General features: G+C 34.4%; 1 protein-coding gene and 2 pseudogenes across 1 annotated transcript; all 3 read right to left on the bottom strand.

Annotated features, from left to right (window-relative positions):
* Positions 1 to 42,276: 42,276 nt before the first annotated feature.
* LOC119528829 (ras GTPase-activating protein-binding protein 2-like) lies at positions 42,277 to 43,863 on the bottom strand. The gene has a single exon (XM_037829070.1). It carries the CDS (start codon positions 43,702 to 43,704, stop codon positions 42,355 to 42,357), a length of 1,350 nt encoding a protein of 449 aa, XP_037684998.1. The 5' UTR covers positions 43,705 to 43,863; the 3' UTR covers positions 42,277 to 42,354.
* A 29,410-nt stretch (positions 43,864 to 73,273) lies between these two features.
* LOC119530465 lies at positions 73,274 to 123,596 on the bottom strand (annotated as a pseudogene).
* Positions 123,597 to 137,430: 13,834 nt separating this feature from the next.
* On the bottom strand, positions 137,431 to 138,231 carry LOC119528828 (annotated as a pseudogene).
* Between the last annotated feature and the right edge of the window lie 5,948 nt (positions 138,232 to 144,179).

The raw sequence follows: 144,179 nt of genomic DNA, 5'->3' as shown, positions 1-144,179 counted from the left end.
GCATCTCTCCAAGTTGTAACAATAAATTATGTCCCCAGATATTGCCCCTGATAAGAAACACTGCATAGACACATAAAGAAAGATTATTAATAATTTCTAGAGCACTTGGTACATGACCATTACTCTTGTAATAACTTTAGAAATTTAATTAGGCTATATATAATCTTCACAATACTATGAGTAGATATTATCATAATCCCATATCACAAATAAGGATTTGAGGTGCAGAATTATCATTTAGTTTATTCAAATTTTAAAACTTCTAAATTGAAGAGCCTAGTTGCAAACCCATTTTGCCCGACCCCAGAATCCATGCTGTTGACCAGTGCAGCAATCTGCCACTAGCCCAAATCCCACATAAAGGCCAAAAACAATGGGAACATACACAGAATGTAGGATTGATACAAGGAAAGAATTGGAAAACTTTGAGAGAAACTTCAAACAAGAAAGGGGACAAATGAGAAGGAGAAAGATTAAATATACGGATCAAAGGATATGAAGTAAAAGAGGCAGAGATATATATTTTTGAGGGGTTGGGGAGAGGAAGGAATTAAAACTACCATGCAGTAGGATATTTTCTATTTTTCTTAAAAGTTAGTTGTCTTTATTACAAAACCCATTATATCTGTTGAACAATTTTTAATATAATGCCACTTTTCCTTGTAGTCACATGTTGAGCTCAGTGGTATCAGAAACGTCAAGAGAAGTGCAGAATTATATAGTTATACTTGCTAACAGCAATCTAGCATATGCAGACATGTAAACAGTTATTTTACATTGCACCAAGATGTTATATTTTGTTTAATTTTCTTAATAATATAATGAAAATTAAATAGGTTCTGGTGCACATAAACCAGAAATATACAGTATCTTTTTGTAATAATTCTAAGTTCATCTCATCCTAATATCTTAAATATCTCATTGAAAGAATTGTCACAGGCTCCTAGCTGCAAGATGAAAGGTAATTGATATATCACTAGACCATAGGTAGAAAATCCTAAAGAATACAACAAACAGTGGTGGAAACATGCAACTTGTCAGGTGGAGTAGGCAATATAGTGCCAGAATGAAATGAAGTCTTAAAAAAGACTCAGCTGATTGCACTATCTAAAAGGCTGGTAAGTCTGTGTACAATTGTACAAATTATCAAGAATGCTTGAAATTGGGTATAGAAGGGGGAATAATGGTAAAATCTGGATCAACAAAATCAGATGAAAAACTTAGATCAGGTTGTCCAATCCAGTGCAAAAACCACACAATTGCTAAGGTTGACGACACATTTAACAAAGGGAGAGAATATTTGGAGATAGACTTTAAAATAATAGAAAGTGTTTTTCTGATGCTTATTCTAGCATGGACCACAATAGTTGAAATAAAAACTGTCTTTCAAAGCTATGTCACAGTTTTGTGCATCCAATTATTAATCTTCCAATATATGAATGAACATGTTTTTTGTAAGCACCTCGATCACCTCTTCAGAAAACACATTGTTGAATCTCTGACTAGCCAAAAAAAAAAAAAAGACAGAAAGAAAGAAATCATTGAGGAAACCATTTTTTTTTTAAAACTCTTTCAACCACACAACCATATTTAGTGTATGTCCTTTATATAATATCAGTGGGGATAATGGTTGCAGAGATTATATGAGGAAAATAAGAACATAAAGAGATGAAAACAGCTAATGAAATAGCTGAGTGTGTTTGGTTTTAAATGTCTTTGACATCAAGTTTGTTAGCAGATGCCAAAATGTGTGATTTGTGCTTGTTTATGATAGCAACTACATATTTATAACAAAATATGAAGATTTTAATAAATTAAACTCAACATCCAACACCTATAATCATGTAAAAATATGTCTTAGCATAATATTTGAGTACTGTTTTACACTTTTATTTGCAAACGGCAAAAAAGCAATTATAGTTAGGGAGAATAAAATACTAAAAAATGTGTTCTGAAACAGGCTAACCTCGATGTATTCTAGTAAGCACTTAAGAACATAGTTCTTTCAACTAAAAAGACAAATAAATAAATTTGTCTTTGCTATAATTTCAGTGTGCCTGAGTTGAAAAAGGGATTTTATTGTTGAGCACTGATATATTGATTTGTTTCCTTCATTCCCTGTTCATTACAAAATTTTTTTAACAGGTAACCCCTGGAATATTTCACAAAAGCAATTTCAGGATAAAATTTCAATTGACCTCCAGAAATACATTCTAAAATGGAAGTTAAGTGGATTTTAGTGCCTATCACATAGCCAAGTAAATTGTATGTGAAAAAAAAATGCCTTTTTGTGCATATTAGGTAATCATTTCTATTGGTAAATGGATTGTCAAAAGAAATTTAGCCGTTATAATTTCCTGCTATCTTAACAAGAAAAAGACTTTTAAAAAATATACAAAATGTCAGGTTCAAGTTGGATCAACTACTCCAATAAAAGCAAATACCTAAGGCATAATGTAACTCCATATTGTATGTCTTTTTCTTCTTTAATTTGAAAGAGATGTTCCTGCATCATATTTTTCTACTATTTCAGAGGGACTAAGTGAAAAAATATATTCTTATTTCCAGCTTTTCTCCTTTTTTGAGAAATTTCCAAGGGGAAAATTTACAAAATAATAGATTGGGATATCGTTGGCTTGCTGTTTTTCTTTTTTCTTCAACATGATCATTAAAGTTAAAAACAAAACAAAACAAAAAAACTGTGAAAAGAAAAGAAGAACCTCCCCACTGTCCCCCACCCCCAGCTCTCCAGAAAAGGAGGTTGACTTGATGAGAAACACTGGAATGGTGTCTTATGTAACCACAACTTAAAATCACTGTCACAACATATTGCATCACCAAACACCCTAGTGTGCTTGGAGGAAACTCTTGGAACCACACTGGGAGGAGTCTAATGGGTTCTAAACTCACTGTTGTGCCTATAAAAGAAGCTTCATACGTTAGCAGAAATGTGAAACCACTGAGATATTTGACAATTCTGAGATTGTCTATGTTCTCACTGTGGTCCAAAAGAGAAACTCTGTTTTATTAAATCAGAACCAACATGTTGTTAATACTAAACTTTCACTGGTGTGTAGCAATTACTTTTCATGGTCTTCCCATTCTAGAAAACACAGCCATGAAGGCAGAGATAGTATCTGTCTTGCTCACTACCAGATCCCCAGACCGTGGAAGATGCACTTATCAAAAAGTAAGGGCTCAAAAATATATGTGGCTTTATTATGAAACTGACAGATATATTTATGAAACATTATGATTTAACCAAGTCACTCAATTTAACAGGTTTTAAGAAATTACCTAGAAAAGTCTTTTTCTTTTTCAGTCTTCTCTAGTGCATATTCTCATTTCACATGCCTCAATAAAGCTACATTAACTTTCATCCATGCTGTACAATCTCCCCAGGAAACTGAGTTGTCGTGCTCTTAATCTAATTTCTTCATGTGCTTTAGCACTTACCTTTAAGAGTCCCAACTTGTCCTTCTTTAAATGCATCTCCATTTATCACACCATGTGAAAATTACTTGATTATTAGTGTGTTGTCTGAACTTGATGGCAAACTCCTGGAATAGAAATACGTAGTGCTTAGAATGGTTCTTGGCACATAGCAAGTGTTCTGTACATTTTATTTGATGACTATATTGATGTACATATAATTGAATGAGTGAACTAATTTTGAGTAACTGATGGTTCCACTGAACTGTTTCTGTGATAGTGGGAAGGAGTTATCATAAATTTTCATTTATTGCCTAACATATACCACATAAACCCATAAAATCTAATTCAAGAGCACTCCTTTGTTCAAGGGGTAAGGGAGAGATACCTGTAGGATAAACAAGCTTTCTTATATCCTGTGTTTTGTACAATTTGAGAAGTAAACCCATCAAAAAATATGAATGATTGCAATGAGAAAATAAAATGTATTTAGCTAATTCAATCTTCCAAATTATTTTTCAAAAAATATAAAATTTTCCTCAATTTCAATCAAATTCACAATATCATCCTCTTATTTTGAATGCAGTTTTTATTAAGGAGTCTATTCATGAAACAAGAGGAAATGATTTGTCTTTTCAGTATGCTTCCCTATAAATTAGCTTTTCCCCCAAATCTTTGGAAGCTTCTATATCAATTTTCTTGAGGTTTACTTTTATTTAAAAAAAAATTCCTCCAAATTTATTATGCAGTTTGATGAGTTTTCACAAATGACTACACCTAATTAAATACCAACATGATTGAGATTTAATATATTTCCATTACCACACATTTAGTGCCCCTCCTTGGTCAATCAACACACTACACCTCCAGACCAGACAACCACTGATCTACTTTCTATTACTATCAATTAGATTTGCTTTTTCTAGAGGTTCATATAAATGGAATCACAAAACAGTTATTCCTTTGACTACCTTCTTTCATTCAGCATGAAGCATTTGGGATTCATAAATGTTGTTCTGTTTATCAGTAGTTTATCACTTTATATTGCAAAGTACTATTCTGTTGTTCATCCAGCTACCAGTTGTAAGGCATGTGGGTTATTTCCAATTTGGGATTACTACGAATAAAGCTACTACAAGTATTCACTTGTGAATTTCTGTATGGACACATGTTTTTATTTCATTTGAGTAGATACCCAGGAATAAAGTTGCTTGATCATAGGTAAATATAAGATTAACAATGTGAAACTGACAGATATGCTTATAAAGTGATTGCACTATTTTATGTTACAGTAGCATTGGTATTTATAATGCCAGCAGTATCACTCTATTCCTGACCAACCTATGGTATTGTCAGGCTTTTTTAACTTAGTCATTTCAGTTTTTATCTAGAGGCATATCACTGTGTTCTTAAGGTGCAGTTCCCTGATAATAAATAGTGTTAATAAACTTTTAAAGATATTCTTGATTATTTGAACAACTTCTTTTGTAAAATGTCTGATCAAGCATTTTTCTATAAAAGTTTTACTCAATTTTATTTTATCGGAAACTTAAAGCCTCCATACGGTTCCCATGCCAGATAAGCCCTGAAACCTAGAGGTTTCAGTGTCTTCGAGATTATCAATAAGTTTCATTCCATATAGTGGTCATTGCCCTGATATCCCTGAAAACTGTGAAGATGACCAAATGAGAGAGAAGAGTTGTAACTGAGCAGTTAGGGTTTAACAAATGATTGACTACTGAATCATTATATAGATATTTCTTTTTTTAGTTTCTAGTGTACTAGAATAGCCAGAAGGAAATACCTGAAAATACTGAACTGTAATCCAGTAGTCTTGATCTTTGATAATGATTGTATAACTATATAGATTCATCTTATGATCATGTGATTATAAAATCCTTGGAGCTGACACACCTTTTATCCAGGGTATGGATAGATGTGTAAAAAAATAAAGACAGGATGGAAAAAAATGTACCTTACAAAAATATTTCTTCTTTATCATAGATATATAATCATTTATTTATGATTTTCTTGTGTTGTTATTTAGGATAGAATTTGACAGTATATGTAGTGAACATGAATTGATATTATTTTGAAATGGCAACATAATTTTTGGTAGGCAACTTTTTTTTTTTCATTTTTATTGAGATTGTTCAGATACCATACAATTATCCAAAGATCCAAAGTGTGCAATCACTTGCCCCTGGGTACCCTCATACAGCTGTGCATCCATCACACTTAATTTTTGTTCAATTTTTAGAAACTTTTCATTACTCCAGACAAGAAATAAAGTGAAAGATGAAAAAAAAAAAAAAAAAAGAAAAGAAAAGGAAACTCTAATCCTCCCTATCCCTAACCAACCCCCCTCAATTGTTGACTCATAGTATTGATATAGTACATTTGTTACTGTTTATGAAAAAATGTTGAAATACTACTAACTGTAGTATATAGTTTGTAATAGGTATATAGTTCTTCCCTATATGCCCCTCTATTATTAACTTCTAATTGTATTGTCATACATTTGTTCTGGTTCATGAAGTGATTTCTAGTATTTGTACAGTTGATCATGGACATTGCCCACCATAGGATTCAGTTTTATACATTCCCATCTTTTGACCTCCAACTTTCCTTCTGGTGACATATATGACTCTGAGCTTCCCCTTTCCACCTCATTCACACACCATTCGGCACTGTTAATTATTCTCACATCTTGCTACCAACACCCCTGTTCATTTCCAAACATTTAAGTTCATCCTAATTGAACATTCTGCTCATACTAAGCAACCACTTCCCATTCTTAAGTCTCGTCCTATATCTTGGTACCTTATATTTCATATCTATGAGTTTACATATTATAATTAGTTCCTATCAGTGAGACCCTGCAATAATTGTCCTAATGTGTCTGGCTTATTTCACTCAGTATATTGCCCTCGAGGTTTTGTCTTCAACCCATTTTTTTTAAATATGGTTTTGTTCACTCACCATACATTCCATCCCAAGTAAATAATCGATGGTTTTCTGCATGGTCATACATTTATGTGTTCACCACCTTCACCATTATCTATATAAGAGCATCTACATTTCTTCCACAAGGCAGGAGAGAGAGTCAAAGAAGGTAGAGAGGCAAAAGAAAGAGAAAAAAAAAAAGACAGCTGGGAAGCAGCAAAAGGAAAAATAACCTTAAATCAAAGTAGAATAAAGAATCAGACAATACCACCAATGTCAAGTGTCTAACATGCTTCCCCTATCCCCCCCTCTTATCTGCATTCACCTTGGTATATCACTTTTGTTACATTAAAGGAAGCATAATACAATGATTCTATTAGTTACAGTCTCTAGTTTATGCTGATTGCATCCCTCCCCCAGTGCCTCCCCATTTTTAACACCTTGCGAGGTTGACATTTGCTTGTTCTCCCTCATAAAAGAACATATTTGTACATTTTATCACAATTGTTGAATACTCTAGATTTCACCAAGTTACACAGTCCCAGTCTTTATCTTTCTTCCTTTCTTGTGGTGTCTCACATTCTCCCCACCTTCCTCTCTCAACCGTATTCATAGTTACCTTTGTTCAGTGTACTTACATTGTTGTGCTACCATCTCCCCAAATTGTGTTCTAAACCATGCACTCCTGTCTTCTATCACCGTGTAGTGCTCCCTTTAGTATTTCCTGTAGGACAGGTGTCTTGTTCACAAAGTCTCTCATTGTCTGTTTGTCAGAAAATATTTTGAGCTCTCCCTCATATTCGAATGACAGCTTTGCTGGATACAGGATTCTTGGTTGGCAGTTTTTCTCTTTCAGTATCTTAAATATATCACACCACTTCCTTCTTGCCTCCATGGTTTCTGCTGAGAGATCCGCACATAGTCTTATTAAGCTTCCTTTGTATGTAATGGATCGCTTTTCTCTTGCTGCTTTCAGGATTCTCTCTTTGTCTTTGACATTTGATAATCTGATTATTAAGTGTCTTGGCGTAGGTCTATTCATATCTCTTCTGTTTGGAGTACGCTGCGTTTCTTGGATCTGTAATTTTATGTCTTTCATAAGAGATGGGAAATTTTCATTAATTATTTCCTCTATTATTGCTTCTGTCCCCTTTCCCTTCTCTTCTCCTTCTGGGACACCAATGATATGTACATTATTGTACTTTGTTTCATCCTTGAGTTTCTGGAGACGTTGCTCATATTTTTTCATTCTTTTCTCCACCTGCTCCTTTGCGTGTAGGCTTTCAGGTGTTTTGTTCTCCAGTTCCTGGGTGTTTTCTTCTGCCTCTTGAGATCTGCTGTTGTATGTTTCCATTGTGTCTTTCATCTCTTGTGTTGTGCCTTTTATTTCCATAGATTCTACTAGTTGTTTTTTTGAACTTTTGATTTCTGCCGTATACATGCCCAGTGCTTCCTTTACAGCCTCTATCTCTTTTGCAATATCTTCTCTAAACTTTTTGATTTGATTTAGCATTAGTTGTTTAAATTCCTGTATCTCAGTTGAAGTGTACGTCTGTTCCTTTGACTGGGCCATAACTTTGTTTTTCTTAGTGTAGGTTGTAATTTTCTGTTGTCTAGGCATGGTTTCCTTGGTTATCCAAATCAGGTTTGCCCAGACCAGAACAGGCTCAAGTCCCAGAAGGAAGAAATATTCAGTATCTGGTTTCCCTGTGGGTGTGTCTTAGAAAATTGCTCCACCCTTTGATGCCTCAGGTCACTGTGCTTTTCTGCCCAGCAGGTGATGCCTGTTAGCCTATAATTCTTGACTGGTGTGAGGAGGTATGGCCGTGTTCCCCCAGGCTCTGGGGTCTGGTTCTGAATGGAAAGGGCCCCACCCCTTTCCTCCTAGAGAAGACAGACCTCCCAGGTGGGGGTCATTAGCATTTCAATGGTCTCTCTCTCTCTGCTTGTGCTGTCTCCACCCTTCTCTGCTTCACAGCCCTGGAAACTGAAAATGACTGGGGCTTTCTTCACTGAGCCTAAAAAGAAACAGATAGTCCCCTTCAGACCCAGTCCAAGGTGACCCTCCGGCTCTCCCAGGTCAGTCGTCACCCAAAGCCTCTGTCTGTTTTTTGGTGATGCGTACCTGTAGTGAGAAGTTCACACTCGCTACTTAAAACCCCAGTTGGAGCTCAGCTGAGCTATATTTGCTTGCTGGGAGAGAGCTTCTCTCTGGTACCAGGAGGCTTTGCAGCTTGGGCTATGGGGGAGGGGGTCTCATGACTTGGTTCCGCAGGTTTTACTTACAGATTTTATGCTGTGTTCTCAGGCATTCCTCCCAATTCAGATTGGTGTATGATGAGTGGATGGTCTCATTTGTCCCCCTGCAGTTATTCTGGATTATTTACTAGTTGTTTCTGGTTTTTTGTAGTTGTTCCAGGGGGACTACTTAGCTTCCACTCTTCTCTATGCCGCCATCTTGCCCCTCCTCGGTAGGCAACTTTTTAAGACAGGTTTTTTACATGCCATTTGATGATCAAAAATATAGATTAACTTGTTAATATATCTTGTTACATAAAATCTCAATGACTTTATTCTAGTCATAAACTTTGAGTAAATATATATTAATATTGAAGCTTTAAAATATAGATGAATATGATTCACATATGGTAAAAACTCCAAAGGCGTCTTATATAAATTAAAACCTGGGAGAAAATCTTCATCATATAATACCTGACGTCTCCAAAGCAAAGGAGGTCATATCAGCTCTGGCAAGCAGTTTTGCTAACCATCCCCTTGTCTAGTGTCAGATGCACTTCTCATACCTCTAGGAAAACAAATACAGTTCATTCATTTTTATTATTGTGCTAAAAAACATACCCAGATCTGTTGGAATTGTCCTAAAACACTGTTGCTGGAGGGAAAAAAAAAAAAAACAACTTATAAATACCTGAACAAGTTGCCCTCTGCCAAGAGCAACCACAGACTCTGTTTTTTAAATAATTACATTATTGTGTTATCTAACAAAGAGACAACCATAAAATATGTTCAATAATCTCACTTCAGTTCAATTTTTTTAAACTAGGAAAACAAAAGGGAACATTGACGTTCCATACGATTTTGCAACATCATGCAGCGATTAATTTCAAAGAGCTAGACCCATGACATTTAATCAGAAAGTTACTTTACTCTTTTTGTCCAACAGCTATATAAACTCACTATTTATTCTAGTTTATTAAAAAGTTTTCAGCATTCTCTAGTTACTAGAACCAATTTCAGATATACATACGTGAATACATAGATAGATATAGATATAATTATTCAGTATGTAAAATGTCCAATCCTATATGCAGTTTCCCTAACTTACTTAAAATAAAAATCTTCTTGCCTGCTGCCAACTGGATGACTGCAGCAGGGAAGCTGGTCATGGTTTCTTCTTCTTACACTTCTTCCATCATTCTAGGATTGAGTATTCACAACCTCTCCCTTCATCCATAGGTAACTCTCACTTGCAGTTTCAGTTACAGGTAAATGCATCTCCTATATGGCTGATCTACTTCTGATTCCTTTCTTACTCTTTAGGTAAGCCATAAGAAAAAGAATGTTTATTTATGAAATGTGGGAAACCCTGCACATTTTTTTGAAGATGATTAATGAGTCCTATAACAATAACTATCTGGGCAAATGTTATCTTCATTTAACTACAGATGTTACCATTCTTTTTTCAGATTCATGTCTAATGGCCAATACCTGAAAGGAAAATACTGTTCTGCCTTGAGTCTGACCTTCTTTATGGGATCTTCACAAATCTTTCCAGTCACATTCAGTAACATCTCTTTACATAGTTGTCCTAGTACTAGTTATATATGCTATTGGATTAGGAACCAATTTACTACTATTTGTATGATTTTAATGGGCTTCTATTTTCATAATTTCTCATCAACTAAACCATAAATTCCTTTAAAAAATTTGTCTTAAAAAAATAGCCATTGTGGAAAATTATTTTATAACCCAATCAGTAAAACTATGTTAATTTGTACATGGCATCCTCCTTAAAATATTTTGTTTTAGTTTTGATCTACATCATATATACAGGAGTGTTTAAACTCTACATGTTCACTTTGAAAAGTCATTTCAAATTTAGCACTTGTTACCTATCCCTCAGATAGGTAAATAAAATAGTTACTTACAAACTTTTTCTATTCTTTTAATATTCTTCACCCACATTTGACACTATCCTGAAATTTTATGTTAATCATCTCCTTGGTTGTCCTTTTAGTTTTATCATCTATTACTTTCTCTCCAAATAATGCATTGTTTAATTTTGTAAAAGAAGTCACAATCACACAACTAGTTATGTCAAGACAGAACAAGCTTGCCAACACTAGACAGAACTTCCCAACAGTAGATAAGCTACACTGAGTCTCTGAATCATAGTCTGGCTTCTGTTACCCCGAGAGTATGCACAATTTTCTTCTAGGGAAGTCAAATGCAAGAATATGAGTGGTTTCATCTTTGCACTTCTTGCATCATTCTCTTTTAGGAAGCACCTGGAATTGCAATAGGGTTGGAACAGTACTGCATACCCGGAGAGATTATAGTTGGGGAGTAGGGTGATCTGATTTTCTATTTCTAAGCTTACCATGGCTACTTCTAACTGTATGAATAATTCTTTACTGCTCTTAGCAACAAGGTGTGGAAAAAGAGTGGGGACGTGATAAGACACAGATATAAAAGACCCTGGAGGCATAAGAGACAACCCTAGTGATTTCACCTCCTCCATGTCTTTGTTGATTCATACTGCCCAAATGTGAATGAGTTTCCTTATATGTAATGGCTGTGCCCTGTCATCATAATATCTCCTTTCACCATCCCCCTGGGGATTCTTTTATAACTCTCTTGTGTTGGATCTTCTGTTTCCTGTAACCTGTGTTTTTCTACTTTTGGCTTTACTCATTTTGGTGGCACACATCCTCTGGTACAGATGATCTCAACCTTGAATTTATATTAGAATCAGCTAGAGGGAATTTTAAAATACAAAGCATAGGTTCACACTTCTCAAGATTTCAATTGATTGGTCTTGAAGAGGACTCTAATAAATCATTTTTTAAGTGTCCCTTTGATTATAATGTGCATCCAGGTTGGTAATCACTGGTCTAGTGGCTTTCTTTTTTTAATTCAGTTTTATTGAGTTATAGTCTCATACCCTACAATCATCCACAGTGTACAATCAGTTGTTCACAGTACCATCATAAAGTTGTGCATTCATCACCGTAATCGATTTTTAAACATTTTCATTACTCCAAAAAAATTAAGATAAGAATAAAAGTACAAGTAAAAAAGAACGTCCAAAACATCCCATCTCCCCCATCTCCCCGTATTATTCATTTAATTTCTGTTCCCATTTTTCTACTCATCTGTCCATATACTGGGTAAAAGAAGTGTAAGCCACAAAGTTTTTACCATCATACAGTCACACCATGTAAGCTACATAGTTATACCATCATCTTCAAGAATCAAGACTACTGTTTTTGTTTTATTATTATTATTATTATTACAAGATTTTCTAAAACAGTGACAATTCTTCCATGGTTAAGGATAGTTTACTAAAAATATATTGGGAAGCACATTCAAATGTGTGGTGGTTTGTAAACATTCTTTTAAAACAATATTGATGAAAGGCTAATGAGTAAATAACTGATTTGGTTAAATGCCAAAACAATTCAAGCCTTCATTTCTTCTTTCAAAACAAAATATTTTAGAATGAAGTTCAGCAATACTTAGATATAAAACTGCATTTTCATTCTTTTATTGCATAAAGAGTGGTTGCTGAGATTTAAGCAAAAGACATTTGGGTTAGACTGATACAGCTCTAAGTTGACCTCTTTAACCTTTGCCATGTCTTCCTTTCTACTGCTTGGATATTATATGTTGTAGCTAGAGCTTCATAGCCATTTTTTGATCATGAAGGAAACACAAAATTAAAGGGACATACTAGAGAGGGTTGAAAAGGAGAGATAAAGATAGCCGATACCTCTCATGCCCAGGAATTTCTTACACTTACCCTGAGCATCCCACATCTGGCATTCTCTCACCACTATTACTTTGCTTTTTATTTAATTGCAACCAAACTTAATTCAAATTGACATAACAATTTATTCATATCTGAAACATATTTTTAAATAATCATTTGAATAAAATTTCTGTAGTTTAACATGTTTCTGCATTCTTGATTTTCATTTATATCATAAGCATATTGCTTGTTAGATATATATATATAATTACTTATCACTTGCTAATCTCTAGAGATATTAATTTTGCATATTTCAACATTTGTTCTTTTTCTATTAGCTCTTTTATTGGCTTAATTTGTTGAGTTTATTATCTCTCTTTCATTGTGTATCTTCTCCACAAATACTTAGTTATTATGGACTGGACTGCTGGATCAACTTTGAAGTTGAATTTGTCTGCTGTCTGGCCTGTTTGTTATCTTAATAAAGCATGCAAGAGGCATGTAAGTGAAAAGAGAGATGATGTACTAGTTTTCTATAGCTGCTATAACATATTATCATAAACATAACAGCTGAAACAGCACAGATGTAGTATCTTACAATTCCATAGGTCAGAAGTCCAGTGGATTTGAGTTGTTTCTTTGCTTTGAGTCTCACAAATGTGTATGAAGGTCTGCATTCCTTTCTGGAAGCTCTAGGAATGAATCCATTTCCAGACTCATGCAGCTTGTTGACAGAATGCAGCTCCATGAGACTGTAGGACTGGGGCCCCTGTTTCATTGCTGCTTGTCAGTCAAGGAAATATCTCAGCTTTTAGATGTCAATTGCATTCCATACTTTATGGAGCCCTTTCCCATTTTCAAAACCAGCAATAGTAAGTTAAGCCTCTTTCACACTTTGACTCTCTATGACCTCTCCTTCTGTCTCATTGCCCCTGTTTCCTTTTCTGCTCTATCTCTCTGAGTCTTTTGTCTTCCTTTTCCACTTCCTCTTCCATTGTAATGGCCCATCTTGATAATCAAGAATAATTCTCCTATTTTAAGGTTATCTGAATACTAATCTTGATTCTATCTTAAAAGTTGTTTTAACAGCATTTCACAGCAGTACCTGCATTAGTGTTTCATTGAGTAACTCACAAGACTCTTGTGAGGCAGAATCTTAATAATTCTGCCTATGACAGATACTATCTCCTGTCATTGGGAGATGCTGCAGCTGCTGCCGTTCTGCATGTAAGTGCTTCCCTCTTCTCCACTACCAGATACCCAGAGCACTGCCCCGGCCCTCAGACAGAAGCACGTCCATTCATGGTACACTCCTTAAGGCAAACCTCTCCAAGTTTCTCTCTTACTCAGGGTGGGTACATGTATAAACCTTCTAGCTGTTCCTGCCCTTACACCTCGGTTAACTATGTTCTAGGTCAGTTCCTTTTATTTTAAGCTGTAATTTTTCTAATATGAATCCACCTGCTCGACTTGTCTAATAAATGGGTCATGATATCTTGATTCCCAGCAATATCTCTTTTCATCAATTTTGGTGTGGCTATTATTCTATACATATGTTTTTCCATAAGATCCAATAATTTGATGTAGTGTTGAACATAGCATCAGGTACTCCATTTACCTTCTAGAACAAGAAGTTCAATCTATCACTACAGAATCATAATATTAGGGATTATGGAAATGCATGTGCATGTCTCTGTCTCTCTCCTGGAGATATATATATATATGTATGTGTGTATATATATATATATATATATATATATATATATATGTATATGTATGTATATATATATCATATCTCCATATATATTACATACATATGTGTGTATATATCTATTTCTCTATAAATGTCTATATCCATATATTATATAAACAATACTCTCCTAGTTTATAGAAACTTTAAAAAACAGAAATAAAGATATATTTCTTTGAAATGTATGAATAATCACCACTTCATATTTTAAGTTGCCTTTTATTTATATTTTATGTTGAGTTGTAATTAACTCTAATTGACCATTTTACAAGACCCAAAATATTCATTACATACAACACACGTGCACCTTAATATCCCTAAATATAAAGCTAAAGTTCAGTTTTTAGAAAAAAATATGAATAGGGCTTATAATATTTTGTTCCTACAGCACAGAGGATTTTATAAATATTTGTTTATTTGAGTCTAAACTGGTTTAGAGGAATTTGGACATGAAATAAGAGTCATTGCTATTCATTCTATGGTTTCAATCTGGCCTAGGTCAATGAAGACATCTGGTGTTTAATGTTTGGCAGCTGCTCAATAGGATTTGACATATGAAATAGTTTGCTGGTCTGACTTCACTTTTCACTGAATCATTGTCAGGTAGTGATTAGTGGCCTGTGAGGAACTTGGCAAACAGTAAAGGATGTTCCATGTTGGAATTCTCTTCTATCCACACACACTCTGTTTTTAATATCAGCAGTAAAGTGTATTGGCAGAAAACCCTGTCTATGTCACCATTTCCTACTGTTCAATAAATAAAAGACTTTAACTGCCAATGCAGATGACATCTTTCAAGATGTTCAAGTATTTGAAGTCTGACAAAACTCATATAGTGTTAAGAATATATATATTCACAGGAGACATTTTAGAATTAATTAATAATATTATTTCTCTACCTTCATAAAAATATATTTTCTATACTGAAGCACCTAAGATAATTAGACATTTAGTAAGTATTTATTGTTGGTGGATTGATTAACTCTTTTTACAAGATTTTAACAATTTTCTATTTTAATAAAAAGTATTATACCAATTGTTCAGGCAATCTGAAATTTATCTTTACAGTGGACCATTTAAATGTTTTTTGTAAATTAGTATGATTGCAAATACACATATGGGAAAATTTAGTCAATACAACTAGAACTCTTGGTTCAAATCAAATTTTTGAAAAAGAATGTCTGACCATGAGCAAGCCAACTAAATATTTTTATTTTTTAGAGGAAATACTTTTAAAAACCTATATACCGTACTTCTGCAAAATAATTTTATATGGTGTCTTATACATAAATGCTGAGATGACTTTGTTCAAAATAATTATTAATGGTACACTACTATTGCAAGCCAGAATATTATGCTTTGTGCTACTAATCCAAGAAATTAGCTATTGCAGTATTCTCTCTCAGAAGCTTACAGTTCAGACCAGTGGTTCCTGTAGTGAGAAAACTGCCAAGAAGTTTACAATAGTATCTCTTGTGGTGCAGGTGCAGAATATTAAAACTTCTACTTATATTTTGATATATAGATTGAATCTTCTCTTATTTAGACTTTTTGCTATATAGCCAATCTGACACATGGTATGCCAGATATCCTAAGAAAATTGTGGTATTTAATAATGTGTACCCACAAACACATTATTGTCTTTAGAATATTATAAAATAATTCATCTTTCATAAAATTGATTAGGTGCATTCAAATTTATCTTATTTTTAAACTATATTTAACTAAGATAACATTTACAAAATGACTTCAAATAATTTGACAAAGAAAACTACAGATAAAGATAATGCTAATTCATGCACAAGCAAACAAAATAATGTGGCATAATTTTTTTTTTTCTTTTCCATGTAATAGAATATACCATATAAGGTAATAATAGCAATATAAGAATATTCTTTTTACAAATCAGGGGAAAGTATTTAGGAATATAAAAACTATTAAAATACAGTTTTATTTGTAGATTTTTATTATGATGATGAACCTTTCCCTAAGTCTCAATGAGGCTTGAGGTAATAGATAATGATAGCCCAAAGGCATCATTATTAGCAAGATACTTAAAAATTAAGTGTTCAGCTTATGAAGAACAAATGCTACAATTATTTTTTAGTACAGTTTAACACAATTTCTTTCTATGCTTACCACAATACTTTAAAAGTATCCTTAGTGGTAAAGATGTGGATGGTTCTGAAATTTCTTATTTAAAATTGAAATTCTAATACCATCAAAGTAACACTTATGCTTCTTGCTGTTGGAAAATTTCTCAAATAAAACATAGAAAACAACGTTGAATAGAAATAAAGTGCGTTCTATTATCAGAAATATTTTCAGCAGATGCTTGGAAAACATTGTTGATGATCTGAAAACAAACATGCTTTATAGCATATTTCATAGTGGGGAAGATTGCTGTAAAATTGGATGAAAATATGCAGGTTTCTAATGTGTCTTATATCATGGTGTTCAAAATACTATGTTTCAAAAATGAAATGTATGAAGAACTACGCTTTTTTAAACCATTGAAGAAAAATACACAAGGCAAATATAATTTTAAGAGTGAATGTATTTTAAAACAGTGTGTGTGTGTGTATATATATATATATGTGTATATGTATTTCTAAACTATCTAAGTTTAACTATGGATGGATGAACCATTTTGAATAGTCTAAATATATCTGGAGGAAAGATAACAGAGATAACTTCACAGTTAAACTGTATTAATAGATTCTTTAACCACGAGTTGATTTATTTTCTTCTGTTTACCAGACACTGTTCGAGGAATTGGAAGTCTTGAAATAAAACAGTGAATGAAGCAGACAGAAATGCCTAACGTCATGGGACTTGCATTGGGTAGGAAGAGACCAAAAGTAAACCAATAAAGAATGCAATGTTGAATGTCATAGGGAAAAATAGTTAATACAAAGAAGACAAGAGGTATTGTATTTTAAACTGTATTTTAATAGTTTTTAGTAGACAATGGACAATGGACAATGGACAATGGAATGAGGATACACACACACACAAACACACACATATATCTTTAACATGGTGGTTTTTAGGATCATTCTGAGAATATCTCACTTGATAAAGACAGAAAAGAAGTGAAAGAACTAACCCTGCATATAGGTGGAGGGACAAAGTCGGAGTACGTTTTAGGAAAAAGAAAGAACGCATTCAAAGCCGAGCATGCCCGGTGCAGAGCATGTCAGAGAAACAGCAAGGAAGCTGATGTCCTTTAGGAAAACTGATGGGGAGAAGAATTGCTTTGAGAAAGGTTCTAGGAAACAGGGCTGTATGGAGCATTTGGACCATCCTCCATATTTTGATTTTGTTCTGACTGAAATGGAGCCAACTGGATTCTTCTCTTGAGTAGTAAAGACTCATCCTTTGACTCAATTTTTCAAGGAACACAGTAGCTATGTTTTTGAGAATAGGCTTTAGGGGAAAATGATGAGAAGTAGGGAAACTGCTTGGAGATATCGGAGTAATACACATGCTTCCTTGGACCAGAACATTAGTGGCAAAAATTTTGAGAAGATGTTGGATTATGTAGATGTTTTTGAAAGACTTTTCAGATTGATTGACTGTGATTCAGGAGACAATGAAAGGAGTCAAGAGTGAATTGAAGTTTTTTGAAAGAATAATCTGGGCAAACTACTGTAGCAAAGAAGCATCCAAATCACTCTAAGATAATAGCAATGAGGTTAATGTTACACCGGGGACATTTTGAATATGTAGTACATCCTTTAATTTTTCAAATTATTTGAAAACTATAATTTTTAAAATTTTTTAATTTTTTTATTGTTTTTATTTATATATTTTTTTATTGAAAATATAATTTTTAACATAAGTTTGTTGACTATTGCATGGAAAATTTAAAGGGGGGTAGCTAATATAAAGAATAATTATTCATTCTTTTTTGTATTTTACTGTATTTTTTGCATAAAAACAATGAATCCCAACTTACTTATGAAAATACATCAGTGATTTGTATATTGTCTACAGTTACTTTCAAAATAAGAAAAAAACATATTTATCTGTCTTTTCAAGGAAAAGAGACTTTTTCAACAATTAGTGAGCAAGCAATACTTTTGTCGTCGATTATCCTATATTAAGCATATTTTGAAAATTAATCTTTGCAAATATTTCCATTGTTATGAAATTTTGTTATTGCAACCAATGTGACTGTATCACCTAGGAAATCTCTTCTCTGCCCACTTTTAAAAAAGAAGAAGGGAAGAAAATTTCCTGACACACACGTACATACATCTATAGAACATCTCCTCATTCATGGATTTGCCAGCAAAAATGATTAATATCAGAGAATATTAAAAAAAATTGCTAAATTAGGAACAAAATATTACCCAATCTTTTGGTGCAATTGGAAAATAAGAATCATGTGCATTTGGATATATCTTTTTTTGGGGGATCTATATCTTGGTGAGGTGTCTTTTACAGTTATGATAGCCACATTGAAATATCAAAATAGAGTGCCTTAAAAATAGACATTCAAAGCACTTTGTTACACAGCATTAAATCAAAATTTACAAAAATGAAGAATTAAATCCCCAAAAAGATTTTATTATTGTTAATAAATCAGAAAAAATCAGTATTTCATATTTTTCTCATTTTCCTTGATCTTTGGTATATATTTATAATGCTCATAACATACTATAACAGTAGCACATGTATATAATTTTTAAATTTTATTTGTATTTTTTCTTTTTTTCTTTTTCTTTTTCTATTTTATTTTATTTTTATTTTGTGCATGTATATAATTTCATTGTAAGTCGGGTGAAATTGGAATGGTAAATAGCTTTACTAATCATCTTCATCTACTTGAACTTCCATTTTACATAGGAAACTACAAAGAAGAAACAGGGCAACTGAGGAAGGCTGACATGCCAAAAATCCCCTGCAGTGCTGATAGAGACCCCTGCACTTGCTGTAATAAAACAAGTCAAACTGATACCAGCAAGTCTGCCAATCTTCACCAAATAACCACACACTTGCCTAAAAAATCCTGCTTGTGCAAGTTGCTGATTAACATACCATGACCCAAAGGCACCCTGCTCCAGACAACTCATATCCCCTTCACAGCTGATGTAGCTCATATTTCTCTTGCAACTCATGTTCCCCTCACCCCTCTCCAGCTCCCGTCGTTCTCCCTTTGTCCCAAGCAGTCATATAAGCTGCCTCCCTAGCCCAGCTCCTATAAGCAGTAACCTCCTTTGTGGTGCTGTTACACATGCGTGCTATTTTAGCTCAATAAACTTCCATACTTCAGTTTTCAGAATCTGTTCCTTCTGTTTTCAGCACAACAGTCAACATGTATTAGAAATGCAAAAGGATTATTAATGTTGAGATGCCCAAAGAATTTGAAGATCACTAATCTAAAAGACAATTCATGCAATTAGACACACAATTATGACAGAGTATGCTAACTACTATGATAGAGTCTTTTTCTATGAAGGGCATTAGCTCTGGTTAGTTTGTGAGAGGTGTGTGTGTGTGTGTGTGTGTGATGTGGAAAAGAATTTTTTTCTAAAATTATTGTTTAGATAGAGGAAACAAACAAAAAACAGATGTAACAATTTAATTATATTTAATTAACTTATAATTCCACCTCTATTTATTAATACCTTACTCTATGATAGGCTTTAGCTGAAATATTCTTTTTCCTGATAAGCAAATGTTTGTAGTATAGATAAGAAAAAATAATGTACTCTCAGTCTTTGCCCATGTGATTGCCAAGATTGACAAGTCAGTGTTATTGTAAAATTCTAAGGTTTTTTTTTTTTTTTTAATTTTGGCTCAATATCCTCAATAGTTATTTACATAAAGGATCATAAAGATGAGAATAGTCACTAACATTTGTTTTAGTAATAGTAATAATAATAGCAATGAAAAAGCATACTTATGGTACACTACTATGTGTCAGTTGTTGATTTTATACCTTTGCATACAGTAACTTACTTATTCCCTACAACACTAAGTGTAGTGCAATTGCTGACCTCTTTATAGATGAAGAAACTGAGGCACAGATACATTAAATAACTTTTACAAATTCATGCAGTTTAAATGTGTCAGAGGCAATATTTGAACTCAGGCAGTAAATGGATAACTGTAGATTCCTGTGCACATGTAAAATCTATAAGGCACTTCTACATTTTATGCTTTCCATGGTCTGTTAAATGTCTCTGATGCAAATATTTCTTCTATTTTACATGCATCTTGTTAAAATGTCATAATTTTCTTTAAGTGTATTGCTTCAAACATTTAAATTCTCAAGACAAGTTCAATTTCCACTTGGAATTTTGATGAGGTGTAACCACACCCATAAGGTACTTCTGTTATTTCTTTCCCCTGTGTTGTTTTGAAGTTTAACTATTCTGGAAGCACCAATGTTGGCTTTGAGCTGTGCTTCCATGGTGTTAATGACTAGTATAATTGCTTTTTAAAGAAACATCTCCACTTGGAATAATTGCAAAGAGTACCTTCGAGATAGAATTTGCTGAACGAGAAGGGTGGTGAAGGGCTATTATGCACAAGCTCATTTTCCAAAACCTCAAGCTTTGATCCAATATTAGAACCTGAAGCTAACTGTTCTGATGGATATTTTTAGTAGAGGTTTAAGGATTCCTTCAATAACTTTTATCAGAAAGTAGGAAATTTGCTTTTAGTTATTTAGCTACATGTAGTTTAATTAAAATAGTGACATTCTATGTTTTACCTATATCAACCATATTGAGTAAAATGCATATGCTTACAAATTACTAAATTTTATTTTTGAAATAAAAGATCAGAGTTCATCAGTATCCAAAAGTAATCTCCACATTTACTAGGTTCAGCCATTTGTATGCTTATGCCCAGAACTCTGAAACATGAGGCAATAAAGGAAATGTTCTTGAAGTTCCTACCAAGGATTAAAATCAGAGTTGGTGCCCAGCATTTTGGTTGTCATCTTGTAACAGAGGTAATGTCCTACAGCGGTGCTGTCTGCTTCTTAGCTCTCCATAGTCGCTTTCATTTCTGCCTAAATCCAAATCTGGCTATTCAGTCTCCTATTATTTCTCCAAACACACTTCCAATTAGTTTCTCCTATTTGCTTGTGATGGTCAGTGTCAGTTTCTGCAAAACCCAATCTGCCCATGTGCAAAAGAATTGCCTAGATCTCAGGGATAGATTAAGGAAAGGGAATAGTGAATGCATCTTCTTTTAGCTATGGTGGTCAGAAAATTACAATTGGTGGGTCTACATTCATCAGCGACCAAAGGGGAGTGAGAGATTCAGCCATAAATGTATAGATGAGAGCCTTTTGGCCAATGGAGAGACATGCTCTTGGCAAGGTAGAGAGCTAGCCTTCAGGATGCAAATCTGAATGGGGAATAACTTGGGAGCTGTTCATTCCCTGGTCAAAATGCTGATGCCTGTAAACCACCAGTATATGGTTCATACTCTGGCAGAGAAAATAATGCTTTCGTATCAGCATAATTCTGGCTCTGCTGATCTGAATGCTTTAAATCTAAGGAAACTATTGGATCTAGCAAATTTTAAGCTGAGGCTGCTTACCATAGTATTTGAGGCTATTTATTCCAATTGTTAAACAGGAAAATATTAGGTGATTATTTTGGTGAGAATGAGTGCAACTGATAATCAAGAAGATAAATCTGGGTACTGTTAAGAGGACAGTCCTATTACCAACAGACCCAATGATAAATATTAATGCAACACATAGGCACACATAGAGGCTTTACCACCATGAACATACATTCTCAGTAATGAAAGTGTGAGTTACCACATGGACAAAAGCCTCTTCTCAGCTGGTTAGCAGAGCTGTGGGCTAAAAAAACGGTTAGTGGAAAGAGAAAATCATAAACATATATTATGCCACATAACCAATTTTAGAAAAGGAGACTTGACTTGGTGTGATTATACCCTTTGTTCTTCTTTACCTCCTTTCCTAAGCAACTGTATATAGAATATGATGGTGGTGGTGAACTGTGCCATTTGAACCATAGTTTGAAGAATATTGGTAAAGGAAAATAACAGAATTAGAAATGGATTGGATATCTCCAAGAAATAATGGACTTGTAACACATACGTAATGAAGAGAGTCATGCCTTTGGAAAAGCTGGGACTCATTTTTTTTTTTTAATTTTAAAAGGAAGAATTGCATTATGAGGGCAGAAAATTGTGGAAATGAAACTATATAAGGAAGGATGAGTTCTGGTGTTAGGGAACCAACAGGATTCTCAGCAGGTTTTGTCTCTTCATCACCAATAGCCACTTTCTAATTTGTGTAAGTGACCAAATTTGTGTGGCCCTGGTGGAAGGCATTGTTTCACCTTTCATTATGCGAAATGAATATTACAATTATTTCCCTCTCAGTTTCATGGAATATATGCCACTTGCATCTTCCCAAATCATTAACTGCTGTTTGTATTTTGAACTTAGAGCTGGCAGTGCAACTAAGAAAAGACAGTGAGCATTATTTTTGGCTATTGCTGCAGTGGAGGTGGCTAGTTGTAGTATCACCTTACCCAGTAGAGGCTGCTGCAGGGGCTAGTGCTGGCAGCAGCTCTTTTGCCTGATGATCTGTACTAAAGACCCTGTGTGCTGTCTCCTCTTTGGCATGACAGAACTCTTAGTTTTGACTCTGTTGCATAGGCTAAGTCTTCCAACCTTAAATACACTCTATAAGCAACTTGTATCTGTCCAGTGACTTTCCTCTTTACTTAAGTTTGACATAATAAATGTATCTCACTTGAAACAAGATCCTTGAGTGCTATGTTGTTTAACAACAAGAACTCTGAACTTGTAGTTATAGCTATGTAGATAAGATACATAAAATTTAAGTTTCATTCTGGGTTGTTTAACTTTTTAGGTTGCTGAATGTGTAGCTGAAGTGTCAGTGTTATCTTTCTTTAAATGTTCTAACTAGCTGCTGATTATGTATGTGGAATCAAATTACTTTTATTCATTTTGTAACCTATCTCCTTAATAAATTATCCTATTATTCCTAACTTTTACATACATTTTCTGAAATGTTTTACATATATAATGATATCATCTAAAACAATTATAATTTTGCCTCTAACATATTGTTAAATATTAATGTTTATAATGGACAATCTTATATTGTTCTTAAAATTTATGATTGTGATGATTCAATGTTACGTATAATGCTGGCTTTTTGCTTGTGATATATATTTTAATTTACATCAAGAAGAGTATTTCCTTCCTATTTTATTAGTAGTTTTTATCAGAAATGTATGCTGTATTTTATCAAATGAATTTTTGGCACTTGTTGAAGTGATCATATTTTTCCCCATTGACTTTCTAATAAGGGGAATTATAATAAAGATGTTTTAACAATGAGCTATTATTGCACTCCTGGAATGCATCTCATTGGATTCCATAATTTATGAACCTTTTAATATGTAGCTGAAATTTATTTGATTTTACCTTATTTCAAAAATTTTATGAATTAAATATATGAGACTGATCTGTTGATTTCATTTGATTGTGCATTATTTTTACCAGTTTCGGATCAAATTGGTTCTCCATATTCATGAAAAAGATGAATGGAATTAAATCATGGAAGGCTTATTAGAATTTACTTGTGGATTATTCCGGACATTGCTGAGGGAGTGTGTGTGTGCACACCTGTGTTTGTGCATTCTGCATTAAAGATCTAGAAATGGTTGAGGAAATCATGAGACCACTTGTTGCCATTTTCTTAGTTTCTTCCAAAGGCTGTTATAATTTTTTTACATGGCATTTGGTGTGAATGACTGAAATTTTACCTTTCTAGAAAAGTAGCAGTTCAGTCTGGGTTTTCAAATTGATTTGACTATAACTGTCAAAAATGTTCTCATATTTTTTTTAATGTCAACCATATATACTTTTTTTTTTCAGTTTTTGGTCTTATTTTTACAAGGTGCTTACCTATCTTTTTTTTTTTCTCATCAGTTTAGTGAAAATTTTCTATTTTCATGAGTTCTTTTTAAAAACACAACACTGGTGTATTTAGTTTTTATTCTATGTTATACTAAACTCTTCTTTCCTTTCTTTTGTGTTTTGCTACTTCTCCTTTTGATTTTACCAACTTTGAAATAAATGGTTAATTCATTCATTTTATTCCTTCTTGTTTTCTATCATGTCCATTAAAAGTTAATTTTCTTCTTTGTCACAGTTTAGCCATATCTCACAGTTTCTGAAATATTTTGTTCATTTCTTTTCAAAAGTAGCTATTTGTAATTTCCATTCTTATTTCCTATTTGACCTTAAAAGAGCATTTTAAATCTCAACTGTGTGTTTTTTTTAAATTTTATTTGTTTTATTTCTTATTCTTACATTACATTCTGATGACAGAATAAGTTAACTCTGGAAATTGTAATAGATGGTGGTTTTCTACAAGTACTGTTACGTGATAATTTTAACCAATGTTGCAAGGGACTCTAGTGAAGTCACTGGAGTGACCAGGATGTTCTCCTCCCTGGGCAGAGCCATCAAGTGGACAATAGGTTTCAGAGATGCAAGTGGAGGACTGGAGCATTATGACTATTGGGGCATCTTGGCATTCAGGAAAATATGCTCACTTACCTGCAAAAGGCCAAGAGTGAACTGAAGTATAGCTATGGACCACTTCAGAAAGAGCTGAAGTAGAGGTATGTGTGTTCTTGAGGCCAGAAGAGAATGGGAAGACTGGGACACATACTACAGGTGCTTAGCAAGGGGCTCACAGCAAAGTTTACACCACAGGGGCTAATAGAAAAACTATTTCCAAATATTTAACAGAAGAAAGAAGAGGGAATTGAAAAACTTTGAAGATATTATAGTGATACGTGGAATAAAAATATTAGTTATCCTATTTACAAATAATGTTATACATGCATTTCTGATTAAGAGTTCAGGAAAAATTATGTACTTTTTTGAATAAAATAATTGTAGTGGACACTTCAAATTAACACTGGGCAAAACAGAAATTCTAGCAACTTGATTAGATCATGCTTGGCTCAGGATAAGGGGATAATGAAAAACCAGTATCACTCTGAACTAACCAAAGAAAATCTCCTTATGAATTCTTCTCTTAAAATCTTGCTTTCTCCTGTATACTGTAGAGACAGGTGATGGGCTCATGCTATTCAAACTGGCTTTTGAAAATCCCCTTTGCAAGTCCTGCATAAATTTCTGAAAGCCTTGCTTTATGATGTGGGCTGCAACATTTTATTATATACATTTTGTATAGGTACCAAATATGAGTGAATAAGCAATGAAATTTTAGTGTTACTGTTTTTGTAGTTATGTTCATAAATCTGTATATTATGCTTAAGCCTCTCTTTCCTAACTTATTGATTGCTAATATTAGTTATTCTTTCCTTACCATGGGGCAATAAGGAAATTAACACATGTATGTTGTTCCCTATATATTCTTCTCCCTAATACCTATTTTGGTTAATTATTTTAGTAACTTCAACTAGTAGTGGCTAAATTGTTGATTTCTAGCATTAAGCATTGTATATTTGATAGTCCTTTATTTTAGTGTATTTATTATATTTTAATCATTATATTTAAGATATATGTAAATAATTATATTTTATTTATCATTTTAATTATCCATAGATTCATAAATACCAATTACATGTATTTTGGGCTTATTTTTCTGGCCTTAATGTATGTCATTATTTTATTTTATAAATATAAACTTTAGGTGCTTTCCCATTACATTTTGTTTGACATTCTTGAGCTTATTCTATATGTCCTTGCATCTACTTTTTTTTAATAAGAGTATATTCTCCTTTCTAGTAGTTCAAGTAATGCTTTCATTTATGCACTCAGTTTTTTTACTATTAATGCCATGTGCTATATTGACTCATGTTTTTTTGTCACATATTTTATCATTTTATTCTCGAAGTGTTTGACCTTTCCTTTGAAATCATGTTTCTATTTTTAAGTTCTATTATCATCCTTTTACATTGGATATTCTTGTGTCTTGTTTCTTACAATTTTCTTTTACTATACTACTTGTGCATAGGTTCCTATCTGATATTATTCACCCATCATTTTGAGTGACTTAAAAAGAGTTTGTTGTGATTGGAACATAGAGTAAAATAAAGGAGCAAAGTTGTGACCTGAGATACTAGGAAAACTATATAAGTAATTTTCTCAGAACTCTTTTTTTTCAAACCTCAGTTTCCTGCTTTGCAATTTGCCCTTGTAATACATCTGTGATTAGGATCTCAGCATTTGGTATGTCCTCCATCAGGAAAATCAGCAAAGCCCTGCATATCCCGTGTCTTTTGTTTTATTGCTGTTTTTCCTTTTGAGTGGCAATTTAGCTTTATTTATTTTTCTTCTTCAGCTGGCAGAATTGACAGCTGCTGTTCCCTTCTCCACACTGTCACCTGCCACACTGAGAGCCTGCTTCTTGAAAAGTTGTGCTACATTCATCCTCATCTAGTAGAACCAAACACTTTCCAAAATGCTGCCTTTAAAAACAAAGACAATTACTGACTTTTGGAAAATTATGCATTCTGCCCAAGATGTTTAGTTGTTTGTTTCTTCACTCAGCATCATCCCTCAATTGTATCTAAATATCATTATATTATTTTTAGATAATGATTCAGGGTGGCTTTAGGTACTGATTTCATTTAGGGTTATTTTTCTCAGCTTTTTGTTCATCTAGAGGAGTTGATGTTTTTACAGAAATGCACCAATGCGTCAAATAGGTGCAATAATTGTAGTAACATGAAAGTTATTGTCAGTTTTAATTTTATTAAGATTATTCTTGTGACAGAGTGTAAGAAAGTTTAGAAAGGGAGAATCATAAAAAAAAATTAAGCTTGAATAGTTTGTAATAAAATGAGTCACTTTTTAGAAAAGAGAAAATCCTGTCTACAAACTTACAAGGGCAATTATTTCTGTATATTCTGTATATTTCCCCCAGTGCTTTATCCCCCAGGGCCAAAAATAGTAGAACCTCAATAAAGTTATGTTGAATGAATGTATGCATTTTTTTCTGGTTTCATCTTTCAGAGATAAATTGGAACCCTTTAGCATCTTCAGAAAATAATCATTTTAACATTACGGAGTCTGCAATTCATTTTATAATGTCAACATTTCAGACAGATCTCAAAAGGATTTTCTATAACAGTCTATACAAATTAAATGATCAGATGGTTCAAACAAGGATAATGCATAGACCAACATCTATTATGCATTAGATTCTCTTGCCCTGTTTGCACACTCTTGAAGACTTCCTCAGACATAACCAAATTTTTGCTTTACAGAGTGCATTGTGTTCTTGATTTCATGTTCAGTCCTTTTCCATATGATATGAAAAGTTAAAAATTTTATTTTCCATTTTTTTAATTTAATTTCCATTTTTGCTTGATAAAAAATTTGGCTTTTGGCATACAGAGTCATCAGCTTCTAGTAATATAAGAAACTGATTAAACTTTTTGTTTTCTGTTGATGATCATCATATATTTTGCACGAGTGAGCATCAAAATGAACATGAAAAATCCAATTCAAGTACCTCTGTTTATTGTTGTAATAACCTTTGGTGGAATATATTTTAAGTACTCCTAACCAATAGGTAAGAAGTATAGGTGTCAAAATCCATATATACACACACACATATATATATACACACACACACATATACATGTGTGTATATATATATACACACACATATATATATATATATGTGTGTGTGTATATATATATATATAAATATATAACATTGGGAAAGAAATTCTGCAAATTTCTGACATGCAGACACACTTATCAGCATCTGCTGTATTTGTTTTCCACTTCACTTTCCCCCTGCCATTTTACTGACTTTAACCTTTGGCTCATTTGTTATTGTTGTTGTTGATTTTGTTGTTCTTATATCCTTTAACCATTTTTTGTTTCCTTCAGAAGACGTACTCCATTTATTACTCCATTTACCTGTATTTCAGTACTCTCTCTTTACTAGCTTTTCCATTTCTTCATAAAACCAAAAATAAACAAACTTTCTTAACCAAATTTTCTATCTGGCTACTATTTGATTCTCATCTTCAGAGGGACTTCATGTCCAAAGCCTTCTTTATTCAGTGTTCTTTACCAAGCATTCTACTGAAACTCTCTCATTGATTTCAGCACTGATCTCTAAATTGTCAATAACCAATGGATAAATTTCAAGTTATTGGCTACCTGATTTTGCTCTTGGAATACAATGATTGAAAAATCCTTCCTTGAACTCTATTCTACTAGTAAGACTTTAAGATAGGAGTTCTTTCAATCTCTCTTGGTGCTCTTTATGTCCCAGTTTGACCTTGTATTTGACTACCTGTTCTCCAGGGATAAGTGTTTTTGCTATTTATCTTCTACTTCTATAACTTTTCTTTGAATGACCTCATCTCTGCACAGTGTATTAATTACATCTATAGGCTGAAGATTTCAAACTCATGATCAGTTGCCCAGACTGTGCTACTGGATTCCAGACATATCCAAAAATTTATGAGTGGACATGATTAAATACATAACCATTTATTTACTCATTCTTCCATCGATTATCCAAAAATTTATGAATTTTTCCAAATCATCCACATAAACAGCATATAAACATCAAATTCACTTTCTTCTTAATTTCTATTACTCTATTATGAAATTTCCTCTCTCTTACATCAGTTTTTTTTCCCTTCTCAATATAGTATGAGTGAGAAAATTCTAAAATACAAATTTGAATATGTTAATTTTCTGCTTCAAAATCTCCAAGGTCTCCTTATTGTTTTCAGCATAAAATGTGGCTTTCCTTATTTGCTATACAAGGACTGCCATATGTGACTTTTGCCTGCCTTACCAACAAGCCCATGGTTTATTATGCTCCAGTCACACCAAATTTCCTGTATTTCCTAGCACTTGATAAACTTTCTCAGGTATCTTCTCTCATATACTATTTCTTTCACGTACTATTCTTCTTTTCCATTTTCACCAGGATGCATCCAATTTTTTGTTCAAGATTTAGCTCAAGTGAACTGCTTTGGAAGTTTTTTTCTAAACATCCCCAAAAGCTGCTACCAACTCCAGCATACCTTTTGGTTTGGTGACCCTCCTATGTATCTTCATAGTAATAAGTGCTTCTCTCCATCAAGGTCTCATAGTGCCCAGGAAAACAGTCATAGCTTATGGTTCAATGGGTCTTTCATTACATTTCCAGGTGTAAGTACCATCTCTTTGGAAGAAGGACCTCCAACCTTCCAGAATCCACACATACAGGGACAGAAAGCCTAAATTCCCAAATACACCATTAGGTGTGTTAATTGGGGTACATGCTTCCACCTATTGGTTCTTGAACACAGAACTTTCTTTGATTCAAGGGTGCTACTATGCACTGAAAAGTAGTACTCAATCATTGTAAAGTGTCACCTTAAAATTGACACATAGATTATATTTTCTGTAAGCTGTGCTATACCAACTCATTGTAGGCCAACAGATCTTGGGTGGTAAACTATGTGACACAGCCAGTGAATTATGGTAATGAGGCCATTATTTCATCTTTGCAATAGGGTAGTTCCCTGGTTTCCTGTTATATATGGAATCCCATGGCAGTATATTAAGCACTTTTAAGTCCTCATATATTGTGCTGGGGGAGTCTTTGTGGCAGAAAGACAAACTTGTCCTGCAGAATATGTCTACCCCTGAAAGAACTATTTCCTGACCCCATACATTTTGGGTTTTCACCCACAAACTAAGAAAACCATTTATAATCCAAGCTTGAGATTTTTCCCTTCTTCTCATCTTGTCATAAGAGATCACGACTGGGCCATATATGGGAGCTGGGAGAGTTGGTGCTGGTACAAAACTGGTGGGTAGAATGGAGGCCCAACTAGCTGCTTATGCAGCTAACATGTCCTCTGTCCTGCTCATGTTTGATTCTGGATTTACTACTTCCTCCTTATGATATATATTGCTGAGACTGCTGTATTTTATGACACATTTGGTCTGACAGAACTCAGCTTATAGTGGGAAGTTATTGCTGTATGGTCAAGTGGGGTCTTATGGACCACTACACATCTCTGTGACCCCCAGGACCACATCAGAAGATGATTTTCAAAAGGCATGTAAAAGTGCTGTAAATTGTATGACCTTGATTCAGAAATCAAAGCCCTGCATTGTGATTCTCCCATTGAGACTTGACGTAGAATCCACATGGAATCTTTTCCCACCACAGATACTTCTGATCTAGTGCTGTGGGGTTGTACTTCCACAGCAACAGGGCTGTTTTCACTACCACTTGGACTTGCTGCAGAGTGCTTTCCTGCTCTAGGCTCAGCACAAAAGTGGCAGTTTTTCATGTCACATATGAATCTGTTGCCTCCCGAACCTACAGAAGGAAGCCTAGCAAGGGTTGTGTTTCTTTGTTTGTTGTAGAGATTCAAAATGAATTAATTTGTCTTTTACTATGGAAGAGATGTTTCAGGATTTCCCCCAAAATTTGTGGGGATGCCCTTAAATATTCACAGGTTTTATATTCCCACTTTCTGGAGAGCAGATGCCTTCCCAAGGCCTCCAATTTGCTAACCCTTCTTGGTTGTTCTGATGTCATTTATGCAGTGGATCAATGTGATCTACTTTGGCCTATATTATGACAGAGGGCATGAGAGTTAACATAACCTAAGTCAGAATTGTAAATGTATGCTTGTGTCTATAAATATGAATATTTTCTATTCATTGTTTCTGATAGACATAGAAAAGAATGCATTCACCGAGTCAGTGTCTGCAGTTTTTTCTTATCTTCCTCCAGGTTCCATTTTGTTACTGCAGTGGTTAGGTTGGTTAATTAAATGCAGCTCTTGAAAAAAACAACTACATCCACATTTTTTTAGATCCTTAAAAGTGGCACAATATTCTCCTTACCCCTCAGTTTCACTTGTCCTTCCCCACCATGATCAATATTTCCCAACAAGCCAAAGATTCAAAAGGACTGAGTCTCAATCCTTTTAATCCTCACTTCAATCTCCATAGAAATTATAGTATTTCAATCTCACTTATCTTATTTCATGCTTCTAGGAGCTATACAACAGCAAATTTGCACTAATTCATGGTGCATTTGCCAGTGTATTATGGCTCTATCTCACAAGAGTGCTCCAAATTTAATGAATTTTCCCTTTTCCACTGGCCTCCTTGCTCAAGTACTCACAGAAATTGGTCCCAGGCTTACTCTCTGTGCTTTTGCTAGTTCATGCTAGCTAAGTCTTGTGGAAGCTTTGTAATACTGTTTTTTCCCTCCCTTATCAGGTCTAACACGTCTCCAGTGGTGTGATGGTGGAGCGTCACCCTAATTATAGATCTAGTGGCAAGGAGTTGAGATGAGGGCAAATTCTCTAGAAGGTACATGTTTTGTTTTGTTTTTTCACAGAAGAGATATCTCTATTGTTTTCAAGAAAGAAGGTTTTCTAGCTCTTAATAGTGAGACATGTGTGACTTCTCTGTGAGGTCACAGATACCTGTGAAATCAAACTTTTGTGGGACACGATCTCAGATGTCACCATCACGTGTGTTTGGATCCTTTTCTTTTCCAACCAGAACCTATATCTTGACACACCAATTATACCTTATTCAAGCACCTAAATTTCTTTGGAACTCAGCTACTCTTATAATTAAGTACTGGTCTTGGCCCTTAGCTTTCTCCGATTTTCAGCTGAATAAGCTGAGGACCTCTTTGGAAGTTATCAAAAGGAGTCTCTGTATTTCACTTAAGCTGTTATTTGTCTATTAATCACCCAAATTTTGTGTATCTCCATCTAGAGTTCAGTAAAGCTGAGCAAGAGATGCTCAGTTCCATTTTCTTTGCAATTACTCTTTCCCCTATTTTTCTCAAGCATCTGATAAATCCTACCAGCTAGTGCTTTCCTTTGCACAGGTGTGCTATCATAATACATTATTGGTGAAAGTTTTGTCATTGAAATATCACTTTTTGTGAAGGGCTATCTGAGCTCCACCTACTAACAGTGATGGGGTCCTCAGAGCCAAATGGCAGTGAATGATGTAGCTCCAACATCCCAGTTTATCATTTGCTTTCTTAAGTTACTCAAGGTACTAACTGCATAGATTAGATTTTATGGTTAACATAAAATATTCAAATAAAGTTTAGTGTGTAGGATTTATTTTAGCAAATGTCCTTGGAATCAACACCTATTACAGGTGTGGAAGTAAGCAGGATTGAACAGAGGAAGTAAAAGAATTGCTACAGTACAGCCTAACTGATAGCCTTTGACCACCCCACGTGTAGCTCTGAAACACTTAAGCTCCACCCATCAGAGTTTTCCTGCTTTGGGCCAAAATGGCTGGGCTTTATATCTCGATGATTATCAATAATTGACTGTGACTGGGAAGAGCTTACTCTCTGCAGCTGAGGCATTACCTGAAGGGGCTGAGAACCAGAGGGTGTCTGCCGACAATTTGCCCAGAAGTTGGGAAACAGATTCTTCTTTGAAGCAGGATCTGGGTGGCATGACACCTTGTTTATCACAACACTTCTTTTTCCTTAGGCATATTCTAATTTAAGTGTAATTAGACTATGTTTACAAGTGTAGTTATTCTTGAGAGAATCAAATTGTATGAAAAAGTTAACAGAATTTTCAAAAGACATCATTTTCATTCTCTCTATGATTTTTATAACTGGGGGAAAGAAAGATTGACATCTCAAGTTATTTCAAGTTGGTAAGTAAAATAATGGAGATGCAACTTATTAAGCAATATGTAGCCAAAAAGTAAATTGATATTTTTTACAAAGTCTTCTCTAGCATGGTACTAGTTTAAGTACTAGGGACAAGCAAAATCAATATTTAAGAAAAACAGATACTTCATCAGGTAGCCAGTATCATTAGAGGTAAAGAATTTCCTGCCATTTTATATTACCCTCAAATTCTGTAATAGAGCATCTAACAGCATGAAGAATTTATTTTCATAACCCTTTAAATCATTTCTTGTTATCTCTTGGCAGTTCTTGCAAGACCAATCAGCACTGAGTTCTCAATTCTGAAAACAGCAGGGGCTTTGCTCAGAATATCCAGCACATAGTTAATGGGTCAGTTATAAACACAAAGAAGACTCAGTTTTTATTATCTAAAGACGGTTTGGAATGGCAGGTGTTTTACTACTTCCTAACATCTCTAATCATTCTTGGCTTAATGCTTTAATGCCTGAAACTACATTTAATGGTGATTCCTGTTGTGAAAATGCCACAGAGACATTAGAAGGCACAACCACATTTGCAAAGACAGCAGAAAACAGTGAAAAAAAGATTATTTGTAAATCACTTACCTAGACTTGGATTTCATAGCAAGATGGAAAAACTGGGAAGTTTTGAGAGAAATTTATACTACAATTAATAGGGAAAAGAACTAAATTCCCTCTTTCATGTCAGATTTCTAATGATGTACATGTTGAATTATGGGGCATAAAGCAGCATATTCAATTTCATTTCAATGCATTGAATGTGCATTTGATTAGTGTGGTCATGAGTGGAACTGACATACACTGCCATCCTTCAGACTCCTCCGTCTTTTCTCTCTCTTAGATGATTTCTTTTCACATCCTCTTTTTAAATGTTATCACAAATTTCTAAATAGTATCCCCATTTCATTTTTTAACCTACTTTGCTGGAAATAGACTATTGGAAGGATTGCTTTATTAAGTTTTTCCCCAAAACAAATGCTAAATAGAGAATATGGTCCAAAGGCTCTCAACACATATATGCATATAACTTACTTTTTCAATAAAATTTAACAGTTGTCATAATTTATCTAATGTTTAGTTGTAAAATATCATGGGTCCTTTCTATGTAATGGAAGTTGTTACAAGTGTGGAGTTGAACCCTTTCAAGCAAAGAGCAGAGGATATTAGGTTCAGGTCAACTTCAACAAATATAAATGTGGAAGTTAACTATGTTTGGTGTTTTACTTGATTATGGGTTGTGGATCTATTTACTAAGCTGGGCTTGGACATGATGATGATAAAGTTACAGTGACTTCATGTATATAAAACACAATAAAAATCAGTTTTATGATGTTCTTCTATACCCTATGGAATTTCTCCACTTGTAAAATACCTCCTTAATGGCATCATACTCCAAAATGTGGAAAAATCCACGCCAATTTGGGTTCCACCCTACATAATTCAAAGTTTTAACAAAAGTCATCTTGTTTGCTTAATTGCAAATATTTCAAGCTATAATATTGCTTAAATGTTCTATATATTAAGTCATTGGAATTTACATTTTACTAACTAAGCTAACATCAGTAAGAGAGAAGAAAAAGATAGCATTTATTAACATGCAACCCAATGTTCAAAATTATGGATTTGAGCAATAACAAACAGCTATAGTTTCAGGTGTATCTTAGACATTAAAGTTTACCAAAGGAATAACTCCCTTTTGGTTTCCCGCTTGGTTGCCTTAGACACTAATTCTCAACTACAAAGATTATCTCACACTCCAGTGGCTTTGGTGCCTTAGTATAATCATCTGCTGTGAACTTTTTCTGCACTTCATGGATACACTGTAGGGGACAGAGCAGTGAAAAAAAAAAAAAAAGATAAAAAGCTATAGAAGGCTGCAGCCAGTTTCATAGTAAGAGATTCTATTTTCTTTAGAGTCCAAACAAAATCTCGCAAATCATATTTTAAGCAGCATCCAAAAAGAGTGAAAGTTTTTGGTCTAAGGATTCCCCATGCCTGTCCCAACTCTGTTTTCTTGAGAAAAGTTCACTGGTTCTTGTGTGGTCAGATATTTTGGGTAAAGGACCGAAGTATCATCAGCGATTTTGACAAATGTAATTTAATTGCAATATGATAAAGGGGTTTGAAATGTATATTAAAACAGAACATGCAAATAAATTTCCCACAAAATATTCTAAATTAAGGCATTAAGGCTATAAGATATTCAAATAAGTATATCACTATTATTCTCAAACTGTTCTATAGCTCACCAATAATTAAATTATTAAATGCATTTTACACATCAGATTCTTAAATATATACATATATTCTGAGTTTCTAAACATAACAAGTTTCTCAAGTTAACTAAAACCTTAGGTAATGAAAATAATTTCACTCTTTCTTGAGCACTTTAATGATTTTGAGCTATAGATCAACTATTTTATATCCTTAAATATGCAAACAAATTATTTATTCTACCAAATTATAAAATTATAGACTTTTCAGGCAAATCAACTGCAAAGTTAGTGGGAATGATTACACAGTACAATGAGGTACTATGTATAAGATCAACATACAAAGTTCAAGACTATCTCAATACCTAAACAGGAACCAAATAAGAAACAATGGGAAAAAAATAAAATCCCTTTTATTTCATCAAAATTTACATATAATATCAAAGAAACATATAAATCAATATGGATAAAACTTTGTAATTTTACCAAAAGAAATAATAAAGTCCCAAATATATTTCAATGAATGTTTAAAAGATGATTCTAAAAACCATGTGGGATATAAATGCTCAATAATAGCCAATAGTGAAGGGAAAACAGACTTGCTCTACAAGACAAAAAAAAAAAAAAAAAAAATTATAAAATGGTGATAACTAAAATATCATGGAATTGTTTCATGTATATATAATTATACCTCTGAAAGGAAATACAAAATGATAGAATAGGCTTCAGTATTTCAACTTGTTCAGGTATATATTTCGATTTAGTAAAGAGAGAATGCATTTGCTATCCGTCAATTAGATCCCATCATCATGTTCACAAAAAGAATTAATTTCAGGTGGACTAAAAAGCTAATAATTATTCTACAAAAATGCATGTGTAGGTCTATTTTGGGGTGGCTTCTTAAGCAAATAACTTCTTAAAAAATAACAATAAGCAAATATTAAAACTACACAAACTTTAAAATTATTTTTATGACAAATTAAAAGACAAATGATAATCTTGGAGACATATTGGCAAAGTTTATATTAGACAAAAGAGTAACAATCCAAAACATATAAAGAACTCCTACTAAATAAATAGAAGACAATTAAAATAATGAAACTTTGGCAAAGGATATGAATGACAGTTAAGAGAAAATAAATAGAAAATGCTAGTAAAATAAGTTGAAAGCTCAATAGCCTCACTAGCATTCAGGGAAAAGTCCATTAAAACAGTGAGATAGTATTTTTATTGAAAGATGTACAACAGTTTAAAAATATAACATTCAGTATTGGAAAGGTTGAAAAGCAATGACAATTCTAAGAAACTGTGATAAAATAAATTACCATCACCTTATGAGAGGATTACTTGGAAGAATCTTTTTTTTTTTAAATAAATGTGGAATTTAGAAGTTTTAGATTTACAGAAAAGTTGTGAAGAATGTACGGAGAATTTGCGTATACTCCTCAGGCAGTTTCCCCTATTATTAATTTCTTATATCAATATGGAACATTTTCATAATCAGTGAATTAATACTGATGCATTATTATTAACTAGTGTCCATACTTATTAAAAGTTTACAAGTTTGTATCTGATGTCACTTTTTCTTTTACAGGGTCTCCTCACCATTTTACATGAATCAATCATGTTTTCCCCCTATCTTCTCTGTTACCTCCTCCCCTAACAGTGAGAAATCTAGCTCCCTCCATCTGCCACATGTTTTCCTTTTTCAGTCCCAGTACACATTTAAATGATATTAAAATTGTTAATCCCATGGGAAACATATTTATCAATAGGGAACAGTATTTTTCTACAGTTCCTTTTGCCTTTAGTTTTATAATCTTCACTTATTTCCAAAGTTACTTAGTTTAAGACCATTTTCTCCCACCCATTTCACTGATTTCATGCATTTGCAATAGAGTAGATTCTTTTGTCAAACTTCTTATTCCATCCTGGGATTTTTTTGTTTTGTTTTGTTTTAATTTGCACGCATTAAGATTCACTCTTTGTGTTGCAATCTTCTATGGGTTTTGGCAAATGCATAGTATAATATACAATAAAGATCCAAAAATTTAATTACCATAATGCAATGCTAGCATGTTACCTATTCAGGCTTTTCATATGATAAATAATATGAATAGGAGAGAACTTTTCATATGATAAAAAATAGGACTAGGTTATGGAATTTCTCTTCTATTCCTATTTTTTTCATAATTTTTATCATAAATGAGTGATGAATATAACTGAGTGTTTTGTCTGTGTTTAGTAATATTTTTACTAATATTATTGGATATAATTTTTTCAGATATAATTTTTTCAGATATAATTTAATATGGTCAATAACCATTTATTTTATGAATGTTGAACCAGCCTAGTATTCTTGGAATGAACAATACTTGGTTATGATGTATTGCACATTTTTTATGCTACTAGATTTTATTTTCTATGATTTTAATGAAGGATTTTTATGTGCATGTTTATAAGTGATATTGGTTAGTATTTTTCTTGTCTTGTAGTGCCTTTTTCTGTTTTTGGTTTGTGTTTGATGCTGGCCTCATAAAACGACTTGGTAAGTGTTTGCTCTGATATTCTGAAAGAGATTGTGAGAATTAATAACAATTTCCTCCTTAAATACTTGATAGAATTCATTAGTGAAAATATCTTGATTTAGGATTTTTTTTTCTTTTTTTTTTTTTTACAGAGTTCCCATTTGGAATGATGGAAATGGTTTGGTAATGGATGATGTCAATGGTAGTATAACATTGTGAAAGTAACCAACAGCAGTGAAATATATATCTTATTATGGGTGAAAGGGAAAATGTTAGGTTCTATATATGGTAACAGTTTTAATATTTTTAAAATTTCATCAAACTACCTTATACAAACAGTGAAGCCTAAGTTAATAGGGTTTCTTTTTTTGTGAAGATTTTAATTATTAACTCAATTTCTTTAAAAGACATAAGTTTATTCTGGCTCTATTTTTCTTATTAAGTGAGTTTTGGTAGTTAGTGTCTTTCATGAAATTGGCATGAAGTAGTTTGTAGTGTTCCCATATTATAATTACCCACAGGATCAGTAGCAACGACTCTTGTTTTATCTAGTATTGGTAATTTGCATTTTCAATCTTTTTTTCCTATTTAGCCTAGTTATAGTGTATCAATTTTACTGGTCTTTAAAAAACAAAGATTTTGGTTTTTAAATTTCCTCTGCTTTTTTTTTTTTTTAATCTCAATTTCATTGATTGATGGCTCTAATTTTTATTCTCTTTTCTTTCTTTAGATGGAAATTGCTGTCCTTTCTCTATGTTACTAAGATGGAACCTAGGTTATGGATTTTGGATCTTTTTTTTTCTAATGTATGTATTTATTTCTACAGAATTCTCTCCAAGCACTTTATTTAGCTGCATCCCCAAAACTTTTTATAACTTGCATTTTCATTTATTCCAAAATGTTTCCTAATTCTTTTGAGACTTCTTTGGTCAGTAGGTAATTTAGCATTACATTACTTAATTTTCAAATATATGGGGATTTTTCATTTATTTTTCTTATCAATTTTTTTTTACTTCCACTGGGGTGTGAGAGCATACTCTGTTAAGATTTGTTTTATAGCCAAGAGTACAGTCTATTTGGGGGAAAGCTCCATAGGAACTTGAGAATAATGTGTATTCTGTTGTTATGGAATGGAGTATTACACACTAATTAGAACAAGTTAATTGACAATTCTACTCAAGTCATCTACACTGTTACTAATTTTTGCTTGCATGATTTATTAATTATTGACAGAGGGATTTGAAGTCTAACTATAGCAATAAATTTGTCTATTTCTTCTTTCAGTTCTATCACCTTTTGCCTCATTTATTTTGTTGCTCTTTTATGAGGTATGTATAGTTTTAGGATTGTAAGGTCTTCTTGGTGAATTAACCTTCTTAGTCATCATGTAATGCTCCTCTTTGTTCATGAAACTGTTTCTTTTTCTGAAATCTGATTTTTTCTGAAATTAGTATAGCTGCATCAGCTTTATTTTTCTATATCTTTCTTCATTCTTTTACTTTTAACTTATCCGAGTCCTTATATTTAAAGTGGATTTCTCATAGACAACATAAAGTTGTGTCTTGTGTTTTGTTTTATTGTGTGTGTTTTTGTTGCCCCACTCTGACAATCTTTGTCTTTTGCTTGGTGTTTCTAGACTATGAACATTTTAAGGGATAATTGATACAGTTGGATTAATATCTATCATCTTTGCATTTAGTATTCATTGCATTTACCTTCTGTTTCTCTCTCCATACTTTTTTTACCATTTCTAATTTTAAATAAGCATTTTATATTATTCCATTTTATCTCTCACTCTAAACAAATGATCTATTTAATTTTAAGTATTATGCTTTATTTTATTTTAAAATTCATTTTAAAGTTAATAAACTGAGGCCATTGTTCATCATGGTGAAGACACCTCCCTTCTGATCCACTTATACCATATAAAACTAGGAGATTTTTAAGAAGTTCCTTAACTTCTCTGGGCCTCAAGTTTTTGTCGGTTTTTGTTCCTTTTTGAAGGAGGAGATGGTCATATCTTTTTTTTTTTTTTTTTTTAAATGCTGCAGACATCAGTAGTTTATTGTATGTTTAGTCCAAACACATTCAAAATGGAAACTCAAAGAATACTTTCCACCTGAAACAATTAAACTAGATTCTACTAGCATATAATGCTTATCACATTACAGCAATAAAGATGGTAATCCATTGTCTTCTATACTTACTAAAGCCAAGAAAGTAAAACCCGATTTGGTTGAATAGTGTCTTAAGGGTAGAATATTACCATCAAAAATAAAATAAACAGCAAATAACAGGAATGGTAGATGAATATTTTTACTGTTTCACTAAAAAGGGGACAAAACGTTCAAAGTCCACAGTACTGCAGGTGAACAATCACCATGTAAACCTCTCCATATGATGTTTTATTCACGGTATATAAAGACTGAAGCTGAATGGCTTCTTAATTTAATTTTCTATTACACTTAACATTTGTCATTACTTTTGGGGCCAGAATAGGGCAGTATCCTAGACTGGAAAGTATATATATAAAATGGGGGGGGGGGGGTAGAGGGAAAATACACTTAAAAAAAAAAGAACACTGAAAAAACCCACTTATTTAAAAGCAGTTTGAATAAAGACTTCAAACCTTAAAAAGTAATTTTTCTGCTAAGAACTTCAAGTACTTATACCTAACAACACAAAGCATACAACTGTTTCAAACGGCGGGGGGGGGGGGGGGGGGGCGGGAATCCTTACTCCCCACCCCCCCCAACGGCAACTATGAGAAATCTGTGTACCCAAAAATATTTGCAATAGTGCAAGACTTTTCCTCAAACATGGAAGACCTCATTCAAGGGAGAAAAAAAGAGATAAAAGATTTAGTTTTTATTCTTTCGCCTAATACATGAACAACAAAATACATGCATCATTTTTGCAACCAGTTGCATAATTTGGAATCAATTTGCTACTACGTCAAGTGCATTTTCTATTCTTACTAAAATTGAATGGAGAAGTCTTCCATGCTAACAAGCAGCTTTAAGTGGTCACACTTGTTTACCTGACTCCTAACCTGAAACATCAGAAACTGGTAATGTACTGAATGCTCCAATAATAAAATTTGATATCCTTTGCCATACTTGCAGTTTACTGGAACTTACTATATAAAGACAGATAATAATCCAGAGCTACAAACTTTGCTCACAGAATTGTTTAAAGATTCATGTAAAAATAAAAGATGTCGTCCCAGACTTAAAATTCAGGACCACGTGGGTGCTGACATCAGTTCAAGAATTGTGCAAAATGAATGTGTTCCCTGCCCCCCACCCCAAACAGAAAATGCAAACACTTAAGAGCTGCTGTTCTTTTCTCTGAAAATTGCAGTATCCTCACTTCAGGTTTACTTGCCACTTATGGAATTTGACCACTTTTAAAATGTCACTAAAAATGTACATCAAGTTGATTGACTTTTCAAAGCACCTCTCAAGTGATACACTTCTACATTCACACTCAGCTTAGAGAAAAGTCAAATAGAGACTTACTCAAATAACTGACTTCCTTGTTCCCTCTCCCTCCCAAACACACAAGACTCCCTCCCACAGAGAACACAAAGTTGTTAACTGAAGAACAAGGGAAAATAATATGCTAGTCAACTTTACTGATTTTAAAGATACTGCAATTTTTATACATTTCAATGATTTTTCAACATTTTGCAGCTGTTTGGCTTTGCAGCACAGCAATTCATACACTATACTGTACAAAATTACCAGCAAGACTGGAATGATGTATTAATAGAAGGCACCATCATGCTTATTACATTACCAAAGAACAAAAATACAGTAAAGACAATTTTCACTGTACAAAGCTTAAAGAAAGGAAAAAGAGGGAGGAGGAGTGTGTTGAGCAGCCAGCCATCTCTGTACTGAAGAGGGGCAGGTAGAAAAATCTGAGAAATGGAGCTACTAAATCTGGTCTAATATGCAAGACCATAGCATTTGAAGTTCTGAATTGTGGTATTTAGTTCATAACTAAATGATTTCCTTCTGGAATACACTTGTAGTCTTGTTAAGGTTTGTGTGTACACACGCTGGTCACAGCAAGCAGATAAAATGCCCTCATCATTTCATCATTTCACAAACTATTCTCTACTGGAAAAGAAGATGATTTGTTTTCCCTGTTGCCTCCTGTTGCAGATGTCAATGTTAATGAGGAGTTCAAAGTACCCATTAGCGCATTTTGATGAGTGCATAAGAAGTTTCTGTTGGTTTGTATTTTTGGGGGGGGGAGTCAAGAAAAAGGCAAGATTCTCCAATTGCACAAATTGCACTATTTGTGTTTCCAAAATTAATAGGCAGAAACAGTAACACTTAAACAAGATGTGCAGCAGAGGATTTTTTTTTTGACTCAAAGGACCTGAATTCAGTTGGGCATGTCCTTAAACAAGATGTGCAGCAGAGGATTTTTTTTTGACTCAAAGGACCTGAATTCAGTTGGGCATGTCCTTTTAAGTTCATTTTGTTGTAGATGGTTTAAGATATGGTCACTTCTCAGTCCTTAATTCTCCAAGTCTAGATTTATAAATTAAGTGTGAATCCTGCTGTGAAACTGGGGAAATAATGTCCACCTCAATTTAACTGATAGCCAAAAGATGCTTTTCACATCAAAAAAATGATCAAAAAAGGCTGTGTCACATTCCAAAGCCAAAAAAAAAAAAAAAAAAAATTAACAAGAATGCAAACACGATGAATAATGTACCACTGCCAAAACTCTGCCAACAGAGGAGCTTCAGCGACGCTGTCCTGTAAAGCGGCCTTCCATTTGCCCGGTTCCTCTTCCAGAGCCAAGTTTCTGTGCCATGCCGCCTCTTGGAGGAGGTCCTCTTCCATCGCGGTCACGCATCATTCCACCACCAACTATTCCACGTGGACCACCAGGACCTCGATCATTGCGCCTACTATCCCTGCGATCATCACCACCACCTCTAGTTTCTCGCTCTCTCGCAGCTCTTGTTTTTTTCTCTTCCACATTTAAACGTACTTCCCCTCGAAACATAATTGATTTGGCAATTAAGATTCTCTGAACTGGTTCAGAGTCATCAAAAACCACAAAACCAAAATTTGGAAGCTTTCCCCCAACACCCTTGGTATTGATGCGAACTTCCACAACGTTTCCAAAATTCATGAAGAATTCCTTCAATTCATTTTCATCAATATCATGTGGCAAGTTACCAACAAAAAGTTGATGACTATCTGGATAGCGAATTATTCTACGGTTGTCAGATTCATTCTGTTCAGTATCTCCTCTGCCTGGTCTTGGTCCTCTAGGAGGGAAACCAGGTCGCTCTCTAGGTCGTTGTTCATGCATGCGAGGTGGCTGAGACTGAACTTCCGGTTTAGCTTCAACTCCTGGCTTTGGTGGTTCTTGCGGCAGAGAAACAGGTTCTGCAGGAGGAGGAGAAGTCGACTTCTCCTCTAATTCTTCTAATTTCTTCTCCTCCACTTGAGGTTTCAGCTCTTCAGCCTTTGTTTCAGATTCTGGCTCAGGTTCAGGCTCATGGGAGGATTCTTCCAAAGGCTCCTCTATGCCGTTAGTCACAGGGTGTGCTTCATAGTAACCACTGTTGGCATTTTCTTGAACAGGTTCAGGAGATGGCTGCCTTTCTTCTTGTTGTTCTTCTACTTCATCTTCTGATTCTTCATCAAGTTCTGGTTCAGAATCACCAAACACTTCATCTTCATAACGAAACATATCATTGTGAACGTAAAACTTATTTGGAACAGATCCTTCAGGAGCCAGAACAAAGGTTTGCATAAACTTCCTCTCTGGCTGTCCACTGTTAGACAGCAAACCCATGACCTGGACAACTACTCCATCACTCAAGGTTGCATGAGCATCCACATGACGAATTTTAGTATGACATTCACTGAAGTTCAGAGACAACACTTTGTGGTGTATATCATTTTGGCCATAAACAGCTTCCTGGGGCTTTCCACTAGCATCTACTCCACCATGAACATAGGAAGAATTCCTGCCATAAAATCTGTGTAAATATTCTGGAGCTTTATTCAGCAAAGTATAATATTGCCTCACAAATTCCCGCCCTACAAGCAGCGGACTGGGCTTCTCCATAACCATTTCTTTGCTGCACAATGTCAAATGCTGTCACATCGACCGGAGGAAAATTTCACTTTCGACTCAACAAAATACGACCCCAGATTTGAGAGCTTGCAATAAGTCCCACTCCAGGACAATTAAAAGCTCTACAAGCCAAAACGCGTAGACAGTCCAGATCCTCTCCTGACTGCCGGTCATATCTTTTTTGAAGAGTTATTATAAAGCACAAATATAAACAAGTGCTAACATATCAATGAAATTTAGTAGGAACAATAACTAGTACTTATTATTGTCACAGTCTTTATCTGTAATATGTAATAGCTTTGTGATATTGCAGTGAACAGATTTTCTAGCAGTTTTATGTATGCAGCATATTGACATGGCACTCCATTTTCTTGTTAAGGTAGTTCTCATTTTGTTTTCAGATATAATCTACTAAAATCAAAACATTTCAAATACAATTGCTAGTGTCAGCCAGAGACATAGACAACATACTAGAAAACAGCGTTCAGATAGAGAGATATAAAATTTCAAGATTGTTCACACAGAATGCCATTCCAGGAACAAAACAAGCTGTCAAGAGGTGTGTTTATTTGAGTATGACTTGTAAAATTATGTGCATAAAGTGAATATGTTGAAATTGCTGAAAGGGCACTGCAAACTAGTAGAAGATTCTGTGCAGCCCTTGGGAGACTTCCTTGGGCCAATATATTATGCATGGGTTACCCAGAAAAAGGGCTGGAAAATGTATGCAAAGTCTGAAAAAATGAAATCTGAGCTGAAGGAGAAGAGAAGATCATGTAGCTACACTTTCTTGTGGGACTTTTAACTTAGTGAGAATTAGTTCAATCTTATTTTTGTATGTAGTTATCATTTTTTAAACTATTTGGTAAGTCAAATACAGTTTTCCTGCAATGGACTTGACTAATTTATCCCAAACAAATCATATACTTTTTTCTAAAATACCATGATTTAAAAAACTATCTCTCTTGCAGATTATTCTACAGTACTAGGTGACTATCCTTGAATGGCATCACCATCTGCATCCTCACCATCACCATAATCATCATCATCATAGATGTTCATACTGAGTTCTAACCATATCAGGTGTAATTACATGCAATTGGCAATTTTATTAGTAAAACATGGTTTTATCAGCAGTTTCATATTGTTTAACCTAATACAAACCACAGATAATAAGTTTTAAGTGTATTATTTTATTTTGCCTTCATACCATACTGTGGAAGATAAGATTATTCCTATCACATGTGAGTTTAAAGAGCTTAAAAGTTTTGGCCCAGGGCACATATATAGGAAGTGGTAGAGACAAAGTTTTTCTGAGTCCGAAATCTAACTCCTGATAGTGTCCATAACCCCTCTGCAACATGTCTCTCATGCCTCTCAAAATCTCTCCCAAAGACGTATGTTATTTAAATATCAGGTAAGATGTTTAAAAGCATAGAAATCAATACAGAAAGAATTTAAGAAATAGTGGATAATTTAAGTTTGCAGCTTCTATTAATGTTTAGATGGTCATATTCTAATATTTGTTTTCAAATAAGAACTTTTAAATACCCAGAATAAAATAAAAAGCAATGGAATTTGAGAATATCTATTCTTCCTAGGAGACTATAAGAACAGTACTAAAAATGCAAATATATATGTATAATGATTGCCTTAATTCTAATCTAAGTCAGTGAAACCAAATGGTAAAAAATACACATACTGATATTCTACAAATAATTTACAATTTCCCTCCTTAGGGTCATAAGTGAGGTAAAATAATTATTAGTTTCATTTATTGTACATCTAATAGTGGTAACAAATATGACTTAATCAGAGATGACCTAATAAAACCCAAAGCAGAACTAACAGCAGTTTTAAAGCACAATTGTCCTGAATTTGAAATGCAACAAATTTTTTTGTTAAAGATTCCATACACACACACACACACACACACACACACACACACACACACACATACAGGTTTCAATTGACTTTAACAAAGTTATTTCAGTAACAACTACAGCATCCATTAGTGAAAGTGCAGGCTATCTTTCTTGTTGAAGACCGGAAATTTTACATCAGTAATTATTTTTAGAAAATTTCATTTTATAACAAATTTGAAAAAAGAACATTTATTTTAAAAATCATAATAACCATTCTATTAACACATTATTGATTTTTCAAACACCTAATGCTTGAGATATTCAATTTGACTATTATTTTAAATGAGGAAGCTGATATTAGGGAAATCAAACGACTTACTCAATTTCACAGCTAGATTGTGTTACAGCCACTAATAGCATCTAGATCTTTTGGGTTTTGGTTCAGAACTCTTTCTCCTAGAAGTTCTGCTGACTTCTTACAAAATTGATCAATCATCAATCATTTATTGAAATTCTCCTATGAATTGAGTATTATTAGATTCCACTGGATATATGAAGTTGAGGAACCAAGCCATAACTTAATTAGATACGGAAACTCAATAGTTTACAAAAAAAGTTTAACAAAAGAGTATACATAGAAAATCCAAGAATAATTGCAAAATTGATAGTATAAAAATAAAATGCCTTTGTGGTTTAAAATAATATTGAATTCATTTACAATTGATATATAGTGTGTTTGAATGAATGAAGCATTGTGTGCACTGTCTCCTTAAGTAGTAGATATTAGTTCCAGGGTGATACAATATAGAACACAAAATTTTGTGATTTTGTTTTTCAAGAATTTCAAAAACAGATACTGTGAATTTACATTCAATGGGGATAAGATAAAGAATGGAAACTGTCATATTGAATAGTTACCATATACTCATATTTGGAAAATACTGCTGTGTGTTAGTCCTATGCTCAACACATCTTACCAAATCCTATGTTCTGGCAAGAAGCTTAAAATCTAAGATTGAGTAATAGAGTTCTATGTGAATAACAATAATAAGGAACAGAGTATGAGAAAATATAGGAGAAACACACAGTGAGGGAGATTCAGTGTATGGAGAAATAGCATCCAATCAGAGAACACAGAAAAAGCCTTTTCGGTGACCAGGTTAAAAAAATAAAATAAAATCAGCTGTTGTGCTGATTTGGATGTATTATGTCCCCCAAAGTTCCACGTTCTTTAATGAAATCTTGTGGGGGTAGATGGATTAGTGTTGATTTGCTTGGAATCTTTGGATTAGGCTGTTTCCATGGAGAAGTGACCCACCCAACTGTGGGCAATGCCTTTAGATTATTTCCATGGAGGTGTGGGCCTGCCCATTCAGCATGGGTCTTGATTGAGTCATTGGAGTCATATAAAGGAGCTCAGTCAGAAGGAGCTTGGTGCTGTAGCCAAGAGAGACATTTTGAAGACGGCCATTGAAAGTAGAATACCTCCAGACACCTAGAGAGAAATGTCCTGGGACAAAGCCATTTTGAAACGTAACCTAGGAGAAAAGGAAGAAGACACTAGCTACATGCTTTCCCAGAAAACAGAGGTGTTCCAGATACCATCGATGTTTTTCTACGAAGGTGCCCATTGTTGGTGCCTTAACTTGGACATTTTCATGGCCTTAAGACTGTAACTGTGTAACCAAATAAATGTCCTTCTTAAAATACAATCCATTTCTGGTATTTTGCATAAAGGCAGCATTAGCAAGCCAGAACAGTTGGTGAGGGAATATTTTATTTCATAAAGAGGAAATAAGAAGAGTAAAATGTGAGACCAGAATTGTGGCTAAGTGAAAAGCAGATCAAATGGAATTAGGGTTGGAAAATAGGAGTAGGTAAGATTTGTAAAGGATAAAAATTGGAAATTCAGTTGGGGAATGTTGAAAAGTTTTAATACAAATAAATAATTTTAGACTTAATTCAATAGGCCACAAAAAATGTTTGATTATTTTTTTTTTTCTTTCTTTTTTTTTTTTCAAGGCTGGGCATTTCTTTGGTTAATAAGGCATTTCTGTATACACTGTTCCTAATCCCATATCAAAGACACACAAACCAGGCAAGTAATAATTGGGAATAGGAATAATCATAACAACTAGTGAGTGTGTTTGTAGATAGATACAGATACAGAAACAGATACAGAGATATAGATATAGATATAGATATAGATATAGATATAGGTATAGATATAGATAGATATAGCAAACAAGAGAGGGCAAGAGCAAGAGTGAGAGTGAGAGAGAGAGAGGAGTCTGGCTCCTGGTCAAAATTCTATGTATGATTTTTCCATCCTGACCATAGGCAACTACCTTGCAGACCTCACAGGGAAAGTCACCCGCCCCCCACAGGCTTGGTGCACAGATAGTGCATTGCAGTCGCTGAAGGTATTCACCATAAAGGATTCAGGTCTTCCTGGCTGGTCAGGCTCTTATACATATCTGTGTCAGTAACCTGAGGCCTTGCAGGTAATTCTGCTGAAATCTCATTATTGGGTGGAGGAGGGAGAGAACTTAAGGACACTTTTCTCCACCCTCACTGAGTATTCAATACTTTCCCATCCCTCTTCCTTGCTTCCCCTCTCCTCCTCCACCCTCCAGCCTCCAGATCCCTAAAACTGCAAGAGCCTTTTTCTGGGGACTCTCAGCAGTGCTGATCCACCTGCCTCTTGCCAGGCAGCATTGTTCCATGGGGAAACTCAGAATAGTGGGGAGCTGGTGCTTTTGCTCTGGGTTAATCTCTTGCTTACACCATCACAGTAAGTGATTAAAGGTTCACTGTTATTCACAATTGTCTTTATTTGTTTTAGTTGGCTACCTTCCATACTTGGCCACTCCGCTCATCTCTTGACATACACACACATACAAGTTAGTTTGCAAAGTAATTTTCACACATATTAGACTTGCACATAGCAGGAAAAGGTGCGGTTCTTAAAATGTTTCTGCATTTCTAAACATGTAATAATTCTAAAATGCAATCTTATATAGTGAATTCATAATTATTTTTAGATATGGTCTGATAGGAAACTATGGATTAATCAAATATATCATTTTATTCACTACTGTATCTTATACTAACCCAAGTACACTCGTATGGCTGTCCAAGTAACAGTGACAATCTATTTTCTGTAATTCATAATCCATCTCTTCAAGGCAAAAAGGAATAAAAAAAAGTGTTTGCATATTAGAGGTAGAAAATAAAAGATCCATTTGGACATTGTATTAACTACGTTTTCTAGTTCTGTAAATAGATGCTTTTACATCTATATGCACCCTCAGGTGGCCAAGTCCCTCCTATATACCTATTACTACAAGATAATCCTATCCTAGTCTGCTTACAAGTAAATAAAACTTCAAACCAATATAGCCATCCAATATAAACCAACCAATCCCAAGCTGGCACACCCATGCGGCATCCTTGCATGCTTCTCACAGGAACCACAATTAAGATTTTATTCAATTCCACTTGCTCTCCTTGGCCCCTGACTAATCCTGATATTTTCCCCATATAGCCCTGCTCAGCATGCTGGCTTCTCTCTGGGGAACTGTGATCTTTCAACTCTTGCAGTCAACCTCTCTTGATCTGAGTGTGTCCTTAACATAACTCACACAAAGAGAAAAAAACAAAACAGGTATCTTGATGAATAACATTCAATTATGAACCAAATGAAACCAACTGTGCTGGTTTGGATATATTGTGTCCCCAAAAAGGTCATGTTCTTTGATGCAATCTTGTGGGGACAGATGCATTAGTGTTGATTAGATTGGAATTCTTTGATTCCATGTGTTTCCATGGAGATGTGACTCAATCAACTGTGAGTGAAATGTTTGGATAATTTCCATGGAGGTGTTACCCCACCTATTATTCACAATTGGCTTTAATTGTGATGGGTGTTAATTGGATCACTGGAGTCATATAAAGGAGTTCACAGACACATAGGACCTCAAACTACTGAGAATGGCATTTTGAAGAGCAGAAGAAACTAAGAGAGGACACATGCCCCAAGAGCAACATTTTGAAGAATGCACAGGAACTGAACAGACTAGCTGGAACTCAACCTGGGATCAGCAGATGCCAGCCTTCCCAGTTTACAGAGGTTTTCCTGGATGCCATTGACCATCCTTCTATGAATGTACCTATTGTTGATGCCTTACCTTGGACACTTAATGGCCTTAAGATTGTAACTTTGTAACCAGATAAACCCCCTTTATAAAAGCCGATCCATTTCTGGTGTTGTACAACATGACAGCATTAGCAAACCAGAACACCAACCTAAACTGGTCTTACCTAACACTGAAAAGTATAATTTACATTGAATGACATTTCAATAAACAAGCCACCATTACTGAGGCCCCTACTTCTCAGAGAAAGAAATATAAATAATATAAATATAAATATAAATATATATATATAAATATAAATATGTATATATATTTTCCTTACTGGGGGAGGTGTAGAAGCAGCATATTTCCTCTTCTGCCAAAACTCAAGTATCCAGAAGTCAGTCATTCAAGGAAGTTTGAAAATTTAGTTTACCCCCACAGCCACTGGAAAAGATGTGTTTTTGTGAGCATTGCATCCCTGCAATGGCTGTTGCCTCCTGTGGTTAGCAATGACATCCTCCAGGCACCTTGGTGGGCAGTTGTCCATCTGGGAAATCCACAATCACCTGGGTAGGAAAATGAGCTCATATTCATCTGAAGGTAATTTTGCATACAAATCCTGTATATTTACAAACATAATGAAATGTTCACCATAGGATAATTAATTATTTGTTTAAATTTCCTTCTACTCATTGGTCTAAATGTTTGTGATGGTTAGGTTCATATGTCAACTTGGCCAGGTGATAGTACCCAGCTGTCTGGTCAAGCAAACACTGGCCTAATAATTGCTGTGAGGACATTTGTGGCTGGTTAGTAAACCAACAGACTGGTTTATTAAATCATCAGTCAATTGACTGCAGCTGTGACTGATGACTCACCAAAGGGCGTGTGTTCCACAATGAAAGAACGCAATTGGCTGGATTTAATCCAATTAATCAGTTGAAGACTTATAAGTGAGACAGGTAGAGGACCTTCACTTCTTCTTTGGCTGCCCAGTGAAGCGTTTCCTGAGGAGTTCGTCAAAGTTGTCAGTTCATTTCTTGAGTTCATCAGACATCTTCCTTGGAGTTGACAGTTTGCTGACTGCCCTACAGAATTTGGACTTGTGCACACCCACAGTTGCGTGAGTCACTTTTACAAATTTTATAGTCAGAGACACCTCTCATTGATTCTGTTTGCCTAGAGAACCTTAACTAATACGATGTTGTTTTGAAGAATTCACTGCAATCACTAAAGTAATAAGTGACTTCTATTACATTGGCTTTTCAAAAATTGTGACTACACATAGTGACGTGCTGGAATGGGTCATACTGACTCACAAGTGCTGTTTTTTAAATTTCCAGAAATTCTCTGAACCAGTTTTTAAACATAGCTGTTACTAACAATTGCAATAAAATTAAATATAATATGTTTAGAAGGTAATAATTACTCAGAATCCATCATTTTCTAATTATTTTGCTGTGTGTTATTACTTGTGAATTTGAGTTTATTTAAATTCAATATCTATACAGTGGAAATACTAAATATTGAAATTTGTGTTCAATATGTACAATGACATCATATTAGTAGTTAGGACTTAGCAAATGCTACAATTTGAGACTTATTTTTCTCAGAGAGCTGGTTGTTTTCAAACATCTACCAAAAAAAAGAAAAAAAGAAAGAAAGAGAAAAGAAAGAAAGAAAGCAAACACTGCTAAAAATATTTTTAAGCTTTTTTTTTATTTTCCTGCAGAAATGCCCCATTTCACGTGGGTACAGAGAGTAATATTTCCTGTGAGATAATGTATGACTTCATTTTGGTAATTTCTAAAATATAAAAGCAAAAAAATATGATAGGGTTAATTTAAAGAATTTTAGACTCTGAAACTTAACTGAGAGGGAAATTAAAATTCACTAATTTTGATGTAGTGTATTACCAAAAATCATAAAAGTTTCAAAATAAACCATGCTAATATCTTCTGCACTTGAAGAAGATTGCAGAACTGTTTCTGTAATTTATTATAAACACCCCAAGAGCCCAAACTTCATTTTATGTCTGATTATGATAATATTCACGTTTGATTCTCCACTGGCAGTGGCAGATTGGCTTCAGAAAGAAAGAAATTAACAGCAAACGAAGAAAATACATTTAAATCCCTTGCCACTAAAATCAATAAACTGACCAATTTTAAAACTGAGCTGTTTTAGTATGTAGTAATGAAGTTTATTTAGATTTTTGGCAACCACGTTATAGCTCAGGAATTTATCAACCACTCTAAAGACAAGGACATTTACATACTCCTTTAACTTACCTAATTACTCTCCAGACAGAAATATACAATTTTTCACTGAATATGTAGATTTTTAAATCAGAAGTCTGTTCACTCTTCTCATTCTTACTGAATAATTAGGCTTTTTATTCTAGTGTTTTATAGCAGAATAAAACTGGCATAATATTTTATTCTATGCATTTTCTTAAGAAAGATTAGCATCATTAAATTTCTGGATTCAGTTCTATTAAGTTGGCTCAAGTAAATTTCAATTTATTAGCATCACAATCACACATCATTGCCAAGAGCTAAAAATAAGAGAAATAATGATTTTGCAGAGTTGAAAACTAATAAAACACAAGACCTCATCTCTGCTTATATTATAAGAATATCATATATATTTGGTATCCTATTCTTTTCAATTTTATTTTGGATAATTAAGGCTTTATGAGAATACAAAATTACAGAGAAAATAATACAAAATTATTCTAAAGTAATATTATTTAAACAACAAATTTAATCATTTAAGAAGGATAATGAAGTATGGAGGTACATTGTGCAGCTAATGCATAGAGGATCTAATTTTTTATCTGTTTAGTCTTTATTGACACTTCCTTATCATATTTCTGCTAAGATGAAAAATTACTCTAACATTTTCACCACCACAATATACTATAATTATCACCCTTCTTTTAGTTTTCATTGCTACTGCTCTAGTTTAAACACTTAGCACTTCGTAGCTATGCTCTTGTCACACATTTTAATTTTTATCTGGTTTTCCTTGCCACTAACTTACCACTTGGTGAGAACATAGAGAATTTTGCCTGCCCGCTAGTGGCGGAGGCTGGAGCCCAGCCTCTGACATCTTCCAGCTAGCAAGAAGCCCTGTTACCAAGCACTCATGGTATCTCCAATGACTTTGAGACATGTTGGAGCTTAGGGATTTCTAAGGATGACCCTTTGATTTAGAAGTCAACATCACCTTCATTATTCCAAGATGAAATCAAGATTCACTGACAATGTGTGAAACGTTCAAGGATAATTAGCAACTCAGCAGCAGATACGACACAGTAACATATGAAAAGACAGCCAACTTCAATTAACCATCAATACATTTCATTAAAAATAAATAATGTTTCAGTGCACCAGATTGATAAAATTTAAGGTTTTAGAACACCTCATTTTGGTGAACATATGGTGAAATAAGCATTCTATATAATAGGCAATGGGAATTGAAATGAGTACAACTTTTTGGAAGGAGAATTTGAAAATTCTTATGAGAACAGAAAAAAAAAATTTTATCCTTTGTCTGCATCAACAAATAACCACAAACTGGGAAGCTTAAAACAGAATGTTTTATCTTACATTTCTATAGGCTAGAAATCCAAAGTAAAGGTGTTTGCAGGGCCATGCTTCCACTGAAATCTGTAAGGTTGTGGGAATCCATAGCATTTTTTTTTTGCTGTGGTGTTGTTCCATCTCTGTCTCCGCCCATTGCTACGTTCTCTCTCTGCCTGCTTCTGTGTGTGTTCAGATTTCCTCTACTTAGATGGACACCAGTTATATTGAGTTAGGATCCATCCTAATCCAGTTTGGCCTCATCTAAATACATCTTCAAAATGTAATATTTCCAAAGTGTTCTGTTTACAAATAGGATCACGTTCATGAGAGGAAGGCTGGGACTCGAACATTACTTTTTGGTGGACAGAATTCAACCTATAACATCCTTTGATACAGTGATTCCACATCCATCAATTTTTCTTGTAAAACATTCACAAAAGTATATTTATATGTACTTATGTCCAATTGAAAAATTGCGTAACTTTATAAGAAGATAATATAACTTTATATATTGAGGGAAAGAGCTATCTGACATATTGTTAACATTTTTAAAAAGGAAGCAACAGATATGCAACATGCTTCTACAAATTAAAAAAAAAAATGTATGAGTGGGTATGTATGTTTACATTAATTTAAACAAGCATACCAAAGAGTGATTATAATTAAGTTGTGCATTGGAGAGCAAATATAAATGTTTATGGGAGGAAGTATCTATTTCCATTCAATAACATGCTTCATATTGTTTGGATTTTATACAAAATGTGAAGTTTTTATTACTTTTAAATGATGATAGAAGTAAATACTCCTCAAAGTAACAGAAATAGACATGAAATATTATTTTAAATTTGATTTTATGATTTATATGATACTATTTAAAATATTACACTAGGTTCTAATATATAAATGTTTTGAGAAGCTTGGACCCCATCTAGGAGCTTAAATACAATGTCAGAAAAGTTAGTGGGATATTATTGGAGCTAAAAAACATTTTCATAGGAACTAAATTGAGGGAGGATGTCAACAGATCAGAGAAACTATTAACTTTTTTTTGGGGGGGAGGAGAAGAATTTAGAAAAAAAAATTCTCAATAAGCTGGAATAAAAAAGAAGTTCTCATATATACGTTATTCTTTAAAAGCCTGAACTTCTAAGACTCTGGGTGTCTAGAATTGCAGTGAATTACATAATTCAATAAATGACACATTGCTGTCTATGAGGATGATATTTCTTCAAATGAGAAAGCATTTTATTACTAGTGGGGAGTTACATTCTAGCACAGCACACGGCCAGGTCAATCAGTATTATTACTTTATATTTATCATTGCCACTCCTCCAAGGAGCACAAGATGCTTCATAAAATATAATATGGTAAAAATACATTAATGCTGAAATCAGAATTATAAGCCAAGTGGAACTTCATTAAAGTTAACAAGGAATCCCAACCACTTAATATTTCAAAATTAAAATGAGCCAAAAATACAGCTTGCAGATAGTAAACAGTCTACTGATATCCAGAGTGTGCCCATACTTAATTGACTTTAAAAACACATATTACAAAATTTATGGGTCAAAATACAGTTTATGGAGGTGATGTCATTAACATGGCAACATAAACAGCTACTGAAAACTCTCCAGAGACTCAATGAAAAACAGGACAATTCTGAATTGTTTGAAACTCTGGTGGAGGATATAGACAGACTAGAAAAGGCTCTGCAAATGCTGAATTGAAGGAAGAGAAGATATATCAGGTAGGAATCTTCTATCCTAGACCAGCCAGTCCTCTCCCCTCCCCCTCACTTGGTCTTAGGGTGGGAAAGGCACAGAATCAGCAGATGGGACCCCTCTCACCAGAGACAAAAACTATAAAATCTCTCACAGCAGTGAGACATACTTCCACGGTTTGAAGACCCAGGGGACAGGGGAGAACATTTCAAGGCCCAGGTCAGTGATGGACAAAGAGACTGAGTAAATGTGAACAAAGATCATGTTTCCAGCCCTGGGTCTGAAAGCCTTTCCCCAATGCTTGACAGAAGCAGCAGCTGGCAGCCATTTTCTTACCTAGGGGATAGCTGAAGTACTGGGTCAGCTGAGGGAGTTCTCTGTCACAGTTGGAGCCCCACACTGAGCCAGATTTTGGCCAGCAAATTGAGGTCATGGGAATCCCACAGTTTCAGCTCACCTGTGTAGATGCAGCCTGTGCTCAGAGGCAAAGCAACTTCTGAGGACAATTAAGTTAGTGAACAGTGTCATCTGCTGTACAGTCTGGAAGATGCAAGGGAATTGAAACATTTTTAAAAGATGCTCCAGACCTTATCTTAGTACCACAGGAGCTGGTCTACACAACCTGCATGGAAACTCAGCCCTGTTTTGGCTGAGAATTATGGGCAAACCAACTGTTAAAGATGGCTCTAAAACCTAGGTCTTGATGGTCAGTGAAAAACAGAACACCAATGTAAGCCAGCAAATTTGTTTTACCACACATAATGAACTTGTTGGGGTACCCAGTGCATACTGCCCATCCCTGTGGCAGGCCGTGGTGGGTACCTGATTTTGGGGGAGTGGAGATTGGGGTCCAGAGCCAATTTGACAACTGGCCAGAAAGAGAAACAATGAACATATAGAGATCAAAGACAACCAACAAGAAAACCCTAGGCAAAAGAAAGAAAACAACTTCAAGAATAAACTAATCAAGAAAATCAGATGCCAAGACAGCAAAAAATTCAGATCACATGAGGAAACATGAAGACATGTATCAATCAAAGGAACAAATTAATAACTCAACTGAGATTCAGGAGTTGAGGAAACTAATTAAAATTGTTCAAACAACTCTTCTAAATCAAATCAATGAGTTGAAAGAAAATGTTGTAAAAGAGATGAAAGACATAAATAAGACACAGGGTGTCCATACTAAAGAACTCAAAAGCTTGAAACAAAAAATGACACAATATATGAGGAATATTAATAATTTTAATACTTTTGCCTGTTTGAGTAAAATTTGAAAACATATTGAAAAGAAATATTGAAGAAAAAAGAGATTGGTTTGAGTAGGTAATAAGTTATAATTGACCATACAAGTAAAAAATTATCTTAATTCAAAAGATTCCTGATTTTTCTTTCAACTATTTAATATTGGTAACTTTCTTCCTTAAGGATTTTCCATATAATTTGAGTCTAAAATATGAAAATATTCCTAATTTTTATGAAACAAATTTATTTTAAGAGAGTTTGCTAATTTGATAGACACACAACAAAATTTATTTAGGTATACACATACATTCCTAATGAAATCCATGAAGTATGATGTAGCATTGTGCTAAATTTTAAACTTACAAAATTGATGATTTCATATTAAGTGAATACTGAAATTATATAGACCTAAAATTCTATAGCTCAAACTCACTTTGGTCCATTAAACATATTCTAAAAAATAATTCTATTATATGAAAAGTTTTAAGTATGCATAATAACAATACTGATTATTGTTTTTGAAAATCAACATGAAAGGCTTTCAATGGTAAATAAATTTTCAATTGCAAAAATAAAAGAAGAATAAAGTTATGCTTCTAAATTTTAGGCCAAATAGATAATAGATACTTGGGGTCTACATTTTACCTTCCTACTTGTCATCAAAACCCTTTGTGCTTGATTCATGCAAATATTTAGTCCAAGTGAAGTCACAATGCTTTTATTTATTTTGGATGAATTTCTTACTGATCTATTTTTAAGTGATGGTTTTAGTTAGCTAAAGCTGAAGAAATGCAATATATCAGAAATGGGGATTTATTAGTTTATAAGCTTACAGTACTGAGGCTGTGAAAATTCCAATCAAGGCATCGACAGGTAATCTGGTCCTCCTGCACTCCTCTGTCACATGGTGAGGCACCTGGTGGTGTCTGCTCTTCCTCTTTTCTAGGTTTCATTGCTTTTAGCTCCTGGCTGCTTGGTCTGTGGCTTTCTTTCTGAGCTTCTGTGTCTTTTTTTCTGTCTTCTATGTGTTTTTATGAATCCCATCCTCTTATAAAGGACTCCAATATGAGGATTAAGACCCACCTGCATTATGCTTCAACTTAAAAAATCTAATCAAAAGATCCTGACCACAATAGATGTACACCCCTAGGAATAGATTAGCTTTAAGAACATGATCTTCTGTGGTCCATAAAGTGTCCAAGCCATCACAGTGATCTTATATGAAAAATACATAGAAATGAATTCTCAAATATATTAAAGGAAAATTTAAATATGAATTTGATAGATAAGCTAATTTTATGGTTACTATATAAAAAGCTAAATATATGTACTTAATTTTCAGTATTTCAGAAAACCACCCTTCTTTGCTGCTAGTCAATAGAGATAAAATTCACACAAATTTAAATTTTACTTTTTTTCAAGTGTTTGAGGTTCAAATTTAAGTATTGGACACAATTCAAAAGGCCCCATCCAGTTTTAGTTTTCAGTGTGTTTAACCTGTAAACGTAAAATTATTGCTTTGATTTGCCAAGTCAAATTAAAAACCAAGTATTTTTTTTTCATTTGTTTTATTTTAGTTTTGTCTCTCACAATCCCCAAACCAAATTTTAATACATTTTGGTTCTGAGAGTTTTGAGTTATATATGGCTGTTTTATTCCTTGGATACAAATAAGTACCACTTTAAATGACACACAAGCCTAAAATTTTGTAACAAAGCTCACAGCTTCATAAATATTTGGAAAGTTTGACAGCAGCCTGCTTAAGTGCTGATGGGGTTTGCAAAATTCAAGGAGCTGTGAAAAGTCTGAGATTGAAAGCATTTCCTAGGACTGCTGGGGGAAAAAATGGGGAGTTTCACATACCTCAAGTATAGATATGAATTATAAATCTTCAGTCACAAGCAATGTTATTCAATTGCAAAATTTCTTTTCCATCTGAGAGAGTAGGTTTCTCTAGTTGTGTTTGTGTTTTCAGATCACTATCATGAACTAATAACTTTTTTTATGAAAATTGTTTTGCCTGATTAATAAATATTAATATAACCAATAAAGCTTAAAGTTGTATGTAAATCTATAAATTGATTTGGTTTTCTGACACATGGAGAAAATATTGTTTTTCCTTTCCATTTTCAATTTTTGGGAAAGCACTAAGTCTCAGCTCTGAAATAAGCAGCATGTATTATCACTTATCTCTTCAAATCTGCTCTGGTTCATGCCTGCACATGGAAAATGTATTTTCCAGAGTACCTTTTGATGCATGAAGCAAATGGAAAATACTATTTAGCCATTAGAAATCCTCTTTATATTTGCTCTAAGGAAAGCATTTCTAGCATTTTGATTTAAAATGTTTGATAGTGGCATAATGGTATCCTCCCTATTAAAATGAAAACTATTTACAAATAAGTTCTCTTTTAAAAACAAAAGATGGCAAAATGTCGTTTATTTTATCAGAGTTTGATGAATATTTTTTGTATTCCCTGAGATACAGTAGTTTAAAAGAATATGCTTATTTTGTAGTTTTAATTCAAAATTGTGGTCTACTGCTAGTCAGATTCTAAATAATGAAGATGCCTGTATTTTTATTAGTATATATGTACATAGAAGATAAAATTTTGTTCTTTAAATTCAATCTGAGACAAAATTGTAAAACAATCAATGAATGACTTCACAGTTTCTTTTGTAAAAATGGAAGTAAAATAGTAAAGGTGATAGACTGAACAAGCAGATGGTAATTGAAGAGATTTGTACTTCATGGCCCCAGGGTGTTTTTTTTTTCCTCTGTAATATATTTTAAATATATATTGATACAATATATAAACACATGTGGGCATTAAAAAGGTCTACAGGTAATTATTGACAGTACATGGATAGATAATGAGTTTAGCAAATAACACCTAAAGAAGTAAATGATAATTTTCTGCCCAAGATAATGGGTTTTTGGTTGTTGTTGTTTCTTTTCTGTCTTCAACTAGCAGAATTATTTGAATGAATGAGAGGCTACCCACTCTGAAAATTGGGTAGCAAAAAAATGTGAGTTTCATTACTTCACTCTTTGCTTTGAAGGCTTTGGTCAATTCCAAGCTCAGGAAAACGGAATCAAAGAAGAAAGCTGAAGTATCACTGGGTTGGGAAAATTGCAATTGGAATTGGTGCTGCCAAAGTGGTAGTACTTAATCAACATACCTAAAGAAGAGGGAATAACAAAGCTGTGAGCATCAAAATCTGTATACAATTTTCCTCTTGAGATTTTTTTTTCTGAATTCTAAGGTGCATATATTTTATAGTACAAATTGTATAGGCTATCATCTGACAAAATTGATGAGAGTCCTAAAGACCTGAGCACAAACTTCAACACTTGAGTTGCCAAGGTGACAGAGATGTAGTCCTGGAGTATAGAAGGATTTCAGTAAATATTCTAGGTTTTTATATGCTCTCAATCTAGACATAAAAAGAACTGCACTTCTGGAAAGTGCTACAAGAAGTTCTACAGGATGAGGGAAAATGATACTCAAGAAAAAATGTGAGCTGCACGAGAAAGAGTAAATATGTCCAACAAAATAACTGAAACCTTCAAATACCACCTGGATGTCTGTAGTTGGGGCTTCCACTATGGTACTGATACAGAATAGTCAGAAATATCTCCAAAAAGTGATTGAACACTGATAGTTTTCTCAGTGATGCCATGTTGAGGGCCACAGATGTTTTGTGGTGAGCATTCAGAAAAGCAGAGTGTTGTGGCTTGCTAATGTTGCTGCTATGCAAAATACCAGAAATGGATTGGCTTTATAAAGGCAATTTTTTAAGTTACAAATTTACAGTTCTAAGGCCATAAAAGTGGCCACACTAAGGCATTAACAATAGGGTACCTTCATTGAATGATGGCCGATGACATCTGGCAAACCTCTGTTAGCTGGGAAGTCACATGACTGGCATCTGCTGATCCTGGGTTGTGTTCAAGCTCCTCTCTCAGCTCGTGTGCATTCTTGGTTCTTTCTCCCAAGACATTTCTCTCTAAGTGTCTGGGGGCCCTGTCTTAGCATATCCCAGGGCAAACTCTGGGCTTCATCTCTCAGCTAAACATCCTGTCTGCATCTCCAAACACGTCTAAGCATCAGTACCAGCAAGTGTCTGGGCCTGTGATGGCTCTTTTTAAATGACACCAGTAAACTAATCAAGACCCATGCTGAATGGGTGGAGCCACACATCCATGAAATAATTTAATCAAAATTATCACCTACAGTTAACTGAGTCACATCTCCACGGAAACCTAATCCAAATATCCCACAAAATTCGATTAAAAGATCATAGCTTTTTCTTGGGGGATATAATATGTCCAGATGGGCACACGGGTTACTGTGGGATGAAGGAAGTAAAATGACTCAGACATGGGGAGATGGGCAGGACATTCATGAGAACAGACTACAATGAAGGAAAAATGGCCAATAAATAAATTATAAAATAGTGACACATGTGGCTATATGGAGTTATCAGGCCCATCTGAAAGGAAAATGTGCACTAGGAAAATTGGGGACAACAGAAATTTAACCCAGATTGCTGAAAGAACATAGTTATCAAATACTGTTTACATGCTGTGTAAGCAGTATTCTACCAACATATGTGTTCTACCAATATATGCTGCCATCTTTATAGGCATATATATATGAAATAATTTATAAAATTAAAAATTTTTTAAAATAATGTTCTGTAGGAAGGAACATACCTCAAGATTCTCAGGATGACCCATTGGGTGCTGGGAAAATCTCCTATGTTGGAGAAAATAATGGAATTTTAATTTTTTTTGTCTTTTAAAAATTTCAACCATGTTTATTTTTAAATGTACATAATATAATAGTAAGGTAATATGTGTGTATTTTATAAATCTTCATATTTAATAAAAGAAATCAAAGAACAGCAATGAACAGTAGCTAAAATTAAGAATTAAAAATTCAATACCTGGGTTAATTAGAAGATTAAAGGAGCCAAGAGGTCACTCTTGTGGGCACTCTTATGCACAATTTAGACAACCCTTTTTCGGTTCTAAAGAATTGGGGTAGCTGGTGGTGGATACCTGAAACTATCAAACTACAACCCAGAACCCATGAATCTTGAAGACAATTGTATAAAAATGTAGCTTATGAGGGGTGACAATGGGATTGGGAAAGCCATAAGGACCACACTCCACTTTGTCTAGTTTATGGAAGGATGAGTAGAAAAATAGGGGAAGGAAACAAACAAACAAACAGGCAAAGGTACCCAGTGTTCTCTTTTACTTCAATTGCTCTTTTTCACTTTAATTATTATTCTTGTTATTTTTGTGTGTGTGCTAATGAAGGTGTCAGGGATTGATTTAGGTGATGAATGTACAACTATGTAATGGTACTGTGAACAATCGAAAGTACGATTTCTTTTGTGTGACTGTGTGGTATGTGAATATATCTCAATAAAATGAAGATAAAAAAATTCAATACCTGGGTTAATTAGAAGATTAAAGGGCTAATAAATAAGCAGAAAGTTTAAAAGAAAATTTTCACATAGAACATGAAGAAAAATTAATAATGAAAATACAGAAAACAGCCTAAGGAGTCATATTGGATCCTAATGATCTAACTAATCCAAATTGGAGACACAGAAGGAGAGTATGAAGACAATGAGACAGTAGCAGGACTTGAAAAAGCTCTGGTTAAGACTTTTTTATAAAAATCATAAAAATGTATTCAAATAGAAATGCATGCAGTCCTACAATCCCCAAACGGGAGTAATATTCAGAAAATCACACTTAGGCACATCATAGTGAAACTGCTGAAAATAAAATTAAAAGAGAATGATAAAGGAAAATCAAATAAAAATTGAATGATAAATGAAGCAACAGTAATAGGAATACTGCTTCCAGACACACAGTAAGTCTGTCAGCATTATGAAAAGAAGGGAAATAAGAAAGTCATAGAATGTAACATTTAAAAGTCTAAAAAAATTTCAATGTAGAATTTTATATCAAGAGAAAATAAAACTGTTTTTTTCAAGGTAATGGCAAAGAAAGTGGAATGAATTAATTGCCAGTATACCTGCTTGAAAAGAAGAGAGCTATGCTGGTAGACAGAAAATATTCTAAGATGGAAGAATGGAATTTCAGTTAGAAATGAAGAGCACAAGAAAGTAAATATGTGGGAGATAAAAGTGAATATAGTAGTTATAAAACAAAGAAGATAATATCTTTTACATGGAAAAATATGGGTGAAAAATAATGTGACTAACAAACCATAAAAATAGAAAGCATTTACATAGAAATAAACTATAATATAAGATTTGTATTCTTCAGAAAGTAGTCAAAGCGAAAATATAAATTGTATAGAACACACATTGCAATCTCTAGGGCAACCAATAAAAGGATAATAAAAGGGTGTATAAATATTGTACCAGCATTGGAGAAAATAGTACAAACAATAATGAAAATACAGAAAATACAGAAATACAGAAAACATTAATCCAAGAGAAGACAATAAAAACAAAATAAAGGAAACGAGAGATGACCATTGCTAGAAATATGACTGTTAATGACTCTTCTAGTAAATGCTCAGAAGGAAGTGAAGAGCACAGTAGAGAAAACCTGAATTGTGTTAGAGAATATGTAAATAATCATAAAAAGACTGTTGATAGAAATATGACATTACAAATGCTACTGGGGTGCCAATATGGTGAGGTGAGGCACTCCAGGACACATCCACCACCAGAAGCTTTGAACAACCAGCAAGAATTGGCATAAATAGTTTCCCAAATCTCCAGAAACCAGAAAATACTTTAAGGAATACAGTGACACAGTGAGCATCAAATCAAGAAAAAGGTAACTTAAAGATGGTAGCAAAACCTTTTGACCTTCTAGTGTTCTTTTGACCCCTCCCCTGCCTTTTCACTGGCTCAGCGTGTACCTGGCCCTCACTCCCAGTGTGAGTGCCTGTTGCCACTTCTGGAAGTAGTAGATTGACCTTTGTGCACATACATGGGTTTGTGTTTGCCTGTGCCAACCTGCCAGATGGGGTAGCCTGAAGGACTGAAACAAGACATGTGTCACAAACTCACCATCCCAGAGCTTGCCTTTCACCTAGAGGTAGCTCACAAAGTTCTACAGAATGCTATATGAGAACAGTCAAATCACAGCTGCCTGGGCCAAAGGAGTGACAACTGTGGAGCATAAAGTAAGGGATCAAGGACCAAGGGGAAACCGTGTTTCCTAGGGGGATGTGGACAGTTCTCCAAGTAAATGGGGAAATTACTAGGGACATGCATGCATGCTCAGATCAAGCTGCAAAAGCAGAAAAGGCTGGGAAGGACCCTACACTTTTGACCCAGGCAATTCACTAAACTTGTTATTAGGACAGCTAAGCTAATAAGGACAGCTAAACTGAGAAGTTTAGCACTAAGTTTAAACTTCAAAGACTAAGAAAAGTGTTTTGTTTTTTTTTTTAACTTTGTTTTGTTAATTCTTGGCATTTAAATAAACCTGTCACAATACTAGCTGGATGAAAGCTAAAAGAACAGACACCTAGTAGTCTAAATTCCAGAGATAATGCATAAAAATATCAAAATATCAAGATGACCACAAAAGATTACAAAACATACAAAGAAAGAGGAAGCTATGACACATACAAAGGAGAAGATTAAAACATTAGAAAACATCAATGAGGAAGATGAGACTTGGTAAATACCAAATGAAGACTTTTAAAAAGTGGTGCTAGGAGGGGGCAAGATGGCAGCATAGAGAGAAGTGGAATTTAAGTAGACCCCTGGAACAACTAATGAACAAGCAGGAACAAGTAAATAATTTGGAATAACTGCTGGGGGACAATTGTGACTGTCCACACATCATACACCAACCTTGATTGGGAGGAATGCCTGAGATTGCAGCATTAATTCTCAAAGAGAAAACTGCAGAACTGTGCTGGGAGCTCTTCCCCCATGGAAGGTTGAGCTACAAAACCTCACTGTGGTAGAAAACAGCAGCACTCTGAATGAGCAAATATAGCTAAGCTATATTGACAAGTGTGGACTGCAGAATACAAGCTACAACCCCCCAACAAGCAGACAGAGGCTTTTAGTGATGACTGACCTTGAAGAATCAGAAGACTCATTTGTCCTGGGAGGGGGAGACCAGAAGATCAGGTATTATCTTTGGCTGACAAGTAAAACTGGGGGCTGTGTATTGGCTCCAAAAGGGGGCTTTCTATCCCTTTATCTCTCTCTCAACCTGAGGGGCTGAGAGGAGAGAGCCACAGCCATTTTCAGTTTGCAGTGCTATGACCCAGACGGGAGTGGAGATAACAGAGTCAGGGAGACTATTCAAAGGCAGATGATAAATCACTAGGGGGTGCATCTTCCCTAGGAGTAAGGAGGTGGGACTCAGCTTCCCCTTCAGAACCAGACCCCAGAGCCTGGGGGAAAAGAGCCAAAACAAAACTAAGGGGACCACACCTCCTTACACCAGTTGGGAGTGACAGGCTGACAGGTGCCACAAGCTGGGCAGTTTAGGAAAAACACAGTGACTGAAGACCTCACAGAAAAATCTGTCATTCTTCTAAGATGCACCTGTACTATTACCCTGTTCTGAGACCATTCTGGTCTCAGAAAATCTGACTGGGGTAACCAAGGAAACCAGATGCCTAGACAACAGAAAACTACCATCTATACTAGGAAAAATGAAGATATGGCCCAGACAAAGGAACAAACTTACACCTCAATCAAGATACAGTTGAGATATTGTTTCACTTTAATGAAAGAATCAATTAAAGATTTTCAAAGAAATATGCTAAACCAAATCAAAAACCAAATCAATGAGTTCAGGGAAGATATAACAAAAGAGATGAAGGCTATAAAGAAAACACTGGATGAACATAAAGTAGAAACTAAAAGTTTGAAAAAACGACTGGCAGAATCTATGGAAATGAAAGACACAACACCAGAGATTAAACAAACAAACAAAAAAAAATGGAGACATACAACAGCAAATCTCAAGAGGAAGAAGAAAACACTCAGAAACTGGAGAACAAGAACACCTGAAATCCTACACACAAAAGAACAGATAGGGAAAAGAATGGAAAAATATGAACAACATCTTAGGAAATTGAATGACAAAATGAAGTGCATGACTGTACATTTCATGGGTGTCTCAGAAAGATAAGAGAAGGGAAAAGGGGCAGAAGCAATGATAGAGGAAATAGTCAATAAAAATTTCCCATCTCTTATGAAAGACATAAAATTACAGATGCAAGAAGTGCAGCATACCCCAAACAGAGTAGATATGAATAGACCTATGCCAAGACACTTGATAATCAGATTATCACACATCAAAGATAAAGAGTGAATCCCAAAAGCTGCAAGAGAAAAGCAGTCCATCACATACAAAGGAAGCTTGATAACACTATTGTGGATTTCTCCGTAGAAACTATGGTGGCAAGAAGGAAGTGGTGTGATATATTTAAGATACTGAAAGAGAAAAACTGCCCACCAAGAATCTTATATCTAGCAAAACAGTCCTTCAAATATGAGGGAGAGTTCAAAATATTCTCTGACAAACAATGAGAGAATTTGTGAACAAAATATCTGCTCTACAGAAAATACCAAAGGGAGCACTACAGACAGATAGGAAAAGACAGGAGTGAGAAGTTTGGAACACAATTTTGAGTGATGGTAGCACAGCATGTAAGTACACTGAACAAAGATGGCTGTGAGTATGGTTGAAAGAGGAAGGTTAGGACCATGTGGGACACCAGAATGAAAGATAAAAGATAAAGACTGGGACTATATAACTCAGTGAAACCTAGAGTCCTCACCAATTGTGATAAAATGTACAAATATATTTTTACATGAGGGAGAACAAATGAATGTCAACTTTGTAAGATGTTACAAATAGGGTGGTATTGGGGAAAAATACAATCAATGCAAACTAGAGACTATATTTAACAGAATCATTGTACTGTGCTTCCTTTAAGGTTACAAAGGCAATATACCAAAGCTAAATGCTTTTAATGGGGGATGTAAGGGAGGAGTGTGGGACTCTTGGCATTGGTGATGTTGTCTGACTGTTTTATTCTACTTTAGGTTAACTCTATCTTTCCTTTTGTTGCTTTCTAGCTGTCATGTTTTGTTTTCCTTTCTTTTTCTTTTTCTTTTGTCTCTCTACCTTCTTTGACTCTTCCTCCTTCTTTGTGGAAGAAATGGAGATATCCTTATATAGATGGTGGTGATGGCAGTGAATACATAAATATATGACTATACAGGGAACCATCTATTGTTAACTTAGGACAGAAAGTATGGTGGGTGAACAAAACCATCTAAAAAAAAGAGATTGGTGAAGAAACCCGAGGGCACCACATTGAGCGAAATGTCTGACACACAAGGAAAATATTGCATGGTCTCACTGATATAAACTAATTATAATATGTAAACTCATAGTCATGATATAGAACAAGGTTAAAGAATGGGGAGCAGTTGCTTATTATGAGCAGAATATTCAACTAGGTTTAACTTAAGTGTTTGGAAATTGACAGAGGTGAGAGTAGCATGTTACTGTGAGAATAACTAACAGTGCTTAATGGTATACAAATGTGGTAGAAAGGAGAAGCTTAGATGTGGAAAGCCGCCGCCGCCGCCGCCGCTGTGGGCGGGTGCTCTGCGCACGGGAAGCCCCCGGGCCCGGGTGGGCTCGTACCGGGCCGCGTGTGTGTGCCGTTTGGGAAGCCGCGAGCGCCCGGCCGAGGGGTGCCGGGGCGCGGGCGTCTGCGCTGCTGCCCGGGGAGCCGGCGCCGAGCCCGCGATCGAGTAATGCCCAGCGGCCCGCCCGGTCCCGGCTCCCACTCTGTGGAAAGCCGCCTCCCGAATCGGGCCTAGCGTATGCGCTGCAGCCTGCTCTAGAGTTACCCCCGCCCACCGAGTGGGCCAAGATGGCGCCTGCATCCTGTTTCCGCATAGTGACGCATGTATCCGCCACCCGCTCCTACCAATCGAAATCCTGTATACGCGATACTAGCCTAGAAGCTTATTGGTTGTTAATTGTGTATAAAAGGTCTTACCCGGACGGGGTAGGGTGAGACAGCCCACAAGGAGCCGCGCCGGACGGCCGCATCGAGGTTGTTCTCCCCCGAGGTGTCTTGCCCCGGGCGGAACCTGTAAAGAGGATGATTGCCTAGTCCCAATAAAAGTTTATCTGCTTCACCACTGTGGGTCCCGAGTGATCACAAGTGCTCCGGGTAAGATACTGTCCGTGCCCTCTCTCCCCCTGTCTCTCTGGTCCCCATCGCCGGCCGACCGAGGACTCGAGGCGAGGCGGAGAAAGCGCCGGACACTTAGAGTCACATATGTCACCAGAAGGAAAGTTGGAGTTTAAAAGATGGGAATGTATAAAACAGTGAATCTTGTGGTGGGTAATCTCTGTGATTAACTTTGCAAATATTAGAAATATCTTTCATGAACTAGAACAAATATATGATACTATAACTAGAAGCTAATAATAGAGGGGAATATAGGAAAAAATACACCTATTGCAAACTATATACTACAGTTATAGTTCTTTAACATTCGTTTATCAACAGTAGCAAATGCACTATACCAAAACTATGAATAAATAATGGAGGGGGGTTGGTTAGTGGTATGGGAGGATTTGAGTTTTCTTTTTTTGTCTTTATTTCTTTTCCAGAGTAATGAAAATGCTCTAAAAATTGAAAAAAAAAATAATTGTGGTGTTGGATGTACAGCTATATGATGGTAACAAGGGAAATTCATTGTGCACTTTGGATCTTTAGATAATTGTATGGCATGTGAACAATCTCAATAAAAATAATTTTAAAAAAATGTGCTTGGAGAGGAAAAAGAGTACATGAACAAAGAACTAAAAAAATCAGGAAAATAATTAAGTAACACAAAGAAAATATCAATAAAGATATAGAAATCATGAAAAGGAAACAAATGGAGCTGAAGACCATGGTAACAGAAATAAAGCATTTCCTAGAGGGATTCAGAAGCAGATTGGAGCAGGTAGAAAAAGAATCAGTGGACTTGAATATAAAACAACAGAAATAGTTCCATCTGAGGAACAGAAAGAAAAAGAATGATGAAAAATGAACAACAGAGCCTGTGAGACCATGGATAAACTATCAAACTTACCAATACCTACATTGTCAGGGTCATAGAAGGGAAAGAAAGGGAGAAAGGAGCAGAAGGAATATCCAAAGAAACAATGTTTGAAAAATTCCCAAATTTAATGAAAGTTTTGAATATATAGATGCAAGAAGTTCAATGAACTCCAAACAGAATAAACACGAGTAAACACCCATGCCAAGACATATTATATTGACACTGTCAAATGCCAAAGTTAGAGAGCATTTTGAAAGCTGTAAGAGAGAAGCAATGAATCATGTACAAGGGAGAATCAATAAGTTAAAGTATGTATTTCTCATCAGAAACCATGAAGGCAAGGAGGCAGTGGAAGGATATATTTTAAGTGCTGAAAGCAAAAAAAAAGAATTGCTAACCAAGCATTCAATCTCTGGCAAACAGTCTCTCAAAAATGAGGGAGACCTGAGGAGCTGGGGGAAAATGCAGAGGTGTTGGGCTTCCCCACCTGGATGGTTGCTGATGTGCTCACAAACATTGAGGTCTGGTGGTTTGATGTGCCAAACCCTCTATCATGGGACTTATCCTTGGGCAGCCTGTTAAGGCAAAGTAGAGGCTGGCCTGCTTATAATTGTGCCTAAGAGTCCCCCCTGAATGCCTCTTTGTTTCTCAGATGTGAGAAACTTGGCAGGTGAAATCACTGCCCTTCCCCCTATGTGGTATCCGAGACCCAGGGGTGTAAACCTCGCTGGCAATGCGGAATATGACTCCTGGGGAGGAATCTAGACCCAGCATCATGGGATAGAGAACATCTTGACCAAAAGGGGGTTGCGAAATGAAATGAAATGAAGTTTCAGTGGTGAGAGATTTCGGAAGGAGCCAAGAGGTCACTCTGGTGGGCACTCTTATGCACAATATTGATAACTCTTTTTAGTTTTTAATGAATTGGAATAGCTAGTAGTAAATACCTGAAACTTTCAAACTCCAACCCAGTAGCCTTGAACCTTGAAGACAATTGTATAAGTATGGAGCTTACAAGGAGTGGCAATGTTATTGTGAAAGCCACATGGATCACACTCCCCTTTATCCAGTATATGGATGGATGAGTAGAAAAACATGGGCAAAAAAACTAATAGAGTAAGGGGGGGGACAATTTGGGTGGTCTGTTTTTACTCTTAACTTTCTATTCTTACTTTCACTTTTTCTGGTACAAGGAAAATGTTAAAAAAATATACATTGGGCAATGAATGAACAACTATATCATGGTAATGTGATCAATGGATTACATATTTTGGATGATTGTATGGTATGTGAATAAATCTTAAAAAAAAATCAAAATTACAAAATAATAAATAAAACATGAGGGAGCTTCTCATCGTTAGACAATCCCTACAAGAAATACTAATGGGATTTCTTCAGGTTAAAGGGAAAGTACACTAGAAAACAGATCGGACCAATATGAAGGGATAAAGATCTCCAGTAAAGGTGATAAAATATATGGATATAAATGCTACTACTCATATATTTAGTTTGCAACTCCAGTTTTTACTGCATACAGGAACCAAAAGGCAAATGCATAAAAATTAATGACAAATCAATGGTTTTGGACTCATAAAATATAAGTATGTAATTTGTGATAAAAACTACATAAAGTTGGTGGATGGGGATATAGGTACATAGTTTGTGTATGCTATTGAAATTAAGTTGGCACTGAAGCAAACAAGATTGTTATGGATTTAGTATGTTAAATTTAGGTCCCAAGGTACTACAAAGAAAATAAGGGAAAAATGCACAGGAAAAATAAAAGGGTATACCGAAGTGTTCACTACAAATGATCAACTAAATAAAAATTAGGCAGTGCTTTAAAACTTAAGAGAAAAATGTAGAAGCAACTCAAATACCCATCACCAGTTTAATGGATAAACAAAAGGTTGTATTTATATGCAATGAAATAGAACTCAGCCTTAAAAAGGAATGAAGTTCTGATATATTGCCACTACATGGTTGAAACAAGGAGACATTATGTTGAATAAAATAGGTCAGAAATTAATGATTACATTATTTGAAATAGCTAGAATATGTAAACTCAGAAACAGAAAGCAGAGTAGAGGCTACCAGGGTCAGGAAGGAGAGATTTTGGGAGTGTAGGGTTTTTGTTTGGGGTGATGGGAACTTTCTGATAATGGATGGTGGTAAGGGTAGTGTGACATCGTGAATGTGATAGTCCCACTAAATGGTATGATTGGGAGTGGCTGAGATAGGAGTTTATATTATATTTATTATATTAAATTTATATTGTCAGGGTTCTCCAGAAAAAAAAAAAGGTTATAAATAAAATAGGAATTTACTGCCAAAAACATAGGGATGGGCAAATCCAAATTTTGCAGAGCAGGCTACAGTTGGGAACTCAATAGTGACATTGAATTCCCCAGGAGTAGGTGCAAGCTGAGAATTGTAATAAATGTGACTATGAATTCCACACAACAAGCTGGCTGATGGAAGTAGAGATATAAATTCTTCTTTCTGACTGCTGGAATCACCAGTTCTCTCTTTAAGACCTTCAATTGATTGAGACTTCTCTTGTTGCTAAAGGCATTCATCATTATTAGTTATAGATATAACCAATGCAGATAAAACCAATTATTTAAATACACAAAATATCCTCACAGTAAAAACCATGCCAGTGTTTGCTTGACCAAATAACTGGAAACCATTATGTAACCAAGTTAACACATGGACATAACCATTACAATCCACCCCTTGTCAACTTGGCATCCATGCACAGCTCCTTAAGCCATACTTAGTCTCTAAATAGCTACAGTAAAATAGTCATCCTTCAATATAATTCAACTGACTTTCATACAACAGTAAATGCACTAACACTTTCCCAGAAGAGGATATAAGTCCTTGGTAATAGTAACTCTTAAACATAATATCCTGCAACTTAAATACTATGATGTAAGTTAATACAATTTACGATATATGATAAGAGGATAAGAGAGGGAAGAAAACAAAGGTATTTGGTTTATGTATATTGAGAAACATATTCATAACAAAACAAAGAAGAAATACTTATTATCATCTCAGTCCTTGTTTCTGCAACTGGCCAAATTGTTTATATTTATAACTATCTTCTTCCAGTAGCTGTTACCTATTCCCTTTACGCTCAGCTGATTTTTTTTTTTTTTTTTTTTTTTTTTTTTTTGCCTGTTTGGGTGACTGAAGTGTTAATTCCTGAGGGATCTAGGCCCTTAGTAGTCTTGCTCAGTTTGGGTCATTGCAGTTTTCCACTGACTTTAATCGCTGAATATGGTAGTACCAAGAGACACCCTGAATGATTTCCTGTTTCAGGAATAATCTTATTTACCTCCATGATGAAGTAGAAGTCCTATTTCTACTGGATAATCAGGATCCACCACTCCAGGTTATACAGTAACTTACTTCTTTGCCTGTTTATTCAGAGGCATGAGAAGCCCAAAGTGGTCAGGTGTTTGCCTTAACTTCCAGTCAATGGAATTGTATTAGAGTTTCCTTTTACTACTCCTTATGGAAATAAGACCTATAGACAAGCAAAGTTTAAGTTCATGGAGACAAAGTGAATTACCATGGATAAGAGTCGATAGCACCACTTCCATTTCTACCCCTTGATTCCTGTACTCATGAATCCTGGCTATGGGAGAAATAATACCACAGACTGGATGCCAATTTAGAGCATTTACAACCTCATGGACAATATTGCCCCAGCCCTGCAAGATACTGCCACCCAGTTGGCTCCGTAGTTGTCCTCAATATGCCATTCCACTGTTCTATCAATCAAGCAGTTGCAGAATGATGGGAACATGGTAAAGCCAGTGAATTCCATGAACATGTGTTCATTTCTGCACCATATTTGCTGTGAAGTGGCTTCCTTAACCAGAAACGATGCTGTGTGGAATGACCTGATGGTGGAAAAGGCACTCTGTATGTCAACAGATGGTAATTTTGGCAGAATCATTGCATGTAGGTAAGATAAATTTATATCTAGAGTATATGTGCATTTTGGCAAGAACAAAATGCTGCCCCTTCTACAATGGTAGTGGTCCAATATAATCAGTCTGCTTCCAGGTAGCAGGATAATCACTTCAGGAATGGTACCATATTGGGGACTGAGTGTTGGCCTCTGCTACTAGATGTTTGGGCACCCAGTAGTTATGTAGCTAAGTTGGCCTTGGTGAGTAGAAGTCCATGTTGCTGAGATCATGAAAACTTTATACCTATCACAATGACCCACTTTGTTCATAAGCCCTTGAACAATGACAGGAGTGTTTGGGGAAAGAGGCTGATTGGTATCCACAGAATGAGGCATCCTATCCATTTTATTATTAAAATCTGCTCCTGAAGTCACTTTTGGTGATCAGTCACAAGGGACACAAATATTTTGACATTTGTAGCCCATTAGGAAATATCTATTCACATAACTCTCTCCAAGACCTTTCTGTCACCCGTTTTCAATCATGTTCCTTCCAAATCCCTTATCATCCAGCAAAACCATTGGCCATGAGTTAATATGCAAATGATCTGGCCATTTCTCCTCCAAGAAAATGAACAGTCAGGTGCACTTCTAAATGTTATGCTCACTGGGAGGGTTTCCCTTCACCACTGTTTTTTCACTAATGTCCCAAAAAGGGAATATAGTGCTGCAGCTGTCCCTTTTCAGGTGGCACCTGTATATTATGCACAACCATCTCTCAACCATATTTGAGTTGTCTCTTCCTCAATCAACTGATCATAGGGAACTCCATAAGAAGCTATAGTTCGGCACTGGTAGAGAGGAGGTAACGTGACAGGAGTGGGGACAATGGGCATTTGGACCACAACTTTGTGTAACTTATTTGTGCCTTCAGAGCCTGCTAGAGCCAGATCTTGCATCATCTTTGATGATGGAGTGCTTTTGTACCTGTCCAACTGTATGGCATGGCCATTGAGACAATATCCAGTTCATTATGCTTGAGGCTCATGGTAACTTCGTGGTCCATAGCTAAGGAATCAGTCTCTACCATGGCCCAGGTGCAGGCCAGAAACTCTCTCTCAAGAGGAGAGTAGTTATCTGCAGAGGATGACAGGGCTTTGATCTAAAATTCCAAGGATCTATCTTATTATTCTATTATAGAAGCCTGCCAGAGGCTCCAAACAGCAACTCTATTTGCCACTGACACTTCCAGATTTTTGGATCTACTTTATCATATGGCCCAAGTGGCAGAGCAGCTTGCATGGTAGCCTAGACCAGTTGCAGAGCCTCTTTTTCTACCACTTACCACTCAAAACATGCAGCTTTTCAGGTCATTCAGTAAATGGACTGGAGTAGCATATCCAAATGAGAAACATATTGCCTCCAAAATATGAAGAGGCTAACAAGGTATTGTGCTTCTTTTTTTCTTATTTTGTTTGTAAAAGGGGCAAATACAATAGCTTATTCTTCACCTTAGAAGGGATAGCTCAACGAATGACTTACCAATAAGTCTAGTATAGTTGCTGCTTCTTGCTCACTAGGTCTTAATAGCATGATGTCATCAGTATAATGGTAGAGCATGATGTCTTATAGAAGGGAAAGTTGATCAAGGTCTCTGAAGACTAGATTGTTACATAAGGCTGGAGACCTGTTATATTCCTGAAGTAGGACAGTGATGGTGCATTGCTGGCATTGCCAGCAGCAAGTAAAGTGCTTCTGGTGGTCTGCATTAAAAGGTATCAAGAAAAAAGCATTTGCCAGCTCAGTAGCTACATACCAGGTACTAGATGTAGTGTTTATTTGCACAAGCATTGAGACCTCACCTAGAACAGCAGCTGCAATTGGAGTTACCCCACTTGGTTAAGTTTATGATAATCCACTGTAATCCACCCAGAAGCATCTGTTTTCTGCCCAGGCCAAATAGGAGAGTTGAAAGGGGATGTGGTGTGAATCACCAACCTTACATCCTTCAAGTACTTGGTGGTGGCAATAATATCAGCAATCTCTACAGGAATGGATTTCTAGGTGCTTCCTCTTGTTTTTTTTTCTGCTATAGTAGACCTCACTCCATAGGTCAGGGAACCAATGAGGGGTTTCTGCTAGTTCATGATTATGCTTACTCTAATTATACATTTTAGAACTGAGGAAGTAACCATAGAAGGGGTCCAGGGATCCACTGTACCCACTTTGAGGTGAACCTGAGCTAAAACTCCATTGATCACATGACCTCTATAAGCCCCTACACTTACTGTTAGACCATGGTGCCATTTTGGGTATCCTGGAATTAATATCAGTTCAGAACCAGTGGCCAGTATTTCCCAAAATGTCTTATCAGCTCCTATTTTTCAATGAACAGAAACTCTGGTAGAAGGCCATAAATACCTTTGGGGAAAGACTAGAAGGAAGAATAAAAGTATAAACTTGTGCCAGTTTGAATGTATTATGTCCCCAAAAATGCCACTGTCTTTGATGCAATCTCTGAGGGCAGGCATATTAGTGGGGATTAAGTTGAAATGTTTGGATTAGGTTGTTTCCATGGAAATGCAACCCACCCAACTGTAGGTGATAACTCTGATTAGATAATTTCCATGGAGGCGTGGCCCTGCCCATTCAGCATGGGCCTTGATTAGTTTACTAGGGCGCTATAAAAGCTCAGACAGAAGGAGCGAGCTTGCTACAGCCAAGAGGAATACCTTGAAGAATGCACAGGAACAGAGAGAGGAGCTGCAGCTTACAGAGACATTTTGGAGATGGCCTTTGAAAGCTGACTTTTGCTCCAGAGAAGTTAAGAGAGGACAAACACCCCAGGAGCAACTAAGAGTGACATTTTTGAAGAGCTGAAACCTAGGGAGGAACATCCTGGGAGAAAGCCATTTTGAAACCAGAACTCCGGAGCAGACACCAGCACATGCCTTCCCAGCTAACAGAGGTTTTCCAGACACCATTGGTCATCCTCCAGAGATGGTACCTGATTGTTGATGCATTACCTTGGACTCTTTATGGCCTTGAGACTGTAACTGTGTAACCAAATAATCCCCCTTTTATAAAAGCCAATCCATTTCTGGTATTTTGCATCCCAGCAGCATTAGCAAACTAGAACAAAACTTTTGAAGAATAACAGTGTAGCAGCATCTTTCCTAAAGGTAAGCAGCCTTGCATTTGTTCAATGGGTTCTGTGTCTATAAACTATCTGAAGTCTAGGAATTGATTGAGGAACTGTGATTCTCTGCTTTTGAAATTCAATTTACACTTCTGCTTACACAAAAAAATAAAAAGTCAGTAAGCTGCCCATCTATTTCAATTCTACTTTTAGTTTTCCTAGCTGCTAAAACAAATACCATACAATGGAATGACATAAAAGTAGAAACTTTTGGCTCACAGTTTCAGAGGCTTGAAGGCTTGAATTTTTCTAAGGTCAGTCTGGCTGGCTGGCAGTCTTTGGAGTTTCTGGTTTTTCTGCTACATGGCAATGCAAATGGAAATATCTTCTTTCTCCTCTGGATCTCAGTGCCTTCGAGCTTCTGACTGCTTATCTTCACTTCCCTTCTGTGCCAGTACTGTTTGCTTATAATGACTTTGCCCATAATTCATTAAGTCCTACACTCACTCAGTTTGGACACACCTTAAATGATGTGATCTTTGAAGGTCCTATTTACAAATGGGTTCAAACCCACAAGACCAGGGATTGGGACTTGAACATGCCTTTTGTGAGGGACATGATTCACTCTCCAACAGTCCACCCTCTGAATCCCCAAAAGACATGCAAAATATATTCATTTCATCACAATATCCCAAAAGCTTAAAGCCATTTCAGAATAATGCTACATCCAAAAATCTCATCAAAATCAATTATGGATGTGGTATGTAAATTGAGACAAAAATCCTTCTCCATCTGTGGACCTGTACAATCTAGAAAACAAATAATCTGCTTCCAATTTACAATGATGGGAGGGACATGAGGTAAACGGTTCTACACCAGAAGGGAGAAATTGGAAGGAAAGGAAGTGTCACAGGTCTCTAAAAAGTCCAAAATCCCATGGGACAAAGTCCATTAGGTTTCAATGTCTGAGAGTCATCTATGGATCAATTCTATGTCCTCCAGGCCTGAAGGACAGGCCTTTGGCTACTCCCTCTCTTCCAAGGAGTTGCAGAGGAGCCATGCTCTTCATGAACACTGAGGTATAAGCTCCACCCTCTCCAAGAATTAGGATGGCAGCTAGACTCTCCACAAATGTCAGGGCACAGGTCCCACCATCTCTAAGCATTTGGCTGGCAGCACTCTCCCTGAACACAGGCTGTAAGGCCCACCCCTTCCATATGAGGGACAAATGACCAGCCTTATCCAAGCACAGGAGAGATCCTGCCCTTCTATACTCATGGCTGGGCCCACTCTATTGCCCTGAGAAGATCTCTTTTGTTCAGATCTCAGCTTCTATTGTTCTGCCCTTTAAGTCATTCTTCCATCAACTGATGTATTATTTATACCTTTCAGGTATCATTTCTGTTCATACAAATTTTGCAATAACCTTGTGGGCTTTGTGCACAGTTTATAGGGATCCAAACTTTCCATAGATCCTTCCTAGATAACTGCATGTCCTATCCTGACTTCCACTGAAATGGCTGACTGGATCTATGTACACCCACACCCTCTTTAACAAAAGAATTGTTCAATTAAACCCTCACATGGACCACTGTCCTCTGAGAACTAACTTCCCAAAACATCTGGCCCTTGACTCTGAGCATACTATCTGGATAGGCTTAGGTTTTTGCAAACCATAATTTTCTGGTTTCTGTGCACTTAAGAGTTCAATTCTCAGCTCATATCTTTCCTCTCTCACTACACTATAAACTACAAGGAGAAACCAGGCTTCATCTTCCACATTTTGCTTTGAAATCTCCTCAGCAAATATCCACATCACTTTCCAAGTTCTGTCTTCCATTGAACATCAGAACTCAAGTTTGCCAAGTTTTCTGCCACTTTACAATAAGGATCACCTTTCTTAATATTTCCAGTGACACATTCATCATTTCCTTCTAGGACCTTGCCAAATATATTTAGCATTCATATTTTTACTAAGATTCTGTTCATGAAGTGTTATGTATATTCTAAGACAATGCACATTTTCTCCTCAGCTTTCACTCATCTTTGAGCCCTCACAGTTCTTCTAGCCTCTTTTCATTACCCAATTCCAAAGTTGTTTTTACATTTTTAGATATTTGCAACAGCAGCACCCCATTTTCCACTGGAGGTGGGGGGGGAAGAAACAGTTTTAGTTTCTTAGGTGCCAAAACAAATATCATACAATGGGTTGGCTAAACAACAGGAAACTTTTGGCTCATGGTTTTAGAGTCTAGAAGGCTTGTTTCCTCCTCTTGTCAGTATCTTCTGTATGGCCTGCAGTCTTTGGGTTTCCTGCTTTTCCGTCACATGGCAATGCAGATGGTGATGTCCTCTCCTTTCTCCTTTCGGTGACTTCCAGCTGCTGATGGCCTCTCATTGCTTCTCTTCCATGCCCAATTTTCTTTCTTTAAAAGGACTCCAGCCATACTCATCCAATTTGGACATACCTTAATGAATAACATCTCCAAAGGTCCTGTTTGCAAATGAGTTCATACCTGCAGTTCCAGGGGGTGGAAGCAGAACATATGTTTGTGGGGGACATGATTCAATCCCCAAAAGTACCCCATGATCATCTAGCCAACATCATAAGTATCTGCCATTCAATAATTCTGACTAAAGTTTTTAATCTGCTGTCATTTAAATTAGCCATGATCATCTTGTTTGTGATGATTAAGTGCCACCACTTGTGCTCCTGCCGAATCAGGATCTGATCATACACATTGCATATAAGGATCAAAATTCAGTGGCAGCACTTCCCACAGTAATATATGACCTACAGAGATCAATTACAGAGCTCTTCAGGGTAGATTTGCTGCTATTACAAACGTATTACTCATAGTTGTTGTGAAAGGTGTGTCCTTGTGTCCTGTGGACACTACCAGGCTGGGTGAACAAATTTTGCATGACAAATCCACTCTAACATGCCTTTAGATCTCATCTGTATTATACCAGGGCAATTCTGGCATCACCGCTTCATTTACTTTAGGCCACTTTTTAACCTGTGCTTCAGCCAACCAACCAAACATATTGCTACAGCCCTTTCTAACCCATCAAACTGCAGCACTTAATATGGAATCCCTGCCTACTGGGCCCATATCAATAAATTCAGGCTAATCCAACCTCACGTTCCTTTCACCATTATATCACACCCTTAATATCCATTACCATGCATACCTCTTGATTTCTGGCTATATAAATTGGAAAAATCAGGCATTTCTTTTGGAGTATAGCCTAGGGAGTGTTGGTTCTACAGTCTATTTATAGGACTGGAAGAAAGGATATGTGGCCATGAGAGGAATCAGTGGTGTCTTGCAAGCCAGCTACCTCAGGGCATTCCATGACAGTTCTATTTGGTAAAACAGGGTTAATCTCTTCAGACAGAGAGGGGAGGCAGTTACAGCTTCATTAGGCACAGCAGTATTAATCTCTTTGGATGCTAGATGGCTAATTCCACAGCACAGCATGAAGACTGGGTAACTGATTTCTCAGGGCAGAGAGTTACAGATTTATTTGGGAAAGGAGACTATTTTGAATCTATGGTTTCAATGCCCCCTCTGACATCATCAGTCCATATATCCACATTCTAATTTTCACCATCTCATTTAGCCTCAATCAATACCCTCACTTTAACAACAGACAACCTGAAAAGTTGAGGATTCCATTTGCATTGTAAGGGATGAGTTGAAGCAAAATGACTTCAAGGGAAGAACCACCATGGAAGCAGAGTTCTGGACTAAAAAGATGTCTTTGAGTCAAGAGACATACCCACTCACATAGGTGGAAAGGATGAGTCTAACCCCTGTTCTTGTACATGTCAGGCCATCTGTCTTGGTGCTTGGAGAAGGCAGGTTTTTGCACCAAAATTCAGGGAGAGTGATCCCACCCCAGTGCTCAGAGATAGTGGGGCCTATGTCCTGGCATTTATGGAGATCTTAGCTACCATCCCAATTCTCTGACAGGGTGGGTTCTGGGCCCGGGCATTTGTGCTGGTCCAACTGTTGTATATTAGAAGCAGATTACTTGTTTTCTAGGTTTCACAGGTCCATCAAATTGTCAGGAGTTTTGCCCCAGGATGAACTATAACTTATTTTGATGAGACTTTGTAATTAGTATTGTTATGGAAATTAGTATTGTTACTGTCACCTTGGACTGGAAAGAATGGACAGAGGAGGGAAAAAAAGAAGGCTGTAGTCATCACAAAATTATTCAGGCAAGAGACAGACTGATAAAACCACTCAACTGCAAACAAGTGTTACCTTTCATGAAAAGGAAAGTGCAGCTTTGAGCCACAGAGGATATCCCAAGGCCTTGAAGTGTAATGGGATTTACCTGGATGGATGTCAAAAACATTTTGGGTTAATGACTCCTTTCTTTCTTCCATTTTCAAAATTGTGGAACGTTAATATATATAACCGTTAGCCTATACCCAACCACTGTTTTCTTTTTGCAGCAGGTAACTTGTTTTCTAGTTTTATGGGTTCATAAATGACAAGAAATTTTTCCCCAAGGTGGATCAAACACAGAGTCACACCCATATCTGACTTATATGATATAGAGGATGCTATTTGATTCTTTTGAACTGATTGAGATTTATATAAGATTAAATGTGCATTGTTTTAAGTCATCAAGTTTATAGTGATTTTTATCACAGCTATAGTGATAAGCAACATAATTTAATAAAAAATAAAACCCACCGTATGCTGTTAAATGGAAATGATCTTAAATTAAAAAAACAAAACAAAAACATGGATTTTAAATACAAGAATGAAGAAAATTATACCATGCAATCGTTTAACAAAAAAATAAAATAAAATAAATTGTGTAGAACTCAAGTCAAGGAGCGTTGCTATAAATAAATAAGATTATTTCATAATGGCAAGAGGGTCAATTGTGTTATCATCAATTGTGACAAATGTGCCACACCAAAGCAAGGTGTTAACAAAAGGATGATATTTGGGAATCCTGTATTTTATTCATGATCATTCTATAAACCCACAACTTCTCAAAGAAAAAAAATCAAAAAAACTAAATATATAAAATATAAATACCTAATTATAGAGATTAAAATGCATACAGCAAAAATTGACACCATGAAAACTATTTCACAATCATAGGTGGCCTTTTAACATCTCCTTTTTTGTTTATTTAATAGAAGAATAGAAAAAAATCAGTAAGGATTTTAATGGAGCTATTTATTTGCTTGACCTTATTGTTATGTTTAGAACATAGACAACTTTTGAAGCATACACATCTCTTTTAAGTGGAAATGATATGGAGTAAAATTGGAAATGAATAACAAAAATATAAGATAAGCATTGTATTTATTAATAACCCAAGAGCAAAAGTAGAGATTAAAATGAAAATTAGTAAATGCTTTAAACTGAATGACAATAAAAATATGTCTTGTAACTCATAGTATTCAGCTAAAACAGTGTTAAAAGGAATGTGATAGATCTAAATGCATATATTATGAAAAAAAAATGAGTTTGAAGATGAATAAACTGTGCTTCTCTTCAAAGAAGGAAGAAAAATAATTGACACCCCATATGTTCCTCCTAACTTAACCTAAAGTTACCAATGAGATGCAGTGGTGGGGACAAGAATAGTCTTTCCAAAAAATGGGTAAGTGGGGTCAATAAACTTCAACTCCCACCATATAACATACAAACAATTAAATCCAAATTAATTTTACATACAAATTTGAAAAAATCAATCAAGATTTTTACTGAAGAAAACAAGTTTATCTTGAAGAATTTGTGTTAGTAAAAAAAAGCCATATAGAATATATATGACTATAGAATAAAAGATGATATATTGAAGTTAATTAAAATTGAAACCTTATATTCATCAGTAACGAACATTAAGATGGTGACTAGGAAAAGGGTTTCTCTCCAGGATTAAAAAATATATACATTCCTACAAATTAAAAATAAAAAGAAAAATATCAACTTGCACAACCCAAATGAACAAAAACATGGCAAAAGTGTGCCCAAGAAACATTTTTAAAGATGCTCAACACCATTAATCTTCAAGAAAATGCACATTAAAAATCACAGTGAAGTACCACAACACATAGACCCAATGTTTAAAATATGGCATCCAAAGTGCTGGTGTTGAGAATATGAAGCATATGGGAATTCTCATACATTGCTAAGGAGAGTATTAAATGGAACAGTTCTTTTGGAAATCTGTTTGAATGTATCTATTAAATTGAGCTAAGGCTACACAATGAATCAGCAATTCTTCTAGATGTTTACCCCACAACAACAACAAAATGAGTGCACAGAAATACCAAAAGATATATTAAAACTTTTCATAGTAACATTATTCATAATAGCATCATGGTGGCAATAATACAAATGTACATCAACTCGAGAATGAACTCTAAAGTAGTATATTCAGGCATTACTGTAAAAAAGGGAAATGATCAAACTTCAAGTAGTACAACACAGATACCTCATAGATTTAATGTTGAAAGAAAAATTCCCAAAGCAAAAACATTGTATATCCTTTGTATGATGTTAAAGAACAAGTAAAGCCAGACTATATGGTACAAACTATGGTGTTAGATATTGGAATACTTGTTACCTTGGGCAGGGGTTATTGACCAACAGGTGCACAGGTAGTGCTGAAAATATGCCACATCTTGATATTGGTAGTGGTCTTATGTGTAAAGGAAAAATTCAACAAACTGTTTACTTAAGATTTGTGAACTTTACTGCATGCTTGTTGTAAATCAAAATTTTATTATAAATCAATTTTGTCCCAACAATCAAAAACATGCTTGGTATGATTTTCATATTGCCATCTAAAATTGAAATATTACAATTCTAATTTTTCTATTCAGTTTTTTTTTTTTATTTCACTTGAATTACTTAAATTAGTATGGTAACCAGCAACTGTTTTGTTCTTCACAAATATTAACCCATTTAGTTCACCTAACAACCTTATGAGGTAGGTAACAGCATTACCCCATTTTACAGATAAGAAAATTAAGACAAAGTTAGACAACTCAAGGTCAGATAGATAGCAAGTGGCAGAGCTGGGATTTAAATTGCTACACTCTGATAGTAGTCCATGATCATACCCACTAAATAACTTTTCTTTTCTCATCCTCTACTTCTCTTTCTCTGTCCTTCATTTTTGTATCATTCTAGTTTTTTTTTTTAGCATTATTTCATTATTAAAACATTTTGCCTGTAACCTTCCTCAATTTTAGTGGTTACTTAATATTCTATTGTATTGTTTTCAAGAATGACTATCAAAATTTTAAGAAAATTAAAAAAAAATCTCCATATCAATCCCCAATTTAATCAACTGATGCACTGTGTAAAAATGACCAGCTACATAAAAATTATGATACAATTTATGTGTCATTATGAATATCAGGAGGACTAATAGTTGAGCTACAAGATTATATTGTGGAAATACCAGTTTTTTTTTGTCAGTGTGGTCCTTCTAGACACTATTTTGTTACTAAATGAAATGCCATTTTTGGTGGTTACGTCTGTTCTATGCACTTCACAGGATTATTGCACTATTCATATAATTTAATGTGCATGAAAGCTAATTGCATTTTCATGATTGAGGTATGGAATATAGTCTTTTATTGGTAATAATATTATATTAAGAACTGCCATATTATAGTAATACTTATTATGAATTGAGAGAATATTGTCTTTTTTAAATTGCCATTAGTTCTCCATCATCATCTTCAAAACCAATCAGAGAAGTTGTCATGTTAGAGTTGACCAGGAAGAAGATACCTTGTTGCAGCCTGGGCAAAGATGAGAAAACAGATGTGCAGAGCAAGGGCCTGATGTACTGTCAGATGTTGTACTTTCCCTAATGTGTCATTTTATTGTTAAATATTTTACAAGGTTTTCTGTCTCAGCCACAGCTACAAGCAATTTCCAAAGGACAATCACAGCTTGGTAGACCCATGTTACTTAAACATTTTCTTTTTCTTTATGCAAAATTAATTAGTAGACGATACATAAAAATAAGAAATAGTCAAACTCCTTAGGGTTGGACTTTGGCAGAGAAGTTGAAAGTGAAGAACTCAAAATTGCCTTGGGTTGTGCATGCACTAAATTTTTATTAGAGTCATCTTATTCTGAAAGCCATCCAGGAGGTTCAAATGCCTAACCGCTGGGGGCAATCACAAATATGCAATACAGCAAAAACTTTCACATAATGAGCATAAATATCCTTTCAAAGAGAAAATCATAATCTAGCCTGCTCTAATCAAGTCTGCATTGTTGCAGAAAGAATGCTAAGCAGCTGAGTATGAGAAAATGTTGATGAAAGAAAACCAGAGAGAAATTATTTTGAAATGTTTTTCAAAAAACATTTTAATCTTTAGTTATTCAGCTAAAAGTAATTATAAGTTATAATTTATAATTAGGAGAGAGTCTATATTCTTACTAATAAAATTCTGAAATGAATTAGAATCAATTGAAATGTATTTTCTTTTCAAACACTCATATCTATGGAAGAGTTTTATTTGTCTTACAGAAAATATCATAACTCTGAAATTCCAGATATGATTGATGGGCATTTTTTTAATTTAGAATTGTTAATATTAACTTTCTCACTTGTACAAAGGTAAACATGGATATTTAATCTAAGACATTCTTTTTTTTTCCTAAAACAATATAGACATTGTCATCACATTCCTTATTTTAAAATATCTACTTGCATATTTTTAAAGGAACAGTGAAAACAACTATTCCACTCTTCTTTGAACTAGAATTTGAAAATGAGAAAAGATGTCATATGACCCTAGGAGACACTTAGTAGATATTATTTGTAAAACTGGCCAGAATTTTATAAGGATCCTTTTATACTGAAAATTTTCCTGCCTGTAGGAAAATCACCCTCTGACTCAATTTCTTTTATGTAAATCAAAACTTGAATTCTATGGTACTTAGAGAGAAAATCACCTAAGCTTTGTCAAAGAAAGCTGATGCTTGTCTTTCAAAGATGAAGAAGAATGTATGACAGAAACCCTCATGTCTGTCCCTTGTGTACCTTCAGATATTCTTCATCAAATATTTTTCAAAGAATTAGGTATTGCAAACATTCTTCCTGTTTAGTAGATATGTTAAATGAGACACAGAGATATATTATTTAGTTATATGTATTTAATAACACGATTAGGAGTCTTTGAGGTCAAGTCTCCTTTTATTTTCAATCAACTAAATAGGAACAAAACTTCAGAGGAGACAGAATCAGATATCAGAAGTTTCAAATCTATCATTTTTTTCTGCAACTCAAATATACAATAGTGTAACTTCTTTAATAAATGATGATGGAAATACTGATAAGATTGGATAAGTTCTGAAAGTTGTGCCTCATGCAAGTTTGCAGTAATGTGTTTCTCTAATTAAGCTAACAATATCATTTTTCTTAGGATTATTAGGTAGAAATTTTTAAATTAGAGGTGAAATTTGCTATTTCTTGTAGAACTACATTGCAAAATCATCCACAAACATTTTTCCCTAAACATTATTCTGAGCTAAATAAAATGATATAAAAAATGAAATGCAATCTTTGGATAATAGTGACATTGAACAACATGCTAGATTTTTGCCAGATATGAATAACTGAGAATGCCAATCATTTTTTTTTCCTTTTCTAGAAAACCAGAATCTGAAGTTACACATCATAGTCAATTACAGATTTATAAAATATACTTATATAAAAATAATGTCATGAAGTAAAGCTTAAAAAATATCAATCTCTTGTGACAATTGAAATATCTTCCTCATGCTAAACTGCTACTGACTTTATTCTTATATACATTTTGAGAAGACTAATCTTTCTAAGATGGAGAGAGAACATCAGGATTTGGGAGCCTCTGCAACTATATTCATCAATCCTGATTATACCTGATTTCCCTCATGATGCATCAATGGCCCCGTTTCCCACCTTTAGCTAAGTGCCTTTCAGAGTAAGAGTATTATCTTAGTTTGCTAGGCTGCTATGACAAATATGACAAAATGGGTTGGCTTAAGCAATGGGAATCTATTTGCTTATGGTTTAGGGGCCAGGAGAAGTCCAAAATTGAGACATCAGCAAAACAGTGCTGTCTCTCCACAGTTGGTAACATTCTGGTGCTGGCTGCCTGTGACTCTTGGGTTCCTTGGATTGTATCCTTCCCTGATGTCACATGGTGATGTATTCTCCTATCTTTTCTTGTTCCATTAACTTCCAACTCTGGCTCCTCCTTGTGTTTTCTCTTACTGCATCTGAGTTTCTTCTACTCATAAAGGACTCCAGTAATCCTGATAAAGCCCCACCCTTAATTTAAATAACATCTTTGAGAGATACTATTTGTAATGATTTCACAGCCACAGGAATGCAGATTAAGGTTAAGAACATTGGGGTATATAATTTAATCTATCTCAAGCATTAAGTAATTTCTTTTCATTCATCTACCTTTAAATACTTATTTTGTAATATATCTGCTTTAACTTTTTTTCATTCTCAAGCTCTGTCTTCACATTTTTTTGAGAGATACATGTTTCAAAGCATGTTCATGTAAATTATTTTCAGTATTCTGAGTAAAGCTATAAATGCTACTGAACAAATGAAAATATATTTAATTGCTATAGGCCATGCAATATCTATTAAACAAGTATTTGCCACAGAGAGTATTGGGTCCAGGATAAAGAAAGACTATAATTCCCATAAAGGGCTTTCATTTTTCTAGATATAAGCAAGTATGGCTCATAAATGGCTCATGCTAAACATAGGAACAATACACAAAAATACCTTCAAAAGGGGTTGTCAAATTCCTCCTTAATGAGTTGGAAAATGTTTCACTGTCTGTAGTTGAGTACTTAGTTTTCAAAGACGATCATCACACATAATCAGGGAGGTGATTGAGTACAGAATTTGCCCAGTATAAGGGGCAGATAAATGAGGACAAGGGCAGCATTCCAGCCAGAAGGGGCAGCTTCAGCAATGGTAGAGGGGTATAAAGTAGCCTTGGAAACTCAAAACAACAAGAACAGTTTAGAGCTAGCATCTCTGGAAATAAATAAGTTTAAATTCATAGGCAGCAGTGAGATAAATATACAGCCTTCAGTGTACTCCTGGGGAATGTGAATTTCATTATGTAAATTATACGAAAAAATTAAGGGTTTCTCAAGAATGTAAGACACCAACCCATCACTATGTTTTTTTGGAAAAAAAATGTGTTTTTTTTTAATAAGAATACAGATACATGCTGGCAGTTGTGTAGCAGATATAAATGAAAGTTTAGGGAGAGCTCTTTGGAGAATACCCTAATTTTACATGTGAAAAAAATGATAGCAGACTCAACTAAGGCAGTGATTGTAGAAACATAGAGAAATTTTAGTAGCTAACATTGGAAAGACATACCAATTTTAAGAATGAGGAAGTATAATAATGTGTGGCATTCAGAATCGGTAATTGGATTTACCATGGATTCATTAACCAAGACAGGAAATACAGTATAGAAAGGATGTTTTGCTTGATAAATTCAAGAACTGAGTGAAGAGAAAACCAGAATTCTATATGTGTATGAAAATACCTCAATAAATTTTAGCACTGTGGAGGCAGCAAGTAACAAGATTATGCCAAAATATAACAATGCTTTTTGCACTCATAGGAGATGAGTGGTGAAGGACTAAGAAACTGAGACTGAATTTAATTATGAAAATGTGGACTTTGAAAAGGAGGTGGAACATCTGGTTAATGATGAACAGGTTAAGAACATACACTTGTCTATCTCTCTCTCTTTCTCTCTCTCTCACACACACACACACACACACACACACACACACACAAAACCTGGCCCTGAAAGTCAATAGCTCTTGATTTGTCCCAATTACTTAATCTCTTTCCCATCTCTAAAGAGAGAATAGTGGTACCTCACTCAAAAGGTAACGTGAGGTTCAAATAAGATAATACATTAAAAAATGCTTTGCTCATGTATCTAATTCTGGATCAGGGATTTGGATCACACACAGATATTGATTTAGGAATCATCATACATTTATTGTTTAAAATCAGGACAACAAATGAGATGATTCAGGGAGAGTATGTGTTTCGATTCCTGGGAAATTAGGCTCAATATTGTTTTCTGGGCATAAGTGCATTCTCCTGAAGGAAACTTATGGGAACAAAAATGAATTGGAAGAAGAAAAGCTGTAAGAAATAAGTAACCAGGGAGGAGACTTTCATGGAAAAAAACGAAAAGTTATGGTTAATGGTGTCTAAGTCCACAAAGAAGTTAAACAATAAGAACACTGAAAAGAGGAAATCCAGTTAATGGAATTAAAAGAACACTTGCGTCATTTGCAGTGGATTGCTTTGAATGGAAAGCAGCTTGCTGTATAAAAGAGAGAATGGATAAAAAGGAATGGGTAATAAGTGGAGTCTCTTTTAAGAAAGAACTTGGATGTAAATGGAAGAAAAGAAATAAGTTGATGACTAGAGTATGGTACAGAATTGAGAGAAGTTCTTTGTGTGTATTCACAAGAATGATACATGAAAGGAGAGGTTAAAAATATAGGAAAGTGAGGGAAAGATAATAGGATGAAGGTACTAAGGAAAACATAGTAGATAGATACATTTCACAGGTGGATATAGTAAACATGAGACTAGCAGAAAGCACAACTGCTAGATTTATCTAGGATGTATTTATGGTCGTGGGAAGTTCAGTGGCATTAACCTAATTTTTTTTCTTTGTAAAATTTGAAGCAAAACACTTGCTGGGATGGTGAGTTAGGAGTATGACAAGAGGCTTAAATGAACGATAATGAGGTCCCTGTAACTTTGCCAGTCACAGTTTATGTAAACTTAGTTTTATATATTTCGATTAACTTATTTTTCTATTAAGTATGTACAGAATTACCATGATATCTGAATATCTCTTATTTGGAAATTAGCTTATATTTGGATCTTTGTTCCTGAGAAAGGGGTATCAATGATATAAATAATTTACTCTAATTTGGAAATGCCCATGTTGTGAATTTTTATTCCTTTATACAATAGTAACTCTGTTGGTACTAAATAATGAAATAAACTGAATATATTTAAGCAGTCTTAATTCAACTTTAATAAAGGAATAATACTTATTTTGCAAAAGAAGACAATTGAGTGATGAATGTCAATGCTATCTCTAGTACATACTTTAAAGTTATTAATGTTAAATACGTGGATATTTTTTGTTATTTTTGTGTGAAATTTTTAATAATATTTTCTAATCAGGTCATGTTGATTAAGTTAAAAATTTACATTAAAAACAAATATACAAAAAAGGGAGGTATTTTATACAGGACATCATATTTTTATCAATTTTCCCAGATTTTATGTAGGCTTAAAATGAACATTGTAATATTGAAACATACAGATCTGAGACTTTTACCACTGGAACATAAGTTAAAAAAATATATATATTGCATGTTTAGCTAATTAAGCAAAAATGACACATTTCCCAAAAACATAGGAGAGAGAATAGAGTAAGTTAGAAAAAGGCGCTTGTTTGAACAAGTAGCCTTCTGAAATCCAAGTTATGGCTTTTGAATTCTATGCATTCCTAATCATATCACCAAATCCATTTATATAGTTCATCTATTCCAAGAAATTCCCAGAAACCTGAGAATTATTCTAATCTCCTCTCTAGCAATTGTAATAGATGTTTCCTTTGGAAATATCAGTCTACACTCCTCTGTTAAACCAACAAATACAAAAGTAAATTTGCATTAAAGTTTTTATTGAGATGATCAGTTTTTAGCTGCAAAGAAAGAACTCCTTGTTTATATATAACTATCTCGCCAAATATATTTTATATATCATTTGGTGTATGCCACATCCAGAGATTTATTTTTGTTTGCAATATCTGTATATATTTTTAAAATGTATTTTCCCATTCATTTACTAATAGCAAAAATGACCAAAATGAACCCAGGCTATTTTTGCACATTATACTTTCATTATAGCTATAAACAAAGGAAAACTCATTCAATTATTAATATAAAGAAAGAGTAGTTTATAAATAATGAATGTTGACATGGACTCTTTTGTAGACAAATGTTAAGTAATAGACTGTAATCACATATTTATGAATTTTTAAATCTTATTTAAAATTAAGAGATACACTGTATTCAAAGAACTAGGTACCTGTAACTACACTCTGCATGCTTTTATAATTACACAGTATATATTCATTCTAGCTTGAAATAACAAACTGATCGGTGAGGTACTATTATGTATCATTTTCATAATGAAACTTCTAAAACATATTTCTCTTTTAATTTTATTTTTAACCTCTAAATCAGTAGGTGCTATCTTTTTAACTCTTATTTAAACTAGCATTAAGAATAAACATTTCAGTGCTTAAAGAAAAGTCTATTCTTTAAAATTATATTTTTACATAGGAGAAAGCTTAAGATGTAAATACTCTCTTTAACTGTATCAATCTCCCATCCATAGTACTTTCATGTATTTTTGCTCATGTCATTTTTGGTTCCCATTTTTACTCAGATACTATTTCAAGAATTAGCAACACTTTTATTTAATTACTTTGAATATAAGAGTGTCATATCTGAAGAAAGCAATAAATATAATTCTATGTACAATGATTATGTCCATAGTTATGTTGCGCCACTGATGAAAAAGAGAATGATAACATTTCATTCGTTGTGTGACTTCATGTTGTAGGATGGAGTCTAGACTAGAGAAACCCCCAAAAGCTAATTCTGTGATTTAAGAACAAAATCTTTCAGGCAAGTTGTTAACTTTTTCCCTGAATTTGATTGATTTAAGAATTCATTCAAATTCATTTATTCATTAAATACTAATAATTGAGTCCCTATTATGAGCTGTGCATTGTTCTAATCACTCAGGATACATCAGTTAACAAACCAGTGTTCTTATTCTATTGAAGCTTAAATTCTTGTGGTGTGAGTCAACAATACAAATAAATGTGAATATATGAATGAAAATGCTATGACAGGATTTAGTAATGGGGTGGGTACAATGTTATATTTGGTGATCAGGTAATGTGACATTTGAGGAGAGATTTGAAACCAATAGGAATGTAAGCCATGCACATATTTGGAGGAATAAATTTTTCAACAAGTGCAAATCCCTGGGAAGTAAATATGCTTGGCTTGTTCAAGAAATAGCCAGGAGGTCTATGAGGTTGAAATGGGATAAGTAAGAGCCTTGATTGGAGAGGAGTTCAGACAGGAAACCAACAGCAAGCCAAGGGCCAAGTCACATATGCAGAGCCTCTGGCTTTGTGAAGTTATGTTCTAGTCAAAGCTATTGAATAAAAGAGACCAAAGGCTTGAGCAATTCAACAAGATGAAAGATGATTTTTCTTTCCTGTAACAGACCACTACCGAAAAACATAAAAATGATGTACTTCAGTAAGATGAGAAGTGGAACTTGAAGAAAGGAGTGATTCATGCTTTGACTATAAAATAAGTATTGACTGTAAAAACATTGTAAGGAGCTTAAAAAACAATTTTGGTTTAAGTTCTAGATAGCAATTACACGAAAGGAATAGCAATAAGAAACAAGAAGGAGAGTCCAAGGTCCTGCCGCATTGTTCAAGAGGAAGATGCAAAATAATGGTAGACTTTTTACTGTGGTTGGTTCAAGAATGTGTGTTAAAAATAAAAGGATAATCATTAAATAATAGAAATAAGTTGTATAACTTCTGAATCAGCAGAGGGCAATAAAAGGAATAAAGAGTAACATCACTCCAATAAAAGGCAGGCAAGACACAAAGAAAAGAAGGCTGATTTTGTTCCATCATGGCTAATCCATTGGAGATGACAGGAGTTAAGGAGGGCAGCTATGTTTGCTAACCTTGGTAGCCATATGCTATAAGCTCTGTTCCTAGTGGTAAGTGTAAGTTCTGCATTATATATAGATATGATTCTTCTCTTTTCATAGGAAAGCTCTTTTATGACAGTTATCTTGATAGCTATGCAATTCCAAATTAGGGACATTCTTTTAATTCTTTATGTGTGATGGGGAGGAAAAAAACTGGCCACCATGGCTCTTAGATTCACTCCATAGTCATTCATCACACCTTACAGTGCTAAAAAAAAAAAAAAAAAAAAAAAGTGCCCACAACTCTGCAGCAAAGCTTGTATTTTTAACAATGGAGTTTAGCAGTTCAAAGACACATGTAAACTTGGTACTTAGGACAAAGTAACATTTCTTCAAAATGACTAAGCTGCTCCAGCATAGTGTTGTACAAAATGATCCCCTGGCATCTTGGGAACTTGATCTGTGTCACCCAATACTCGTAACTGTGAATAAGTAGAGCTCTATATTAAGGAAAAACTAAGTGTATGGTGAGAGGAATATTCTCCTTCTAAGCAAACTAGAAGTCTGAAACAGAAAAATTCCCTGAAAACCCAGAATGTTAGAGTGATGCTGAGGTTTTAGGCAGTCTAGAGAATTGCAAAGAAGCTAGAAGGTATTCTTTCATTCTTTGAGTAGTATAGAATTTATTGATATAAAATGAAATTATACACATACCTATAAAGCCAATGGCGTATATATACAGATATATACAAACACATAAAATATCCTATGAGCATTCACTAATTCAGACTCATTCAGTTAATGACACATTGTGTCCATATTTCATACACTGATTAAACTTTTGGTATCTTAAATTGAGGCTCCTTAAATCAGTCAAAAATAATATGGTATCTGAAGAAATAAAATATGGTATATATATTTAAATTTGTAGCAGAAAACGTCATCATACATTCTGAAAGAGATAATTAATGGTTAGATTCATTGACGCCAGTTTAGAAGAAACTGCTATCTATAATATTTTTTTTTTAGTAAGAACTCACAGCTACCTAGTGCCAATTATTGAGCTAAAAAGTTAATATTTAAATCATTTGTTATTTTCATTATATAATAACCTGATCAAACAGAAATGCACAGTATTTTAGAGCTTAAAAATCTTCTAGAGTGACCCTAATTTTACAGATATGAAAACCAAGTCTCTAAGAGGTACATTTGACAAACAGAAAACTAGAATTTAGATTGCCAGTTTTCCCAATTCAGGTTTGTCCCCAAGAATGTAAGCTTTTGAAGAGCAAATTTAAAAAGGTTTATTTCTTTCTTTCTCTTTTTTTTCAGGAATAAATTCATGAGGACATGTACTAGTGCTAATAAAAGTGTCATTTAGAATAATTAAGAATTTTTGCATGGGACAATTGGAATAAATAAATAACTTGAAAGAATTAAAAAAAGAGCAAAAAGACAGCTTGATAATGAGATAATAATACACCCTGCCTGAAAGCCAGTTAATTGAAGGTTTATCATGACCAGTGAATGCTACTTGTAAATCCTCTTCAGGAAATAATAGCCTGCTAAACGAAGAACAATATTCAAGCAAAAGGGATTGCTGAGAAGGGATTTCTGAGAAGTCCAAATTAGCATTTTTTGATCTATACATTGTCAAAATATAATGGCCATTCTTAGCTCATAATAGAAGAGAACATGTTAAAATGGAATATTAATTTAATCAAACACAGCTCCCAAATACTGTAACAGCCTCAATTAACCTTTTCCTACCTGTATCTGTTCAACTCTTCTTCTAGACATCTGACAAGAAGTTTCTGTTCAAAATGGTAACTTTTTAGGGAATACACCATCTTCACTTTTTTCAGAATGCCTCTGACTGGAGATGTATTGCAGCAGCAATACAATGTGTCTGATATGTTGGAGCTCTGAGATACCTGCTAAGGTAAGTTTCTGTTGTTTTTACGTCTTCTGAGCCCACTTCTGAAAATACCATCTTCAGTAAATAATGGAATTCTTGTAGACATACCAAACATCATGGAGAGATGAATGAGATAACACTCATTTTATGTTGGGCAAAATAAATCATGCATTCAATTTCAACCTGAATCTTTTCTCTGTTACTCAGGGCAGAATTGGTAATTGTTGTCAGTGTCATGTCTGCTACAATTGCCTGTGATTTTCATATTAGGACTTGTCATAGAACCTGGTGAATCAGAAATGTCTCACATTATAGACCATTTGAATATCCTAAGGCCATCTTAAAGGGAAATAGGACAGATTATGGTAGACTTTTGTGGTTTTATATCAATATCAGGGTAGGAGGGTATGGTGGATTGGAACCGTATGTACCCCAGTTCTATGATCAGTTTCCTCTTGCTCCGGCCAACACTTAGAACTGGGATTCTTCAGTTGCTGAAGGTATCTATCCTAACTACAAAGACAAGAATTAGAATATTTATTTAAATATAAGATAGTTTCAAGGTTCCACTGAGTTGAATGAGTGATGTACTCTGGTCAAACTCCATCTATCATATGCTTCATTGGATTACACAATTGCATCTGGCATATTTAGGAATCATTTACCTCAGAACCATATCCGAGATTCTAAATTCAGTATCCATTCCCAAAAGTTTTGACTTTCTTTCCCCAGTTCACAAATACCCATTTGAATATCCTAAGGCCACCTTAAAGGGAAATAGGACAGATTATGGTAGACTTCTGTGGTTTTATATCAATATCAGGGTAGCAGGGTGTGATAGATTGGAACCATATGTACCCCAGAAAATCATGTTTTTGAAGTGAATCCATTCCTGTGGGTTTAGACCTATATAAGGTAGGACCTTTTGATTATGTTACTTCAGTTAAGGCATGGGGCAGGGTAGATCTTAATCCTCCTACTACAGTCCTTTATAAAAGAATGAAATTCAGACAAAGAGAGAAAAAGCCATGGAAGCAAGAAGCTGAAAGCAATGAAACCCAAAAGAAAAGGGAGAGCCCAATAGATGCTACCATGTGCCTTGCATGGACAGAGGAACCAAGGTTCACTGGCAGCCAGTCTTCAGAAAGAAATCATCACTGTTCTAGTTTGCTAATGCTGCTGGAATGCAAAACACCATAAATGGATTGGCTTTTATAAAGGGGGTTTATTTGGTTACAAAGTTACAGTCTTAAGGCCATAAAGTGTCCAAGGTAAGTCATCAACAATTGGGTACCTTCACTGGAGGATGGCCAATGGTGTCTGGAAAACCTCTGTTAGCTGGGAAGGCACGTGGCTGACGTCTGCTCCAAAGTTCTGGTTTCAAAATGGCTTTCTCACAGGACATTCCTCTCTAGGCTGCAGATCCTCAAAAATGTTACTCTTAGTTGGACTTGGGATATTTGTCCTCTCTCACCTTCTCCGGAGCAAGAGTCTGCTTTCAACGGCCATCTCTCATCTGCAGCTCCTGTGCTTTCTTCAAGGTGTCCCTCTTGGCTGTGGCTCCTCTTCAAAAATGTCACTCACAGCTGCACTGAGTTCCTTCTGTTATGTCAGCTCATTTATATGGCTCCAGTGAGTCAACTCAGACCCACGTCAAATGGGCAGAGCAACACCTCCATGGAAATTATCCAGTCAGAGTCATCACCCACAGCTGGGTGGGGTGCATTCCAAAGAAACACTCAAAGAATTACAATCTAATCAACACTGATAACATCTGCCCACACAAGATTACATCAAAGATAATGGTGTTTGGGGGACCTTAATACACTCAAACTGGCATAATCACCTTGATGATGCCTTGATTTGGACATTCTCACAGCCTCAGACTGTCAGCTAATACATTCCTATTGTTTAATGCCAATCCATTTCATGGTATCTGCTCTCAGCAACCTAGGAAACTAAAAATGCAGGGCCTTTTCTCAAGTTTTCAAACTGAAGTTTATTTAAAGACTCTAAGTCTAAGAACTGACTTAGGTCTGGAGAATGGTGGGAGACTCTGATTTGTTGATTCATTTTTGCATCACAAAACTAAGTTTTTCATCTACATATGATGAATTATATCAGGTCCTTCAGTGTCCTTTATTGAGTCTTGAAGTTTGTATTTTCAAATATGCACACACACAATAGAAAGTCACATGGTTGTCCTAGCTAGATTATGAAGGCAGAATTTCTGGTAAATACCCTTATATAAATGCTTGAATTAATAGGTTAAACACGTTTTAATAAACAAAATTCCACAAATTTCAATCACTAATTATATCCTCCAATGTTTTTCACTGAGAAAAAATAGAAATTTCTTGGAATTCTATTTGCTTAAAATCCCTTACTACAATAGTTTATGAGAAAGCTGTAGGAAGAGGATAAGGCACCGACTTAGAGTCTACGTATCACAGACTACTCCATTCATCTCAATCTACCACTGCTGTAATGAATGAGGTCAAGCTCTTTTTTTCTGTTCTTATTATCAAGGCTCAAATCTTACCAGTGTGTCTAATCAGTTTAACTTCCGTAAAAACCAGTGATTCAGATAGAGAAAAGTTAAGCACCATCATTCATAGTCTGCGAATATTCATGCATATAATGAAGGAGGAATAGTACTCCAACAGCTCTCCTGTCCAAGAACATTTACTAAATACAAGAAATGACAGTGAAGGAAGTTAGTTTTGTTATCCACTCTCAACTGAACTAAAAATTTCCCTGAATTCACATAAATCTCTTTCTTTAGTCTTCTAGTTACTATAGTAGAGTTTTGTCTCCACTTTTGAAGGCCAGGTCCTCCTGCACTTTAGATCCTGTCCTCTTATCTCTTGATATTTACATCACCAATTTCCTTTTGTTCTTTTTGTATCCTCAAGCTCTTCCTCAATTTGAAATATATATATATATATATATATATATATATATATATATATATATAATGCTCAAGTTTTATCACCTTAAGGAAACCTTCTTTAATCAAATTTCCTAGGAAATGAATCTATAAGATTCTCCCTACTTACACAGCTGAGATTTTTTAGTTTTTTTCTGCTCTATTTTTTCACCTCCAACTTCTCCTCACTCTATTCATATATGACATCAGCATCATTGCACCTACAGACTTTGGAAAAAATGCATTTAGCACTCTTGACTACTCATTCCTTCATGAAACACTCCCTTTTCTTGATATCCATAAAACCACACCCTTATACTTTAAATTTTTAATCCTACAACTATTGAGCATCCCTTTAAGAATCCTGTGCTAACTCAGTCTCTTCAATTTGGTCTTTAAAGTCAGATTTTCTCATTGCTGAATACAAAGGTCTCTTTTCCTTTCACTCTATTTTTAGCCATACTGTATGTCATGGAGATTGGGAATTAAATGACCAGATACATGCCGAAGACTGCCGCTTGTGTATCTCCAGCTCAGAACCCTAATCTATTGCTTTATATATACCTCTCTGTTGCACATTGCTTCATTAATCCACATGACTATATCAAATACAAGATGTGCAAAATCAAACTCAAGATTTCCATTCTTCATACTAACAAATATTCCTCTTCTATGATCTCATCTGTGACTGTCACCAACATTCACCCAGTTACACAAGAATCTGATATTACAAGAAAATGAAATCATACATGTTTGTGACATTCATGACCCTTCTGTATAGCTTGAGTTATAAAATATTTAAAATATATACAATTCTGAAACTGGAGAACAAATTAAAATGTAATATCATTTATAAGCTGCCAGTGGATTTTCTTGAGAAAAGTGAGTTAAATTTAGCAAAATAACTTTGCCAGCTATTGATTTTTATTATTATAGAAAGTGATTCTTAGAGTTAGACTCTGAAGGCTAGAAATGAGATTAAGGAAATAAATTGCTTTTTATAAAAATAAGATGATTTTTGTTTTTCTAAAGATAACCCTGAGAAGCCGGAAAGTGAGAGTGATAGTATTCCAGGGATGAGAAAGACCCCCATGGAATAAAGAAAATCTGAGACTTGAAAAGACAGATGGATGAACTTTCCCGAATGAGTACATTGCTGGAAGATGTTTAAAACATGGCTGTCTATAATATATTTGCATCATTTATCATGTTCCACTTGTGATGAAAACGCCCAGCACTTACCCCAACATGCAAGCATAAACAACTCCACAACTCCCGAAACTGCTCTCAAATTCTGCTGAGCACATGGATTTATCAGTATTATGGGGAGATTGAAGGAACTATATCCCTTGTCTAGCTTGGTATTATACCTTGAAGAAAGGATACACATGATACAAGAAAATGGAGACTAGTGTGCAATTTAAACAGAAAATAACCAATGGTGACTTAGAAAAATGAGGCTTGACTTGAAAATGCTGAGAGAATTTCAAATTGTAACAACAATGAAGGTATAGACAGTCAATAATTTTTATTTCCATGTCATAAAACACATTATTCACAAGAGGTTAGAGATATTTAGGAAAATTGGGTCTATTAAAGTAAACTGTATCATGTTTGAAGAGAGATTACTGACATTTTTCTAATTTCCTTTCTAAAAAATATTTTCCTTATTAATTTCCAAACAGAGGAAAACCCAAATTTAAACAGTTCTGTTCTGTTCCAATTAATTATGGCAAAGATCTTTCCATGGCATGTATGCATATCCATATGATATAACACAGGGGAAAAAATGTTTTTTGTTTTCAAATACTGCTCTTTAATAACTGTTTTACAATAGCAAACATCATCTTTAGTAGTTTTCTCTAAGTAGGTTATTTTATTATTCATTCATTATTTGTTTATTCATTCAACAGTTATTTAAATATGTGACTACTATGCTTTGGGCATTGTGCTAAGTATGTTTTTTGCATGTTTCTTCCTTTCTTTCTTAACCCAGCTGGAAAGAGAAACAAATGAATAGATGTTAATGCCCTATAGACATAAACACAAGCTATGAGTCACTCTTTTAACTGCCTCCAACTAAACTTGTTTCAAGAACAAGTTTTCATTTCCCCTGTAAAACATATTGACTGATGCCTAGAGCATATTGAATGTGCTAGCTCATAATCTACTCTCAAGTATACTCCCATAATTAGAATTCTATATTTACTGAGTCTATTATCTTTGTTCCAAATCCTGTTTATCCCAGTCGTAACTGACATTATACTTATATTATTTGATAATGAAAATATGAATACAAAAAATAACTGTTTCTTTGAAAACTAAATTTAAAACTAAATTTTCAGAGAGACTAAAAAGGGCAAATTCTAATATCTATTAGATGTTCATGGTAACTATATAAAACTTTTAAAGTGAAATAAATGTATACATCTTTTTTAAAGGAAAATATCTAGACTATTTTTTCAGTATATTTCCTTTCATTTATACTCTAAATTCTTACTGTAATGTAATGAAACCACAACTGCACTTAGAATATGTATGTTGGTGCTTTATGGAGGCAAATTGATGAACTACATGAAGCTGACCCATACTCAAGGGAAATGCACTGTCATTTGTCAAAGATTGAAATATATCTTGAAAAATTTGTAAATGAACATGTCAATTTATAATATATTAGTTACCTATAGCAATTTACCAAGTGGCTGATAATGTAAAAAAGTATGTTTTAGTTTAAAAAGCTTTATATAAGTGCGTATCATTTTTAGCAACCATAGTTTTAAGCGTCTTTTCAGTTTAACTCATTGCAATGGTGAGTGATGAAAAGTTCACCCCAGTATTATTAAAACACAGAAGGAGATAAATGCTGCTATTCTAAAAGCACAAAGATGGACAGTGTGGTGACTTGGAAAACATATTCTTAAACTTAATCCATTCACGTGGGTGTGAACCCTTTGTAAGTAGGACTTTTTTTTTTTTTTTTGAAGCTATTTTGGATAAGATGTGGCCTAAATGAATCAGGATGGGTGTTAATCCTAAAACTGGAGTCCTTCATAAGCAGAATGAAATTCAAACACACAGAGAAAAAGCCATGGGGAGGAACCCAAAAGTCAGCAGAATCCACAGAAGCCAGGAGAAGCCATCAACTATTTTGCCATGTGACAGAAAAACAAGGACCAAGGTTCATTGGTGGCCAGTGTGCCTGCCCAGAAAATGCCACAGTTTTCTGGGAAATAGTATCACCTTAATGTTGTCTTGGTTTTGGACTTCTCCTACCCTCAAAACCATGAGCCAATACATTCCTATTGTTTAAGTCAACCTACTGCATAATATTTGTTTTCTACCAGGAAATTAAAATATACAGGTAGGCAAATTTTTTTTTAATGTACTATAACATTTTTCTGAAACAGTATGCTTATATAAATGCATTTTGATATCATTAATGACTCCACCCTGCAATAGCTAAGATAACAAATAATGGGTGAAAATGTCAGAAGTTCAGAGCTTCCTTAAAGCTACTCTTTGGGGGTATTAACTTTAAGTTTGCAATTTTAGCCAGTGAAAGATATGTTTAGGCCTCTCACAGTGACAAGTAATTGAAAGCAATATAGACTGTCTTGTATGAAGTGCCCTGAAATTTAGTCAAACCTAAATATTTTCACAGTAACTGATTTATACTTTCTTCATTAATATGATGTAAGAGTTTGAAAGACACTATTTTTTAAATAATGAATGAAACCATTATGTAAAATAAGGTAGCTTCTATAAGTATCTGAAATGCTAAGATGTTTAAATAGTTTTGATACAATAAAACTTAACAGAACATATAATAAACCTTACAACATTTGGTTACAAATATTGATTTTTTGAACTGAATACAGATGCTTCTTAGTTGTCTCCATTAAGATGAAGGATAAAGACAAGAAATGGAAAGAAAAAAAATGAGGAAAAAAGCAAGACAAAGAGAGAGTTGCTAATTATTTTTCATTTTGTTAATGGATGAGACTTTTTTGAAGAAACTATTTAGCTTTCTGTTGATCAGATGGGAAGGGACAGGAATTGACACTATTTAAAAGGTTTAATGGCTAGAGAGAGTGATTTCTATTCTAATTCAAGGTTATTTTTTACAGCATTTTCATATTTCATTGTGATTTTAGTTCAAACTTGTCATAACGATTTTCAAATAGAAAATTTAAACTTATATTGGATAATTTTACTTTTCTTAACCTATAATTATTATAAAATACATGATCCTGAGCAGCATTTAGAAAATATAGTGCTATAAAGTAGAAATAAATATCACCTTTCACCTTGGCACCCTCAAATCTCAATATCACTAACCCAAAATATAGCTAATAGTTTTTATCCTATGTACTTGTACATTTCATATAAAATCTAAGATAATATCAAATAAGCATATTATAAAACTGTTATATTTAAAGATATCTAATACATTTGTGTATTTTTCATCTTTTGCTTTTACAATAAATACATAATATTCCACATATCAATTTACCTTAATTTTTATTAAAAGTCCCATTATTGATCATGGTGATGTAAGCTTTGATTTTTTAATTGCTATCACAAGCAGTGTTGTTGTAGGCACCTTCATACATATATATCTTTGTGCATCTTTGCCATAAATCAGAAGACTATATGAACTTTTCAAATTTTGATAGGTAATGCCAAATTACTTCACTAAAATATTGCCCATATTAGTTCTACTGGTGTTTCATGTGCCTTTGTTTAAAAATTACCCAGTAAATTAACTCATATATTAATTATATGAGTTAACTGGTAAAGAGTTAATGCTCTCAGGGCTGGAGCAATGGAATTTGAATTTAGAATAAGAAATTTGGTTTTGTCAATTACCAGCAGGGTGATATTGGGTAAATTATTTAGCCCTCTCTGTGCCTCAGCTTCCTCATCTGCTCAGGGGGATAATATTGATACTAATATTATCAACCTTAAGCATTTATTATGAATGCTAGACCTTGGAATGGTATCCAGCTTATGGTAACAACAAATATTAACATTTGAAGCAATAAAGTTAATGGTTAAGAGTAAAGACATTTGAATAAAACTTGATTTTAAAACCTAGCTCTGCCAGTGAATATTCTTAGCTAATATATTTAACTTTGCTGTGCTCTGTTTCCTGGAATGTAAAATTAGTATAATAACAGTATTTTTCTTGCAAGGTTCTCTAAAAGGTTAAATGAGTTAGGACATTTAAGACAATATTATAATTAGTAAACACAAGGGAATTAGTAGAGGGCCCTCACATGGTAAGCATTTGATTTTACTGGTATAAAAGTGAAAGGAACTGCATAATGTAACATTATCACCTTTAAGTATATAGAATAATTCATTATTTCATGACCTGTTTTCTTAAAAGTGGTAAAAATTCTAAATTTGGTAAATCTGTATCCATCTTTTCCCATTTTTAAATTTTAGCACTTTCAAAATTTTTGGATTTTATAGTTTATGGCTTGTATTTATGAACACTATAGCCTCAAAAAGTAAAAGCATTTTTTTTATATTTCTGATTTGTAAAAATAGCTAACGAATCTCAAATATAATTTTATATACTATTTTGTATTTTACAGAACACTTTTACTGGAATGCTTTCAGGAAACAAGTTCTCTGGTTTGAAATTAAATCAAACAATTCTATTTTCCTAGTTGAATTATACGAAAGAAATGAAAAACATCAATTCATTCAGGAAATATGTCTTGAGTGCTTACTATGTACTAGGTTACCCTCTACTGCTTACGTGTTGGTGATCTGGATATGAAAATGGCAGGTATGGTTACTATTCTTATTTTTGTATAGTCTATAGATAAAGAAGTAAAAGAGGAAAAACACAAGAAATACATTTAGAAAATGCCAAATTTGATTCTGCTTTACAAAATAATATTTAAATATATGTGTGATATGAAAGCCAAAATAAGTTAAAATGATACAAAAAGCAATAACAACTGTAATGTATTTAGCACTTGCTATGTGTCAGTTATTACAGTAATATCCTTATTTGAATTGTCTCACTTAACTTTTTTTGGTCAAAACACTTTGATAAGCATTACTTTATTTGAGTCTCAAAAACATTCTATGAGATAAACTGAGCAGGAATTGTTTTTCTTTTTCTTTTACAAATGTGGAAACTTTGATCAAGATTTGCCAAATGCCTGCCAGTGACAATGATTTGGAAGAAAAGAAAATTTTGCTGAAAGCCTAGTTTCAAAAATGTATTCTTTTTTTGTATTTTTGAGCCGTTGACCTAATTTAAAAAATCAGTTCTTCAAAATTTGAAATACTCTAAGGAAGCCCTAATTATGCCCTTTACCCCCATATTTAGTGTTTCTTCAGGATTCTCAAGAGTCTTGTGGACTCATCATATTTGAACCAAATCACAAAAACCACAGTAGCAGATTTTTAAAATATATTCTTGCATTTAAAATCTTACATTTATACCCAATGAAAAAGATTGCCCCTAATCTTTACATTATTTTAATATTAATGATATTAATTATTTATAAAATAAATTGATTTGTTGGTAACTTTGAATTATACTGTTTAATTATTTCTTCATTGCCTTTGACATGCTATCCTCCTCACCAGGAATAAAAGGGTTTTAAGTGAAACTTTTTTTATTGAACTCTGCAATTTCCCACAAAATTTAAAATGCTGGACTATGAAAAAACTGCTGAGTCAGCTAACCACTCATTCATTCATTCTTTCATTCATAAATTGATTCAACAATTATACAGCATACAATTTCCATTTGAATCATATTATGGTCAAGTAACAAAATGTTTACTTGTTATATATTAGTATACTGCAATGTTTTTACTTGTACATTAGTATACTATAACTACAGTTATAACCACATCTCTTCAGGAGAATATCAAGAATATGCTAGATAAATTAAGCCATCAATTCTGAATAAAATAATTAACAAAAATACCCACATTCAAATAAGCATAAACTATAGTTTTCAGCCTTAGTCAAGAGCTATGAATGTCTGAGATTTTTACCTTCCTTGAAAGCTAACAAGTTAGGTGGTGGCATTTTTGTAGATCTTAGCTTGGTAAAGCAGGCAACATGAGCTTCTTGTTCACATCCATTTTCCCTGCTCCCCAAGTTCCATGAGGGTAATGCAGAAGGGGGTCCAGTTGGATGCTGCATACACAGTGGGCTTGAATGACAACTGAAGAATTCCAAGCTTAAGGAAACCTCAAATCTGTAGCAGGCTTCTAACACACATTCCCAAAATTTGCTTCAAAAGGAAATATTATCTGTATTATTCTGGTCAGGAAATAAATCAGTCTTCTACCCTGGAAGAGCTACTATATCAATGTTTCAAGGCTGTTTTCTATACACAAACACCTTTGAAAAAATAGTCTAGAACAAAAGCTGTAAATGCCTCTTCACAAGACAGTCAGAAATACGAAGATCCAATGGAGAATTGTCTCCCAAGAGGTTTGCCAAACATCCAGAAAAAACACTTTGAAAAATAAAATCTCTAGTCAATCCATTTCATTGCTCAGAATTGTGAAACTAATTGTGAGATTATAACCTGTTTGTTTGCACTATGTGGTGGATGCTTGTTTATACCTAATAGAGCTAGCAGCAGGGCTGAAAACTTCATCTGTTGAAACAAATTACTGCACCTCTGGTTTTTCTTTTCTCATGTCTGTGAGCACATTATATCTTTATTGTCAGGACTTATTTCCGTAGGAGTATAGCAGCCCTGTCAACCTCAACTCTAGTGGAAACTTGGGCCAACTGAATAAAATGCAAACAGTTCATAAAGGGTTTTATTTTTCTTAAGGAGTTACCTTGTCCATCTATGATTTTATGGAAGAGATTTGAAAAGTTCAGCTTGCTTTCCTCCCTCTAAAGCACATCCACTGAAGTGTCTGAAAAAGAGATTCTACTCACAAATTAAATTCTCATCTTCCTAGGAAAGAAAGACTGATGGTCAAATGTTTTTTCTGCATAGTAATTTCTGGAAATTTTGGTTAAAAGATTATTGATAATTTCATATTGAAAGATGATTGATAATTTATTAAAAATTCAGTGTAATAGTAAAGTGAAGGATTCATACATTAATGTGTCAAGAATCATATCTCTTCATCCCACAGCGTCTAGTGCCAAAATTACATACCCTAAAAAAAGAGGAAACTGGGTCCAAAAGCATTTATGGTTTACATGTTTCTTTATTTCCTTTTTGAAAACATGTACCATCATGCAATGAAGTATTATGGAAAATGCAATGATAAAGCTTTACCAAGATTACCTTTTTTAGCATGCTAATTATGGCTATGATCTTGAACAGTGAAGGAGGTCCCCAGGTACTCCTATAGAGCTCTGCTGCCATCTATTGACAATGCAGTTGTCTTTTAATGGTTCCTGATGTTACATGGTTCAAGAAACTTTTTTACTGGAAAATATGTCTTTGTAAAATCAGGTGCTTCTTAAAATACCTACTTTGTATGCTTAATACATGACATTCAAAATTCTTTATAATACTATTAACTTTCCTTTAATATGAAAAGGGGTGATAAATGAGTAATCTTGTATCTTGAACTACCAAAGTTACTGAATGTTGTAGACATTTTAAAGCACTGCAGGCCAGCAATTTGCAAGATTTTACGTACTGATTGAATCTGTGTTTATGCATCAGAATACTGTAATGCTGTATTTACTGCATTCGTTGAAGGGGATTAGCATGTATTAATAGGAATGTAAAAAAAATTTAAAAAGTTAAACAAGACTTTAGCAAATTGGCTGTTTAGAGAAGGATAGTTAAAAAGGAGGTGTGATAAATTAACGTAGGTTATAAAACTGTTTACTAATTTTCTTTTAATTTATGACTTATTACATTAAAGTGAAAGACACTGTATCCAGTGCTTTCTGAAGCAGAGGCTTCTAAAGAAAGCAAGGCAAAATTGTAATTATACAGATTAGATTTTGAATCTAGGTTGTACATGTGCTGGGAAAAATTCTTTTGAAAGTTTCTCTCTATTCTTTTCCCATTCAAATATTTAATATGCTTTTTATAACAATATGCTAGGTGAAGTAAAATGTATATACCAGCTGCTGCTTCTTCCATTGGAGAGAGGAGGTTATTTGCTATCCATAGAGGGCAAATACAGTTCCTATTAACTGTATGTCCCCATTGAAAAGTTCTTGTCAGAACATTGTGGTTGGCAGGGTTTTTCTTCCTTTGGATCCTTGAGATTGAACCTCTGTAGATAAGGATTCCTGAATATCCTTGGAGGAAATGAGCAATGTTCTCCACCTTCTATTTAGATAAGTATACCCTAACCAAAGGTTTGAATATGTAATTGACAAAAGGGGAAGGAAACAGGTGAGTTAGTGTCAACACAAAGAATTAAGTACTTGTGATGGAGAGCTGGTATTTAAACTGGAGGCTTTTCTGGATTCTGCCACTCTGATTTAAGGTCAGGTTCCATACAGTCATGCTTAATCGTGCCATGTGAATTGAAAGAGCTGTGATCTCGCACGCTGTATAACAAAACATCCTGGTACTTTCTCTATATGTCTGCTGCTATACAGAAGCCTCTAGTAGAGTGGATAGAACAGTATTGCACAGCACCTCCTACTGACAATGGCCAGAGATATCATGGTATTTGTTTTATCTTTCCATTCTGGCATTTAGAAGTGACACATCCCCCACCATGAAATGAGCAAAGTCCAAGATTATTGGAAATTTTGGCTAATAAAAAGCTAACATGGAAGGTATTGGATTTTTTAAAGATGGGTATCCAGAGACTTAAGTGGAAGTCTAGGAAAAACAAAGATGTGTCTCTTCTAGTATTTTACACTGGTAAAGCAACTCATTTTGTTTATGTTCTATAATGATGGAAAAAACACAAAGAGTCAAAGATGAATAATGCATAACGTGTAAAATATAAACCAAGTCAAATGGGACTTAAGCTTTCTGCATACTGCTGCTGCATAGTGATGCCACTGTATTTATATAATGTCGCTGGAAAATTTCTTCCTCAACATTAACCCCTGTGCTACCATGCAAAGGATGCCTGGAGAAAATTCACCTGCCCAGATGACTGTCTCCTAAACAATAAAATAAAAAATTATTTATTCTCTTCTGTATATTCTTAGTTTTTTCCAGTTTGTAGCGTCCTCCTTGATATTTTCACAAACTCACCATATTATATAATTGCACCTACTCTCTCTTTTGTGTTGACATTGTTTAATCTTTTTAAAATAAAATATAATAACAAGCACATGATTTTATCAATGTTTACATCTATTTCAAAAGGTGTCCTCTCACATATGACTTTCAAGGACATATTTTATTTTTCATTCTGTAAAAACATCAAAATAATCATGAGGAATAATGGTCCTATTCTATTTAATAAAACTGAATTAAATTTGTTTATACGACTTCCAGTGTATATACTTTACTGTAGAGTATGTGAAACAAAGTGATTTGCGTATTGTGAAGCCACTTCAGTTTGAATAGGCTGAATGTACAGATTTATCTGGAATGCAGAATTAAATGGCATCTACTTGCAATAAGTGTTTCAGTTTATACCATAATAATATGGGAAAATTAATTTGATAGTAATACAGGAATATGAATTACTCACTTTCACAATGTGTTTTAACATTTTGAAGCTCTTCCTACTAGTTCAACAGAAATTTATGTTGCCACAGTTCTGAAGGCCAGAAGTCTGAAATCAGTGTGCCTGCAGGTTTGTTTCCTTTTGGAGGCTTTCTTGGGGGAATAGTTCCTTGCCTCTCACAGATTCTGGTGTCCCCAGGTATTCCTAGGGTTGAAGCTGTACAACTCCAATTTCTGCCTCTGTCTTCATGTGTCCTCCTCCCTGTGTCTGTGTGTCTCCTGTTCTGTCTGCTGTGAGGATACTACTCATGGGATTCAGAACCCACCTTCACCCAGGATGCTCTCACCTCAAGAGTCTTATGTTAATTATGTCTGCAAAGACCCTTGTTCCAAATAAAGTCTCATTTTGGTATATGTAGGTGGGCATATCTTTGGGGCAGGAGGACTATTCAATCTACTATGGTGACCTAGAGAGAATTAGAAATGTAATATTTGGGCTACCAGAACTGTGGGACAGTAAATTTCAGTTGTTTAAAGTCACCAAGTATGTGCTAATTTTTTACATCAACCCTAGGACATTATTAAATGTCTTTGTAATGTAGGATTACTGGCCCCAATTATTTTATTTTTGTTCTTTTGGGATCTGAGCAAAACAAAGACAAAAACAAACATAAAACAAAGTCTCATTTCAAGAAGCTGTCATGAGTGTATAAGGACACTGAATTAAATACACTATTGTGTTCCACAATGAAAATATGAAAGATGAAGAGAAGAAGATTGACATCTATATGACAACAAATTGGAAGGATGAGTTTACCATGGATACACTCACCAAATTCTTATATGTCATAGTCTGCTTCAAGGAGATTACTTCAATCTTTGGAAATAAATATTTAGATCAAACTTAAAAGCCACATAGTGAACATGTGGAACCTAGTAAGGATTATCATTAGTTACGTACTTGCTTTATGGCAAACTTTGTACTAAGTTCTATATGATATAAAGTAAATTTCTTGGGTAATTGTTTCAGTTTCCTAAAGATGCCAGTCATGGGTTGGCTTTTTCAATGGGGATTTATTAAGTTACAAATTTACAGTTCTAAGGCCATGAAAATATCCAAATTAAGGCATCAGGAGGAAGATACCTTCTGTGAGGAAAGCCTGGTGGCATCCAGGGTTCCTTTGTCACATGGGAAGCCAATGTCTGCTGGTCCTTCTCTCCTGGACCTGGTTTCAAAATGGTTTTCTCCAAATATCTCTGAGTGTTTCTCTCTCTCTTTCTCTGAGCTTTCTGAGCCTCACCTTTTTTTTTTTTTCCTTATCCTCTCACAGAGGACTCCAGCAAGGGGATTAAGACCCACTCTGAATGGTCTGTATCACATCTCCATGGAAACAACCAAATCAAAAGTTACCACCCAACAATAGGTCTGCCCCCACAAGAATGGATTAAAAACATAGTCTTTTCTGGGGTACATAGCAGCTCCAAATCAGTACACTCCACCTTCTGGACCCCCAAAAGACAGGTTTTTTCCATATGCAAAATCATTCGTTCCATCACAACATCACAAAAGCCTTTAATCATTCCAGCAACAATATTAAGTGCAAAGTCTTATCAAAATCATTTGCAAGCATGGTTTGTTCTAGGGCAAATCTATGAAACTTAGAACAAGTTATTTGCTTCTGATTTATAAAGGAAGGACAGTCATGGGATAAACATTCCTATCTCCATAGGGAGAAATTGGAAGAAAAACAGGGGTCAGAGTTTCCAAACAGTTCTTAAAACCTGCAGGGCAAACTCCATTAGATTTCAAAGTCTGAGAGTCTTCTACAGAATGATGTTTTATCCTCAGAGCTTGAGATAGCAGCAGTTCCAACCATCCTCTCCAAGGGTGTATGCAGTGGCCCTGCTCTCTCCAAATACTTGGGTGAGGGTTCCAACAGCCCCAAGCATTGGGGTGACCACCTTGTTCTCTGCTCCACCCTCTTCAGGCATCTGGTGGCAGCCAGATTCTCTGCCATCTCCAGGCCACAGGCTCACCACTCTCTCTATACAGTGGGGTCATGGCCAGACTGTCTCTAATCCTGAGGAGAGATTCTGAAGAGGTAGAGTAGAGAAACTTTATCATATTCACAACTCAGAAATACAAATATTATGAACTGTCCATCACTTGGCATTCAAAGCTCATTTAATAACCAGTAAACTGTGTTTTTTATTGGTCTTGCATATATATGTTAAAATGAGTGATTATAGTATTTACAGATCATTAAAAGTATTTGTTTCTTAGTTATGCTGATGGAGGAATAAGAATTTTTGGAGGGTAGATTTAATGACTGCATGTGTTTTTGGAAACATTGTCAGTGCTTTGATTTCCATTAGATAAAGCACTGGCAATTGTGCTGCTAGGCTCTATTTTTATTCTGATACAGAATGTGGGGTAAAATTCTATAGCAATTACTGTTTCAAAAAGAAATCTTCAAAAGTAGAAATTTTAAGATATTGATTAATATGATACAATTTTTAGTGTTTTTATTCGATCCAACATCTGTTTCTAGTGGAAAGGGAGTGGCAGCTATTTAAATTGAACCACCAATTTAAAAAATACCCACATTCAAGTTTTATGACCTATTATTGCAGTTGTGCCTGCACATAAGAGGGATGACTAGATTCTACTATTTTGTATTGAGTTTATTCTAGAGAGATAGATGTAAGTAAGCCAGCTTAAATTTCACTTTTTGTTTCAAAGAGATGCTCTGAATATGAACTTCAAATTAATTGAGATATTTAAGTTCAAAGATGTATTAATCTACTTTCTTTCCCCCTAAATTGCCACTATCTTCACTATGATTTGATACATTAATTGAACTAAATTTTCCAGGTTCTTAGCTATAATTTAGGTGAAGTTAACACAATTTTTGGAAAATTTTTCCAGTCAACGGGTCTCTCTTCAAGATACTATCAAAAGCAATTTTTTCTTAGTAAAATAATCACAAACTTTGGATTTAACCCAAGATTCACCCAAATCTCATCTCATCTATTTACTAATTGAGTGAGTTTGATCAATTCAAAATACCCTGACCCTCAACTTTCTTATCTAAGGATAATTATTCTGAGAGTTAAAGAAAATATATGCAACCTGAGGTGTGGTAGAGAATCAATAATTGGGAGCTGTAATAATTTTTAATGCAGAGTTACTCAATTTTCTTCTTTATTCAAAATCATTGGTTTTCCGCTCCAAACTTTGGGATGACAACAATTGTTTTCTTGACAAAGCTAGGTGATGTGCACGATTGACATGCAGACAGTTCTTCGCACAGGAAGAGAAAGGGAGTTATGTGTGGATTAGAGAGTGTGCAATGCAGTTCTAAGAAGAAACAGATCACAAATGATCTGTATCTCCTCCAGGTTGGAGCACAACTCCAATTTATCTTAAAATAGAGTGGAAATTTAAAATGCTAAAAAAGACATTACTTTTACAAAGCAATACTTTTTTGAGAATCATCATAGCATAGAAAATAAATATTCAGATGCTGGAGTCAGGCTGCCTGAGTTCAAAGCTAAATCTTGCACTCCTTACTTTGGCTCCATAACTTTAAGCCACCAACTTAATGTTCTCTGCCTCCATTTTCTTATCTGTAAAGCAGATAAAAATAATGTGAGGAATAAATAGTTGCCATTATAATTTGTTATACTAATATTTTATTATATACTTGTTAACAATAGATGCTCAATAAATAAACTTCAGATATTATTATAAGATTTTACACTGTTTCTTTTCTTCTGTATATATTTCAGTCTGCTTCTTCCCAGTACCTTGTCTCCCAGCTAGTAATCAGGATATAAGAAAACTAAGATATTAGTGACTATAAAAACACATCTTCTGGTATATCGATTTTCAGTGTTCCTATAATTTATGCACAGAGAAATTACCATTTATTTTTGTTCAGTACCTATATTAGCATTAAATTTTTCCTCTCATAATAAAAATATATTACATAGATTTTTTTAAAAACAGGAGTAACACTATTCTATTCTGACTGTAATCTTGCAAAGTAGTCATATGTTCACTTCAAGTATACCAGATTTGAGAGTGAGATGAAGCAGCCATGAGAAGAGAAGTGTGCTGGGCAAGAGCCAGGACCTCCTCCTTGGCACTTGCTGCTGCCTTCTCATATCTTGTGCTACCAAATCACTGGGAGACCTTTCCTATCAGCCCTATACCTCCCACTGCCCAATGGGAATTTAGTTCCCATTGAAACATAATCTTGTGTATATAATGTGCAGAATCCTTTTTGCATTTAAGATTATGCATGTACTCAGCTTAATGGAAGATCCTAAAAAGTTATGTCTTCAACCAAATCCCTAGAAATTTTGAATATTAGTTTACATGGCAATAGACTAAACTGGTACCTTATACAGCAAGAATCTGATTAATGATCTCAAGAGGATGAGTGAGCTTACTCTGGATTATCTTGATGGGCCCTAAATCCAATGACGTGTGTCCTTATAAGATTGAGGGAGAGGAAAATTTGACAAAGAGAAGAGGAAAAGGCAATGTGACCATGCAGGCAGAGATTGGTGTGATTTTGCCACAAGTCAAAGAATGCTGACAGCAAGAAGCAGAAGCAAAGGACAGAGTGTTCTCTAGAATCTTCAGAGCTTTGATTCTGACTTCAGCCCTCCAGAATTGTGAGAGTATATATTTATGTTGTTTTAAGCCAAAGTTGTGGTAATTTGTTTTAGCAGTTACGGGAAATGAACACAATGAGTAATTGGATAATTGAAGAACTTTTATGTGCTAATATACTAATGAGAGAAATGTAACTGACAAAACTATCCATGTCTTTCCCAATAAGCTATGTTTAAAATTATTTGTTTGAGACAATAATCTTATATTCAGTATCAAAGTGTGTATTGTCAAAGTTGATGTATCAACTGGAAAAAGAGCATGTATCATGGCCTATTTGAATACATGGTTTATAGGTATTTGTGTATGTACATGTGAGTATCTGTGTATTTTAGGAGAGAAGAGAATGCACAGAGGGACACCACCTCAATTATGTAGCTACCATTTTAAGTGCAATTGTCTTGTCCACAGTATTTTCATTTTATTTAAAAAAAAGATGGTTAAACCACTCTGAGTGTTCATGGAATATTGAGGGTACAAAAAGAACTACAGTTGAACTTAGGGAAGCATTTCAATGACCACAGGATTATTGATTTTTTTTTATCACCTTCCAAACATTTTGGTACTGTCATGAATAAACAAGCACTTAGTATATAAACACCCACTTGCATTAGTGGCAAATATCCCAAGAGCTGTTAGGCATATGTACAAAGCTAGGTAAATAGACAGAGTATAATACCTTTACATGCTTAGAATCGTAACAGAAAATCCATTGGAAGGAAAATATTTAAAGGCACATTTACAGAAATACAAATTACAATACAGTATACATTAGCAAAACACTAGCTTAATTGAAATATTATGTGGCTTGCCGGGAAGCAATATCTTCAGGAAAAATGAAAGAGTGTAAAAGGAATATCCATCTTCCTGTTATTTTGAAAGGTTTTAGGGGGAATATAAATAGGTTTAGAAATGGAGAAAAGTGAGTATGTTGAAACAGAACAACATTTAGGCAAATGATTAAGGCAAAACACACAGACTACACTGTACAGATATACAGATTAATATATAAACATATATTTAAAAAATAATTCAAGTGATGATTTGAATAAATTATATAATTTTTTTTCTGTTTACCATGTGAAAAATCCACCATAGAGGAATCTATGCTAAGGAGATTTTGTTGCTGTTGTTTTTAATCTTAAAATTTCTTCCACATCTGTGCAATGGATGTAATCTTGGTAACAATGGAAATAGAATTTTTAATAAGGGAAAACATTCTGTAAATATCAAGAACTTACAACTCCTTTCCCAGCATTCATCTCAAGTGACACATTGATGCTACTAGGAAGTACTATTACACTTCCTTCTATGTGAGTCCCCATTTTGTCAAATAAATATTTCCTGCTTTTTATTCACTCAATTCTGCTGTTCCTTTCCTTTGATTTTCACTTTCAATTGTGACCTTTCCTCATGCTTCATGGGGAAAATAACAGCAATAAATATAGTTCTCCTTCACCTTCCCAGCACTGTGACTACACTATTTCTATCAACATTCCTGTCTGTGTATCTAAAGACTCCTATTTGACGGATGAATTATCCCTGTTTCTATCAAAGTTCCATATTTGGATCCTCCGTTTGTGCTCTGGGTCATCTTGTTTTCTTGCCTTCTCATGAACATCTTTTCTGCAAATTCTCTGTTCTTCATCCATGCCATTTATGTATCCCCCTCTACTAGATCATAAGAATACCCACTTGTTATAGTAGCTTATATTTTAGACATGGAAAAAAACATTGTTCTTAATACCCGCTTCCCAATTACACCCCTCATTTCTCTGCTTTCCTGCATGATAAAATGCCTAGAAAGAATTTTGGTATGTGAAAACATCCAGTTTTTGTCTCAACCCACTTAAATTAGACTTCTCTCCCCACATTTCTAATAAAATGTCTCTTAAATATCATTATTGGCCACCATGTGGCCTGATCCAATACTCACAAATTTGACTTCATCTTAATTACACTTTTGGAAATATTTAACACAGTTGTCAGTTCCATCTTCTTAAACACTTTCTTCTCTTTGATTTTATTTCAATGCACATCCAGTTTTTCATATTAATCCAGTGACTCCATCTCATCAGTCTTCTTTGCTAGCTCTTCTTTGTTTAAAAGACCTCTAATTTACTCTTTATAATTCTCCTTATGTTATTTAATTCATAGCTTTAAATAGCATGTATAATTTTATGTAAGCCATAATTATACTTCAGCCCCAAGCTCATATACCCAACCACTTACATAATATCTCAATGCAGGTAATCAATGAGAATGCAAAACTTAACAGGTCCAAAATAAACACTCGATATAAAATTATACAACCTTTTCTGTGTCCCTCTCGAAAATTGTACTCCATTTAGCCAGTTGCTTTAGCAGAAGACCTAGGAGTCATCCTTGATTCTTCCTTTTTAATCAATCCCCAAATCCCTTTGTAAAGATTCAAGAGGCTTAAAAGTTAAAAGTGCTCTCAAAACTCCACAGTGCATACTCAATAAGCCTTTTAGTGAATACAGAATTCAGGCATTAGAAGTATGAGGAACATCCAGGCACAAACTCTTCAAGCTGCTTCTTATTCACCCAAGGATTCATTTTTCCCCTGGATTAAACTGCCAAGATTAGTCTCTCAAATCTTGGTCTAAGGAGATTTCACTCAATGCAGGAGTTTCCAGCAGGGTCCTTTATACCTCTTTGGTCATACAGACAAGCCAGGATAACAGGTCAGTCAGATGAAGACCACTAACAAAAAATTCAGTCTTGGGTGCTCAAAAGGGAGTTTCAGACTATAAAAAGTTCATCATATATCTGTTTGAGTCCCTGCTTTCAAGCATTTTGGATAGATACCTAGAAGTGGGATTGCTGGCTGATACGGTAATTCTATTCTTAACTTTAGGAGGAACGAACAAACTGTTTTCCACAGTGGCTGCACTATTTTATATTCTCACTGACAATGAACAGATGCTCCTATTTCTCCACATTCTCTCCAATGCTTGATATATTCCATTTTTTTTAAAAAAAGTTAATTCATTCTAGTGGGTGTGAAATGGTATCTCATCATAGTTTTAATTTGAATTTCTTTAATGGCTAATGATGTTGAGCAAATTTTCATGTGCTGTTTTGGCCATTTGTATATCAACTTTGAGTAAATGTCTATTCAAGTCTTTTGCCCATTTTTAAACTTGTGTTTGTCTTTTTGTTGTTGATTTGCAGGATTTCTTTATATATTCTGTAGATAATACCCTTATTGGATATGTGGTTTCCAAATATTTTGTCCCATTCTCCAGGCTGATTTCTTTTGTTTTTACTTTCTTGATGAAGTCCTTTGATGCACAAAAATTTTTAATTGTTATGAAATCCCATTTATCTATTTTTTTTTCTTTTGTTGCTCATGGCTTTGCTGCAAAGTTTAAGAAACCACTGCCTAAGACAAAGTCCTGAAGATGCTTCCCTATGTTTCCTTCTATGATATTTGGTTTCTTATATTTATGCTTTTGATGCAGTTTTAGTTAATATGTGTATATCGTGTGAGGTAGGGGCCCAGTGTCATACTTTTGTGAACAAAGATCCAGTTTTCCCAGTACCATTCACTGAATAGACTGTTCTTTCCCAATGAATAAAGTTGGCACTCTTGTCAAAAATTAATTGGCCTTTTATGTGATGGTTTGTTTCTAAGCTTGCAATTCAATTCCATTGGTGTAGATGTCTGTCCTTGTGCCAGCACCATGCTTTGATTGCTGTAGCATTGTAATAAGTTTTAAATTCTAGAAGTGTGAGTCTTCTAATTTCATTGTTTTTCAAGATAGTTTTGGCTATTCAGTATGCCTTACCCTTCTATATAAATTTGATGATTTACTTTTCTATGTCTTCAAAGAAGGTATTTGCACACCAGTGTTCATAACAGCATTATTTGCAGTTGTCAAAAGACGGAAGCAACACAAGTGTCCATGAACTGATGAATAAACAAGATGTGTTATATATATATAAATTGGAATATTATTTAGCCATAACAAGGAATGTCATTTTGATACATGCTACAATGTGGATGAACATTGAGGATATCATATTGAGTATAATAAGCCAGAAGCAAAAGGATGAATAGTGTATGTTATCACTGATATGAAATAATTAGACTAAGCATATTCATATATTTAGAAATTAGGATACAGGTTACCAGGTGCCGGGGTAGGGGTAGGGAATGGGGAGTTAATACTAAACTGATACAGAGTTCCTGTTTGAGATGACGGAAAATTTTTGATAATGGATAGTGGTGATGGTAGCACAACATGGTAAATGTAATCCACACCATTGAATTTTGTATTTGAATGTGGCAAAAGGTGAAATTTTAGGTTGTACATACATTACTTGAATGAATTTTCTTAAAAAATATCATAGGACTATACAACACATTGAACCTAAATCTAAACTATGGACTATGAACTGCTATAGTTGATAGTATAATTATAATCATATTGTTTTATCGATTGTAACAAATGTAACTCACTAACGCAAAGCGTTAATAACAGGGAAACTGTTATTGTGGGTGGTGGGAATATGGGAGCTTTGTATTTCCTGCATGAGTTTTCTATAAACCTACAGCTTCTTGAATGAATGAATAAACAAACTGGAAAAAGGAACTTTACTGCAGAATTTGACCATCAATTCATAATTTTCCTGATGACCTATTATTGAAAGAAATGCAAGATAAAAATGTAGGATTGTTGAGTGATCTGGGAATTCTGACTGCAGAATTGCCTAACAAGTAATAAGTAATGATACTGAATTTTTTTCAAAAAATTAGTGCTCAAAAATACATGGGCAATAAAACTTGCCGAAAATCTATCATATGGATCAGTTTCTCTCTTATTTAAATCTACACATTATTATGATGACTGGGTTCAATCAGAAAATAATTGTGAATATAAAATGAAAAATGTAGAATGCAAGATGATATGTCACAACTACAATATACCATTCACATATATTTGTACATAGCAATGATAAGTACAACATGGATAAACATAATTTGCAAGTAAAGATAAATTATATCATAAATCATCCATTAGTTTTTTAATTAGATATTTTGGCCAAACATCACAACCTGACACACAGACATTGCTGGCGATTAGTATAAAGTTTTCTCATTCCATCTCTAAAATAACTCTCTCCTGCCTACCAACCCACAGAAAATTCTGTTGACTGTACCTATAAAATACTTCTCCATCTCACCCCGAAAGTCCTTGGTACAAAACACCATTAAATGTAAGTAATCTCAATAACCACTTAACTTGTTCCATTTTCACCCTTTCCTTCATATGTACCCCCTCATTCTCACATAGCAACAATTTAAAACTAAAAAAAAATAGTCTAATGTCTCCCTACTTTAGAAAGAAATCACCTCTCTAAGTACTTTATGAATACTGAAATGCTTAATTATTATAACAATTCAGTGAGGAAGGTAGTTTTATTGTTCTGATTTTAGCTATGAGTAAACTGGAACCACAGAGAAGTTCTGGAACTTGCCCCAAATCACCCATTGGAGCCAGGAGTTGATTCCAGGCAGTCTGTCTCTGAAGGTTATGCTATTAATCACTAAACTATGTTTTCTCTTTGTTATCTTATTATATTCATAAAATATACAGCTTTTCTGCATTCTTCATATCTTGTGGAGTAATTGGGAACACTAACCTGAATCCTTGAAAAAAAAGATGGATATTCTGCTTTCTTTTCTTACTGCTTAAATCTGTCTGCTGAATTTTATGTCTTAAGCAAGTCAGGTCTCGCAAGCATAGTATTATATGAATTTCACCTTTTATTAGAGAAATTGGAACTTCATTTTAAGTTGAATTCCCTTCAGAGGTAAATGATTGGATATGGTCTTGTATTTTTAAAAGATTATGCTACTTAAGTGCCACTCCTGCTCATCAAAATGAATAGGATATGGTTAAGCAGACACCCTGTCACAGTTAGAAAACATTATCATTTTTTTTACACACTTCTGAATCTCTAGTTTCATCACATCCAATTACTAGATTACATCTTGCCATGGAATCTTTCACTATTCTTGTCTTTGAACCTTCAGGAGAGGTGACAACCAAGATACTAATATTGTAAAAATCAGCCATGGAAGAAGGTGTAGAAAAGCTCAATAAGATTTTGAAATAAAATGATATATTCTTGAAACTTAGTGAGGCAAGATTTCTTAAAGCCTTTTTCTTTTTTTTTTTTTTTTACCCTTTAAAGTGTTCACATTGTGATTTAACCACATTATTACGAGGCGAGATATGGGAATCTCATTTCATACACTTCATTGTATTTTATATTAAAATTTGGGGATTCTGAGGCTTTCAATGCATAAAAATGTAGCAGAATTTACATCTTCTACTCTAATAATCAGCCATGTTATTATCTATTATCTTTTGCTGATTCCAAAGTCAGAAACAATACTTCTACCTAGGTCTCAAACTGAATTCAAATATGACAGAGAACAAATGAAATTTTGCACAATCTTACTTTAGCAGGTATAAAATAAATAGAACTTGACCATCAATTAACTGAATGTAATTTAATAGCATGAGCTACATTTTTCCCTAAAATGTTGACACATACTTCATTATGGCAAAATCTTTGTAGATATGCAAATATACAATACCCTGATAATAATTAGGATAAATCTTCCTATAAAAAAATACTCTTTCATTGTAAAATGCTCATTCATGGTAAAAGGTGGATAGTTTAAGTAATACTTTTCATTTGATTTGATTGATCAAAGCCATTGATTATCATTGTAGATGCAGAAAGCTCTACCTGCAAATAAATTCAATTCTGGTTTGTCAATGCTCAAGCATCTCTCGGAGTAGGATATGAATCTTAAAATAGGTTATTTGAATGGAAAGCAAACATTAACATAGTTAATTTTTGTCTCTTTATTTCTTTATGAAGAAAAAGTATTTAAGCACTATGCTATGATTTTTAGGTAATTTTAAAAGTTCATTCTAAAATTCTGCAGTAAAATGTAATTGGCAAACTACTTTGAAAAATAGCAACAATGCTATTTACATACATGACATCAAAACACCATAAATCAATCACAATTAAAATCTGAGGTATTGACTTAGTGATGTATAAATATATTAATGGAACACAATAGATAATCAAAAAATAAACTCACATAGGAAAATTGGTTTATGAATATTTGATATTACCAATATAGAAAACGAGAGACAATTTATCAAATCTATGCAGGCTATCTTGGTATTCATTTTGAAAAAAAAAAGTCTCTAACATTATACTTCAACTGAACTAAATGTATTTCTTATGTAAATGATTGAAAATACAAATATAATTATAGAAAATTCTGAAGGACTTCTTTTATCATTTTGAGTGATGCAGATCTTTTTAAGCAAGGAAAATATATCAGGATTCATAAAGGAAAGTCTTTACATATTTAAGCATATATATAAAATGAAATTTGACTAAAGCAAAAAATACTATATAGTAAAAGGCAAGTGGCAGCATAGAGAATAATATTTACCATGTATGTATCCAAAGATCAATTGCAAATTAATAAGAAAATAAAAGTATCCAGTAGAAAAATATACAAAATTTTATGAACAAAAATATGACACATATACATGAAACACAAATTGTTAGTTAACATATTAAAAGAGCTGTTTCACTAACCATTAGGGCTGTGAAACTTGGAAAAATAAAACTCCGCTCCCCTCCTCAGATTGGTAAACATCTAAAACGTTGTTAAAATATGGGGTTGGAGAATGTGTGTTGTAAAGGGCTCTCTCTTTCAATAGTATTGGGTTGTGTGTTGATTGTTAGTTTAATTTTTGGATGTAGACTTGTCCACTTTTGCCCCAAATTGTAGAAGTCTATTAACTCAAGCAAGCACTCTTCCTCTAGAAAAATTAGCACATGTGCATAAATGAAGATAGACTAACCATATAGTTTAGCACTGTACAATGTGATCTCATTCAAAATACCTGTGATTGTGTCTCAACCTATCTCTGTGTATATTAAATTCAGAGGAAAGTCTAAGTGCAGAAACTTAATAGAGATTATAAAAGTAGAAGGTGAGGGAACATTGGGTAAAAGCAAACTCTCTAATTGTTTAAAATGTAACTAATGTTCATAAACTTTCTTTAAGTTTGCAATTATACTTTAGTCCATCCAAGGAAATCCATGAATTTTCATTTGTGTACTAGTGTAAGCACTAGATTGCTCAGCATTTTACACTAAAAAAAAATAATCTATAAGTGTTTATATGTTAAGGACAAAATTGCAATCCTTATCACTCCCCATGAAATAGATTTTACTATTCAGATTTTACAAATGAGAAAATAAAGCCCAAAGAGACAAAGCATCATAAATAATGCCACACTACTGCTTATTGAGAATAATTTTTGTCTGGTTTTGAAGTGCACCTATTGACTGCACTTGATGTTATAAAACATAAAATCTAAAAATTAAAAATTCAGTTAATAAATTGCAGAAAACTAAAAATGTCAACAACTCATTTCAGAATAATGCCTTAGAAGCTCTTAAATTTTATTTATATACAATAGGCAATTTATTTAAGAATATATACAGTATGACATCAATTATACACACAAACACACACACACACACACACACACACACAGGAACTGGAGAACAAGGCACCTGAAAGCCTACACACAAAAGAACAGAGAGAGAAAAGAATGGAAAAATATGAGCAACACCTCCAGGAATTTAAGGACAAAACAAAAATCCAGAATGTACATGTCATTGGTGTCCCCAAAGGAGAAGAGAAGGGAAAAGGGGCAGAAGCCATAATAGCTATAATCAATGAAAATTTCCCATCTCTTATGAAAGACATAAAATTACGGATCCAAGAACTGCAGCGTACCCCAAACAGAATAAATCTGAATAGGCCCACACCAAGACACTTAACAATCAGATTAACAAACATCAAAGATAAAGAGAATCCTGAAAGCAGCAAGAGAAAAGTGACCCAACGCATAAAAGGAAGCTTGATAAGACTACATGTGGATTTCTCAATAGAAACCATGGAGGCAAGAAGGAAGTGGGGTGATATGTTTAAGATACTGAAAGAGAAAAGCCACCAACCAAGAATCCTATATCTGGCAGAACTGTCCCTCAAATATGAGGGAGAGCTTAAATATTCTTAGACAAACAGTCAATGACAGTTTGTGAACACGATACCTGCTCTACAGGAAACACTACAAGAAACACTGCAGACAGAAAGGAAAAGACAGGAGTGAGAGGTTTGGAACATAATTTTGGGAGATAGTAGCACAGCAATGTAAGTACACTGAACAAAGATCACTGTGAGAATGGTTGAAAGAGGCAGGTTGGGACCATGCGGGACACCAGAACAAAAGACTAAGGACAAAGACTGGGACTGTGGAACTCAGGGAAACCTAGGATCCTCAATGACTGTAATAAAAGGTACAAATATGTTTTTACATGAGGTAGAAGAAATGAATGTCAACATTGCAAGGTGTTAAAAGCAGGGTGGGATTGGGAGAAAAGTACAATCAATGAAAAATAGAGACTATAATTAACAGAAACATTGTATTACGCTTTCTTTGATATAACAAAGGCAATATACCAAAGCTAAATGCATATGGGGGGGGAGGGGGGAGGGGAAGGATATGGGGCTCTTGGCATTGGTGATATTGTCTGACTCTTCATCCTACTTTAGGTTAATGCTGTCTTTCCTTTTGTTGCTTTCTAGCTGTCATGTTTTTTGTTGTTGTTGTTGTTTTATTTCTCTCTCTCTTTTTCCTTTTTCTTTTCTTTCTCTGCCTTCTTTGACTCTTTTTCTTCGGGAAAGAAAAACAGATGTCCTTATATAGATAGGGGTGATGGTGCTGAATACATAAATACATTACTATACAGGGAACCAAAAATTGTTTACTTAGGATGGAATGTATGGTGTGTGAATAAAACTGTCTTAAAAGAAAGAGGTTGATGAAAAAAATCTTGAGGGCACTATATCGAGTGAAATAAGGCAGATACACAAAGGTAAATATTGCAGTATCTCACTGATATGAACTAATTATAATATGTAAGCTCATAGACATGAATATGTTATCAGGATACAGAATGAGGCTAAAGAATGGGGAGTGATTGCTTATTATGAGCAGAATGTTCAACTAGGGTGAACGTAAATGTTTGGAAATGGACAGAGGTGATGGTAGCATGTTGTGACAATAACTAACAGTGCTGAAAGATGTGTGAAGGTGGTGGAAAGGGTAAGCTCAGAGCCATGTATATCATCAGAAGGAAAGCTGGAGGTTAAAAGATGGGAATGTATAAAATAGTGAATCTTGTGGTGGACAATGTCCATGATTAACTATACAATTATTAGAAATCTCTCTCATGAACTACAACAAACGTATGCCCTTATAGCTAGAAGTTAATAATAGACGTATAGGAAAAAATATATATACATATTGCAAACTATGTACTACAGTTAGTAGTATTTTAACATTCTTTCATCAACAGTAACAAATGTACTATACCAAAACTATGAATCAATAATGGAGGGGGGTGGTTAGGGGTATGGGAGGATTTGAGTCTCCTTTTCTGTCTTTATTTCTTTTCTGGAGTAATAAAATTGTTCTAAAAATTGAAAAGAAAATTAATTGTGATGGATGCACAGCTGTATGATGGTATCATGGGCAATTGATTGTACACTTTGGATCTTTGGATAGTTGTATGGTATGTGAATAATCTCAATTATACACACACACACACACACACACACACACACACACACATAAACAAGTGGGAGTACTGTAGCAGACAACACCAATGATTCAGCTATGTTTCTTCAACTGCTCAGACTTTATCCCTTGAAGCCAGTTGTCCATGAGGTATCAATGTGCAATGACCCATCTGGGGGACACTCCAAGGACTCCACTCCTGTCAGCCATCTCCTTGGGCACAGACTCTGAACTGATAGTCAGCATTTGGGTCTATGTGCAATACTATGAAATCAGTTTCAGAGCCTACATATATGTCCTCAAAATGATTGGACGTACTTTTATGGAACTGAAGCCTGTAATCCTGGGTTGCAAAGTCATCATCAACCTTACACCAACCTTACACCATCCTACTGTGATGCCTCCAGGTTTCTCTATTAGTTCTTCTATCTGTTCTGGTGGGTGAGATGCTATCCTTCCATGGTTTAAAATGTGATCATTATGCTAAGAATTGAGTCATCCAGCTGTACAAATTCTCAAGATGCATCAACCAACCAGTAAAGGCACTTCTGGTAAGCTGTCCAAGTGAATGTGAGGGGCCTTTTTTGGCAAAGTGCCACAGTTTCTCATTTTATTCTCATGTGCCACCAAGAATGGTGATCTCACCTTTACAGCCTAAGTCCTTGGTAATGTTAACTCCATGCTCTGAGTTTCTGGCAGTCATCTGGTGGCATAATGGTCTCCTTCCCAGTGGTGTCTACTTCTTGCAAAAGGGTCACCAGTTGCTCATCCAGAAGTTTCCCAAGTGTTCCCTTTAAATCATTAAAATGCTGTTTGAGGACAAAAAAATAAAAAAAAAATAAAAAGACTAATGAGTCTGCCCCAATAAGATTGCATGAAAATTCACGGCTTTCATGGGAGATATAATAGATTCAAACCAGCACACATTTGGAGCCAGAAACAATGAAACCTGAAAGAGAAGGAAGAGACCAGCAGATGACACCATGTGCCTTGCTACGTGACAGAGAAGCTGAGGATGCCAGCAGTCCATCTTTGAGAAGAAAGCATCAGCTTGTTGATGATTTTTTTTTCCATTAAAAGTAAACTTATTGTTTGCTTTTAAAACAATTGTGCAATATGGACTGCTCAATATATATATATATATATATTTTAATCTTGTTTGTTGTTCATCTCTTCTCAGGCTTCAGTTGGCAAGGCTGAACATGTTTCCCAAGTCCTTCAGCATTCCCTTCTTGTCTTTCATTTTATCCTTTTTTTCTCTCTCTTCTTCTATTTTCTAGTTTTTATCCTTTTTCCTATAAGTCTTACCTTTCTCTTGGTTTCCATTCATTTGTCTCTCTGGAGAGTGGGAAGGCTGGTCACTGGTTGTGGATACAGACTCTCTCCCTGATCTTGAACTTTCTTCATCTTCCTCCACCGTCTCCATACCTTCATCACCATCATCTATTGCTGGTTTATCCTAAGTCTTGTCAATTGCAGCTCTGAAGCTCTCATTGCAACCTCTTCCACTGATTATCCATGATTGTAGGCAAAAGAAAGGAATATCCCCATTTGGGGTCACATCAGCCACTGTTGCTTGCAGACTCTCTACTGAGCTGGACACTTCAAGTCCAGGAAAGTCCCCACATCTCTGCTGGGAACACCTGCTTTCTGGTCATCCACTGTATAGAGTTTAGTCTTGCCGGATATACATGCTGTGATTTGGACTTTCTTTTATTCGTAAACCGTGTGTGAATAATTTCCCATTGTTAAAAGCCAACCCATTTCTGGTTTACTGCATTGTGGCAGCCAAGGGACTAAAATAATAAGTACTTATTTTCTCCTTGATTATTTTGGGCTTCATTATTAAATTCCATTTATTTCAGTGTCCTCTGCTTTTAGAGGACACTCAGGTAGCTGCTGACTTGTACTTTTTATACCCAACCTTTCTTTTCTTTTTTTTTTTTTTTATATTACTCCCTCAAGGAAGTGCTCAAAATGTATAAACTCTTTTATGTTTCATCTATTTTTGTGTCTGTAAACTGTATTGTGTTTTCACATTCTACCCTTCTCATTATGCCTCCATGCCAGAATACTAAACACATTGAGCAAGCCAACATTTGGTATTTCTGAACCAGTGGTTAAGAGGTTGTTAGTGCTTATAGTGTGCAATTCAGTCTCACTTCTTTGGAGTTTCCCTTTATGGCAAACTGACTCTTACCTGCGTTTCAAGTAACTAATATTCACTTCGAATCCATTATGTTAGTTGTGTGCTGTATATTGCTTTTTCCTGCTGGGATAAAACTGATGCATAGTGACCATATTGTTAAATTGTTGTGGTCATTCAGAGGTTTCAAGGGTTGGTATTACATGCAATTTTTAAAGGTAGCTGGCTTTATGATTATGTCTAAATCTCTGTGTTTATAAATTCTTTCATTACAAAGAAGTTCTGGATATTCTTATTGAAATATAAATCTTCAATTTTTAAAATCGCCTATCTCTTAGGTGTATTTATTACTTTTGGTTACAGAAAAAGCTTCAATAGATAAGAATTTGAAGTCCACTGATTGACATAATCTATTTTGCAATGCATTTGAATTAGTTATTAACTAAATTATCTCTTAATGAAGGAAATTTGAAACATAGCATGACTACAGCAGAAGGAAAATTACATGCATGCAGAGTACTTATTAGCCAATCTAAAGAAATTTTCTATTATCTTTCTTTCCCTTCTGGCATTGTCCTTACTGTTTTCATTCTTTCAAATGCACTCAGAAACAAATTCATTCACACTCACTCAAAGGCATAGAGAAGCAATGCATTTTAACCAGAGACTACACACACACATACACACACACACATACACACACACACACGCGACTTGCTCTTTAAAGATCTAGCCATCTAAATTAAGGCCTAATCATGCAAAGATTCCAAAATATCATATTAGATATATCAAAGCATATCAAATTGAACTATCAGAATTCTGGTTTTTAATTAAATGATTTTGTTAATTGATACAAGATCACCTATCCTATTGTATGTAAGTAAAAGCTTCAGGCTTTGCCTATTATTCCTTTCCCTCAGTGAAGCCCATTTTTAAATATAATTCAGCTACTCCTATTATAAGATGGTGAAATGAGAGGACCTTGTGTTTCAGCTCTGACCCTGCTATGATATTTTGGAACATTATGTTGGGTTTTAAGGTTGGCTGAGCCCCAGTTACTCCTTTCACTAGATTGGATTAATAACATCTTCTTTGCTGGGTTTTTGAGAAGAGAAAAACACTGTATGATATAACAAGATATAGGATTATGGCATATAAAACAAAGTTGATTTTCTTGCTCTAGTTTTATATTCATTTAACTTTGAACTGTAAGATGTCCACTCCATGTATATGGATTGGTTGAAGAATAAAGTATGAAATCGAAATTTGGATGCTTTAGGGGACTGTACTACATTAATATTAGTTTAGGGATATACATATTCATTTCCTCAAAAATATATTGAGTATTGAGTATGGATCACACACTGCTAAGAGCTGTAAATATAAGATAGACACAATCCTTTTCTAATTTCATCTACCATGAAAACAAATTCCAGCTCAAGACTTTGAAGATAACTGTTATTTCAACATTGTTGTGATGAATAATATACTCTAATTTACATTATCATTTTATGTAAATGATTTTATATATAAAAACTATTAGAAACTAATGAGTCTATATTTAGACATGAAAAGTTTATTTAAAATAGAATATATAATGTGTTTAATTTTCTTTGCAACAGTTTCAGAAAGCAAAATGGTAACAATTTAAAACAACATCAACAATACCTATCTGTTATTTTTGGCATAGAAATAGATAAGTAGGCATTTACCAAACTGATTGATCTAATATAGACCAAGAAATTACAAATATCATAAAGATACAAGACAATGTTATCTGTATCATTTTAAGATATCAAATTGATTAAAAATACTCCATTCATGCAGCATCTGATATCTGTGAAGCCCTTCAGCTGGAGATGGGGTGCAATAATAGAATATCAGTTGCATGCATTCAATACTTCTTCAAACATACAGACACAATATTAAAATGCACACACATTTACCTGATCCTGAATTAAAAATTTAAATGGAATAAACTCTAACAAATATGTTTTCTATTAGATTTTCTGACAGAATTGAAGTTTTATTTTATTGAATGAGTCAGTGATTAAAGATTAACTTAGCATTTATGGCATTTAAAGTTTTATATAGTATTTTTAACACATTAATCCGGGAAACATACGTAGACACGTACACACATGCATGCACGCAAACACATTTGCAATGTTCCCTAGTTAGGTGTCTTGAACGTTGTTTGATATATTTCTGTTCCAAACATAATGCTTCTTCATTTTGAATGATTTTTGTATTTACAGCCAGAACAGTTATTCTGTTTGCTTTTTGGTAGCCATATACAAAGATAGCTCTGACTGCCTAAAGATGTCATTAATGTTCATTGGATCTGTCTTTCTGAGGATGTACATGAATCCACTGCCACAACAACCCAACATTGGATTAATAGAATTAATAGTGTATGGGCTACTATCTATGGATTAGTAACAATCTTTTCTATTATTGTGATGCTGATATATTTTGGAACATGTATCAGAGACATTGCTTTTATCAACTGTCACATGCAAGAAGGTTGGAAGGTTGGACGGTGGAGATTGAGAGGTGAAGGGAGAGAGTGTTTAAGATCTTTTGTGTATGCTTAAAAAGCATGAGTTTATAGCAACTAAACCAAGGAATTTTGATTTAACAAAATCTAGACCTTCCTTCACATTATTGGTTTAAAACATACACATAATTTTGAAAAAAAAAAAAAAAAACTTTAACATCCTTGATCTAGCTGACTCAATATAGTTCTTAAAATTTCTTCTTATATATTATTTTTATTTTAATTGCACCAAACCAATGTCATTCAAGCTGCCATCAGTATTCATAACACAGCATAAGAAAAAAATCCTTTTGCTATTATATAACTCTCAGCGAATAAAACAAATAATCAAGTTACTGTTAACTATGACTAGCCCATTCTGGTACCATTTTATCTACTATAGGAATCATATCTATATTTCTCTATATAGAGAGATTTTCATCAGGATTTGTTTAACTTATGCTTAATGTTTGGATAAGTTTAGAACTTCGATTGTATATATCTGCATGGAAATTTGGGTAGCAGTAAAGTGTAAAAGTCAAAATGCAAAAGGCCATTGAGGAGATGACTTTATTTGGGCTGTTTCAATAGGAAGAATGTCCATTAACAAAGAATGTCTTCAAGAAAATGAAGGTGGCCTGGGGTTTTATAGGGACAGGTAAATAAAAGAGTTTTCATCAAGTCTAATAAGAGTCATGAGGAAGAATAAAAACAGGTTTTTTTTTTTTTCCTAAGTCATTAAAGAAAGGTAAAAGTGGATCTTATCCTGGAATGTGGTAGAGCAGGATGATCCTTTGCAGTAATCTGTTTCTCAGATCACAAGAGGGTGGGAGGATTTCTCAACTATGATTCTTTCAGGGAGCACAGGGCTCAGATAAAACAACATTGATAATGTCTCCTTTTATCAAGACAAATAAATACCATTCATTCCTAACAACTCAGAAGCAATCATAAACAATTGTGGGGTGAAGTAGAATCTAAGAAATAGTTACTGGAATATTCATTTTGGCTTTGTTTCTGTAAAACAGTTGAACCATCAATTGAGAGATGGTGGCAAAGGTTAGTTTTTATTTGTTTTGTGCATGTGTGTGATTCTGTGTGTGTCTCCTGAGAGCTGGAATCTTTAAAGAGGAACGATCAAAATGAAAAAGAGTTATATTAATGTAAGATGCTGTACTAAAATACAAAGCCAGAGTGAACTCAAAGTATCAGTCCAGGAGATGCTGTGCGGTTCTATAGAGAAAAATCTTTCAGTTATGTAGCATTGTTCTTTGTGCCTATAAACCCACTCAAGTTAGGCTGTCATTGTTTTTGATGATGTTGTCAACAGTCTTGCATATCTCTTATATAATGGTATGTATGAACCAATCACTTCATCAGACTTCCTTGGTGATCCAGACAGCAGCTTGTCAATGGAGAAATCCAGCCCCCATCTCATGCATGGTCTGTTGAAGTGGTGAGTTCTCTTCTACCAACCAAGTCATTTGGCTTCAGTTCACAGAATTTCTTCAGATCTGGGGGATGTGGAGAAGAGCCACTGCATGGCAACTTAGAATCCCAATAGGGTTTTTGGCTGTCAGGTTTTAGTTCTAAGTGATGATAGGTCAATCAGAAGGGAGAAAAATTGGCAAAATTAGATTGTAGAGTTGTAGTCAGTTACTGAAGAAAACTGGAAAAATTGAAAATTCAGTGAGGATTGACAATATGGCAATAGAGTTCTTTGAATTATCAAAACTTATTTTTCCCAGGGGAGGGAGGAGAAGTCAACTAAATCCTCATCAGACAAGACACAGTTTGCATATTCATAAGTTACCTATAATTTACAAAGGCATACAAACTAGCTCAAAAGGATGAACAGGGTTAGAATCTGATCATCAGAAAAATGTGCTATAAAAGATGCACAGTTTTCCATTTAAACACAAAGTATCTCTCTATAGTTAACCTCCTTTTTGATCAAAGAAGTGTATTCTTGATCACAAAATAATGCTGGTCTCATTAGATTTGGTCTGTTTATTTACATAAATTATCAAGAAAGATAATTTTTTCCCATTTAGTTTGTTCCAGTTTGCTAAAGCTGTTGTTATGCAAAATACCAGAACTGGATTGACTTTTATAAAGGGGATTTATTAGATTACAGATATACAGCTCTAAGGCAATTAAAGTGTCCAAGCTAAGGCATCAACAAGAGGATACATTTAATGAAGAAAGACTTGTGGCATCTGGAGCACCTCTGTCAGCTGGGAAGGCACGTGACTGGTGTCTGCTGATCCTTTGCTCCTGGGTTCAGAATTCAAAATGGCTTTCTCCAAAATGTCTCTGGGCTTCTGTCTCTCTTAGCTTCTCTCTCTCAGCATCTGTTCATCCTTATCCATTCTCCCAGGGCATTTCTTTCTAAAACCTGGGGGTCCTCTCTTAGCTTCTCCAGAGCAAACTCTGGGCTTCATTTCTTAGCTTAGCATCTCCAAAATTCTTTCTATCTGAATGTGAAAGTGTATTTAAATGTCTAGGTCTATATAGGCTCTTAGCTTTTCCTGGGGGCAAACCCTGGACTACATATCTTAGCTTCTCTCCAATATGTCTCTTTCAGCTTCTCTGAGCTCCTTCTTTCTGTGAAGTCTCTTATAGGACTCCAGTGATCTAATTAAGACCCACCTGAAATGGGCAGAGTCACACCTCCACGGAAATGAACTAATTAAGAGGCCTCTCCTGCAGTTGGGTGGGTCACATCTCTATGGAAACAAACTAATCAAAAGGTTCCACCCAACAAGATTGGATTAAAAGATCATGGCTCTTCTGGGGTCCAAAACAGTTTAAAACTGGTACATAGATATTCTTAAGTTTGTTCTGTTGAAAGTTTTTATAAGGAATCTCAAACTGGACTTTTATGAGCTTCTTGAGGCTAGAAAGCCAGGCCAAAACCTTTCCTCTGGTTTTGTAGGTACCTCTAGTGCTTACATATTTAGGCAACTGTTTCTCTTCTCAATTATCCTGTAGTATCTTGTTTCCTGAGTTTGCAAAAATGTGACCACTCCTTACTCACATGGAAGGCTGAGACACCTGTAAGTCAGGAACCAGGTCAATTCTTCCAAGAGAGGTTTGTAAACATTGGTTCCCTAAAGTCGGTTTAGTTTCTTCAAAGTGTCTTGTCATGTATGATTTTTTGAGTACTATTCTCAAATAGGACATTCCTGACAAGAACTTGGTCATAAAAACAATGTTTTCAACAATTATGTCTTGCTTAAAAAAAGGAAATATTCTTTTTGAATTTAGATAAATATTTATATTTCCATGAATAGAAGAATATTGAATAAAAGTCTCCAAAGATCTGGAGGGTCAGGCAGGGAAAAAAACTGCAAATGCTTCATTTCTGTTTAAGAAAGCGTTGTCTATTAAAATGTTATGAGTTATAGATAGCTTAAGAGAAAAGAGCAAAGGCTTTCTTATATCTAGAAAATAGAATATTAAATAGAATATTTAATAGAATATTAAAGCAAGTACAGTATTCTAAAAAAAAAACATAATCACACCTCCTCAGTTTATTCAGTCTTATGTGATTAACACTTGCTGTACTTGATCTTGAGTTAGCAGTCTCATGAACTCAACTGCTTTTCAGCTAGCATTCTGGAAATCCTGACTCAGCCCACTGCTATGTTCTCAAAGTTGTTTTAATAAAACTCGCAGAAAATTGTCCTCAACAATGCCTGGCATAATCCTTTTCCGTGGGGCTCCGAGGCAGCCCTTCCTTGTTGAAGACAACACACTCTGGATTGCAGTTTCTTTCAGGGAAGCATTGGAAGAAAGCAAAAAAACTATCTGTAGGTGACAAAAAACTTAAATGGCTGTGGTTAACTGATTACTGCTATTTTCTAAAGTAAAATATCTGATCAGCATTCATATAAAATCATACAACTAATAGGGAAATTTGCTTGTTTCTGTGGCATGCAAACAAGATAAGAAGATCAACTAAATTTTTTTAGACAAGATATCTATATATAATGATTGATCCTATTTTCAAAGAAGTGTTAACATTGCTTCTAATTTTTAAAAATGGAAGAACATAATTTTAGAGAGAAAAAATTATTTCAATATTTCATGTAATAATCATGAGGCATATTATAGCATGAATACAACTAACATTTAGCTAAAATATACCAAGATTGTATCAAGAATATCGATTACAGAGATTAAGTAAATCTGGAATAGGATCTAAACATTTATATATTAATAACATTTTACTTATACAAATTTAACCTGTGTAAGGCTAAATATTTCTACCAACTTAACAACCCTTCCCATGCAATCATCACAATTAATATATCAAATAAAATAAATTATTTCTACCACCTTTCTTTGGGCAAGCCAAAGATCAAATTCCTTGTGATTTTTTCAGGAGCTCTCTGAAAATCTCCAACACAGGTGCAAATGATATAATTTAGGTAAGCAAAATATCAAAAGTTTTCAGAAGATTTGAATACTTGGTTAAGAGAGGATCATGCGTCACTGTTACCTGTGTTTCTTAAATAATTAGGGTCATAATAAAGTCAATATAAACCGTAAACAGTTATTAAGGCATAAAATCTTTATTAGGCATATTACACAGAAGGTAAAGAATAACATTTTAAGACCTCTTACTAAGAGCAGACCAAAAATCCAAGAAAATATAAGTGGAAGTACTATTTGGAAAATCTTGTTAAAGAACCTGTCAAACTTAGCCAGCTTTGATCAAAGAAACAAAATTATATTTCTGCAAACCTCTACAACTTTCTATACTCATTCAGATCCTACATTTTATTCTTTATTATTCTGGGACAATCAGCCATTTTACTTTAGGAAAAAACAACTATTCACTTTCCCTTAAGGAAAATAAATACCTTATAGTACAACTTCTCAAAGTGGCAAAAATGAACACATTCACTGACAGATTCGAATATGCAGCCTCCCTGTCACATATAAAATAAATAGAAGTAAAGGTACATAAACTCAAAATTATGTTTTATAGTTAATACTTCATTATCATATCTTACTTAGAAATGATCTGGGTATCTAATGAATATCCATTAATTAACCCAATTTAGAATCAGTTCGAAATTTTAAGTTTCCTAAGGATCTTGGAAAATATCTTCAAGCTGACATATTACAAAACATAATTACTGCTGGAATAAAGTTTTTCATAGTAATGATTCAATTTTCTTAAATATGAATTTATATTTTTCATAATCTTGAACACTAAATGGTAATGCTTCTATCTTATTCAACCAATAAAACTGTATAAGTTTAAGAAGAATATTAAAATATACACTTACATACTTAATACCAATAACTTAGAGAAACATAGCCATTTTTAAACCAAAATTATTCAATCAGCATTTTTTGACAAAAATTTACCAAAATTGTGTGCACTTTAATTCCTAAAATGTTTCTAAGTAGTAAGATATTTTCAGGATACTTTTTAAAGTCTAGCACATTGAAGGAACTAGTCATTTCATTTCTGGCTATTTTAGAAAAATTCATTTACATGAGCACTTTTTACATCTAAGCCAGTCAGAATAGAGCTCCTTTAAGATATTTTATAATCTAATTTGGTAACACCATCCAGAGGTAGAAAAATGTTGCATACTCACACAATGGAGAGGTAAAGGTCTTTCTTAATTACAGAGATATAAATAGACAAAAAACATAGAGAGACTGTGGGGGAGAGCTCACAGCTTTAATTTAAAAATTTCAGCCATTGTTCAACCATAAACTCAGAAATACAAAGTAGAAGATACCAGAAAACCCTGTCATTTACACAATGAAGACACAGTCTGTATAAAATTTTACTCTGTTTACAGAGATCACCAACTGATTATAACTTGAAATCAAAAGACTTTGGCGCAAAATTGTGCCTAGGAGTCCCTGCAGAGACCTTCTTTGTTGCTCAAATGTGGCCTCCCCCCTCTCTAACCACACTCAGCAGGTGAACTCACTGCCCCCCCCACCCCACCCCACGTGGGACATTACACCAAGGATGTAAATCCCCCTGGCAACACAGAATACAACTCCTGGACATGAGCCGGGACTCAGCACTGTGGGATTGAGAGGATCTTCTTGACCAGAAGAGGGAAGAGAGATGAAACAAAATAAGGTTCCAGTACTGATATATTTCGAATGGAGTCAAGAGGTCACTCTGGAGGGTATTCTTATGTTCAATATAGATATCACTTTTTAGTTTTTAGTGTGTTGAAATGGCTAGAGGGAAATACCTGAATCTGCCAAACTGCAACCCAGTGATCTTGATTCTTGAAGACAATTGTATAACTATGTAGCTTGCACAGTGTGACTGTGTGATTGTGAAAACCTTGTGGTTCATACTCCTTTTATCCAGTGTATACACAGATGAGTGAAAAAATAGGGACAAAAGTTGAATGAAGAATAGGGTGGGATGGAAAGTGTTGGGTGTTCTTTTTGCTTTTATCTTGGAGTAAGGAAAAGGTTCAAAAATTGATTCTGGTGATGAATGCACAAATGTAGGATGGTGCTGTGAATAATTGTACACTGTGGATGACTGAAGGATGTGTGAATATATCTCAATTAACCTGTGTTAAAATGTAAATGAACAATTGGGGGAGGGGAATGGGATATTTTGGATTTGCTTTTTTAGTTTAATTTTTATTTTATTTCTTGAAGTAATGAAATTATCAAAGTTTGATTGTGGTGATGAATGCACAACTATATGATGATACTTTGAAAAAATGATTATACATGTTGAATGATTGTATGTTATGTGATTATATCTCAATAAAATTGCATTAAAAATAAATTGGCACTAAAAATCAAGCAAGTCTTCTAAAAGAATCAAAATCAAATATTTACTGGGCTACTGCCCCAAATATAGGATAAGGAACTTGATTCACAGGTAGGTTCCCAGATCTACAGTCAAAGGGATTTATGAAGCCTCTTTTCCTGGGGGAGAGTGGAGGGGCAGGGTGTGTAAAGGGTGGATCTAAAAAGCAAGGTCTAATATCAACTCAGCCATAACGTCAAACTGTGAGATTAACATGTTGGACAAATAAGGTCATCTCAGAGGAAAGGATGAGGGCCTATAGATTTGTGGAGTCACATAAACAAAGGAGTCATTAGTGATTCTTATGGGAGTCATGAATAAGAATGAAAATGGGTCTTATCTCTGAACATGTGAGAGCATGTTTCATCAATGGTAAAAAGATGGGGAGATTTTCAAACTTTGCCACTTTCTGGGACCACAAGGGCCCAGGAAATTCTCAGCCTTGGATAAATGGAAAAAAAAAAAAAAAAAAAAAAAAAGTTTCTGTGAAAAACTGAAGAAGAATGAAATAATTTTTTTAATTTTTAACTTTGAGGGAAATGATAATTTTTTTAAAAGAAATTCCAAATTAGGCTTGCATACCAATAAATACCAATGGAAAGCCTTACTGGTTTGAAAAGAAATATATGATCACTATTTCATACATATTTTTGCTTTGATTTATTCATATTTTTTAAATATACGTTTTCTTTATTATAGAAGTTTTGGGTTTTCAGAACAATTATGCATAAAATACAGGATTTCAGTATACCACCATACCATCAACATACTGCATTTGTTTGGTACATTTATTTCAATTGATGATTTCACATTTTTGTAATTCTTCTATGGACTTCATAAAGTCCATGGTTAAACTTAGGGTTCACAGCTTGTGTGGTGTAGTTCAATGGATTTTTTTTGAATGTTTATTCTGTTACTATGTATACAATCTAACATTTCCCCTTTTAATCATATTCAGATATACATTTCAATGTTGTTAACTGTGTTCACAATATTGTGCTATCTTCACCACATCCATCACCAAAACTTTTCTAACATTCCAAAGAGTAACCCTGTACATTTTAAGTCAGTGAGAACAAAAAATATTTGTCCTTTTGGGGCAGACTTATTTCACACAAAAGGATGCTTTCAAGGTCCAAACATACTGTTGCATGTATCAGGACTGCATTACTTTTAATGTCTGAATAATGTAAACCACATTTTATTCATCCTTTCTTCTGTTGATGGACACTGGATTGCTTCCATCTTTGGGCAATTATGAATATTGCAGCTATGAAAATTGATGTGCAAATATTTGTTCAAGCCCATGCTTTTAGTTCTTTTGGGTATGTACCTAGTAGTGGGATTGCTGGGTCACATGGTATTTCTATACTTAGCTTTCTGAGGAATCACCAAACTCTCTTGCACAGCCCCTGCACCACATTGCCACCTGCAGATGGCAGACTATTTCTCCACATTCTCTCCAACATTTGTATTTTCCTTTTATTTTTTTTTTAAATAGCACCCATTATCACGGGTGTGAAACAATATCACATTCTGGTTTTGATTTATATGTCCCTGATGGCTAATAATGTTGCACATTTTTTCATGTGATTTTTGGTCATTTGTATATCTTGTTTGGGAAGATGTCTATTCAAATCTTTTGCCCATTTTTTAACTGGGTGATTTGTTTTTTGTTGTTAAGTTTAAGGATTACTTTATATATTCTGTATGTTAAACCCATATTGGATATGTGTTTTCAAAAAAAAAAATGTCCCATTATGTAGGTGTCATTTTACTTTTTAAAGAACCAAATTTTTGTTTTGTTGATTCTCTCTATTGTTCTATTGTTCTATTTCATTTATGTTCACTCTAATCTTTATTTCCTTCCTTCTGCTCACTATGGATTTAATTTTCTCTTCTTTTTCTAGTTTTTTTCCCGTTTTGAGGTCAAGTCTATGATTTGAATTCTCTCTTCTTTCTAAAGAAACATTTAGAGGTATAAATTTCCCTCTCAGCACTGCTTTCACTACATCACATAAGTTTTGGTGTATTGTGTTTTCATTTTCATTCACCTTAAAAATATTTCTCAATTACATCTGATTTCCTCTTTAACCATTAATTTGTTTGAGTGTGTTATTTAATTTCCATATATTTGTGGATTTTTCCATTTCTCCCTCTAGTATTGGTTTCTAGTTTGATTCCATTGTGGTCAGAGAATATACATTATATGAGTTGAATATTTTTTTAATTTATTGAGACTTGTTTTGTGACCCAAAATATGATCTTTCCTGGAGAATGAACCATGTGTATTCAAGAAGAATGTGTATTCTGTTTTTGTTGAGTGAAGTATTCTATATATTTCTGGTAAGTCTGTTTGGTTTTGGGTATCATTCAAGTCCTATTGATCTTCTAACTAGATGTTCTATCCATTTTTGCCAGTGATGTATTAGAGTTCATTACTATTAATGCGGAAACACCAATTTCTCCCTTGAAATCTTCTTCTTGAATTTCCCCCTTTATCAGCATATAATGATCATCTTTGTCCCTCATAACTGTTTTTGACTTAAAGTCTATTTTATCCAATATTAGTATAGCCACCTCAACTCTCTTTTGGTTACTACTTACATGGTATATATTTTTCCATCCTTTCACCATCAACCTATTTCTATTTCTGATTTCAAGGTGAGTGTCTTACAGACAGCATAAAGTAAGGTCATGTTATTTTATCCATTCTGCAAATCTCTGTCTTTTAACTAGTGAGTTTAATCCTTTTACATTTAAAACCACTACAGATTATATGAGACTTTTTTCTGCCATTTTGCTATTTAACCTCTGTAATTCTTATACCTTGTTGTCTCTCACTTCTGTTAATAGCTAGTTTTATATTTATTTGGTTTTCTCTGTTGTACCATATTGAATGGCTTCTTGTTTCTCTCTGGAAATATTTTCATCTAGTTTCCTTGTGGTTACCATGGACTTAAATTAATATCATATTTAATATAGCATATTTGTTTTGATACCAACTTAACTTCAATAGCATGAGAACATATTTTACCCTTCTGCCCCCCACCTTTTTTACACTTACCACTTATATCTTTGTACATTTTATGCCCCCAAATATAGATTTATCATTTCTTTTTCCCCCTCTTATCTTGAAATAATTTCAGAATTACAAGAAAGTTGAAAAATATTCCCAAAACAATATGTAGAATTCTATCATTCCTCACATCCATATACACAGATTTACCAAATATTAGCATTTTGGCACACTTGTTATGTAATTTATTCTCTCTCTCTTTTTCAAACAATTGAGAGTAGGTTGTATACATCATGCTCCTCAAAATCTTAATGCTTCCTTTACATTTCCTAAGAACGAGGATATTCACTTACGTAACTTCAAATGCAATTATCAAATTCAAGAAATTTAATGTTGGCATAAAATTTAGTTTGTATTTCAGTTTCTTCATATGTCTCAATAACGTCCCTTGAGCCTTTTCTCCTCCATTATTAGATCACCTCCAGGATCATGGATTGCATTGAATTGTCATGTCTCTTTACCTGCTCCTTTTATTTTACATTATGGATTCATATCTACAACATAAACTTTTCAAATTCAAGCACATCCAAGCATACTGTTTAGTGGGATTAATCACATTCACAATGTTACACTACCCTCACCACCATTCATTCCAGAACTTTCCGATCACCAAGAAAGTAACCATACAACAATTATGCATTAATTCCCCATTCCTCCTCTCTGTCCTCTCCCTTCAGGGCTGCATGCAGATGGCCTCATCCAGCCAAATGAACTCTCCATTGAGGAATTGGTTCTTGATGATGGCCTGAACCAGATGAGCATACTCAGCCAGGTCACCCAATTGGCTGGAGAAGGGCACCTGGCTTGTCAAGACATTATGCGCCTTGACTGAGAGGTTGGTCAGCAACGAGACGCCAAACAGGCCTGGAACAATGGTTATCATGTGAATACCCTGGAAGCCAGATCTTGAGCAATGGGCAGCATCATGCCCACCATACCCCCTTAAAACACAGTATGCAGTTTGTATAACCTGGCCCTTGAAGGCAGCCATACTGGCAGTATTGATGATCCCACATTGGCCTCCCTGGTTTTGTTCATTCTGGCCCATCTCGCCAGCCCTCAGGCAAATCACATTGAAATAGCCTATCAGATTCACATTGAGAACTTGCTGGAAGTCCTCCAAGGAAAGGGCTTTTCTCTTCCTTAGGTTGTATGTCTTATTGGCCACTGTAATGCCTGCATGGTTGACTGTATGATGTAATGCCTGCATGGTCACATCCACATGGCCAAACTTTTCTTTTGCTAGGGTCAGAGCTGCTTGTACATCCTTCTTTGGGGTCATGTCAGCAGGGACAAAGGTGCAGCTCTTCCCTAACTTTTTGGCATGGGCATCCTCATCCAAGTTGGGCAGGTCCAGAAGCACAGCAGTGATCTGCTGTCTCACCAGTTGCTCTGCTGTGGCCAGACCTAGGCCCCAGGCTCCTCCAGTTATCACTGCTACCAAGTCCTTCACACTCCAACATGCAGCAGACATCTTGTGTGGAACATCTCCACAGCCATGTCTGTGTGGGTGCTCGCTTATCATTTATTTTATGCCTTTGCATTTTAACAGCTATAGGATATAAGAAGAGGAGTTACGTACCAAATAATAAAGTGCAATAATACTGGAATTTATAAATACCCAAATAGTTACCTATCTAGTACCTTTTTATTTCTTTATGCTGCTTTGAACCACTGTCTAGTGTCCTTTTCTTTAAGGCTGAAGAATTCTCTTTAGCATTTCTTGTAGTTTAGGTGAGTGGTGATGAACTCCCTCTGTTTTTGTTTATCTGAGAATGTCTTTATCTCTCCCTCATTTTTGAAAGAAAGTCTCAGTGGATATAAAATTCTTAGCTGGCAGATGTTTTCTTTTGGCACTTTAAGTATTTCAGCCCTTTGCTTTCTTGCCTCCATGATTTCTGATGAGAAATTGACACTCAATCTAATGGCACTTCTTTGTATGTAACATAATACTCTTATCTTGCAACTTTCAAAACTCTCTTCTTGTACTTTATGTTCAATAGAGTGATCAATATATGACAGGGTGTATTTTCTTTATATTTATTGTGTTTGTTGTTCTCTGGACTTCTTGGTTATGCATATTCACATATTTTGCTGAAATTTGGAAGTTCTCTGTCATTATTTCTTTGCATATTCCTTCTGCCCCCTTTTCTCTTTCTTCTCCTTCTGGGACTCCTATAATGCATATATTGGCACACTTGGTGTCCCAGAGGTGTTTTAAATTATTTTCACTTTTAATATCTCTCTCTCCTTTCTGCTCCTAGCCTGACTCATTTTATGTGCCATGTCCTCAACTTCCCTGATTTTTTTTTTCTTGCATCAGATACACTCTGCTCTTCAAAACTCTCCTGGGAATTTTTCATTTGAGTTATTGTGGTCTTCAATGCCAGTAGCTCCATTTGGTTCCTTTTTAAAATTTCTATCTCTTTACTAAGACTCTCATATTGCTCATACATTGCTTTCCTAGTATCTGTTAGTTCTTTTTCTGTATTTTCCTTCATTTCCTTGAGTGTTTAAAACAATGGCTGCTGCAGGTTTTGTCTGGGATGAACTGCAACCATAGCTGCCCACAGAGCCAGGTCCCCAGCAATCTGAATGAATGACTCAAAAGCTGTTATCAGTAATTAGCCATGCCCACCCATGTTCTTGGTGAATAAGATTTTTATGTCCCTTTTGTCACAAGGAATCTAACCAGGTGCTGGACTCCTGAGTGGCCTGCCATGAGAGTGGGACTGTGTGCCGGTTGGAGCTAGTAGCTGCTACAAGGAGAGAGCAATTTACTGTCCTTTACGGTAATTCCCCAACCTCTTCCTCCTGCTTTTCCCTGCATGCTGTACAGTGTTATTCTGGCCTCTGAAATTTCAGGCAGTTCCTGCCTGTTTAATAGATGTTTTGGTGGCAGGACTGAGTCCTAGAGCTCCCTTCTGTACCATCTTCCCACAATACTCCACTATTTCATATTTTTAAACATTTACTTATTAAAGCCTTAATCAATAATTTTGTGTTAAATTTAATTAAGTAACCTAAAAATCATTATCTGTTAAAACAATGAGTTCATTTACCAAATTATTATTAGGCATATTTTGAAAATAGAATTTATCTAAATTAATGTCCCATGTAATGCAGAAAATAAGAAAATAATTTTAAAATATCACTTAATATAGTCATGACCTTGTGCTTGAATAGTTCCATTAACAGGAAAGTCTTTATTTTTTGGATGTGTTCTTCCATGATTAGAAAAGTAACTTATTTAAAGATATGCCTTATATTCAGGTAATAATGGTTATATTCACCTTCCAGCTATTGACCCAATAAAATCTTTGTAATGATACAGAGTAAGGTAGATTCAGATATTAGAATATCACTGTTCTCATGAAATGAGCATAAAAACAAATACAAAATCTGAAGAACAAGTTGGAAATGAGGACATAAAGAGACTAAACACATTCTGTAAGATAAAGACAATTGGTAGTGTTATATATGACTCAAAGGCAACCTTATCCCCCATTTCACATTATGAGGTCTCCAAATTGAGGAATAGGTAATAGTCTTAATATAATTCTTATTACCTGGTTACCCTAAATAATAGTGGGTTTTTTTTTGTTTGTTTGTTTTTTAAATGGAAGCAAGATTTCTGGCAGTGCCAAAAGAAATGACTTGCTTAAATATGAAAATTAAAATTTTAAAACATAAAAACATTGATATCAATCATTGCTAACACAGATAGAAACCATTCAATACATAAAGAGATGGCTGCAGCCATTATTTGTATTATAATGGCTTTGTGTTCAAACTGAAGATAGTATTCTCCGAGGCTGTCAATTCTCGCCTTTTATGAACACTAAATTCACAAGAGAAATATAAATTGAAGGTTTAAAAAAAGTCTCTGGAATTCAAATAACCAGAAACTTCCAATTAAAACCAGACTATATATTTCTTTCCTCAAGCCCTTGTTTCCTTAGACAAATATTACTTTAGCATGTAAATAGTATCAACATGCTGATCATGCTAATGATTTCCATTTACTTTATGACTGAACATAAAATTCATACAACTTGGGCAAATGGATTACTGAGGCATTAGTAAACTGCCGTTTGTAGTATTCAATATCTGAAATTATAATATGCTAACCCAAAGTGAAAATAATACATGGACCAAATAATTCATGCAAACTATTTTATAGATATCTGCATTCATTTTGTTTGTAATAATATTACCAAAGAGCAACTGAAAACTGGTATGTAAATAGTAGGAAAATAAATAAAATTCAAGAGATATTTCTTGGGAAACAGCTAATAATTAATTTTTAGCACAAATAATCAAGCTGAAAAGGTTTGTTGGAGAAAACACAAAGGAAAATAAGGAAATAATCTCAGAAACAGGAAATTTAGAAAATTTGGAGACTACTGTGGGCAACACTATGCAAATAACTTGGACATCTAGGATTCAGTGGAATATTTGTAGGAAAATACAAATGACTGCAAGTGACAACAGATGAGAGAAAAAATATCAGTTGCTGGAGGAGATGTACAGAAAATTGGCAAAAAGTCATTTTTTTAATCAACAATTTCAGATGACTTTATCAGTGAATACTAACAAATACTTAAATATATATACTGAAAGCCATTTATATTCAGAAAATGAAGGAAACTGAAGGAGAAAAATATATTTTAAAATAATTATGTTTTAAAATATATTTTAGCTTTAGTCTCAAAACAAGAAGCTAAAAAGGGGGTTTTCAGCTAAAATAATCTTAAAACAATCTCAATTTTAATGATGATGTAAAAATTATAAATAAAAGAGTAAAAATATATTACATAGTAACTTAAAAATGGTACTGCACGGTGACCAAGGGAGATTATAACAAGAAGTCAATGAGGATTCAATATTAAGAAATATATTGCTATCATTTATCATGACTAATATATGATTTTTCTATAAATTTTGAAAAAAAATTGATAAAATTTAAACAATATTCTTGATACAAAAAAATTTAGAATAAGTGGATAATTCCTTTAGTTGATGAAACATAAAAATAGATAGATACAAATATATTAACTACCCTCCAAAAAGCATTGTAAAAAGTAATGAAGACACAATAGAAATAATCTCTCTTAAGTCAGAAACAAAATAGATTTCCACTGTTAATATTACTATGCACCATTCTCCAAGAGAGAGTAGCTACTGTAATTGAAAATGGGAATGAAAATACCAAAATTGTAAAGAAGGAGGTGAAATTTTTATTACTTACAGTATGTGTATTTAAACACCTAGAAAACCTAATAGAATTAACTTAAAAGATTTTATCATAAAATATCATAAAAAGCATAAAAGCAAAATGAACCTCTACAAGACAATGCTCAAATTGAAAATATGATTACAATGCAAATGATAAAATTTCCAGCAACAAACAATAAAAATAGAGGTTGATATAAAAAATAAAAATAAAATAGTTAATACATTATAAAGAAGATTTGAATAAATGGAAAAGTTCTTTGAGTAGAGATGATAGACATCATTGCTTCCAAGTTTCATCTAGACACATAATTTGATCTTCCAAATAATATAAGTAGAATATTTAAAAAATAGACAAACTGATTTGCATAGTAAACACAAGCATGGGAGAATAGCCACAGAAAATCTAAGGAGAGTAAATAAAACCCTCTAATATCATTGACAGGACCAGATACATCGCATGGTATAATTCAAATTCATAATAATTAAATATTGTAATTAAACACTAGCCTTTAGTTAAATACTGTATTCAACTGAGTACAAATAATCAGACAAGATAAATGGAGAAATATGGACACAGTATCTATCTGAAAATTAAAACAAATGTGATGATTTAATATACAATAAATTTACATTTTCTAATATTGGGTTAAAGAACAATTATACTTGCATATAGTGGATTGCCATTGAAAAAATTATATCTCTATTTTACTATTTTCATGAAAATGAATTCTAAATTGTTAAATATTTTTAAACAATACAATTTGCAGATTTCCAAAAGAAAACATTGACACTTCGGACATTGGGGAGGCTTTTTTAATTATGGTACAAAATTAATAACTCATTAAAGGCTAAAAATTCTACATTAAACAAATATATCAGTTAAGGAAGCTTCCACCTGAATATAGTAGAAAATCTAATTAACAGTGGCTTAAATAATAGTGTGTCTTTTCTTTCTCTTGCAGTGAAAAGAAGTGTTAGCTGTAGTTAACAGCACAGATATCAGAGTCAGTTTCCCTGGATTGAATGTCTAGAAATTCTGCTTACTAGCTGTGTTACCTTGCAAAATTTATTTTACGTGCCTATGACTCTAATTTCACATGTGTAATATGGAGATTGAAATACTACTTACCACATGGATTTGTTGTGAGAATTGAGTTGGTACATAAAAATAGGTGCTCAGTAATATATTGGCTGAATGAATGAATGCGTATTATTAGATGTGCAGAGCTGGCAGTCCAGTAAAATGAGTGTCTGAAAGATGGCATCAAGAATCCAGTAGCTATGTATCTAATGTCCCATCCACAGTGTATGAGAGTACTGCTGCAACTATGGGAATAAGTTTTGTATTCAGGAAAGGCAAGGAACAGCAGCTTCAAGTCTGCCCTTCTATCAGGGAAGTAAAAGATTTCTCAAAGCACCCCAAACCACAGCAGAATTGTATTATTATCATTATGATAATGATTAATGTATGTCCTCTTCTAGGTAAAAGAAATCTGAATCTGTGTGTATCTAATTTTCTGAATCTCTAAAGTGAAGCGAACTAGGTGAAAAAGAGACTTGGAATACATTTGTTCCAGTTTCCATGAGCAAAATCACAAGAAATAAAGAGAAGATATGACCAGTAGGAAAAAATATATATATTTCAGTTTATATTAAGACAAAGTGATTTCTTTAGTATGAAAAGTTCTATTACAAACCATAAAAAAATAGACCCAAAGAATAAGTTCATCCTAATTGGTCTTCTAACTCCCAATTTTTCTAACTCCACTTAATGCTCACAGCGGAATCTAGAGTAATGCTCCTTGATACATTATGTTGTTTCTTTTCTTTGTGCAAAATGTTGCAATAATTTCAGCAAAATCAAAATCTTTGTAACGAAAGGCTTAAAATGCCCTCTATCAGATCTGGCCCAGAATTCCCTCTCCTCATCCTTTCCTAGTCACATTTTACACCATGAAAATCTATAGACTCCTCTATATTTTGGTGATTTCACTGGCTGGTCGGCTAGTCTTTTCTCTTGCACTGTTTCTCTTAGGCCATGGCCTTGAATTCTACAATAAAGTACCAAAAGAACTGTTGTGTATCATTTCCAGACCAGGGTTTTAAAGAAGTAATCATGCCTTCTTTTTCCTTCCCCCTTCTACAGACTGGATGCAAATGGTGATATAACCTGGTAGAGGCAAA

Source organism: Choloepus didactylus, chromosome 3 (genome assembly GCF_015220235.1).
Source record: "Choloepus didactylus isolate mChoDid1 chromosome 3, mChoDid1.pri, whole genome shotgun sequence".
NCBI classification, from domain to species: domain Eukaryota; kingdom Metazoa; phylum Chordata; class Mammalia; order Pilosa; family Megalonychidae; genus Choloepus; species Choloepus didactylus.
Note: the sequence above shows the minus strand (reverse complement) of the source record. Positions and strands in the feature narration are given on the sequence as shown.

Excerpts from the sequence above, each read along its gene's own strand:
- LOC119528829 (XM_037829070.1), bottom strand. The coding sequence starts at position 43,704 with ATGGTTATGGAGAAGCCCAGTCCGCTGCTTGTAGGGCGGGAATTTGTG.